Source organism: Urocampus carinirostris, chromosome 2 (assembly GCF_059441175.1).
Source record: "Urocampus carinirostris isolate Australia breed hairy pipefish chromosome 2, RoL_Ucar_1.0, whole genome shotgun sequence".
In the NCBI taxonomy this organism is placed as follows: domain Eukaryota; kingdom Metazoa; phylum Chordata; class Actinopteri; order Syngnathiformes; family Syngnathidae; genus Urocampus; species Urocampus carinirostris.
Genome location: NC_142350.1, coordinates 9,211,604 through 9,345,449, shown reverse-complemented (window position 1 = coordinate 9,345,449; position 133,846 = coordinate 9,211,604). Strand labels below are relative to the sequence as shown.

Sequence of the window (133,846 nt, the reverse complement as noted above, 5' to 3'; positions counted from 1 at the left end):
AGGCAGTCCTTCTCCATCCTGAGCCAGCAGGGCGACATTGAAATGTCATCCAGCCATGCCGAGAGGGAGCGAAGGCCTGCCGCCCAAAAGTAACTCATGAAATTCGGGCAAAGCGAGTCCGCCATCCATCTTGGATTTACATAAATGATCCTTTTCAATCCTGTGTCATTTGTAATTCCAAATCACTGATAGAATAGTAGCATCTAATTTTTTGAAGAAGCTTTTACTGATGAATATCGGTATGTTCTGCAGGAGATATAAGAATTGAGGAAGGAAGATCATCTCAATTGCATTAATTCTACCTACTAACTAGATTAGAATTTTGGAAAACGTTGCCATACAGTTTTTAAGTTTCTCAATTAAGGAAGAAGTTTGTGTCCAAGAAAATTTCATATTTTTTGGTTAGTACTATCCCCTAAATATCTATTTTTTTCCAGTTATCTAAAAGAGGAATCATCTTATCAAACTTTTATCAGTAACTTATTGGCAGCATCTCACAATACACGGTCCCCAGTCATTCTCTCTTCAGTGCAGTGCACTCGTCCTGTCCCATGTGCAGAAAATCACCCCTAAAGCAACCCCATGGCTTCACAGTAGGGATGGTGTTCTTCAGATTGTACTCTTCATTCTTCTTCCTCCAAACACGCTTAGTGGAATTAGGAGCAAAAAGTTCTATTTAGGTCTCATCTGACCACAAAACTTTCTCCCATGACTCCTCTGTATCATCCAAATGGTCATATGCAAACTCTAGACGGGCCTTGACATGTGAACCTTTCATGCCATGCATGATTTCAAACCATGACGTATTGGTGGATTACCTACAGTAACTCATGTTTGTCTAGTTTCTGGCTGATTCCTCACCTTTCTTGGAATCATTGAGACCCTAGGAGGTGACATCTTGCATGGGGCTTCTTTCATTCTCTAATGATTGCTCCAACGGTGGATCTCTTTATAGCCCTTTCCAGCCTTGTGAAGGTCTACAATTTTGTCTCTGGTGTCTTTGGACAGCTCTTTGGTCTTGTTACAAGTTAAGGTCTTACTGATTGTATGGGGTGGACAGCTGTCTTTATGCAGCTAACAACCTCAAACAGCTGCATCTGAATCCAGCTGATACATGGAGTGCATGTGGACTTCAAATGGGCGGACTAACAAGTCTTTCAGCGTCAGAATTCTAGATGATACACAGGTGTTCAAATACTTATTTGCAGCTTTATCACACAAATAAATTGTTAAAAAAATCATGCATTGTGATTTCTGGAGTTTATCTCTTACAGTGGACATGCTCCTACGATGAAAATTTCAGACCCCTGCATGATTTCTAAGTGGGAGAAATAGCAGGATTTTCAATTACTTATTTTCTTCACTGTATATATATATATATATATATATATACATACATACACACACGTCTTTTATTCAGCTGATCAACGGAGTGACTGCCTTCAGTGACCGGAAGGGCATTGAAAATTTGACTGGCAACGAAGAAACTGGAAGTATGCAATATTGAAGTAAATATACATAAAATACTCCACATTTTATTTAAAAGTGATTGCTATCAATCTCTCAAAAAGTCGAAATTTGTAAGATTGACTAAGTCTTTGAAAGCGTTGTTCACGTTTTGTCAAATAACACTTTTACATCATAGGTAAAAAGTCAAAGCCGAGTCATTCCTAAGACTTAAAAAGTGGTCGGCGGCGCCCTCTGTTGGCTGCGGCTGCATCGGCTCGCTACAACGGGTCAGGTGCAATCGACATTTCGTTCTGTGTACATTGTTACACAGAATGACAATACAAGGAAATTATTATTATTATTATTAAATTGTTATTTTTTTGTGTTTATAGAGAAAACTGATAGAAAATAGAGGGGACGGCTAAAAGCCCAAGCCCGATAACTGGGACGTCACACTTAGCGGTTATTGGTTCGAAAACCAGTCACTTCATTATCATCGTGCATCCGTGGATATCATTTTTAGTATTGGCCACAAAAAAACATGTTAAATGAACAAAAATATATCTGTAGATAAGATTCACGGAATATAATCAGGGTTTTTTTTTTGTCGTAGTCCAATCTACAAAAAAAAAAAAAATACAAACCCTAACACATGATGAAATGTTTATTTTGGTTCAACACTTTCGCTGAAAAACCGAAGACAGAACAGGATGATGATGGTTTCAATACAAAAATACGGTACAAAAAACGAGCAGCTGTCAGGAGAACAGAACACAACAGAACATAAAAATAAGGTAAAATTTTATAGCTCCGTTAATATTTAGTGATCAAAACGTGAGTATTATCACTCGGACATTCTGACACCAATTTTCACCTCTTTAAACAATAATAAATATAATATAGGAAGTATTAGGCCCAGAAGCTTTTAGACACACATCAAAATTAACTTACGTAGGTAGACTTAGCTAACCTTATGAGTGAAAATTGTGCACATTTATATACGTAATTAAAAATAGTGGGCGTGGAAATCAGAGCCAGGAGAAGAGAAAGTCAGTGCTTTTCGAACACGTCACTAAAAGACCTTAAATGGACAACAAATAACTACAACAACGTTATGCCGTTTACCCTGTTAAACTATAATGAACCCCGCAACGCAGCATATTTTTAAACTGTAATTGTGTCGATTAAAAACTGTTAATGCACCATGCTTGGGTGTCGTCTGTTTCAGCGAAGAGCTTTATTTGTAAGATAATAGGGATTTGGTGAGGTACAATGTCAATCTTGAGGCAGCATAATCCATTTTAGGAACTGCTCCTTCTCACTAAGGTTGGGGGAGGCAGCATCATATAATTGAGGATTTCTTTTTTTTTTTTTGTTGTTGTCAAATTTCTTGCACGGTTGTGAGGCAGAGATTCCCTGCAACCCAGACCTGACAAACTACCATTTGAGGCCCAGGAACAAAAAGCATGCGCAAAATACTCATTTGTGACCACAAACATAACGTAAATTATTGTAACCTATGCGCTGACAACAAGTCCAAAGAACACCCCACAATGTAATTGTGTTGTGTCTGGACTGCACAAAAATGCCACATGATGGTATATGGCCCCTCAAGTTTTCATTTTGTGACTTCAGTAATTGTTTACAATCCTTCTCCTGTCAATTATTTTTGCTCCATAGGCACCTGTGCAGCAGTTTTGTTACCCTCACTTACATCCATCAGTTCCTGTTCAGGTTCAGCAGGATCCTCCGGTACCTTGTCCTTCGGGACCCCGTCGGCCGGTGCTTCGTCCTCCAATACCTCGTCTGCCGACGCCTCCTTGGACTCCACGACCCTCTGCTCAGGAATTTCTAGCGGATGCTGTACCCGTGCCAACAGGGCCATGTTGAAACCCATTAGCACAGAGGACTTGGCCCCCTTGAAGCTCCTCAAGCAGCGGAGACGCTTGGCACTGAACAGCGACACCAGTTCGGACTTGGTTAGTGCAAGGCGGCGGCACAGCTCGTCCCCCTCAGCGCGACTGATGTATGGCTTGACGCTGAAGTAGCGGGCAACAAAATCGCGACGGTCCACGTAGCTGCGCCGGTCTGCCGGGCCAGGCTCAAGGGCTAGTTTGACATTCGGATCGGACACAATTTCAGGTTCCGGCGGGGGCGCTTCTTTACGGCGCACAGCCTTCTCCTCGCGTTCACGCCTGTTGAGCTCGATGACCTGCTGCAAGGCAGCCTCCAGTCTGCGGGTGGACTCGAGTTGTTCTTTGTTCTGCGGCGGAACGGGCGCCCGCAGTCTCAGTGGTGCCGGTTTCACCGACATCCCTGGGGGCATGTGGAGGAAGTACAACCCAGATTGCCGGGGCGCCAGAGCGTGGTTGAGCACCTGCGGAGGAGGAGGTGGGGCTGCCAATTTAGGGAGTTGCGGAAACTGCGGGGCCTGCGGTGGTTTAGGCGAGCATCGGCAGCGTTGGATGTGGAGCATGACGGCCTTTTGGGTCACCTTCCCAGTGTAGACGCCGTTGCAGTAGATGCATTTGAAGGCGTCGGTTTTGAGGATGGCGTGGATGGTGGGTGCCACAAGGTGCTTCTGCTTCAGGTGCTGCAGGTACTTAAACTGCTCCTGGAATTTCTCATCGCAGAAGGGGCAGTAGGTGGTGTGGATTTTGGCACCTGGCGCCGGGCGGATCTCAGGCGGACAGCCGGGCTGCAGCTTGACGTAGACCAAATCCATACAACTGGTGACCAGAGCCAGGTGTACTTCAGCCTCGCCCAGGATTTCCTGCGGGGCCTCTGTGGTAAAGTCAAAGTTCGATACCACGAACCCGGAGTTGCCATTGGAGTGGATCTTGTAGTTTTGCTGGAGGAAGTCACAGTATAGCTTGCTGGCGGGATTGTGCGACATGACATGTTCTGCCAGCTGCTTGATGGAGAAGAACAAAGTGGAGCAGTAGAGGCAACTGAGTCCGTGGAGCAGGTGCTGCAGGACGTTGCTCTCAGAGAGCATCGCATTGCAAGTCAGACACCTGACGCTTTTGTCGGACATCTTCTTAAGGAAGGTGGCCCTTCCCGCCAGGCTCTCCGAGCGGTGAACAGTTGAATTGGTCTGGTGGGCCACCTCGATGTGCATGTCGAAGACGTTGCTGGGGAAGAGTTCATTGCAGAGGGGGCAGGTGATCCACTTCTTAGTCTCTAGATTTTTGGCTGAGCTCGGCGTGGCAGGCGCGGTCATTTGGAGTGGCGCGAAGGTGTACGTGGGCATACCATTGACGCGGTTGCCGGTGGGTATGAGGTTGTTCAAGAGGGACTGGGAAGTAAGCATAGTGCCTTGGAGTGTCATCTGGTTGACCAGTGGGACCTGCTCCACGCCCGGTTTGGGTGCTGGTGTGAGGACTTGCTGGGCCGGTGGTCCTGCCACAGCTGCTGACACGGCCGCTGCAGACACAGCCGCTGCGGACTTGGCCGCTGCGGATACGGCCGCTGCTGCTGCAGCCACTGCAGCCGATGGGGCTGCCGGTGGAGCTGACGGCTTCACGGCAGGATACTGAACTACCTGGGAGCCCTGCAAGGAGATTGTCGCACCCGGTTGGAGTAAACCCTTAGCTTCTGCGCTTGCTAGCTGGACCAATGCAGAGGCCTGCGGGGGCAAGTAACTCTGGTTGCTCCCAGGAGCACAAATCAACGAAGGGCTGTTGGCAGAGCCTTGGAGCTGCTGTAACGCCACCAGGGTGCCACCACTTGGGTGTCCGTTCCTGGGTACCGCATAGGGATTGCCGTTCATGGGTTTGGGCGCCAGGTTGGGTAGCGTGACGTAGCGAGTGTTGCCGTTAACCATGGCAACACTCCTAGGAGCGGCCAGGATGTCCACAATCATCGAGTGTACCTGCGAGAAGGGATAAAGGTGAATTGAATTGAATTTGAAGCAAAGAATGATGCAAGAATGATTAACTATTGATTAATTATAGAGTAAAAGATTAATACTTTCTCCATTAAAAGTGGTTTCTGTAATTTCAAAACATTGTATTTGCCGACACCATGTTCTGGCTAAACTCTTTATTGCAGCTCTTTTTGTCGTACGTGTAAGTATGTGAAATTCTGAGAAGCGCTCGAAAAAACTGTTCATTTTCATCTTTTTTTCGGGGTTTGGGTTGGCATATGGACTGTATTTGAGCATAATGTGCTTTGTGGCGGAAAAAAAACGATGATAAAAGTAAGATAAAAGCAGATAAGCACGGTGGAAAAAATATATATAAAAGGCTCTATGAACTGAGTTGGTCATTATTAACACATACTCAGCGGAGAAAATATCTTATATTTTAAACTTTTTAACAAAACCTAAAACTACACACCCCACCTTTGAGTATGTGTTAGCAATGCACAACTGAGTTTCAAAAGCCCTTATTCTATATTTTCCACTACACCTATCTTGTTTTGTCTTTGAGCAAAGCCTTTCGGGGCGGAACACATTGGGTGGGAGAAATGGTGGTAGGGGAGCTGGAGACTGACGTTAGTGTAGCATGAAAATGGTGAAGATAAGAAAAAGCCTGCTTCAAGTAGTCCGAACGCCAACCCAAACCCAAAGAAAGATGAAAATAGATTGAATTCAAGCGCATCTAAAATTGCTCGTCCTTGCACGTGCATCTTAAAGAGCTGAGTAAAGCTGCAATGATGACACAAGCCTGGAGATCGCAGCAGCGAATAACAAGTCACAAATTCCATGCAGCTTCTTGAATAAATGAATGGAAATAATGTACAAAATAATTGTTGGTAACCCTACCTGCGTGCTCAAGTTGTAATGCTTGGGATCCACCAGCAGGTGATGCAGCATTTGATCCAAGTTCCCTGTGTTGACACTGCATACTTTACAGCAGTACAGCTTGGCGGTGGAGCCAGCTATTGGATGGCGAAATCCGATGAACTGCTCCGGCACCCTGTCCATGTGCTTGAGGACAATATGCTTCTTGACGGTGAAGACGGACTGAGACGCGTACGAGCACTTTTTGCACTTGTAGCGCAACGGGCCGAACGCGCTGCTAACCGGCGGCAGAGGTGGTGGCACCGCCGTCAACATTCCAGCCGGCGCCGCAGTCATCGCCCCGACCGGCGCCGGATTGATGGGGCGTCCGCCGTGGAAGAGCAGGATGTGTTTCTTGACGGCGCGAGGATGCGCCACGAAGACGCAACGTTGACATGGAGCAAGTGTGCACATGCGTTGCAGGTACTCGTGGCAGCGCGCCACGTGGTTCCGGAAGGTGTGGATGTTTTTGGACGAGTACTTGCACATGACGCAACATAAGGAGCGAGAGCGGTATGGCCACTGTGAGGAAAAAGGGAATTCAGTCAGCTTAAGATAAAAATGCATTAACACCAATACATACGTGATATTATTTGTTTTGTTTTTTTGTAGCATTTTTCTAGGACGAATTTTGCATTATTTTCGTAGGAGTATTTCCAATGCATTTTTACATTATTTTTGTAGTATATCTGTAATAGGATTTTGTGTAGGATTACTATAGCATGTATTTCAGGAATGTTTCCTTGGTAGTATTTCTATTCTATATCTGAAAAGTGCCTCAAGTGGTATTTTGTAGTATTTCCATCAAGGGACTTTTTGGAACATTTCTGTATTATTTTGTAAAATAAATAATAATAACAATGCTAACGTTAGCTCAGGAGGGGTTAAGAACACATTTGACATGACGTGATCTGAGCACAAGTCACCTTCTTGCGACGTCGTCCATTATATCCATCGGTAAAGTCGGTCCACTCAGTGCCCAGCAAACGATCCTCTTCCTTAGCATCTTCCCCTGAAGCTTTCTCCCCGTCTTTCTCATCCTTTTTACCGTCAAGCTCCTACATCAGATCCAAATATGGAAACTGAAGATCTTATCTTTTTTTTAATTGAAGTATAAACAAGTACCTGAAGAAAGTTCTGGCAGTCCTCGAGGCCAATTTCGCTCAGCACGTGCTTCACCGCCTTCCGTGCCTTGCGGACTTTGTCCAAGTTGTTCACCGGGAGTTGATACATTCTTGATCACGTCCTTTAAACAAATATTTTTATTGTTTAAAGGTTTTCTATCCATCTATTTACATACCGAAGCCGTATCCATTTAGTGGGAGGTGGCTAGAGTCACTCACATTCAACAAACATTAATTCCTCTTCGCTCTTCCCAACCTGACATCAAACATTAACCCCACAGTACAGCATGGGGTGTATTGCTGTGCCATGCAACCCTTCATCAGCAGAGAGGCCCAACAGCATACACCGGTTTAATAAATGCAACATTATAGAAAAAAAAGTCTGAATTTATGTAAATTTGTTTGAAAATACACACAACGGAATGTACTAATGGTATTGATGACAATACTTTAATCCCCATTTATCACAGTCAATAGTGACCATAATATAATGGAAAATGGATCATGGCCACACGAGAGGTATTATTGTAGTTCAGGCAGGAAAAAACAGGAAAAAAAGAGCGACAACGCAACAAATGTACTTTCCCGACTACGCTCTCACCAATAGTTTACTAGTGAAGGATTGTATACATTTGACTATAATGGATTTTATACATTTGACTATAAAGGATTTTATACATTTGACTATAAAGGATTTTATACGATTGACTACAAATTACATTTAATGCAAAAGATATTCACTGACTGGGCTTTAGTTCAATGACAGGTCAGGCTGTTTAAAATTCAGAATATTTTGTCTAGGGAATTTTGATAACAGGACTCTGACGGTGGACGGCAGGCGTTGTTTTGAGAACAAGGCGCTGAGTTGTGAGAACGGTGGGCGCAAAACAATTTCTTGGTACGCCCATGGGCGGAGCCGAGACGCCATCTTGCGGGGAGACGTGGGCCAAAAAGAGAAAGCTAAAGGATTTCAGAAGAAGGCTTAACACAGACTCAAACGTCACTAATTCAGCCGTTTTCGATGGAATACACTCAGTTAAATTGTTAGGGAAATTAAATCTGTCCCCGTGTGGAAATGTCGGCTTTCCTGTTCATTTTTTCCTTCAAGAAACGAGCGTGCATAAATTGTTGGGTGAGTGTAGGTTGTGTTTGGTTAATGGAGTCAGATAACTAATTTGAACAATTTGGTAAACTGTACATTTGATTTTATTTGCCCCCACATTGATTTTGATTGAATTCCAACACTAGGGATAATAGATCTTGGCCAAAACAGCGCCGTTCATTTCAGGCGAGCCACAGTGGCAGGCCCTATGGGCCAGAAACCCCCCCCAAAAAAGTGATTTGGCCCCTGCGCACAGTATTAATTGACCAGGGATAATGAAGCACGACCAAAATCATACATTACATTTTAGATGGGCCAGACAGGCTCCTGACAAAAGGGCCTTCAGCCATCCCAGTTTGCCGCAATATGTGATTGGGATAATGGATCACCGCCACACGAGTGCAGTTCATTTCAGGCAGAAAAAACACGGAAAAAAGAGCTACCACGCGTGACACTAATTTAGTAATTTGCTCTCTCGGCCCCACTCCGAGCAATAGTCGACCGCGGGCCACATTATATGTTGCAGCAGGTCATGAGTTTGACAGCTTGGGGTTTTGAAGGGTTATTGTTCTATCTTCGTTATTCATTATCCATTATCGGTCAGTTCATAATACGCTACAAAGCCTAGGAGCCGGGACACTTACTCTCAGCCAAAAGGCCAAGCTAACGTCCTAGCCCTAAAGCCTTGCTGCGATTATTGCAAATGCAATGCGTTTAAGAATGACTACCGCCTAGTGTCTGTAACAGGAATGTCCGGTGACGCTATATCTATGTCTGCGCGCTAGAATTTACTAGAAGACATAACTATACGGGGCATCATTTTACCACTTAAACAGCAGCAGAATTGACATAAAATGAAACATATTTCACTATTTTTTTGTTAAATTTAGTTATAATTAGGAGAAACTCAATTCTCGTTTGGTGATAAATTACACTAAACGTGATTAATTATGCACGTAATAGGTTAGGGCTGAACAACCAACTATGAACAAGCGCGTGTTGCGTTTACGTGTTGGTGCCCAAGTGATTGGCTCCCGCCCAGTGACAGCATCACGCCGGGTCACTGGAGCCTCCACCCCGCCCATGACAACCCAAGTCCAGCCGGCAGACGTCTACCTGCTTGCGGGAGTCCGAGGTAAGGTTTGGGGGTCGCTCACTCCGTCCCACTTCCTCCGCACTCTTCCTCCCTCGCCCGCCGAGTTCCCCACCGTATTCCTCCGCAGTCGCCGGTTCACTCAACGGAGCCGCATCTCGCGTATCCGTGGAACCGCTTCAGAGTTTAGAAGCGCCAAACGAGTCGAAAATGAAGACATTAACGATTTTTTACACGTTTTTTGTCTCCTTTCTTTGCCGTTACGGAAAAAGATGGCGCTCAAGTTCAGGATATGACGTAGGAGATGTCTAATTTGCATGCCAACCAAACTGACCAATGAGAGGTTTCTTAGCTTTTTTGCTAAGTTACTTTTTTAAAGCTAATTTTAAAGTTTTTTGCACTTTGAAACTGTCTGAATGAAATATTTTCATTAAGCTTTTTAACTTTTACTCATGTTCTGTTTTGCTTATTGTTTGTGTGTGTTGAACATGCTAGCTAGCTTTAAGGGGCGTGGCTAGAGGAGCTCCTGCTTGTGATCATGTGACATATGAGTGAGCTTGGCCAATCAGAGGTCGGGAAAATGAGCTAAATGGGCGGTCCGTTTTTCTGATGACGTCATATCATGCCACTTTTATTAGCCAATCATACGCAAGCCATCATTTGGTTTAGCACAGTGGTGAAAATCGGTATTGCAAGCTACTTTAGCTTAAAATTTAGGTTAGCAATTGTCGCTATAAGTTTTAAGTTTAAAATTTACCATAGAAAAATTCTATTATTTTTTTCCATGATTGTATGCTTAAAAATAGGCAAAATTTACTACTTCGCGCAACTAGGCAATTATTTTTCCAGGAATAGGAGTAAAATTTCATAATTCTCAAATGGTAACTTTCACAAATTAAAATTATTTTCCAGGTAAAAAAAAAAAGGAAAATTTTGAGTCGCAATTTTTCCCCAGAAGTCTTTTGAGTATAATTTTACACAATGGACCAATTGAAACATGCAAATTAATGTTAATCTCTGGGCGATCACATTTTAAGATGTACTGGACTACTTCAACATGTTTGAGCTTAAAAATTTGCCACAAAAAAAAAATTGCATTTATGTGTGTGTGTGTACCCTATTTTGCGGACACTCATTAATATTGTAATTACGCGACAGATTTTTCAGATATGAGTACGCCTTATAGACCGGAAATACACCAAATCAAATTGGAAATGCAAAATTACAATGAAATGCTTCTACATAAACCGTAACCTTTTTATGAGTGAATCTAGTTGACAAAAAGTTTAGAATGTTTTTTTAATGCAACCCTTGTTCTGACTGAAGCTTTTATTTCTACCCCTTCAAGTCCGGTGTGCCTTATATATATAAATTGGCCCACAGAAAATATTTTGAGGTTTCTCTTTATAATCAGGAACGTGGGGTATGCATTATATATATATATATATATATATATATATATATATATATATATATAAGGCTAAATACTCTAAATTTATTTAGTTATGGTTTTCAGACAAAATACCCATTAATTTCTATATTCACACACAAGCACAATGAATGAAATTATTTTTTATGGTCTTATAATTTGTGCCTTGATGTTCAAGATGTATTTTGTCCATTAAGAACATTACGCTTTGTGCATTACAAGAAAACATTTGTTCTCAGTAAGGGACAATCAATCAAGCCAACTCAGTATGAATGATTTCAGTCAGAAATGTATTAAATTAATCACGCATTATTTCAGACAATTTACATTCAAAAGAAAAACAGACAACAAAAACTGGGAGTGGTCCATTAGTGCTTTTAGACAGCAAGCCAAGAATACGTTTTTTTTTTGTTTGGCAACAAAAAGATTGCCTTAAATAAGTTGAAGAAAGCTGTACAAATGACTTGGCGGCCCTTTTTACGTGACAAGACAGCCACAGCACGTATGAAGCCGTTAGAAAAAAAACATCAGGGACAAGCTGTCACAGCAAAACTTGATCCAATAAATAAAAGAAAAAAACGTTGGTTTGTTGTTATGGTGTTTGAGGTACTTTGCATGTTTTTCAAAGGATATAACACACAATAGAGAACATTAGCAATTTCATAAAAGGATTATAGTTTTGTAGAGCAACGAAACATCCCCCCTCCCACCAACTGCTAGGTTAGTTTGGGAAAGACGGGAAGGGGGGGGCGTTTTGGGGCTTCCATCTATTGAGTCGTCCATTTTGTTGCATAACATCACTTGGGCAGGATTAATATGGCGGGGCCAGAAAAAAAGGGACATAGGGATTATTTTGTAATAAAATGCTGGCTGGAATGTCAACCACAGCAAGACGCTTGGGGGGTGTTTAAGGAGGATTTCGGGAGCAACTACACGAAGGTCTTTATGGCGCCATCTAGCGTCACACCTGCTTCCAGCATTTCGTACCTGTGGGACCAACAAAATATTTTTCACAATCAAAGATGGATAACAAAAAGATTGCCATTTTATGTTATTCAAAAGAAATCACTTTGAGGGCTTTATTACACCTGTAATTAAAGAGTAACAATTTAATAATTTGATGTATTTTTTAGTTGTGAAAGTTTTCAAACTGGTGTCGAAACTATAGCCCATGTGCAATATTTGGACTATTTTCAGCAACCCTAAGTATATACTGAAAGTACATGCTACTGGAAAATGTTGTGTACACTTCTTAATTAGAAATTTTCAAATGAATTCTTCAGTTATAAGATTTTTATCTTTTTTTGCAAATTTGTTACGTTATGCAGGGTTGTTAGAATATTTAAATGCATCACTGCATATACTCATAATTGATTGAGTTTTCCAGTTCTTTCAAATCACAACATCATTATTTTAATCAAGTTTATAATTTAGCTGTAATCAATATGCCTTAATATCCATATATTCAAATCCACTTTTTTACTTTATTTCTTATCACAATATTTACTTTTCTAGTCATTGTACAGTCTATACATTGATCCAAGTGGTGTTTTAGTTTGTTTGTAGGGAGTCCGAGTCTTAAACCATCTGCATGGTTCTGTCTGGACTAAAACTGGCGTGAAGCTGGTGCCTTCTGAATTCACTCAAAGTGACTGTAAATTAACGCTGCTTAGTGGTAAAAGAAACATACAGTGAAGAAAATGGGTATTTGAACAGCCTGCTATTTTGCTTTTTCTCCCACTTAGAAATCATGGAGGGGTCTGAAATTTTCATCGCAGGTGCGTGTCCACTGTGAGAAATAAAGTAAAGAAAAATCCAGAGATCATGCATGATTTCTTAACAATTTATTTGTGTGATAAAGCTGCAAATGAGTATTTGAACACCTGAGAAAATGAATGTTAATATTTGGTAAAGTAGCCCTTTACTATTACAGAGGTCAAACGTTTCCTGTAATTTTCCACTGCAGGAGGGATCTTGGCCCACTACTCCACAGATATCTTCTCTAGATCAGTCAAGTTTCTGAACTGTTGCTCAGAAACAGAGTTTGAGCTCCCTGCAAAGATTTTTGATTGGGTTCAGGTCTGAAGACTGGCTGGGCTATGCTACAATCTTGATATGCTTCTCCGGGGCCACTCCTTGGTTTTTCTAGCTGTGTGCTTCGGGTCGTTGTGTTGGAAGACCCAGCCACGACTCATCTTCAATGCTTTGCCTGAGGTAAGGAGGTTGCTCCCCATAATCTCACAATACATGGCCCCGGTCATTCTCTTATATGTCCTGTCCCATGTGCAGAAAAACACCCCAAAGCAACCCCATGGCTCATCAGTGGGGATGGTGTTCTTCAGATTGTACTCTTCATTCTTCTTCCTCCAAACATACCGAGTGGAATTCGAACCAAAAAGTTCTATTTTGGTCTCATCTGACCACAAAACTTTCTCCCATGACTCCTCTATCATCCAAATGGTCATAAGCAAACTTAAGACAGGCCTTGACATGTGCCGATTTAAGCAGGGGAACCTTTCGTGCCATGCATGATTTCAAACCACGACGTTTTAGTGGATTACCTTCAGTAACCTTGGAAACGGTGGTCCCAGCTCTTTTCAGGTCATTGACCAACTCCTGTCGTGTAGTTTTGGGCTGATTCCTCACCTTTCTTAAAATCTATTGAAACCCCATGAAGTAATATCTTGAATGGGGCTCCACTCCGGTTGAGATTGACCGTCATGTTTAGCTTCTTCCCTTCTCTAATGATTACTCAAACAGTGGATCTGTTTTCACCAAGCTGCTTGGAAATTGCTCCGTAGCCCTTTCCAGCCTTGTAGAGGTGTACAACTTTGTCTAAGGTGTCTTTGGACAGCTCTTTGGTGTTTGCCATGTTACAAGTTAAAGTCTTACCGATTGTATGGGGTGGACAGGTGTCTTTATGCAGCTATCAACCTCATGCATCTGAATCAGGCTGATACATGGAGTACAGGTGGACTAACAAGTCTTTCAGCGTCAGAATTCTAGATGTTCCAATACTTATTTGCTTCTGAATCACACAAATAATTTATAGATTTTTCTTTTTAGTTTATTTCACACAGTGGACATGCATCTGCGGTGAAAGTTTCAGACCCCTCCATGATTTCTAAGTGGGAGGAATAGAAATATAGCAGGGTGTTCTAATACTTAATTTCTTCACTGTATATATATATATATATATATATATATATATGAGAAAAAATATCTAAATAATAAGCAAAAATACAAGAACTGTGAAATAAACATGCATTTCTTCAATAATACTGGTAGGTTGAGAATGTTATATTTTACAAAACATTAGCCTTACCTAAAGGGAGCTGAATTATTTGTCTGTCATCTTGCTGCTAAGATTACCCAAAAAGCTTGGCCCAAAAATGAGAAGTTAAACGGTGCGTTTCAGTCACTTTGAGTCTCCGTAATTAAAAGTATTCTTTCTTGTGCTTTTTAGTAATAGTTTTCAGCTGCACTACACCCTACAGTGACATTTAGTGGTCACATATACGCTCTTCCTTTTATTCCTAAATACTTAAGTCCAAATCAACTGTCTAATTTTATTTTTGATCGAGACATACCTAATTGGTATAATGGCGGCGCCCTCTGGCTGCGGCTGCATCGACTCGCTACAACGGGTCAGGTGTATCGACATTTCGTTCTGTGTACATTGTTACAAAGAATGACAATACAAAGGAAATTATTATTATTATTATTATTGTTAAACATTAAGAACGTTATTCCAGGGTCAAATTTTTGCTTTATATCCTCATTTAAATTTTGACGCGTAGGATATTTTGATTTTGTATGTTTTTTAATAATGAAAAATCATTAGTATTTTCCGGTTTTCTGTGCAAAAATTGAGTCGCATCCTTTTGTCAGTTAGCGGTTAATTTTTGTGTTGTTCTTAAATAAAAAGCTGCAAACAAACAATACACTAATTAGTTTAACAGACAAATTACAGTTGGGTCAATATTTGCTATAATCAGTGAAATGGATTGATTCATAATGCCATAATTCAACATAGGGAGGTGTGCAAAAGCCATAAAGTCAACTGGAAGCAATAAAAAGAACGCATACCAATCGGAGGAGGTTGCAGTGTAGTAAATGGGTGGCTGTGGGGAAGCGCAAGTACCCCCATAGACATCGTCCAGGCCGGAGGCGCCCATGTTAGAAAAAAGCAGCCAATTGCCCACGCTGAGCTCAGGAAGGAGGCAACGTTCCACCACGAAGTCTAACTGGTCCAGGGTGGGGCCCCGCAGGCTACTGGGGTACACTGCTTCGTCAGTGCACAGCGCATGCTGCATGAAGGCAAAAATGTCAACCAACAACTAGTTTACAATCATTATATTGCTCTTAAGTATGTTCCAAACAACCTGTTTGTGTCAGTTAAGTGGAGCACGCGTGTGCAAAAGGTCACTTCACATTGGAAATCTCAAGACCGTCCCATTAACCTGACACACTTTCAGGTGATTGGTCCACATTTGTCACACCTTGTGCACTGTCGGGGCAGAGATTGCGTTCCCCAAGAGCTTTATGCCAAAAGAGCTGTAAACACCCTCGTTCATGTAGTACAGGAACTCTGCGTCCTCGCTGTTGTCATCTGCCGACACACACACACACAGGGTTAGGAACGTGCACCATCACAATAGTGCACTCTAACGGAATTTGAGCTCCAGCTAAGATTTATGATTACGCAACAGCCGTTACTCAATGGCCAGGCGGCCGCATTTGTGGCTGAGTGATTAAGCGGACTCACCAGGAGGTAAGCCATTCCGGCACAGGGTCACCGCCTCTTTAGCGATCACATTGACCGCCAGGCTGAAGGCCGATGCCGCATAGAAGGAGCCCGGTTGGGCCAAAACGTGCACGCCAGACAGTGGTGGAAAGTACACGTTGAGCAGTGGGCTGAGGGCAGACTCCACCTTTGACACAACACAGAGTACGATGAGAAAGAATTTTACATCATGGTGATATTCTCCTTACCATATATACCCCGCATCTAAGCCAAATTTACAAGTAGTGATGACGTCACGTCGCGCTGTTCCGGCGCCGATCGAAGGCGACGCATCACGTCGAGCTCTCATATTTTTTTTTATTTTATCGCTTTTCTTTATCTCTACAACCTACTCTATCGTGCAATATTCTAGAGAGAAACTACTGTTACTACGCCCTGTGGATATTACTTCTTTTAACCCCCCGCTTTTATCTGATATTGACAATTTTAATGCTGAAATTAGGAATGAGAGTAGTCAGGTTCGAACCTGTAAACGGGGAAGAAGAGGTGGATTATTGGTGAAAGCCAGAAGAAGAAATGGACGTGCTCCTATACCTAGTATAGTGCTTGCTAACGTTCAGAGGCTTTATAACAAAACTGATGAGTTGTTTATGAGGATTCATACCTAGAAAGATTTCCGTGAACGTTCTTTGTTTTTCTGAAACTTGGCTAAAACCATCACATCCTGATTACTTAATCCAGCCGCCGGGATTTACGATTTTCCGTCAGGATCGGGACACAGATATCACAGGTAAATCCCGAGGAGGCGGAATGTGTTTTTGGTGAACGACAGCTGGTATACGGATGCTCGGATTATATCCAGTGGATGTTCTGCTGATTTGGAATATGTGACCATTAAATGCAGGCCTTTCTATCTTCCTCGTGATTTCTCATCAGTGACCCTCACCGTAGTATATATCCACCCAAGGGCCGACGTCGATGTCTCACTAAAAGGATTAGCAAGCGCTATATCCAAGTACGAAAACAAGGATCCCAACACCCTATCCATAGTCTCATCTCATCTCATTAGCCGTACCGCTTATCCTCAGTAGGGTCGCGGGGGGCTGGAGCCCATCCCAGCAATCATCGGGCAGTGGGCAGGGGACACCCTGAATTGGTTGCCAGCCAATCGCAGGGCACACAGGGACAGACAACTCATTCACTCATTCACACCTAGGGACAATTTGGACCGGCCAATTCACCTGAAATGCACGTCTTTGGAATGTGGGAGGAAACCGGAGTGCCCGGAGGAAACCCACGCAAGCACGGGGAGAACATACAAACTCCGCACAAAAAGTCTGGAGCTGGATTTGAACCCACGACAGGTTCCCATGACATGAACTGTGCCGCACAAGCGCTAACCACTGCGCCGCCGTGCTGCCCCCCTATCCATAGTATTAGGCAATTTCAACCAGGCCAATCTTCGTTCCGTATTACAAAACTATAAACAACAAGTTACATGCCCAACCCGTGGTGACAAGATCTTCGACTACTGTTATTGTCCAGTGAAGCAGGCGTACAAATCTGTTAACCGGTCAAGTCTGGGGAATTCCGATCACTCCACAGTACTACTCATACCCGCCTACAAACAACAGCGCAAGCAAGTTCCACCTACAAAACGTACCCATCTGACCAGGTCACCAGCTGATGCGGATAAACTGCGTGGATGTTTGGAGTGCACAGACTGGGAAGTACTCAAACACGGGAATGACATCAACGAGTACACGGACACGGTGTCGGATTACATACGTTTCTGCCAGGAGCTTTGTCTACCTACTACGTCCAAAACTCAGTACTCAGTTCAAAACCATGATTCAACAAGTGCATCCGGAAATTGATAGATACCCAGGACGCCGCCTATAGGCACAAGGACTCGGACCCCGACGCTTACCGCCAAGCGAAATCAGCATTGACAAAGGGTGTTAGGGCCGCCATACGTTCATTCTGCGATAGGGTAGAGGTACAATTCGACACTCAGGACTCCAGAGCTCTATGGTCAAACTTGAAGCTCATAACTCAGTACAAAGGACCAAAGAAGACTGTTGGTATTGTGGACGCTACTCTACCCAATCAGCTCAATGACTTTTATGCCCGATTTGACAAGGACAATAGTAGTACTCCAGTGCCAGCCCCTGTGACCAAGGACGACAATCCTTTGATCATCAGTGAAGGAGGTAAGACGGGATTTCGGGAGGTTGAAAGAGAGGAAATCACCAGGCCCCGATAAACTCTCACCCTGCCTTCTCAAAGAGTGTGCTTCTCAACTTGCTCCTGTCTTTACTGGTATTTTCAATTGGTCTTTGAGTTCTGCTACTGTGCCCTCGTGTTGGAAAAGCACTACAATTGTACCGGACCCGAAGAACAATGTCTCATGTCTGAACGATTATAGACCCATAGCACTCACGTCCGTGATCATGAAAACTTTCGAGAAGATCGTATTGAAATTCACGAAGTCCTTTCTACCATCGAATCTAGATCCGTACCAATTTGCTTATCGAGCCAATACAGGTGTAAATGATTCCATTTCAATTTGTATTCATGAGATTCTCGGTCATCTTGAGCATAGGAATTCATACGTTAGGGTTTTATTTATAGATTTTACTTCGGCTTTTAACACCATTATTCCTTCTAAACTGCATTTTAAACTTCTTCGTGACCTGAATTTTCCCGTTTTACTATCAAATTGGATTTTAGATTTCCTTCTCAAAAGAGAACAGTCCCAGGGCTGTCCATTGTCTCCAACTTTGTTTTCCCTATTCACACATGATTGTCAACCCAATTCTGACCATTCACTATTCACTAAATATGCAGACGACACCACGGTTACTGGCCTTATTTCAAATGGAGACGAAACTGAATACCGAGCAGAAATTGATTCACTTTCCACCTGGTGTCATAAGAGTAATTTAATTATTGAATGTAGGTAAAACTAAGGAGATGATAATGGATTTCCGTGCTAAGCCTCCCCCGCATGTGCCACTGTCAATTAATGGTAGTGAGGTGGAACTGGTCCATTCATTCGAGTTTCTGGGTACTTACTTGTCAGCTGACCTCACATGGACTGTCAATGCTACTGATATTCTAAAGTCAGCCAGACAAAAGCTCTACTTCCTTCGTCAACTAAAATCATTCGGAGTCAGTCAATCCATTCTAGTCAATTTTTATCGTGCTATCATTGAATCCGTTTTGACTTGGTCAATCACAGTTTGGTTTGGTCGCGTCAATCAGATAAGAATTGTCAAAGATGGAATCAGTAGTGAGGACAGCAGAAGAAACAATAGGTACTGGCCTCCCGTCCCTGCAAAGTATCTACATCGATCGAACTAGAAAACGGACACTAAAAATTATAGACAATCCGTCACCCTGCTCGCAGGTACTTTGATTACCTGCCGTCAGGTCGCTGTCTTCGCTCCATTGCGAGCAAGACTTCACGTCTTAAAGAGTTTTTACCCTTCCGCTATCCGTATGTTCAACGGGAATTGATTTAAGGTTTTGTTTGTAGTATTATTATGGCAACGGCGTTCCTCCGACCTATTCTACTCTAGTTATTTACATATTCTTTATTTTTAAACTATTCTATATAATTACCTTGTATTATACACTACAATATATTTTTTACTCTTCTTTTTATTTTTTAAAATCTATTTATCATTATTGAGTGTTGGCGTGTCAAATGATTTCTTGTATATATCATGTTTATGGTTGATACTGGCTGAATAAAATAAATACAATACAACACAAAAAAAAAAACTCATTTTAGGGGGTGACATCTTGCATGCAGATTTGGTTGTGTGTCAACAGGAGCAAACTGGAAGCAGTACATGGGGAAACAGCCATGCCATACTTATACAGGAACAACTAACCAACAGGAAATCAATAGGGCAAATGTGAGCATTAAGGTGTGCTGAATTATAGTCTTTTTATTTGTAAAATTATCTTTGCAATACACCATGCTTGGAGAAAAATATAAAAGGCCCAAGATAGTACCCAGAAATGGAGAATAAGATCTTTGAGTTGTTCAAGGCCAAAATGGATATGGGGTGTTCTCTGTCAAGTGTTTCTTTGCAAGCTCTCAAGCTTGTACAAACCAGGAAATATGAAGGCTTCTACTTCCACAGGTGGTTTTACATGTTTTAGTCTATTTTTTAAATTGTCTGGCTGTTTTGAAGCAACTTTAAGTCGTTGTATGCAAGTATATATGGAAATTTGAAAGATAGATATTTACTTTGAGTATTGCACTACTTTTTGGTATCAGTAATCTGGGAGTAACTAAGTTACTTTTAGAATAACTAACTACTATTATTTTTATTCACAGGGATCAGAATGGAGATTTTCATTTTCAGCTGAAATAGCCAGGGTCCAGGGCGGAGCCCGGTGGGGGAAGTCAACAGCATTTATCTTATTTGCTATGTGAAAATTGCACTAGAATGAATTAAATCCAACAAAACAGAAACCATGTATTATATATATATATATATATATATATATATATATATATATATATTAAAAAAATAAATAATATATTGACATTAAAAACATTTGTAATATTGAACATGATCATGATGATACAAAATAATCTATTTTAATCATGTTTATAACAAATTTTGAATTTTGTTTATCCTGTTCTAAATATTGTATAAACACAAAAGATAAAATCATTTCATAAATAAATAGATTTATAAATACCTCAGATTGGGATTTTCTGTCACACAGGGGAACCAGTGGTTGACTGCTGCTAGTATTTGAAGTGGAAGTATTTGAAACGGCCAATAATGTTGAACCGGTGGCTGCCGATTTTAAATGCGGATCCGACTGCACAATTTGATCGCCGGCAAGCTATTTTTGCTTTGTGCTTGTTCATTTTAGCATGATCGATCAGTAACACACAACCTCGCGTACCATAATTGATCAGATCGACACAGTATAGACACTTTGCTTTCCCTGGAACATCACACTTTGCGATGAACTGGCTCAAAGTTTCTGTAACTTCCTCGATCTTTGCGCCGATTTTAACGTTTACTGTGACAGTCTTCTCCAGCCATGACCACTTAAATTTATTCTTGATTCCTTTATCCATCTCGGAGACAAAAGCCTCGTCTTCTTTTCTTAGTATTTTCATATTTACTTTTTCAAACACTCATTTCACCGTTTGAAAAGACCGGAAGGAGCGCCATGTTTGAGAAAGCCAATGCTCTGAACAAAAGCTCCGCTGATTGGTTATCAGCGAACCTATCGACCAATGGTCTAAATGCTAACTTGGGGTGATGAAACAGTCACGTATCATACCTCACCCCCCCCAAATATTTTCTCATCGAATTTTAGACGATTTACGGGAATGACCTTTGGGGTTCAAAAACAGCGGAAATCCGCGGATCCGCGGAAAATTCTGATCCCTGTATTCAGTAACACTCCCAACACTGGATACAAGGTGATTAAATATCATTCTATTTATTTAAAATAATACATTTTAAATATTTTGTTTTACATGAAAGCCAGACTGATCCTCCTAAAAGCTGTTTTTTATTTAAGCACCAAAAGAAATAATCCTTCACTAAATCTAGAACTCACTAAAACTGTCCCTCTTATTCAAAATCTTTTGGATGCAGTTCAGATTTAGTAGCTAAAATGTCTGCTTTAAAACAAAAATCCTCCTGTATCTTATCAGCCGGAATGACTATTCTGATCCTTCATCCTCCCAACTAATGTCAACAAATCAACCAGTGTGACCTAGCAGTGTGTCTTATCGTTGTCCTGGCAGACACATTTCAGCGGGTCAAAGTCTGACTCAATCAAAATGTCATTTCATGTGCCTGACCTGTTTTAGTTGGAACTCTGAGCCAGTGAATCCAGCACCAACGTCTAGGATGTTCATGTTGAAGCCCAAGTCAACCTGAAATAACCAACAAAAACAAATGTTAGCTTCCAAAAGTGTTATTTGTTATTGAGATAATAAATACTTCCACTAAAAAATGAAATAAATACAGTTCTGTATTGTGCAACCGACTAAATAAGCCCCCAAAGATGTTAGTATTATGCAAAAAAAAGATACCAGGAATAAAATAAATGGAAATCTTGTGAAAGAATTGTAAAAACAAATGACGTTTGTAGGCCCTGCAACCTTTGCAATCGTACATTAGTCAATTCATTCAAAAGTGAAAAATAATTTTGAGTTGCCGGAAACTCAGCAAAATGTAACGTGATGTCAAGTTTTGGACATTTTTTATAATGATTTAGTTGCCACACTTGGGGTTGCTGTTGCTAACTGTTTCAAGCGTTGCTCACCGACTGTGTGTGAACGCTTAGACCCGTGGAAAATTAGAGGGAATATTGGTTATAAGTTAAGTACCTGCGAAAAATGATACTCACCCCCATGTCAAAGACGCAGCGTGCGTCTGCCACTGCGTGGTTGTAGGCCTTCTGCAATTCTTGACAGGAGGTCGGCACGTGGAAGCTGACGCCCACAACCTGCACCCCGAGCGCCTTGGCCGCCTCCAAAAGTTGACGGCAGCGTTTGGGGGTGGCCCCGAAGGCCACGCTGGTCTCGGTTGCCTGGCCCTCAGTGCTGAGCTGCAGCAGTAACCTGAGAAACCGCCCAGTCAGAAATGGACACTTCCATGCTTGTCTGGAGAAATAGTGCTATGAACTAGCAAACACTTACTTTGCACGAGGATGGAGGCGGGCAATTTTAGCCAGCTCTGTCTCGTTCTCGACGACGAGCATGCGCACATCGTGCTTTGCCGCTGCCTTGATGAGCGCCAGCTGCTTGCAGACACCCGACAGGATGATTTTGTCAGGAGGCACACCGTGCTCCAGGGCCAGGTTGACTTCAGCCTGTGATAATGACATAAGTTATAAGGTCTTCAGATCATGAGCCGAGCACGCTTTGAATAAAATTAAAGTCTTACTTTGCTGGAGCAGACAAAGCCAAGGCCAAGGGAGGCAAGCACCTCAAGGACCGCCAGGCTGCGGTTGCATCGAAGCGGAAAGTATGGCTGCAGATGTGGCGCGGAGATCTTCCAGCGATCATGTTGGCGCATCAGAGAGCCCAGGTCGCCCACAACAAAGGCGCTTTTCTCTGCCTGTTGACACAAAACCACAATAGACTTGATAGTAAAATGGGATTTATTGGATTTTCTGGACTATGAAGTGCACGCAAAAACCCAAAATTGGCCAGAAATTCGAACATACGTCTTATAATCCGGTGCCTCTTATATACCGAAAATTGGAAATGCATACCAGTATAATACCATATAGGCGACACAGTGCTGCCCTTTCAGTGGTTCAGAAGCTTTTCTGCACTACCGACCAGTTAAATTTTTGACAATCGTCTCGCAACCCAGACCCAATATTATCAACGTGGTACAGTGAATAAAAATAATATAAAGATGGGATGAAAGCTAATGGCTTCTCGAGTGTTGTGATATCCCATGTGGTCTAGTCGATGGGTTCATACGGGTTCATCAGGGTTCAATTCCTATTGCATCCATTATAGTGGAATTGTAATAACATCCAATGTTGTACAATTGTGTTTAGCAACATTACTCGACAAATGAGTGTAAGTACATCAAGTTTATTGTATCCATTTATTTTTTTTGTGAAACTATAGCCCTTATTGTAGTCTTAATTCCATGTGCCTTAAAATTCATTGTACTTTGTGTAGGAGATATAACAAGACCATTTTTTTCTGAGGGTGCTTCTTATAATCGGATGTGCCTTACAATGCGGAAAATGCAGTATACCGTATTTTCCGCACTATAGGGCGCACCGGGTTATAGGGCGCACCCCCAAAAAATAGTTTTTGGTCCTATATCTTCCATAGATAAGGCGCACCGGATTATAAGGCGCTACAATGGGAACGTCGACAAAACAGTCAGATGATTCAGTCAAACTGATTACCCCCTTAACATTCCCAAAGCCTGCAAAGAAGCAAATACGTGTCGTAGACACGTGCGGATGCGGTGTTCGTACGATGTCACTTAAATGCGTCATTTCAAATATCATTCGGAAGGTTGAAGTCTTGGGATTCAAGAAATGCCAAACATTTCTATGTTTCTATTTTCTTTTTCGCTCACAACTTTACTGTGCATATGACAATAAACACTTGGAATTGAGTTGAATTCACTCAACTCATCACAGCAACATCGTTCTAAGATAAAATATAAAGCCGCATAACTCACCTAAGTTCTCACGTTCAATAATGATACGCAATCATGGTCTTCTTACAACCGTGAGTGAAGTAAATCCAGGAGAGTAGAATATTTACAAATACAGACTAATGAAACATGTTTCTTTATGGCGTACTTTAGCAAGCTTGCTACGCCATTGCTAAACTCGGCCAATTGCAGGGTTTGTTTTGGCCATCTAGCCTATTGGAGGCTCTGAATAACTTCAGCCAATAGTGATCGATTCAAATGATGATTGACACATTGGTTAGCCAATGAAACGACGGTATATAAATCCCAGCATACACCGCGGACTTGCTACGCCATTGCTAAACTCGGCCGATTGCAGGGTTTGTTTTGGCCATCTAGCCAATCCGAGGCTCCGAATAACTTCAGCCAATAGTGATCGATTCAAATGATGATTGACACATTGGTTAGCCAATGAAACGACGGTATATAAATCCCATCATACACCGCGGACTTGCTACGCCATTGCTAAACTCGGCCGATTGCAGGGTTTGTTTTGGCCATCTAGCCAATCCGAGGCTCCGAATAACTTCAGCCAATAGTGATCGATTCAAATGATGATTGACACATTGGTTAGCCAATAAAACGCCGGTATATACACCGCGGACTACTCCACGTTCGGGGTAAAATCGAGTCGGCGGCTGTTGAGTAAATTGCGAGACCTTGCGAATTTAATATTGAGCCATATATAAGGCGCACTGTGTTATAAGGCGCATGGTCAGCTTTTGAAAAAAATTAAGACTTTTAGGTGCGCCTTATAGTGCGGAAAATACGGTATATAATAGCTTTAAGGGGTGTACCAACCAAGGCCTGCTCGCAGATGCGTTCGTCGATGAGGTCGTCCACAGTGGCGCCGCCCTCCAGCAGCTCGACGGTGTAGCCGGCAGATCCGCCGGCAAGTGCTTTCATTTTAACCGTATTCCAGCGAGCCAAAATTCATAAAGAACAAGTGGGAACGAGTCGGTGGCGGGCGGGTCAAAACTGAGCCAAATGGGGTTTCCTGACAGTTATGCAACAAACTACAGGGAAGGGAAACAGAGAAATACGCCATTAGAAGAATGTAAAAGGAATTTTGCGGTCAGGAGAAACGAAGTTCTCGAAGGAGCGAACTCACATGGACAAGTCGGGAGACGGACCTGTCCCACTATCAGCTAGGATCCCAAGGCGGCTCAGCGTTGAAGTCAAAGTGCTCCCGGTAAAGAGCCGCCCCTAGACCCTCAGGATAGCGTGCATACACCTGTGCAGAGACTGGGGAGCCCTGCACAAATAGAAAATGTACACTTTTATTACCGGGTGCTACGATTTTTCTTTAGAAAAAAAAAAAAATAGAAACACTGCAACCACTTAGTTTAGTGGGTAAAATCACAAAGTGACCTTAGGCGAAAGTGGCATTCAAGGGTAGAGGCTTGATAGAATTTCTCCTGTCGTCATATATATTATAAGAAATATTAACACATCATTGGACAACACTACCCTGAGAACATTGGGATTTTTTAAAAAAAAAACTTTTGTCAAGCATTGCGTGTCCAAACTGCTCAATTCTAAATTATCAATTGCTATTGATGGATGAGATTATAGATATATTGGTCGTTTAGAATCGTATTTTCAAAATCTCATCGTTTCAAAGGGAACTATTCACTTTGATTTTCTTCCATATTAAAAGAGTTTTTTTTTAATTTGTGTTTAATCAAAATCAAGCATTTTCCGAATGTTAGAAACAAATCTCAGCTCAAGATTGTACGTTTATTATTTTTCAACAGCACAGCTCAGACCAGATGTAAATTACAGCTTCATATAACAGGGTATGAAATCATGAAGGCATGTTGGAGCCGTAACATTAAATAAACAAGTCTGTCCTTTAAACTCTAAAATGGCGAGCTGAAAAAGCAAACTGCGCACGCGCAACAAACCACTTGACGAATGAGATTAGCAATAAAGGGCGAAGCCAAAAACATATTACAATATCACACAAGGGCAAATGTCACGGAGGGTGGCTATTTAACGATTTAGAGAGTCGTGGTGGTAAAATACATTGAATTTATTAGGTCAGTTAAAATGCATGGCGGCGCGACGCTAACGTTACAGCTTGTGTTATAAATAACCCAACAAACGCGTAAGCAGCCTCAGTCGATACGAGATACTGAATGTGCAGTAAAGTCAGCGCATTTTTTAAGATAATTACGGCCTTCGAAATGCACGTAATGACAGATCAGTCAACAGAAATAAGCATAGAATTTGGCTGTCATGTTCGAAGCAATGGAGGCGGAAAGAGCAGCCCGCCATGATGTGAACCCCATGGAGACACTCGCACATTTTCGTCGCTCTACTTACGTTAGATAACGGCCTGATGGTTTTAGAAAATCGTCTTCTCTTTTTCGGCGGAATTTTTAAAGAGTAGTGGGCCCCACGTTGAAAGAAAGAAGGCCGTTTGTTGAGGCCATATGGCTTGAAGAAGAGGTTGGGTTTTGCGGGAGATTCGTCGCTGTGTCTCGTCGGCGGCGGTAAGAGAACTAGTGCGAATACTGCCGCAGGAAGGAAGGAAACTTCAGCAACCGTTGGTGGGAGGGCCTTGCTGGTGAATGGGACCAATCAACGAGCGGGATTGTGAAAGGGGCGAACCAAAAAGGTATTTCCGCAAAGGGTAGTGATGCGCTACACTGGGTTTACGTAATGGTACACTCTTCGAGGTGGGTGACACTCGCTGCTGTCAATCAGGGAGGGAAGTGCTTCGTACGAGTTTTCGTCAGGCCGGTCACGAATATTCGGAACACATGAGCCTTTTATGTCATTTTATATTTTATTCATTGAGAAGCCCAAGTTCGCTGAAATAAGCAGTGAACCCTCGCCATAACGCGGCTCACCTTTCACGGAGTTGCTACAGTATTGTGTTCTGCATTCTGATTGCCTAAACACTGCCTTCACTTTCAGTTCACATTGATTTTTTACAGTATTTATTTGTAAATAAACGTTTAAATAGTTAAAAAGGGTTTGATATTTAGTTTAGACGTGTGATAAAAAAATGAACATTTCTACTTCACAAGATTAGCCTATCACAGTTTCTAATTGGAACACAGCCCCCTAGATAAACGAAGGTCCAGTGTACTCCAATCCCTCGTTTTTTTGGGGGTTAATAGTGGCCAGAACCCCCGGTGATATGCTGGCCTGAGCTCACACCAGTAATTAAACAGGATTTAAAGGATCACCGCCTAAACAATATGGTTCATTCTGGATTGACCACAATGGCAGACTTCGGCAGCCCAACCCCCAGAAAAAAAATGGGCTCTGACAGCCCCCACTTCAAGCAATGGTCGATCAGGGATAATGGTTCACGACCACTACAGCCCATTTTAGTTGGGCAAAAATGGCGTGCTTTAGCGACCTGGACGATAAAAAAATGCGATCTGCCAGCCCCTGCTCTCAGCAATATTGGACTAGGAATAATGGATTCCGGCCATATCTGTGCATTTCATAATAGGCGGACCAGAACGGCACGTTTCCCGAAATAAGTGCCCACTCGCAGCAATCTAGAATTGGAGAGAATAGCTCACAGCCAGAACAGTGTAGTTCATTTCAGGCTGAAAGAGTTACAGCAAGAAAATAATTTTTTTTGTGTGTGGGGGAGAAAAAAAACAGCTGGGAGGCCCGATAAAAGTGCACTCAGTCTGTCCCTGCTCCCAACGATATGAGATTGGAGCCACATGAATGCATTTCATTTTAGGCAGAAATAACGGCAAAAAAGAACCGCCAAGCCCGACAAAAACAGTCTCTGCCGGTTTCTACTCGCAGCAAAATGCGATCTGGAATAACACAATGCGTATCGTTTCACCATATCAATAACATTGTGATAACTTGTTATTTTAGAAATGCAAACTTGTAGCCCGTTGCACTAATAAGTAACAAAAAGGTAGCTCTTATCCTCAAAGGTTGGTGACCCTGCTCTATAGTATGTGGAATCGATGTCTAAGAAGATATATGCAATTAAAGAACAAAATAAAATGTAGTAGAACAAATGTTACCTCAGTAAGAAAAGTTTAAGAAAATGAAAATTCTAATGGTGAAAAACTTCTGATTTATTGATCTTTCATTAAGCTGGTAAAAGTCAAATAAACATTAGGTGAGAATATAAATAATTAATGTTACTTACAGTAACATTCCATCATGAATAAATAAAAAAAAAGGCAAATTCTGCCAGAATGATTCATTATTAAGACGGAGATTCCACAGGAAAATTCACATGCTGAGATTGATTGCAGACACTCTGGTTGTGCAAATTTGAGACTTCCTCTAGAAGAATTTGCTGAAAAGAAAAAGTACATTTCATACATTTAATACAGGAAGACACTTTCCAAGTTCTCGCGCAGCCTGTTGAGGCCCGAAACAAAACGATTAGCGCAGTTGGTTTTTCGCTATTAGCTGGAAAGGAAATGGAATTTGACCATGGCAGGGTCGGATCGCAAAGTTTTTAATCGAATTAACAGGAACGTGTTTTTTTTCTTACGTTTCTGTTGTCCAAAAGAAGTTAACTTGCTAGCGGTACATTCAAGACGTTATAGCTAACTAATTAGCTGACGTTAACACTAGAAGTAGAAGTCAATGCTCAAGCTAATGGAGGTTACAATTATTTATGTGCTCCAGCGCTAATAAGAACCACTAAACATAAGCACTCAACTCTAAACCTTAGCAATTGGCAATCTTTAATAGCGTAAGAACTACAGTAGCTAGCTAAAACCTAATACTAAACCCAGTGCTTTGGCTAGCGCAATCCAAAAGTGGCATCATATATCACCAGAAAGTGATTGTGATGGAAAATCAGGCTTTCAGGTTTATTTATGGTTTTGTAAAATGCTGGTCTCTTTTTTTAGCAAACAAAAGGGTTACCAAGCAGTCAATAACTATAACCAGCAAACTAGTGTATAGCATCTATGGTAAGTGCTTGGGCCCAATAACAAACGAGCTAGGTGCTAATTTTAAACGCAGTGCTTGAGCTAGCTAAACCAGTTATCAGCACAGTCCAATGTAAGCATAGAATACCACTGAAATATTTGTAATCAGTAGACTACTGTGTTCAAACTAATAGTTGCTCTGGCTAATTTGCGGTCAGCTAACAAGGGAGAAACCGGGGCGAGTACGTTACCTTACTTTAACTACTGATTTTTATTAATTGTCGACACCTGGCCCTAAGAGCTAGCAAGCTAGGTGCTAATCCTAGAGGCAATGTTTGGGCTAGCTAATGCAGCAGCACAATCCACTGGTAGGTTTAAATACTACCAGATAGCATTCGTGATCACAACAGTGATCAGGCCAATAGTGGCTAGCAATATCCATACACTGAGTCACTCAGGCTACTTTGTGTTAAACGATAGTGATGGACTAGCGTTTTAGCTAACAAGAGAGCTACCAAGCAGTCCATATTAACCAACTCTAACGAGCTTACCAGTGACCATAATTCATGATAAAGGCATGACCCTAAGAGATAGCAGGCCAAGTGCTAATGCTAAACCCAGTGCTTTTGTGATCACTAATAGTAGCTAGCAGCACCTATGCAGTGAAGCATTAAAGGTTAATTTGGTTAATTTGCGGTTAACGATAGTACTGGGCTTATGTAACAAGGGAGCTTCCAACAAATCTATATTAACCAACTCTAACTAGCTAACAAATGACTATATTTACTAGTAGACAATTAGCCCCAAGAGCTATTCAGCTAGGCTCTAATACTAAAGGCAGTGCTAAGGCCTTCTTAACCAGTTATCAGCTCAATTCAATGCTACATCAAATATCCCCCAATACTATTAGTACACTAGTTCATGCTAATAGTTGCCAATTTTACCAGTGAACTTTGTCATTTGGTAGTGGGCTTTCAAGTAGTCAACTCTAACTAGTGACTATCATTAATGGTCAACCCCGGTGATTAAGAGATAGCTAGCAGGGCGATAATGCTATAGCAAATTTTAGGGTTAACTGACACCTTATGTTATCTGTAGTCAAGTGCTAGAATTTAATATCATTAGCTAATATTTGTTACAGTATTCTGCCTAATCAAAGGCTAACTAGCCATGAACCCCAAGCATTTTCTTGTTAACAAGCCGCTAAAACTAGCAGTTAGACTTCAATGTTCAGTGCCAATTACGGCTTTTGGGGTGGTTTTAAGTTAAATGTAGCAGAAAAACCTAGTGCTAAAAGGCTAACTGGCAGCAGCTAACATTAGCAGCAGAGTCCAGTCACTATCCTGTAAACCATCTTCTTTTTATTTTTACTTTTTCATCCCACAGGAAGAAAATAATCATAGCCAGATATTTTCCTTTTTTTTCTCCCGATCACGCATTGCCATATTTCAGAGTCGGAAAAAGTGATTTGATTTGTTTTGATTCATTAAGCATGAATCTGGTCAGGAGTTCCGGCTTGGAAGGCCTCTGGGGAAAATGCTAAATTATTTGAGACTTGTGATTTAGGGCTATACAAATAAAAATAAATTGACTTGACTTAACAAAAAAAACAAAACAAAAAAAATTACAGGTTGGGCTATTTCGAGCTGCCAGATCTTCAGCGAAAAACTGATCCGATCTTATAGTGATTCAAAAAAGAACAACAAAAACTTTAGCCTAAGAAGGAAATGAACCAAATTGTAGAAAAGCCTCAGTCTATATTGATCATGTAGTTTCACTTTATATCGTCAAGATCAGATACCCCAGGATACAACATGATTTAGTTTTGAGGTGGGGATCGCAAAGTGAAATTTCTGTATAGCTAGTGATAGAAACCTATCATAAATTTTTACCTAATTTATTGCCCAAAAGTACCTCACCGCTAATTGACGTGCAAATTTAAGCGATCCAAAATGGAAGGTCCCGTGTATTGGTTGTCCTGGATTGCCTGCAGCTCCCTGATGTAATTTTGGGGAAGTCCGTTTTGTTTGGCACCCAAACACACCACCTGTGGGCAAATGCGATTACATCTATTACCCTCTCATTTTTCTTTTTCTTATTAGTAGGCATGTTGTAGACAAAACTTGAATATAACTTGCAATGGAGTTAAAAAGTACTTTTAAAAAGTATAAAAGTGTTATTTTTTCGTGCATACCTTTTCCTTGAAATACACAACATTATTATTAAATTTAGTAAATGTAACTTTTTTATAATTACAAAAATCTGAACTATTGTTCTGATTTTTTTAATGCAGAACTGTTAACAGGAAACTTTGAACAGTAAACCGAGCCAAAAATAAAAAAAACACAGAAGAACAAAAAGAGCATTAACTCATTTGGCATTCACCTACTCACTGCCGATGACAGGTATTGACGTTTTTGGCATTTACTCATTCACTGCCAATTGACAGCTATAGATGTGTTGAGCATAAACCCTTTAGCTTCCAATGACGGCTTTAAATGTTTTGGGGATTATTTTATTTACTGACAATGCCAGCTTCAAACATTTTTGGCATTAACTCAATCACCGCCAATCGACAGCTATAACCGTGTTTAGCATAAATGCATTAGCTGCCAATGACGGCTATAGACATTTTGGGGATTATTTTATTTACTGACAATAACAGCTATGGACATTTTTGGCATTAAATCATTCACTGCCAATGAGTTTCGGAAATAACTCATTCATTGACAATGACAACTATAGATGTTTTTGACAGATTTCAGTGCATGAGTTAAACAAGTATTAGATTTTTTTCAATTGAGAAAAGTAAATCTATTCAACTTTTGAGGCATACATACAGATGAATAAATAAAAAAAAAAAAACAGAAATTAGTTGTATGAGGACGTTAGACAAAAATATATGTTAAGTGTACTGTAAATGCGAAATGTATATTTTGCTGTTTATTTGGCAAAAATGACCATTTCCTAAGGGACAACAAGTTACTAAGTTACTTTAGGTCTTATTTGAGGTAAAAAAAATATATATATTTTTTTCCTGTGCATGCTGACACACATTCCAAAACACATAAATACGTACATATTTGTACTGCGGCGACGTAGGACAAGCTCTAAAGTTGTTCATCTGGTACGTCCTGCAGACCATCTCTCCGTGATCAATGCTCTCTACCCTGACCTCCCGCGGGGAATAACGCCCCTTTAAAACGCCTTCCTGACTGAAAACACACAAACATGTCACAATATTGTCGTGTTTGTGTGTTTAGGTGAGGTTGTGTTGCAGCCTGACTCGTCTAAAGATTCCAAGTCTTCTTGGCCGAGGGTCCAGATGACGCCCCAAACTTCAGAACCGGGACATTCCCGGATGGTGGCCGCGCCGCCGTGCCAGTCGTTGTGCCTAATTTCAGTACACAACCCAAAATCCAGCTTGTAGTCCTGCGTTGAAATGCATTAGTCATAAATACCGGCCAGAAAATGATGGGTTGCTCATCCCTGTCTGGAGGAAAAAGCCGGTAATAGAATGTTGTAGAACTTTTACTCGCTGCCTCCATGTCCTTGCTCATTCCAGCCTCAGTAAGCTTTTTCATTATGTGCGTGCAAGTACCGTATTTTCTGCACTATAAGGCACACTGGGTTATAGGGCGCACCCCCAAAAAATAGTTTTTGGTCCAATATTTTCCATACATAAGGCGCTACAATGGGAACGTCGACAAAACAGTCAGATGATTCAGTCCAACTGATTACCCCCTTAACATTCCGAAAGCTTGCAAAGAAGCAAATACGTGTCTCAGACATGTACGGAAACAGTGTCCGTACAATGTCACTCAAATGCATCGTTCCAAATATCATTCGGAAGGTTAAAGTCTTGGGATTCAAGAAATGCCAACCATTCCTTAGTTTCTATTTTCTTTTTCGCTCACAACTTTACTGTGCATATGACAATAAACACTTGGAATTGAGTTTAATTTAAAAATAGACTCATCACAGAAACATCAAGGTCAGTCTGAAACAAGATACTGGAAAAATATATAGCCTGAGTAGCTCAGCGAAGTTGTTGCGTTCAATAATAATGTGCAACCATGGTCCTCTTATATCCGTGAGTGTAGTAAATCCAGGAGAGTAAAATATTTACAAATACAGGACCCAAAAACGTTGTGCAACCGAACATGTGATTCACGTTCATCTTTTTCAGCCAATTGCAGGCTTTGTTTCGCCCCTTTAGCCTATGCGAGCCTGTAAATGATAAAATGGATCCGCCCTCTTTACCTCCGAATAACTTTAGCCAATAGTGATCGATTCAAATGATGATTGACACATTGGCTGGGAAATGAAACGCCGGCATATGTATCCCAGCATACACCGCGGACCGCATCGCCTACGAGGAAAAATCTAGTCGGCGGCTGCTTGCCTTTGTTGCGAGACCGTGCGACTTAATATTGATCCATATATAAGGCGCACTGTATTACAAGGCGCATGGGCAGCTTTTGAAAAAAATATTAGCTTTTAGGTGCGTCTTATAGTGCGGAAAATACGGTAAGTACATTTCTTAGATACGCTTAAATAAACTTTTTCTTTAATCTTTCTTGGGGTTCGGGTAGGCGTTTGGAATAGCAGAGGTCAGGGAGTTATACGAGTTTGCTACTTGAAAGAAAATATACAATATTATTTCTTTATCACGAAGACATTAAAATATAGAGAGACAAGTGTGGTTCACTTGAATTACCGCCTGGACGGTGAGACAACGTAGCTAAGTGACCTTTCTTACCTACGTGACTACATCAATGTTGCCGTGCAAGTTTCATCTTTTCAGAGAAGCGACTCTTTCAGCTCAGTCAAAAGAACTGCCTCATTTGGCACCCAAACTGCCCTTCAAATTGTTGTTGCGTTCATCTATATATTACCAATTATTGCGTGACATTTTGCACAAAGTCATTTAAAAGGGGGGAAAATAAAGGGAAAAGTTAAAAATGAAAAATATAAAGAAGAGAAAAGCGAAAAAAAGAAAAAGCTGGGGAGAAAAGTCAGGAAAAGACATAAAAATCTAGGAAAGAGAACAACTAAGTAGCAAAAAAAAGAAAAGGGAACCAGAGGAGAAAAAAAAAGAAAAAGGCAAGAAGAATTAAAAAGCTAGGAAAGAATAAGAAGCTCAGAAAAAAAAAAAAATTTAGAAAAAAAAAAAAAAAAAAAAAAAAAGAATAACAAATAAGCAGGAAAGGGACAAGTTTTGTGGGGGCATTCAAATAATTTGCAATTTTTGAAAAGGTAATAGTCAATATTCATGTTTTAACATGTTTTACTTTCACTAAAAATCGTGTTTAAATACAGTTCTGTATCATGCAACCGACTAAATAAATCCACAAAATGTTAGTGTATAAAAAAAATGTACTTTTTGAAAAAAAAAAAAAAAAAAAAAACTCTCATGTAATAGTTTTTGTGGGCGTGCGACCTTTCCAATATTTCATTTCCCAATTAATTAACATTTGACTTGATGGAAGGCCATCAGAATGTAACTTGATTTGACTAGTTTGGGACAATGTGATTCCTCAGACTTTAGACTCAGAGGGAACATTGCCCTCAAACCACCTGAACACACCCACGAACCAAAAATCAAGCTTATAGACACAATTTGTTATTTCTACTGTTTTTGAACAGCCTTTCGGCCCACAGGCTGGGTTGTCCTGCATAAAGAGCATTATTGTCACCTCATATTTTTCCCGATTTTCCTGAACACATTCCAAAACTAAAATTGACCTGACGAAATGGTATGCAGTAGTCATCAAAGTTTTTCTTTTCCCATTATTTAACGCACCTTTCGCCCAGAAACCAAACTGTACTGATTTCATTATGATTACATGCATTACTCCTCTACGTTTATGAACGCACCTTCTAGTTCTTCATTAAAATCACGGCTATACTGTAATTGCATTAGAGTAAACCTATAGTTATGAACGCACTTTTGGCCCACAAGACGAAGTAAAACTGTTGAGTCCTGCATCATGTGAGATATAACAGTCCGCGCTGATTTCATTTTTATTTATTTTGCATTTTCACGCACCAACAAACAAAACTATGCGTTTTTTCCTTTACGTATTTTTGAACGCACATGTTTGGCCTAGAAACCAAATGCAACTGACAGTTCCCTATTAAAATCACGGGTACAATTACCTTGTAATTTACGCTTTTTATTCGTATTTTTTATGAACGCACCTTTGAACCACAAGCTGAAACCAATGATAATCACGCAGCAGAGGTCAGTCACCACGTGTTTTTCCTGACTTTTTCCTCACGCCATCTGGTGGTGACATTCGGAAAGCACCTCGTGTAATCGCATGAAGTGAGTATAAAAAAATGGTTCCACCATTACTAAATGAAATGAGTCCTTAACCTCGAAGTACTTTCTCACCCACATAAATTATAAATTGGATGGTATGTTCACGTACATGCAGTAAAAACGATATCCTGAGGGTTAATTTAATTTGAATATTATAATAATCGTTTTTGCACTCGTGATCAATCTAAAATTTCTGCAATTTTCGACAGACTTCGGAAAACGGCTTCTTACGCTCGTTGTTGTTGTCGTCGTATCAAGGGCGCGTAAGCATAACCACCAACATGTACGCCAGATAAAAAACTAAAATAACCGACCTTCAGCCGACCGATGTCCAGGAATTTGACCGAAGGATTACTCATTTGGAGTCTTTCCTTCAACAAGTTACTGCCGTAAGCGAAATAAGCAAATGAGTCATCGCTGTGACTTCCGGACCTTCCGGGCGCCATTCGGAAATTTTGGGGGTATTTGAACGTCTCGTGGCTGACGCAGCTAACAAGTGCAAAGCTTATGATTAGGCTGCAAGCTGCTCTGACTGGTTGAGAGCAGCCCAAACCGGCCTGAGACTTGATCAACATAGCAAACATTATACAAAGGAACCTCCTCCGTCTTTTAATACAAAGTTTATTGTCAGATTATTGTTTTACATCCGGATCCGGTGCTGACGTCGGGGAATGACAGACAACGTGATAAGACCTTTTATACGATGCTGACAACGGAACGGGTCTTTCCTTTAGAGCACCCGTTAATATTAAAATCATCCTTAAAGGGTTAACGGGGTAGTCTGAGGCATCCCCGTGTAAAAAAAAAAAACATTAACCCAGTCCTGTCCTTTTCTGTGTACAGCTTATGAGGTATGACAAACATTTGTCTGGCCCTGCGACAAATCTGAGTATGTCAAAAAAAAAATAAAAGCCTCTTGGCGATTTGTCAAGATACACATATATATATATATATATATATATATATATATATATAAAATAATACTCTTCGGCCGCTACAGGGCAGTGTTGAATTTGTCCAGCACGGTGAGTTGGTTCAGCTGTAGAACTGCACTCACTTAAACCAGTTCACACATTCAATGCCAAAAACGAATTTATCCCCCCTAACCCCCCTAATTGGCATGTGTTTACAAAAAATCCCTTGTCATCAGTCATTAAGGGCAGGTTACGAAGGTAAGTTGAACAATAAAGCACACCATACTGAAAAAAAAACTGATCTCGCCCCAGACAACATTCCTGATGGTAAATTATGAGTATTGTTTAGATGTTTTCCTGGGTTTTATCTAACCCCCCAAAAAAGTTAAACATAAACAATATTTAAATCAGCAGAAATATAGGAAATGTTAAAAATACTCGAACACACATTTGACTCTCATGTAGAAAGAGCAGTCAGACATCTTACTGCTCAAGGTGCACCCAAAAACTTTGTGAAAGCCTGTGGGGGAAAAAAAAAAAAAAAAAATGGAGCTTTTGGGCTTCTACATATATTTTGCTTTGTAGCACAGCACAAATACACTGCGTTTTAATAAGGCACTATATTAAAAGTTTCATAATCCACTATAATCAAGCTTTTTCTATAAAATAATGAACTTTATTTTGAGGAGGAAAAAAATTGAAGAGGCATCAACAAATTATCAGGGTGCTTTCATCAGCAAACATTTTAATATACAAAAGGGGGAAAAAAACTGAAAATGAATCATACTGTACAAAAACAGTAAAGAGCAGGTGACGATTTCTTTTTTTGGGGAGAGGCCATTATCTCCTTGGACCTCCCCGTCCTCGCCCTCGTCCTCTGCCACGTCCTCGTCCTCTGCCACGGCCCCGTCCGGCAACTGCCCACAAACAATAATAATTGTTGGACGCATTCCTCAAACAAGTATTTCCAAACCTAACCTTGACTATCAAAGGGAAAACCTGTTTTTTTTGTACGCGGTGTTTGCTTTGTGTTTATAACGTATTTTGCCTGACAGGCATATTCAGACATGTAAATTAATTTTCAAACATCTGAACTAGAAAAGGCATGTTACGAAGAAAAAGTAGTGACTTGGGAATTTAGATTAGCTCACAAAAACAACGGAGTGCTGAAACGACATTTGCAAAACACCAAATTAACATTTTCGAACACTTATTTCAATGGACCAATAAACTCTTTTGATTTGACATCGCTATTTACCGGTTTCCCTTTTCTTGGACTTGATTTTGGGCTCAATATCGACAAGCAGTGTGTCAAGTGGCAGGCTGTCGGGCAAAATGAAGTAGCGGATGTTATTGCCCCGGATACTCAGCGATTCCAGCTGAGCCGGTTCACGGTTCTTCAATGTCATCTTCACCGCCTTTAGGTGTGTGTTCATGCTCACGTCCACACCTGCACACATGCGTCATCCATGTGAAAATCCAAGTGCAAACATCTCTGATGTAAAATCTACTTGATAAAGAAAGTGAAGAATATCTGGTTCAGGTACTTTGGGATCATCCAAGGCAAATATTTAAATAGTGATACCCAAGTACTTGACCATAATCTATTAAGGATCAGTGTTTGAGCACCAAAGTATAGCAGACTCCTGATCTCAGCTTTAGTCAACCAGGGATAACAGATCGTAGAGAAAACAGTGCATTTCATTTAAGCAGATTGTCGGCCCCTGCTCAGACTAATATGGGATTGAGGATAATTAATCACGGCCAGACACGTGCAGTTAATTTAAGGAGTGAATACATTCATGAAAAAACGAGCAACTGGGTCTGACATAAGTGTGCTCTGCCGTTCCTTGCTTGCAACAATATAAAATCGGGGATAATGGATTCCAAAATATTTGTCAACCCCCAATAAATATATACTGGACTGTCTCAGAAAATTAGAATATTGTGATAAAGTTCTTTATTTTCTGTAATGCAATTAAAAAAACAAAAATGTCATACATTCTGGATTCATTACACATCAACTGAACTATTTCAAGCCTTTTATTATTTTAATATTGCTGATTTTGGCTTACAGCTGAAAAAAACTCAAAAATCCTATCTCAAAATATTAGAATACTTCCTCAGACCAAGTAAAAAAAAGATTTTATAACAGCAAAACTAAATCAAACATTTGAAAATGTCCATTGATGCACTCAGTACTTGGTTGGGAATCCTTTTGCACGGATTACTGCATCAATCCGGCGTGGCATGGAGGCAATCAGCCTGTGGCATTGCTGAGGTGTTATTGATGCCCAGGATGCTTCGATAGCGGCCTTCAACTCATTTGCATTTGTAGGTCTGGTGTCTTTCATCTTCTTCTTAACTATACCCCACAAATTCTCAATGGGGTTCAGGTCAGGGGAATTAGCAGGCCAATCAAGGACAGTGATGCCATGGTCAGTGCACCAGTTACTGGTGGTTTTGGCACTGTGGGCAGGTGCCAGATCATGCTGGAAAATGAACTCCTCATCTCCATAGAGCTTTTCAGCAGATGGAAGCATGTAGTGCTCTAAAATCTCTTGGTACACAGTTGCATTTACTCTGGACTTGATGAAACACAGTGGACCAACACCAGCAGCTGACATGGCTCCCCAAACCATTGCTGACTGTGGGAACTTCACACTGGATTTCAAGCAACTTGGATTTTGCTCCTCTCCAGCCTTTCTCCAGACTCTGGCGCCTTGACTTCCAAATGAAATGCAAAACTTGCTTTCGTCTGAAAAGAGGACTTTGGACCACTCTGCAACTGTCCAGTGCTTCTTCTCCATAGCCCAAGTCAGACGCTTCTTCCGTTGTCTTGAGTTCAGAAGTGGCTTGACCATGGGAATACGGCTATTGTAGCCCATTTCCCGGACACGTCTGTGAACTGTGGCTTTTGATACCTGGACTCCAGCTTCAGCCCACTGTCTTTGAAGCTCCCCCAAATTCTGGAAGCGGCTCTTCGTCACAATTTTGTTAAGGCTGCGGTCATCTCTCTTGGTTGTGCAGCGTTTCCGGCCACATTTTTCCCTTCCAACAGACTTTTTTGTGGATATGCTTTGAAACTGCACTCTGTGAACAGCCTGCTCTTTGAGAATTTTCCTTTTGTGTCTTACCCTCCTGATGGAGGGTATCAATGATGGTCCTCTGGACAGCAGTCAGATCAGCAGTGATTTAGTTTACTGAACCAAGCTGAGTGTTTTTAAGGCTCAGGAAACCCTCGCAAGGTGTTTCGAGTTAATTAGATGATTCAGGTGATTAGTTGAATAGCCTACTTGTATACTTTTTCATGATATTCTAATATTTTGAGATAGGATTTTTGAGTTTTCTTAAGCTGTAAGCCAAATTCAGCAATATTAAAATAAAAGGCTTGAAATAGTTCAGTTGATGTGTAATGAATCTAGAATGTATGACATTTTTGTTTTTTTAATTGCATTACAGAAAATAAAGAACTTTATCACAATATTCTAATTTTCTGAGACAGTCCAGTATATTAGTTTTACATATTTGTGTTTGAAGTCTGAAATGTGGCAAAAGGTCAACAGGTTCAAGGGGGACAAATAGCTTCGCAAGCCACCGCATTTCTGAAAATATAATCAATCTTATTACCCGTGCCTCTAATAATTATAAGGTGTTTGAGGCCCTTGTCATGCAGTCCCCGTTAATGTCAATTCTTGTAGTAACCATCGTGCACCAGGACCATACTCAGTTTTCTTAGATGAATTCTTTGAACTGTTGTCTGACCTAGTAACCTATGTAGACAAAATTATAATTATGGGGGAATTTAACATTCATATGAACTTCGCACTCAGTTCACTTACTGTTGCGTTTCGGTCTCTGACACATTCGTCAATTATCAACCGATTGATTTGCCGACTCAAAGATGGAAACACACAAGAATTGGTTCTGATTCGAGGGTTTCAACATCAAATGTGACAGTGATACCGTGTACTACCGTTATTTCTGATCATTATTTAGTTACATTTGAGTTGCTAGCTAAATGTTGTATTAAAGAAACGAAAGGATTTAGCTGCCGCAATGTTTGCTCCAGCTCTATTGACTCATGAGTTCAACGCTACCCTGGCTAGTGTCCTGGATTCCGTAGCACTTCTATGGCTTAAATCACAACCTAAAAGACACACGCCTGTTTACTGATTAAACTAGATCGCTTAAACAAGACTACAGGAAATCTGAAAGAAAATGGCACGCCCCCAAACTTGAGGTTTTCCGTCAAACCTGGTGTGACAGCTTATTAATGTATAAAGAATCTCTTGCCTCTGCAAAATCAGCCTATTTTTCGAAGGTGATTGTAGCACAAAAGAATAACCCCCAAATCCTTTGACACTGGAGCATCGCTAACGATGCAACATATGATTCCAGATAGTTCTACCCATTCAGCCCATGACTTTATGGTCCTTAATAAGAAGATTTAACACATACGGGAATATATTTCTAAAGACCATGTAAATATGTCACATATCAAAGGTATGAAAATTATAAATGTGGGACATGGTGGCTGATCAGGGATTTTTTTCCCCATTTAGTAATCTGTCACTTGATAATCTTCAAAAGGTGGCGAATACGGCCAAACCGAGGACATGCGTTCGACCCGCTTACAGATTCACTGATTAAAGGTCTTTTTGGGGTCCTTGGACCTTCAGTTCTAAATATTAAAACATATCACTCTCCTCAGGTGTAGTTCCAGCGGCTTTTAAGCCCGCTGTTATTAAACCTACACTGAAACAACCCAACGTTGATCCAGAAGGCTTATGAAATTATAGACCTGCGTCAAACCTATCATTTCTTTATAAAGTACTTGAAAAAGTTGTGGCATAGCAGCTGAATGTTATATCCGAGAACAATCTTTTTGAATCAATGCAATCAGGATTCAGGGCTAACCACTCTACTGAGACAGCCCTGATTAAGGTAACCAATAATCTTCTACTGGCAATGGAAAACGGCGCTTCATTACTCCTGCTGCTGCTGGACCTTAGTGCTGCCTTTGACATTGTGGACCATAATATCTTACTAGACTGGTTCGAAAAATGGATTAGTCTCTCAGGAACCGTCCTCTTATGGTTCAGATAATACCTCTCAGATAGGATGCACTGTGTTAAATATGGTGAATTTACATCTGAGCCCTTAAGTGTTACCTGTGGTGTTCCGCAGGGTTCAGTACTTGAGCCCCCTTTTCAGCATTTACATGCTTTCATTAGGTGATATTATTCACAAGTGTAAAATCAGTTTCCATTGCTACGCAGATGACACTCAACTATATCTTCCGATGGAGGAATCTGCCACACTAAACTGGAAATTTGGAGGTCTGTCTCACTGAGATAAAATTAATGTCACTCAACTTCTTGCGCCCAAAACTCTGAAAAGACCCGAACTGTTAGTTATTGGTCCATCTAAATGAAATGACTTCTCAAAAACTGCTCTGAACATTGACAAATGTAGTATCACCCAGAGTCAGTCAAAAATTTAGGTGTCATATTTGACCCCAATGTGTTCCTTCTGACATACGTTAAGTATATTACTAAACAAGCTTTTTTTCCCATCTTAGCAACATTGCTTAAATTTGCTCTATGCTGTCTCAGTCAGATGCGGGGATTATAATTCATGCGTTTGTTACCTCCCGCCTCGATTACTGTAATGTACTACTCTGGTCTCCAGAAGCCTGAAATCAAGAGCCTTCAGCTGGTAAAAAAATAGTGCAGTGAGGCTTCTAACTAAGACTAAAAAGTTTGATCACATTATTCCGATTTTATCTAACCTGCATTGGCTTCCGGTTAGCTTAAGATGGGATTTTAAGGTTCTATTGGTATTATACAAAATCATGCATGGACTTGCTCCGTAATATCGTTCAGATTTAATTTCCCACTATGTTCCGGTCCGGAACCTTCGCTCGGAAAATGCTGGTCTACTAGTGATCCCAAGAGCTAAGAATATATCCGCAGGTTCGAGAGCATTCTCCATTCGGGCCCCGGTGCTGTGAAATGCTCTTCCCCCTGAGATTCGATTTGCCACCTCAGTGGAACTGTTTAAATCTAAGCTTAAAACACACTTAGATTCTATAGCACATGAATAACCTATTTTTGTGTTGATAATATTTGTGTATCATTTGTTTTTGGAACATCCATTGCAGCCGGGTCATCCTGGAAGGGGGATTACCTCATGTGCAGTCCCTTCTGAAGGTTTCTTCATGTTGGGGTTTTTGAGTTTTTCCTTGCCCTCATGTAGGTTTTAGATCAGGGGATGGTGTAATAATATTTTGTGGTTTACAATAATCTGTGGTCTGTGCAGCCCTTCGAGACTCTTTGTAATGAAGGGCTATAAGAATAAACATGACTATATATTATGTACAAGTATTTCACACACACACAATACATTGTGTCTTGTACACATATCGTGGCAAAGCTTTTAGCCATGACGAAAAACGCCAGTCGGACAGCCACCTCTCATTAAATTTACACTATCCCACCATCGGGGGTCAGGTTTATTTGTAGCAGATGTTAAGACAAAGGCCAAGTTGTAAGGATTCGTATGCTGCACCTGCTTTACATACATTATGTATACTTGCACATATGCCAATTTATGGGCTTATTTTCAAATGTGTCCTCCTCTATTTACTGATAGCCGCTTTCATACCACTAAATTTGTTTGTCTAACTTTGCAAACCTAAAATGTAAGTACTTTTTAGGGGAAATAATTTACATGTCTATTTTTGGGGGTAATTCAAAGAACAGTCAAGTTGATGCACTCTTTCTCTTTGTGTGTTATGCATGAACCTTGTTGTGTTTAATGTGTCTCTTAGTTGACACAAAATTTCATGTACGGCTCACTCAAAATGAGTCAAGAAACACGAGTTACTTTTTAATGTTTGTGCTCTGCATACAGGTTTTTGTAAAAACTGCGGAAAAAAAAGTTGAGATGTAACTATTGATTTCTAAAATGTTTCTACAGACTAATACCGCATTTAGGACACAACCCTTCATGCACTGTAACTTTGACTTAAGTCGCTTCTTAATTAGCAATTTCGAGCCCTGATTTTTGTGAGCCGGCTAGATTTTCTCGCGCGCTGAGAATGTGCGAGCAGCTTAGAGAAACTTGAGAAGGGACTGCACAATACACAAAGAGGTAAGTATTAGTTTCAGGAGCGAGCAGCAGCAAGTCAACTGCAGGAGAGAGAGCGGGAAAGGTGAGAGGAGAGAGAGTGGGAAAGGTGAGATGGCACAACATTCATTTGGACAGGTAACTTAAAATTAGTTTTACCTGGTTATATCAGTATCAGAAATTATTTTCCCCCCATTTTATTAACACTCCACTTATTGAAACATGAATATTTTGTTTGTACATGATTCAATTGTTTGTTTGTTTGTACATGATTCAAATTGAATCTTTTCTTCCGGCGCCGTCACGAATGGCAGCCACTCCAGCAGCTCCCGTGTTATTTTTGATTGTTCTCGATTGTTCTCAGCTCAGGGATGCTGCTGGAAATGTGAATTTCCCTTCGGGGATGAACAAAGTATCTATCTATCTATCTATCATCTGAAGTTGCTATTTGCAATCATTTGAAAATCACAAGACGTCTCAAAGGACTGCCCGTAATGTATCAAAGGACTGCACAGGATTACAATTACAACACATCAACGTTTATATGGTTCCGTTATCGTGGTCACATGAGGTTGCCACTAAAGTAAATCAATCAGCGTATTATTAGAAAGAGAATTGATAAACGTTACTATACCTTTTAGTTAAAACAAGTATTCTGTGTTGACATTTGGAAGACTTTTAAATATTAATTCGAGACATTCTAATGCCAATTAAGGCCTTTATAATACTATAAATTCAATGCCTTAAAAATTTAAGGATCCGCAGGAACCCTGTATCAGCCCATGATTTGAAGTTAAATACTGTGTAAATTCTAATTTATATCTAGTTTGACGCTTCATCAAGAATTTGACAATTTGTGATTAAGGGCTATACAAATAAAAATGACTTGACAATAAAATCCAGGGAGTACAAAACTTAGAATTCAATACTCCATCATAAAATTGAAACAAAAATGTTTACAGACCCAAGCATTTTAGTTATTCTCTGTATTATGTTTATTCTTGCGGTAAACAATCTTCACTATATCGTTATGAATGATAAATTGTATAATACTGTATACACTTTTAATTATTAATATATGTGCTGTCAACTAGTTTAAACCTTAAATGTGAACAGAAACCGGACTGTTTAGCTAATCTGAATGCAGAATGTAACACACAGTACAAACCAGTAAAGCAGCGAGACCGTGAAAAGCGAACCGCATAATTGCGAGTGTTCACTGGACTGTAGCTTGTTTCCCTTTTAATATGGAGTCTTACGGCAACAATTTTACCTGTGATGGTGCCATGTACCTGGGTACCGTTCTTCAATTCGATGGTAACAGTCTCATGGCTCAATTTCATTAAAAACCTGGAAGAAAAAAAAACACGTTCTGAATGGGAAATATCACTTTTCCACGAGTTCGGATTGGAACACTATTGTTCTAAATGCTAAGCTAACTCAACAAAGCAAAGGGGCACGACTGGTTAAAATAACTTTTGCGAGTATACAATCAGTAATTAAAAGCTTATAAAGCGGACATGAATTTAATTTCATAAAGAATTGAAATTAGTACGTCTTTTGGGGGGTTTTGAAGGCTAGCGTGCGGTGTCCATTCATTTGGATTCCCGCCTAGCTAGCTTACACTCTTCACCTGATTCTATCCATCGCCATCCGGCGTCCCTTCTCCCGTTAGCACACCAAAAATATTTTTTACGACACTTATATGTACCTTTCATCCTCTTACCTGACTAGTTTCATGGTGCCACGATTATTTGTGCACAAAAAATTGCGGTGCTAGATTAGTGGGGAAAAAACAGCGTACCGCTAATGGTGTAGCTTACGTTCAATGCGCGTATGAGTGACGTCATTTATGTGCGACTCAATGCGAGAACACAGCGTCGCTAATAGGTGTAGCGGAGTACTTTTAGAATAATTAGCTTATCGCTATTTTTTTTTTTCATTTAAAGGCCTCCAAAATGGAGCAATGAAATGTTTGAATTTAATTTTATACCAAAAAGTAAGAGTAATTTTGAAAAAGAACAAATTCGTTATATCTGATCCAACAAAATTATTTATTGCACTGCGAGTGTTGTACACTAACTGTACTTTTTGGGGGAATAATGCAAGATTATTTTTTCTTATTTCATAAGGGACGTTGTTATTATTTGACCCCCTAGATACCGCTGTATTGTGTAATGCAACCGAAAAACGAGTTTTTGACCGACGAGTACCAAGAAATAAAAGCATGCTTATATGATAACTCGTATATATATATTTTTTTATTAACTCAATGTGCTAAAAATACACACAGCCCCTTAAAGGAAATATGCCACAGAATAGAAGTGAACACACCTCTCGCCACACAACAAAATCGGACATCCCAATTTTGTTTAATCACAATGTGTTTTTTTAAACCACACCGGACATTCAAGTTTAGGCTAAGGGTTAAAACAAACAAGACAATTTTTTTATTTATTTATATTTTTTTAATGGTGCAAAAGTAAAAGCAATAACATGTTCCCACAAGTATGGATGGCAACACTGACATCTTGAAAATTTCTGCTACAATAAAAATACTCCACTGATGGCAATTGTGTAGTTAAAGATGAATGGCACTTCAGTAATGAACACACACACACACACACACCCCGGCCAAAAAAGGCAATCCCTTGATTATTATAATACTAACATACTGGTGGGCAAAATGAAATAAAAATAGAAATGAGAGCTTGTGTTTTGTCTCCTGCAGGCACGGTGTGCTCGCCTCGAAGGTCCAATATCAAAACGAGGCCCTCTTGATTGTGAAGTACGCTAACTAACTAGCTCCAAAGGCTACAGCAGGATTTGTTTACACCCCAGCCTCTTGGTTTTTGGGGAGGTGGAAAAAAAAGACATTGGCTGCTTGTTTGGAATTCAAGCACCACCATTGACGAAAGCACCTTTCAGCCGTGTCCATAAAAACAGGTTCGAATATTTAAAAAAAGAAAAAGAAAAAAAGAATGGAAATTTACATTTGAAAACAGTAGCCTAGATGGTAAGGCGCCCGCTTTGAGACTGGGAGGTCGGTGGTTCGCGCCCCGGCCGAGTCATTCCTAAGACTTAAAAAGTGGTCGGCGGTGCCCTCTGTTGGCTGCGGCTGCATCGGCTCGCTACAACGGGTCAGGTGCAATCGACATTTCGTTCTGTGTACATTGTTACACAGAATGACAATACAAGGAAATTATTATTATTATTATTATTATATTATTTCAGTTCTTGTGCCTTTTCTTGAAATGGCTGAAAGGAAGAATGCTCTGAAAGTTATAGCGCCACCTGTTGCTTTGGCATGCTGGGCATTTTTTTTAACAACAAGAAATTTATCAGGTGAGGAACCCCCAAAACCGACAAAAAAGAAACAACCTCTCATGTACACAAACATTTTTTGCCCTTTTTCCCTGTGGAACTTTTACAATCTTTTAGGTTTAGAAACTATTTTAATTTTCTTGTGTAACATTTACCCTCATTTTAGTTCACAAACCATATCAGGGTATGATAAACGTTATTTCCCACGTCATCTATACCATTGTTTCGGTTAATCAAGTTTGTCTTCTTAAATTTGCATGCTAAAAGTCAAATTTATCAGTCATAACAAAATAATTGGAGAATGTTTGTATACCAAAATCAAAGCCTCAATGCCCCACGTCCCATAATGGAAGGCATTAATAGTGAAACGTGAGAAAACCCTTTTTAAATGTGACAGCAGTTCCTGACCACATTGGTAAATAATTTAGATTTTGAAATCTTTGTTAGGCAATTAAAATTCTATTCAGTGCTAAGAATAAAAACACTTTAAAAGTGTTGAAAAAGTTAACGATAATAATGCTGTTTTTAACGGGTGTAACAATCAAAAGTAAAAAATGTTACTAAGTTTCAGTGCTTGAAGTACCGCATCTGGCGCTCGGTAAGGAAATAGAACATTTTATTCGAAATATTTTTCTTCAGAATAACTTTCTCCAGGTTACCCACCCCCCAAAAAAATGCTCCCTTCACTTTGTCAATGTAAGAATTAATTCCCATCCACGTGTACAACTAACCGTCATTAAATGATGCAAACCTTGAATGGATATCATTCTTTCACGCTAGCTGCAGATCTAAAATAGCTATCGCTATATTCTAGGTATTAAAAACGGTAAAAATAATTAGTCATAGTTAAACAAATGATGTAAAAATAAATACAATTAGATAAAACTACTTAGAGTTACAAAACAGAATAAATAGATACCTGATTTTATGTGAAAGTGTTATTAATGGGAATAAATTAGAACAAAATACGCAGCATTTTATGTTTGATTGAGCATCTCAAGCGCTTTGCAGTGGTGTGTTTTGATATCTCAAAAAAAAAAAAAAAAAAAAAAAAAAAGGGCTTGCAAAAATCCCGCCCGTGACATCTTGGTCTTCACATTCTCGCTATACACATTATTTGAATTCTATTCGTGAGTCAAACCGCAATTTTAGAACATGTGTTATCTGTTTTAACCCTATTTTATGTTTATATTTTCATTTGTTAATGCCTTCACGGCTAGCTCAGTTGATGTCAAATGGAACTCCTATGTATAAACCTGTCCATGTAATTGAATGACTTAAAAAAAAACACATTATGAATTTGCAAAGTCAAACCGCCTAGCTAGATCAGCAATATGAACACTGCTGTCAACTTGTGATATTACCGTTTTTGTTCGTGTATAACGAGCACCCTTAATTCCTTTATAAGAAATTGGAATACAATTTTGTTTCGCCTTTTCTCACCTTCATTTTTGCAGTTGGACCCAACAGAAATTGCACACGGGTCGCCACAAGAGCACCATATTCAAACCACTGGACCACTATTGGTCTGGATAACATAAAACAGAAGTGGATTTTATCTCATTAATCACACTATTTTTAGTCTCTATCAGAGACCAATGTTGATATCGTTGTCCGTTTCCCATGTTACAAAAACAATACATTCTAATCCGATTCTGATTATAAATCACAAATTTATTGTCATTGTAACATGTGATCTGCACAACGGAAATTAACAATCTTCTCTGGTACGATGGACTAAATATCGTGGGTTAATGAGTTTGGGGGCAGCAGTAGCTCAGGAGGTAGAGCGATCGTCTTAGGATTAAGGGATCCCAGTTCGAATCCCGGCTTGTCCGTGTTACATGTCGAAGTGTCCTTGGGTAAGACACTGAACCCCCCAAAAAGCAGGTTAGCGCCTTACATGGCTCCACAGATCACGGCCGCTATTGGGAAATGTGAAGCACAATGTAAAGCGCTTTGGGAAGTCATTGACTTGAAAAGCGCTATAGAAATGCAGATCATTTCATTTCAAAACCCACTGCCTTTTCGTATTTCATCTATCACTGGTGGTCCAGTAGTCAGAGCAGCCGTGTCAATCACATGGCCCACGGGCCAGATCCGGCACGTTGGATGTTTTAATCTGGGATGCCATGAATTTCTGAGTATGTCAAAAAGAAGCCAGTCCCTAAGTCATTATATCCAGTTTATCAAGTTATAATTTGTTTAAATGACTGCAAACCAAATGCCTTCTCCGGAAGCTACAGGGCAGTGTTGAGTTTTTATGGTGTGCTGAGTTGGTTCAGATGTGAAACTACATTCACAAAACAGTTAATCAGTTTACATATACAATGCCTATCATGTAAATCTTTTTCTCATTGTGGAAAAATGTGTTGTGTTTAGAAAAAATCCGTTTTCATCCATGATTTGTACCAGCTTGGTGGCCTTGTGGGTAAGGCGCCCGCTCAGAGACTGGGAGGTCGCTGGTTCAAGCCTCGGCCGAGTCATACCTAAGACTTACAACATTGGTACTCATTGCCTACCTGCTTGGCGCTCGGCATTAAGGGGTGGAATTGGGGGGTTTGGTATAATTATGTATGTCATTGTATGTATGTATGTCTTATCATAAACAATAATACTAAAACAAATCTGAAAATGTTACTGTCTGAATTTGGTCCCGGAGCAAACGGAATTTATTATCCCTGGATGAGAGTTCAGGTTCGTATCCAGTTATAACCAATTTGCTATTATGTGGTAAAACCTCGTGTATAATGCGCACCCAAACATTGAGTTCTTTAAGGTATACAAAGATGCATGTGATACACGAACAAATATGGCAATTGTTTTTCCTTCCCTGCAGCCCCACCACTCGCTGTTTTTACCATTTTTAGGAGATAGAGTGTGGCTAACAGATAAAATATAAGGTGAGACAGGATTGCAAAAGATCAAAATCTTGTTTGATTGGAAAATAAGAATGTTCATCATAAAACACGATGTAAACAGCAGCTCTCTTCTTTTACCTCACACCAGGTGCACTTTTTCCTCCCACTCTTTTGGGGACTGATCTTGCTCCAGCTGGAAGTCTGAGCCGATAGGCGTGTCTTCATGAGGTGACACATCTGCGGCCTCCGCACCACCTTCCTCCCCCGCAAACTCCCCCTGTTCTTCCTTCTTTTCCTTCCCCTCAGTCACAGTGTTGTCCAGCTCGAGCGTGCTGGGCCTGCTGGGGCAGTTGTGAGGTGGGTCCGGCTGGCCCTCGGGGGTCTGCCAGGCAATGGCGGCGGGCGTGCATGTCAATGTTTCCTCTGCTGTATCAGTGAGCGTGTCCGGTGAGGAGTCACTCTCGGTGGTGGGCGGGGAGGGGATGAGGGCCAGACTTTGAGGGTTGTTCTGCTGGGTGATGCTGTGGTTGAACCAGGCCATGATGTTGTCCAGCAGCTGAGCACTGGCAGCAGGGTCCAAGGCCTCCAGGCTCTGCGGGTCACTAGGAGTGAAAGGCCCCCCAGGCGGTATGACAGGAGACAGCAGCAGGAGCTCAGGTTCGAGTTCCGGAGACAGGAGGCACAACTGGGAAGGGGGACGACGGAGAGCGTGGTCAGATGGGCTCTCGCCGGCAGTGCGTTCGACCTCGGCTGGACGAGTGATCAGTGGCTCTGAGTCAGGAGGAGCCGAGTTCCCGAGTTTTATAAGGCTGTCCCCCAGTTTTAGCAGCTCGGCACTGAGTGGGGGAGGTGGAGGAGGGAGGGGCAAGGTGGTGGAGAATGGGATGTCTGGACAACACGAAGAGTCAGTCCTGTGGGGAGGGCGTGGAGGGTCTGGGAGGAACAAGGAACCCCTCGCCGCTCCTTGAGGAACGTCTGGGATGTGTCCAGCATCTTCGGCGGGACCTTGAAGCCTGCGCTCCAGTTCCGGGCTGCCCTCAAGGTCTCGCTCTCGCCGGGACTCCTGAAGTGACAGCTGGATAGCCAGCAAGATGTTGGGGTCATCCTCATCTAGGGATCCCAGCGCTCTACGTCTGCACTCGCTCCTTTCAAGGCCATCTGGAAGAAAATGGTAAACAAACCGAGGAAAGTATGGTAAACCATGTTTTGAGGGGGTGTAGCGGTCTCCATTACAAGATTTTGCTGGGTGATTTTTTTTCCCCAAACGCCAATAATATTATTGTAAAAAATAAGTACCATACATAATGATGAAAAAAAACACATTTCAAGTACACTAAGCTAAAAAAACGAAACAAAAACCATTACCTAAGTTTGAGAGGGTGTCAATAAGGACAAAACAAGCTAACAAACAAAAAACCCAAACTAACATCCTGTTTTATGAACTCAAACAGCATTTTTCTAAATTTCACGCAACATGTCATTTTTAAACATTAAAGAAACTTCTACCAGTAATATATTACTTAAAGGGACACTCTGTGTAAGAAGGTGTCTCCAACAATGCATCATTTACACCCCTAAAAACACCCGAGTAGCCCGCAGAAACGTTCCGAAAAGAGCTAACCATTGATGGGTCATTGTGTTTCTTAGGATATTTAACATGTTTAGGTGGTTGACCTAGCCCATTTAACTACTTCTGAAAATCCCGACCTATTTAGTAACAACATAACAAGTTGTTATTTTGGAAATGCACATCAAACTTGTAGCCCTTCGCACAAAGACATAACAAATACAGTGGAACCTAGGTTTTCGAACGCCTCTCAGTTCGAACGAATCGGTTCTCGACCAAAAAATGAGAAATTCTTACTTCGCTTTTCGTTCAAAAAAATCGGAGTTCGAACGCCAGTACGCTAGGGTGCGATGCTGAGCGGCGTACGGGTGTAGATTGTGTAGATTGCCCCCACCCCTCGTAAGGAACAGTTATGACGTGCGCACGCACTTCTTTTCGCTTTCGCTTTTAATATCGTTGAATGGAGTGTTTTAGCCCCTCATTATACCTCCGAAGAAGGTCGGTGCAAGCAGCAAAGTTGCTACAGGTGAAAAAAGAAGAGTAGTGCGTACAACTATTGCATTTAAGAAAGAAATAATAGCAAACTGAAGAGCATCGCTTCTGCAGACCACCACAAAGGTAAAAAATTCTATTCATAATTCTTTTCTTTATCCTTTAACCGATCACCACTTTTTGTGGAGACCCGGGTGCTAAATGATGTGTAAACGACCGGATTTTTCTATTTTTACACGTTCATGTTAGCGTAATCTTTCGTACGGAAGATTACGCTAACGCGAACGTACAATTAGCCTGGGTTAGCTTCATGTTTACGTTTATGGTAAACATTCAGGGTGTTGGAACGGATTAAAACGATTTTACATTACTTTTAATGGGAAAAACGATTTTCGGTGATCGAACAGGGTTCTGGAACGGATTATGGTCGAGAACCGAGGTTCCACTGTAGTAGCACACAACTTCAAAAAGGTTGGTGATCCTTAGTATATTTGACCACTAGATGTTGCTGTATTGTGTAGTGCAACCGAAAAAAGTTAGTTACGATTACAAAGTAGAGACACAAGTGACCAAATCCACAAACATTTTCTTCTCCTTTTTTGCTCGGCCTTTCACAAGCTATTTGAGAATTTTTGGGGTACCCTTAGCAGCAAGGTGGCGGAAAATCATGTAAGCTCTTTCTAGGTGAGCCTCATGTTATGTAAAATCTACAATTAGTCCTTTACCTTAGAATATTTCAAAAAATGAAAGTTCATGAATTTTTACTGGTTATTCAATTCAACATTGTTATCTTAAATTACGTTTTTTTAAACCCAGGGGTGCAGAAAATATACCATACATTTTCCCATTTAAACTAAAATCTTTCCAGCATTTTTAAAAATAATTTTAACAAGTGTCGATTCATTATTATTATCAATGGGCGGCATTGGAGGTACAGTGCATCCGGAAAGTATTCACAGCGCTTCACTTTTTCCACATTTTGTTATGTTACAGCCTCATTCCAAATTGTATTAATTTAATCTCTTATCTCAAAATTCTACACAAAATACTCCATTATGACAATGTGAAAAAGTTTTTTTTTTTTTATTTACTTTTTTTGAATTTATTAAAAAAAGAAAACTAAGAAATCACATTTACATAAGTATTCACAGCCTTTGCCATGAAGCTCAAAATTGAGCTCAGGTGCATCTTTTTTCCACTGATCATCCTTGAGATCTTTCTACAGCTTAATTGGAGTCCACCTGCAGTCAATTCAGTTGATTGGACATGATTTGGAAAGGAACACACCTGTCCATATAAGGTCCCACAGTAAGGTGTGCATGTCAGAGCACAAACACCAAGCATTAAGTCAAAAGAACTGTCTGTAGACCTGCGAGACAGGATTGTCTTGAGGTACAAATCTGGGGAAGGATACAGAAAAATGTCTGCTGCTTTGAAGGTCCCAATGAGCACAGTGGCCTCCATTATTCGTAAATGGAAGACATTTGGAAACACCAGGACTCTTCCTAGAGCTGGCCGGCCTTCTAAACTGAGCGATCGGGGAAGAAGGGCCTTAGTCAGGGAGGTTTACCAAGAACCCGATGGTCACTCTGTCAGAGCTCCAGCGTTCTTCTGTGGAGAGAGGAGAGCCTTCCAGATGGACAACCATCTCTGCAGCAATTCACCAATCAGGCCTGTATGGTAGAGTGGCCAGACGAAAGCCACCCCTTAGTAAAAGGAACATGGAAGCCCGTCTGGAATTTGCCAAAAAGCACCTGAATGACTCTCAGACAATGAGAAACAAAATTCTCTGGTCTGATGAGACAAAGATTGAACTCTTTGGTGTGAATGCCAGGCACCATGTTTGGAGGAAACCAGGCACCGCTCATCACCAGGCCAATACCATCCCTACAGTAAAGCATGGTGGTGGCAGCATCATGCTGTGGGGATGTTTTTCAGCAGCAGGAACTGGCAGACTAGTCAGGATAGAAGGAAAAATGAATGCAGCAATATATTGAGATATCCTGGATGAAAACCTCCTCCAGAGCGCTCTTGACCTCAGGCTGGGTCGGAGGTTCATTTTTCAGCAGGACAACGACCCAAAGCACACAGCCAAGATCTCAAAAGATTGGCTTCAGAACCACTCCGTGAATGTCCTGGAGTGGCCCAGCCGGAGTCCAGACTTGAATCCGATCGAACATCTCAGGAGAGATCTGAAAATGGCTATGCACAAACGTCTCCCATCCAACCTGATTGAGCTTGAGACTTAATGCAAAGAAGAATGGGCAAAACTGCCTAAAGATAGGTGTGCTAAACTTGTAGGATCATATTCAAATAGACTTGAGGCTGTATTTGCTGCCAAAGGTGGATCAACAAAGTATTAAGCAAAGGCTGTGAATACTTATGTAAATGTGATTTCTTAGTTTTCTATTTTTAATAAATTCAAAAAATGTAAAAAAAAAAAAAATCACATTGTCATAATGGAGTATTTAGTGTAGAATTTAGAGATAAGAGATTAAATTAATCCAATTTGGAATGAGGCTGTAACATAGCAAAATGTGGAAAAAGTGAAGCACTGTGAATACTTTCCAGATGCACTGCAGAGCGCTCGTCTTGGGATCAAGAGGTTGCAGGTTCGATTGCCGGCTCCTCTGTGTGATATGCTGAAGCAAGACACTGGACCCCTAATGCCCCCGATAGCAGGTAGTTGCCTTACATGGCTGACGCTGCTATCGGTTGGTTAGTGTGTAAAAGGAAAAAGTGTGAAGCACGTTGTAAAGCGTTTTGGGAGGTCTTCATTGTCTTGAAAAGCGCGATATAAATGCAGGAAATTTACATTTATTTACATCATCATCATCAAGGCCTACTCATAAAAAGGAGCCACCTGCCAATGATGAATGACCCCTTTCTTTTTGAGAAAAAGGCTGAATTTTGAGACTTTAACAAAAGTGAAACAAATGCTGACCTGTGCTGTTGCTTCTTCTGCTGCTCTCAGGCGTGTTGCTGCTGCTTCGGAGATTGTGCAGATTCAGCATGTCTCCCCTGCGCCGCGCTCGGTGCCGTCGGCGATACTGAACGTCAGCAAAATCCTGACGAGCACCGAACGGACAATAATTAATCCAACCAAACACATTAAGAAACTGTTTTATGTAACTGACAGCGAAGCTCTCTTAAAACAAATAAATAAACCTGTGATGATCTTTGGTCTCCTACTCCTAGAACAGAATGGCGACTCCCCATCTAAGACACATACAGACACACACACAGACACACACACACAGGATATAGCTTAAATACAAACGATCCTTAAATGGTATATAGTAGTGTTGACATTTCAAATGTTTAAACTAAACGTGAAATTATTGTTTAGAAAAAATCCAGAGTAATGAGCTGGGATTCAAATCCAGAATATTTGAGTTTACCTCAGGAGACGCAAAGCCCAAGTACTCCCAATCCCAAGATCCTCCAGGGTAACTGAAGAAAACAAAAGCAATGCTTAATCTAAGTGTTTTTTTCCCCATAATTTTGTTTTCTTATTCTGCAAACCTCCTGCGTGGGGGCTCAGGCGAGTCGTTAGGAGCCACTCCACGGGCCACAGACGCCAAAAACTCCTGACGCTTCTGCTGAACCAGGCGGGCAGCGCTGACAATCTTGTGGCACGGCGTCCTCAGGTAGGAGCGGTTTACCTTTTGCGCCAGGTCCTCTACCACCATCTCCAGGTCCGTCTTGCAGAGAAAGAGAAACCAAGTTTGCAAACTCTCTTTTCAAATTAGAGATGGACTCATACCTGCATCAGCTCAAAAATCTCCTTCTGTGTGCTTCCCTGCTGCAGGAAGAAACCGTAAGGATACGAGCACTTGAGCACGCGTCTCGTCTTTAGGAGCTCGCTCACGCCGTCCTCAATGAAACGTGTGTCGGGCGGGGCACCCTCCCCTGGTTCACGTGTTCAAATCAAAAGGACTTGTGATTTCTTTGGTGCCATATTCAAGAAATAGGCTCCAAGTAAACTAAATTAATCTTTGACAGCAGCCTTAGAACATTCTGAGGGTAATCACTGTGAGAATGGCCACTTATCCTTTTGTTTGGTTTATTGAGTGCACCATTAGCTACAATAAGGCAGCTCATGAGCTAATGTCCTTAATACATTTATTTATTCAAACTTAAACCAACACACACTAACAATAACGACTAAAAGCCCAGTAAGACAAAATAACTATACAAATCTATAGTAAACAAATGCTATGAATTGTTTACTATTATTTCAACTTATTGTTTAAGAAATTGACTTACGGCTAATGAAAGCTCTGCTTAGCTGCTCCATTTTCTCCTTCGCTGTTTTCAACAGTTTCTGCTCCAGCTAACACACACACAAACAAGAATTACTCAAAAGTAAACCAAAGAAAACAGATAAGATTACTGAATTTGCAGGATATATTATGGTAATACATAATCAAGCAGGCAGGCTTTGATTTATCTTGAAGTGAACAAAATGTTTTAGTGAACACAGCTGTGTGCATTGGTCACCTTGTAACTGTGCTCGTGGTTTTTAAAGCGAGTGTAATAATGCATGAAGCGGTCAAGCTCCTGGAAGCTTTTGTGCTTCTTCTCTGCCTGGAAAGAAAATTTGAATTTATTTCAGAATGTTTTTTGTGAAGATCTACTTCATCTTTGTTTCATATGAAATTTTTAGAAAATATTAATAAGTAAAATATGACAATTTAAAGAAAGAAAAAAAGCTGCCATCTTTGAATATGACTTATTTAGCAATGGTTATGTTCTTGTGGTATGGAGCGGTATAAATGTTGTTAAAACGTTTAAAAAAATAATCTAATTTCCCACAGAAAAAGAAACGGTCATTTAGTATTTTTACCTCAACAGTCATCTCCTTTGACTGCTCCTCTAGCTGCTGGATGACCTCATAGCGCGTGCAGCGGTAGTATCCTCCCGTTGACGAGCTATGCTTCTTCCACTCCTCCAGGCAGATCCAGCAGAAGTCATACTTGCACTGGAAGATTGTCATCATATTATTTAAAAAAAGTACATATATGCACATGCTACTTCTTTTCAGACTATCCCACCTTGGCACACTGCATGTGGTTGCAGCCTTCATTTTTTTGAATAGGGGACTTGCAGTTGGCACAGGGCTTAGAGTTGGTCAGAAGCCATAGGCAGTTTGCGGCGTCCTCGTAAGCCTCACTCACACCTGCCACTGCAAACCAAACACACATATTTAGTTAAACAAGCTCAGACTTAACTGCTACGACCGCCAACCTTTAAACAAGCTTACACTCCTCAGGCTTCATCTCAGTGACTTTCTGAAGCCAATTCCTCCACATGTGGCAGTCACACGGCTCATGTGCCTCACCAAGGCATTCCCTGACGAACACGTGCAACAATCATAAGACCAAAAATGATCAGCAAAATGTAATCAGACAAGTTCAAAGCGAACTAGCTTGACTTTGAAATTTGCAATTGAAATTACCAGCAGAAGAGGTGGCCCTTGCCACAGTCTACAGCTGGCGAGGGCAGCAGCGGGAAGCCGTGCGGGTCGTTCTCACTCGGACCAGGCCGGGTGAGCCGCACCGCCCGCTCACAGCGTGCTGCCGGACACCAGCGAATGGCCGGGTTGTTCTCTACAAAGGCCTGTGGATCAGACAGAAGGTTGAGAATGTAGAACAAATCACAATTTCATTCCTTTGTCTTCACCTTAATGTCAAACTGCAGATATCGTTGGTCCATCTCTCGAGAGACCACGCTCTCGATGATGTGGACCGGAACCAGCTGGTAGCACTCATAAGCAGGGCAGAAAATGTTGTGCGCGTCGCCTCCCTGGATCTTTACGTTGAGGAACCTGAAGCAAAATAGCAGGGTAATGTTAAAGGTGGTGATCCCAGTTTTACTAGCACTACAGTGGAGTTAAAACACACCCTTCCCAGCAGGCCCGGCAGAACTCATGGCCACAGGACATGTCCACAGGGTCCTCGAAGACAGAGATGGAGCACAGGCAAATGCCACACTGTAAAAACATGGAAATATTTTGCCTTAACCACTAGGGTCGTAGGGGCAACATATTCTGGGGTGTGTCTTGGGATAGTACAGCCTGTTGGAGCTTGTTTAGCAAGCCTAAAATGTTGTATTGAATAGTAAAGTTGACGAACCAACCATGCAATTTTGTTTCCCTCTACATTTATACAATAATAGAAACCACCAGATTTCATTTTGTATAACACACACTCAAAAGTTTGAGTGTGCCTTACACACAAGGTTTTACATTAGAACATTACCGTATTTGAGCAATGATTGGTCAGTCGAAACATATCGCTGACAACATTTGATGCAACGGAATTTCGCGCTACTCGCTTGAGTCCGCGATACGAATCCCATTGCGATAGTTCTTGACACAACATTTGTGACCTACAACGCACGTTATAAACGAGGGCCCGTTACACTCAAAAAAGAAAGAGTTAGTCCTCACCGTGACCAAGCCCTCATCAGCAGGCGTGAGGCAGCTGTCTGTGGGAGAAGTGAAGGTGAGCGTAACGGGTGAGCGTGGCGTCCGGGGCGTGCGTGGTGAGGGCAAGGTGTCCCACGCATTGTACCCGCTGGGCGGTGGCGTAGGCATAGAGACGCCAGAGCGTTGGCAGCAGCCCTCAGAATCAGACATCCAAGCTTCCAGCAGCTTTTCCCTGTCCCAGTCTGGAAACATGAATACAATTAAGTTTTGCCAACAAGTTTTAAGAAGAGACGCGCTGCCTAGCATACCATGCGCTCTCAGCAAGGCCTCGGCAGTGAAAAGGGGCGCTTGTAACATGTCAGCCGTCTCAACAATCAGCATGTCTTTTAACCGTCGAAGGTCTTGCATCTTCAGGCCCTCATAAGGCTAAACACATTCGAAAAGAGAAGACGCTAAATCTTAAAAAGAAATTGGCACAGGACTAGCAATGTATTTGTATAACTAATCCCAGAAGATAACTTGAAGCACCAATTCAGGTTAAGGAGTTTATATTAATTGGACTTCACTTGCATTCAAAATGCACTCAGACATTTCGAAATCAAACATGAAAAAAAATCTACAAACACAGACAATTTAAAAACAAATATTTACGGAATGTGGGCTTTCTAACAATCATCCAAAACTCTTAGCTCTTTGGTTAGTTTATATGAAAACAAAGGAAGAACATGCCCGTCTTTTTTTTTTAAAGGTTTTAACATTTCCTACTGTTAAACTAGAGCACTTTAACAAAAGTCCACTTTCAAGAAGAAATTAAACCAGTGAACAATGAATAATATTTATGGTCAAGACATAATGCCTTTATTAATTAGCCATCTGAACTGTAATGTTATCAAGGCAATGTGTTCATGTAAACAGTTTTAGAAATTCAAATTTGCACTATTTTTACCTTAGATTAAAAAAGGAGGTCTTAATCAATGTTGTATTAAAAATGCTACAAACACAAAAATACTGTTCCGTTTCCTCAGAAATAAATCTTTACATTTGCTGCAGTGTAGATGTGTTAGTAATTTCAAATAAGTGTAGAGGGCATTATTAGAAATGATTAATTAGGGAGTTGACATGTGCTGATCTGTGGCCTGCATTTATCCGCTCACCTCTTTGTACTGCAGCAGCTTGACGTCAACGCGTGCATCCGCACTCAAGAGCAGTTCTGGCTGCCGTGTTGACCGTGGTGAGGAAGAGAAAACCATCTGCGACTCAAGGCTTAGGGCCAGCTCGGTGTGGTGATGGCGCTCAGCGTGGTCACATGGAGTCAGCTTCTCGTCGTCCTCTATAAACAAATCTGCTTCGCTCCGGATGAGTAACTGAAAAAAAAAACAGTTAAAATATCAGTGATGTAAAACAATTGACACAAGAGCGACCAAGTGAAGAACACAAACGAGTCACCTCAATGCAACTTTTCATGCCCGACGCCGCGGCGTAGTGCAGACAGGTGCTTCGCCGGTTATCAGTTGCGTTTACGTTAGCCTTTTCGTACTGGCCTCCCTCCAGCCGAGCTCCGGTCCAGCTAAGAATCATCTGCCAAAACCCACCAGAGACGGGGAGGGAAAAACACTCAAAATCCCGATGGGTATTTGTTTGTTTTTATTTTTAGCGGCCAAACCTGCAGGCAGTCAGCCCGCCGCTGCTCATCCCGCTGGGGCCGGACGAGGCGTGGCGACAGTGCTCCCTCAGGCAGTAGTAAGATGAGTGGACCTTGGCACAGCACGTGGAGGCAGGTCTCGTTGCGGACATTGCGCTTGTTGGGGTTCCCCTCCTTGCTGTACAAAAAGGATCTGTGGAAGGAAATGGATATTGATGGCACGTAGGAGGAGATGCGGTTGAAGAAAGAGGTGACGGCCAGGATTGTTTCTGCTCTGCATCCGAGATAATCGACATGTACCCTGACACAATAACAATTATGTGACAGCTGAGGGATGATAAACTGCTGCTTCTGAATCAAAGATCTGTGTTTTACAAAGTCTGCCACCATATTCTGTCAATCATGAGTCACTGTTCCTGCTGCCCACTGAGGAGGATTTCTAAACAGGAAAGTAAATATGAATAAAGCTGGAATTCTTTGTAAAAATTACCAGATTTTCCTGATGTTAAGGCGCACTTAAAAACCCAATTGAAAATTGAAAGTGCACCTAAATAACCCTTATACACTGCAAAAGATGGTAGATGAGATTGAAAATGGTCCAATTCATCATCAGATACACCAAAGAGTTGTTTCCCCTGTGCTTTTTTGCATTGATTTATATCTTTCAGAGATAAATTTCGGCTTTCTCTATTCTCCAACATTTGTTTATGGCACCGTGAGTCAAAACAGTGTTTTATCAAGTTGACATATTTCAACCTGCAGCTTGTTTTTCTCTTGCGCTTCTCTGAGTGTTGTCTCGCGGGCCGGATTCAATCCCTTAGTGAGCCTGATCCGGCCCGCGGGCCGCCTGTTTGACACCTGTGGTGTAAAGTGTAAAGAAGAGGCGAGCCGTTTCTTTTGAAATGAAAGTGGAAAAAGAAAGCTTGATGCGGTTGAGAAAATGGTTGGATCGCTTTTTTTTCGGCCACTTTCTTCCACAGAGGAGGACCTCTTTAAGCGCATCTTAAAATAGTAAGTTCAACTCAACTTTATTTATCTTTAAAGAGCATATTATTTTATGAAAGGGTTTTTTTAGTAAAAAACAATACAGGTTACTTATACAAGCCCTAAACATACATTCCATACAAAATATAGCACTGAAGCAACTTACGAACACATTCAACTTACAAACGATCCTCCGGAACATATCTCGTTTTTAAGTAGGGCGGCGTCCGTATTGGTCAGCAAAATGTATTAACTGATTATTCATTGCACCAATATTTACTGTAAGTGTATTACTTGTGCAACGTATAAATAAGCTAGCTTTCAATGTAGTGATAATTCCATGCACCATATAGTCCACTGTGCCTTATGTATGAAAAATAAATGACAAAAGAAAATTTTTGGGTGGTGTGCCTTATAATTCATTACAACTATTTTGGAAGGGAAATTCTTGTTCAAGTCTATTTGAAAATTACAATTCATAAAGTCAACAAATCATTGTTGAGAAATGCCAGGTGACACAAGCTTTACAATGCCAGGTGCACGAATTGGACACACCCCTTTCAAGGACTGCCAATCACCATTCTGTCAAATACAAGTGTCTTGCAGAACTGGTAATACCCATCAGCCGATTATTGGTCAAACAGAAACAGTAAAAAGTCAAAATCACCTGAGCAGCCGTGTCATGGCATGACGGCAGGCATAGTGCAGCGGCGTGTTGTGCTGGTACTGCTCGCCGTACGAGGCATTTGGATCCAGGCCATCCCGGAACTGTGGGTTTCCCTCATAGAGTTGCCAGGCCAGCGCCTCATCACCGCCCACCAGCGCCTTCCGGAACTTGGTCGCCGCGTTGCCCATGCTGGTGGCCCCCTCAAAGGATGTGCCAACAACTCCTTCCTCCTCTCCTGCTCACCAACAACTCACAGCAACATAGCTCCACGGTACTGCCCTGCAAGAGAGAAAAAAGATAGAGAGGAAAAGGGGGCGTGACCTGTGATTAGACAATAAGACCAGTACGAGATGCTGCCTAAGGCAGTGTTTTTCAATCTTCTTTAATCAAAGGCACACGTATTTTCATTAAAAAATCTCCAGGCACACCGTCCTACGAAAACCTTTAAAAAGGAATCCCCAGCACTAGTTTTGTTTTTTAAAACTCAAATTATAATATTGCCTAAACTGAGAGTATAGGGTTTTTTCCCCTTTGTGGTTACCGTGGCTCAGGATTTAAGCTATCTATCTACCCTGATCATATCCCTCGAGAGGGGTAACTAACAGCAAGACAAACACATAGACAAAAACCAATAAAAGAAAAAAGTCAAGTTTATTTGGATAGCAATTATTTAAAAAGAGCCTCAAAGGGCTGCACAGACCACAGATTATTGCAAACCAAAGACTATTATTACACCATCCCCTGATCTAAAACCTATGTGAGGCCAAGGAAAAACTCAAAAACCTCAACATGAGGAAAATGAAGATAAAAATGAAGAAAAAGAAAATGAAGAAACCTTGAGAAGAGACTGCACATGAGGTAATCCCCCTTCCAGGATGACCAGGCTGCAATGGATGTTGCAATAACAAATAATGCACTAATATTGTCAACATAAAATATAGGTTATTCATATGCTATTGAAAAGAAGTGTGTTTTAAGCATAGATTTAAACATTTCCACTGAGGTTGCAGATCAAATCTCAGCGGGAAGAGCATTCCACAGCACTAGTGCTCGAATGGAGAACGCTCTCGAACCTGCGGATCTCTTCTTGGCTCTTGGGGAAAAAGTAGCCAAAAACACAAAAAATTTGACCATGGCCAACCCAAATGCCCAAACTACCAAACAAGTTAAGCACCTCGCACCCACATTGGTTATGCTTTCATCCCTCCAGATGAAACGGGACACAAGAAAGCAGCCATGTCGCTCGGGTCAGGGTGAGACAACACACTCTTCTGTTCAACAGCAGGGACCGACAGCATTCACTGGTGTACCCCTGCCGTATTAAACAGGTGCCCTGCCAATCCCTTACAACATGTCACAGGTTATTATTCATTTTGGTGTATATTTTGCTGTCATTTTTGAATGTTTATTATTTAGAAAGATACCACAAAACATAATCATAAGAAAAATACTTATATATTTTTAATACTCATCTTAGTTTTTTTTTTATAAAATAAGAAAACAATATAATAAATCCCCAAAACCACATGCAGGATTTTTACATGACTTGATCTATTGTTGTAATTATTCTGTGCAAACATTTAATAAAAAGAAAGGGCTAAGTGGAAGGCCGTTAGAGCAGGCTTCTCGTCTTGTTCTCCTCACACGTTCAAAAACCAGTAATGTTTCCTCTCCTTATTTTGTGTGTCTACTAAAGTTTAAACTGATCATTTTAGTTCAGATAAAATAAGTTTAATAAATATCTTCACTTGTACCAACTCATGAGCATATTAAAAAAATGGAAGGAAAAATAGCAATCTTCTGCCACCTACTGATATGGATGAATGTCACAGATACTCTGCTGATGACACGGTAAAAAAAAAAAAAATCAAATATACTGAACAGTGTCATGCCTTTTGCAAAATTAAATTGGTGAATTTCTCGGGGCACACTAATGTGCCCCTGCACACTGGTTGAAAAACACTGGCCTAAGGAACGAGGTGGAAGATGGAGAAAATAGACAAACACATCAATTTGTCAGCTGTTTTTGTTATCTTACCGGAAAGACTGGGAGGGGTAGGCAAGTGGTGGGAGATAGAAAAAAAAAGACAGGAGGGATAATTATGAAGAGGAGCAGACAGGAGTGAGGGAAGGTTAATCATTCACACACCATTGATTCCCCTTTTGGCACTGATGAAAAGCGTTGAACGCTTGATAATGCCTGTTGGATTTGCATCTACTGGGCAATGTACAGTCAGAACTACACATATTCTTTTGCGTGCTTTGTTTTCTTCAAGGCGGAATAAACCGCATCACAAGTTCCCTCCCTGCAACAGGTGTTTTGAACATTTTTTTGTAATATGGGAAAAAAACACATTTTCCTAGTACTCAGCACTCAAGAAATAAAGTGAACACTTAATGCTTTTAATTGTATTGTTGGGTTTCAAATGATAACAAAAAATATTTGTTAACAATGGTTAGTCGATAACAAAAAATGTTTATTTTAGATATTTCAGAACTACCATTCAAAATTAAAATTAGTGAATTCAAATAACGGCCAGATTCAAGAAATCCAAGCCGACTTTTGATTATTATTCTTTTAAATGTTTAGAAATAAAACCCACCTTTTCGGGTGAAAGCGCAGCATGGTTTACAGCTATTACAGGAGACAAAAATACTGCACTTTGGCTTCTTGCCGCATGCATCAAGCATAATCACCATCTTTAAACATCTTGTTGCGCTTCATTTCCTGCCTGTCTGCCCACCTCTTCTCCATTGTGTGTGCATGTTGAAGGAGGGTATCATTAAAGAGTTCGCTCTACAGCCATCTGTCTGGCCTCACACAAAGAGCTTCACATTTTTTCCAGCCCAGCTTAAATAAAGCAACAGTCTACATGTACCCTCATTTTCTTCTTAAATCCTTCCCCTCCCTCCTACATTTCATGTCATACCAGAGCTGACACATGTGTAACTTTCCCAAAAATGTTTTCTTTAGTGTGGGCACAGGGACTTCTAGTCAACTTCACTCTTCTTTGTAACAAGGGCAGTGAAGTCTGGACTTGGGGTAAGTGGCATTGGAATTCGTGCAGCGTTATTTAGATTGTGATGCTATTAACTAGGCAAAGAAGTGTTAAACTCGACCTGCTAACCTTGATCTGGCTCAGTGCTGCCGCATTCCCACAAGTGTGGGAAGTTTTTGTTCTGTGTTAATATGTGGCTGTATTTTATTTAACAGATACATTTTTCTATAATTAATGTTGGGTTTGGCTTATTCATATGTCTAAAATCGATTACAAAATCACAATCATTGGAACGAGGGAGAGAAAAAAAAAAAGGATTTTATTTTTGGAGCATATTGCCAAGTCTTTACATTCAGGGATGGTGTAAAACGGAGCCTGTGATGCAGGATGGAGGAAGTTTGTCACGATGTTGACGGGAAATTATATTCATGGAGCAAATAAAAACGGTATGAGCTCAAGGTATTTGGTGAACTAGTGTCTTAACAGTGTCACTATCAGTACATAAAGTTATTGTTCTGTTCTCAAAAAGCCCTCAGTCAGTCTTATTTTGTTGACTTGAAGGTCGAAGTCATGATTCTTTTCCCTTATATTTTAAAATTACTGCTTCGATTGTGCTCACTGTTTCTTCCATTCCACAACAATTGAATTTATTATTTTAAGTTCAAGTTTAATTATTTGAATTTGTGAATGACTGTCTTGTTTTTTTTTTACTTTACTGCAAGCAGCGGCGGGCTCTCCAAAAATCCAGATTTTTTTTTCCAAGAATAAATATAATAAAATTAAGATAATTTAAGAGTTAATTAGTGAGTGTGTGTATCTGCAAGTGTTAGTAGCTTAAAAAGTGATTGTTTTCCTATCTCTGGCAACCTGTGCATCAATACCACGGGTCACCGGCCCTTTCTGTTACCAATAAACACTAATAGCTACCAGTTTGATATGAATTTATAAAATAAGTTATGTTGTTGAGGGGATGGTGTCATAATAGTCTGTAATAGTCTTTGATCTGTGCAGCCCTTTGAGACTCGTTGTGATTAAGGGCTATACAAATAAAAATGACTTGACCTTAAGCTTAAGTGTTACCTGTGGTGTTCTGCAGGGTTCAGTACTTGCCCCCCTTGTTTTCAGCATTTACATGCTTCCATTAAGTTATATTATTCGCAAGTATAATATCAGTTTCCATTGCAACGCAGATGGCACTCAACTAGATCTTCCGATGGAAGAATCTACCACACTGAACTGTGGAAATTTGGGGGCCTGCCTCACTAAGATAAAAGAATGGATGTCACTTAACTTCTTGCGCCTTAACTCTGAAAAGACCGAACTGTTGGTTATTGGTCTATTTGAATGCCGTGACTTGTTCTCAAAAACTGCTCAGAACATTGACAAATGTAACATGGGTTGATATGTAGGGTAACTCAGTCAAAAATCTAGGGGTCATATTTGACCACTATCCGTCCTTTCAAACACATATGGGGATGTATCAGAAATGGGCAGGAGGAGGAGTAGACCTAAGATTTATGGCCCGAGCCCGAACCCGAGGCAATTTCGGGCCGGGTCGGGCCTGAAATGTCAGTCATACGGTCGGGTCGGGTTCGGTCCTGCTTTTTTTTTTTATTTATTTAATTAATTAATAATTATAAATATATGTTCATTAAAAATATATACTTAAACTATGTATGGATACTAGACCAAAGAATATAGTAAATCAAATAAATATTATTTGTGTACAATTAGTTGTGATTGCGGAAATCATAGCGTACAGTGACGTTGGTGACTTTTCCATCCGCATTAACAAACGCATTTTGTAAAATACGATCGCGCTTTATTGTTTAAATAAACGCGTTATATAGACTAGAATCTCCCAATTATTATAATTAGCTCGCTTTATTTTGTTTTAAAGCGTATTATATAGAATACGATCGCTTTTGTCGGAAGCGTACATTGACGTTGGTGACATTTTCATCCGCGTTAAAAAACGCAATTTGTAGAATACGATCGCGCTTTATTGTTTAAATAAACGCGTTATATAGACTAGGATCTCCCAATTGTTATAATTAGCGCGCTTTATTGTTTTAATAAGCGTTTTATATAGAATACGATCGCTTTTGTCGGAAGCGTACATTGACGTTGGTGACATTTTCATCCGCGTTAAAAAACGCAATTTGCAGAATAAAATCACGCTTTATTGTTTAAATAAACGCGTTATATAGACTAGGATCTCCCAATTATTATAATTAGCTCGCTTTATTGTTTTAATAAGCGTTTTATATAGAATACGATCGGGGGGGGGGATTTGCATAGGAGTCGGAAAAGGGCACAACACGTCAACACCCCCTCAATGATAGTGCCGCGCTAAAATCTTAAGGACGTACTACTACTGCTGCTGTGGATTATGGCCCAATGATCAAGTCGTCAAAATGACGGACGCCCTTAAATGTTTTCGCTACCTCAAAAAAAAAAAAAACGTCAATGACAGATTGTCGCTTAATGTAACATCTGCAGTGCAGACACAGAAATATAAAAGATGTAAATGTTTATACAGTTTTATTTAACTTAGGCCTAGATGTTGTAACAAAAGGCAGAGTTTAATTTGTTATCATAAATCACCCCTCCTTATAAATAAAATATGTAATTTCGGGCCCCCTCGGGCCGGGCCAGCAAATCCAGTTAATTAGTCGGGCTCGGTCCGGGTCGGGTTTAATACCCCTCGGGCCTGCGTCGGGCTCGGGTGCTTTTTTTTGGCCCGATCTTACCTCTAAGGAGGAGTACAGGAAATTGATGCAGGACTTTGTCGGATGGAGCGACGCAAACCACCTGCACCTGAACACCACCAAGACCAGGGAGATGGTGGTGGACTTCAGGAGAACCAGAACTCACCCGGTTCCTGAAACCATCAAAGTAGAATGTGTAGAATTTGTCCAGACCTACAAATACCTGGGTGTGCAGCTGGACAACAAACTGGACTGGACTGCCAACACAGAAGCTCTATGTAGGAAAGGGCAAAGCCGACTTTACTTCCTCAGAAGGCTGGCCTCCTTCAAAATCTGCAAAAAGCTCCTGAAAATATTCTATGAGACAGTAGTGGCAAGCGCCCTCTTCTATGCGACAGCGTGTTGGAGAGGCAGCGTCAAGAAGAAGGATGCCTCTCGTCTTAATAAACTGGCTAGGAAAGCGAGCTCTGTTGTGGGCAAAGAGCTGGACAGCCTAACAACAGTAGCTGAGAGACGGGCACTGGAAAAGCTGTGGTCAATCATGGACAATCCATCGCATCCACTACACAGCATTATCTCCAGGCAGAAGAGCAGTTTCAGCGACAGACTGCTGTCACTGTCTTGTACTACGGACAGACTGAAGAGATCTTTTCTTCCTCATGCCATGAGGCTCTTTAACTCTACCCGGCAGAGTAAAAGCCCACAGTAAACCACACCACCTACATTGCATATTACCGAATCTTATTGCAATATGTATTCTGTGTAGCACTATTTAGTTATTCTATATAACACGCTACAGTGGGCATTTGCACGTCACACTGGGTATTTGTATATTGTATTATTTTTGCTTTATTATTGTATTGTTCTCAGCTCAGGGATGCTGCTGGAAATGTGATTTTCCCTTCGGGGATGAATAAAGTATCTATCTATCTATATCACTAGAACAGCTGTTTTCCCTATCTTCACAACATTGCTAAACTTCGCCCTATGCTGTCTCAGTCAAAAACGGGGATTATAATTCATGAGTTTGTTACTGTTATGCACTACTCTCCGGTCTCCCAAAGTCCAAAATCAAGAGCCTTCAGCTAGTACAAAATGCTGCAGCAAGGCTTTTAACTAAGACAAGAAAGTTTGATCACATTACCCCGATTTTAGCTAACCTGCATTGGCTCCCTGTTGGCTTAAGATGTAATTTTAAGGTTCTGTTGGTAGTACACAAACTCATGAATGGTCCCTCATCTCTCACATCTTTCAGATATAATTTCCCCCTATGTCTTGGTCCGGAGCCTTTGTTGATATTTTATTATCCGTGGGCGAGACGGTGTCCTATGACAACCTAACATTTTTTGGGAAGAATAGATCATGTATCTAAAGACACTGTCAATGATTTCTCATGCTAGTTAGAAATCATTCGTCCTAGATAATCACAATCACCCATCACGGGTGATCTGTTGTCAGAACCAGTCTGCAGGCTACTCAGGTGTTCTTTGGGGGCAACCCAGTGCCCGCAGACACCATGAAAGAATTTTGGAAGAATAATGTATTTAAAGACACTGTCAATGCCAGGTGAAAATTTAATGTCCTTAAGAATCCAAAGCATCCATCACCTGTGACCCATTGCCAGAGCCGGTCCTCGAGTAACTTTTTGGCGGTTACCTGTTGACCTTGGTCACTCCTAAAGAATTTAGGTAGAATAACCATGTATTTGAAGATACTGTCAATGAATGCTCATGCCAGTTAAAAACCGAACGTCCTCTAAAACCACAATCACCCATCTCTGATATCGTATTGAACCTGTCTGCAGGCTACTTGGGTGTCTTTTGGGTGCTACCCGTTGCGTGTGGAAATCCTGAGGAATTTTCGAAGAATTGATTTATTGGCACCACACTGGTGAACCTTGATCTATGTCCACAATATAAAATGAAAATAAAACAAATGCAATGCAAAATCGGAAACATGATGACATAATACCATGCAACTGCATAAATATGTTAAGAACGATTCATTAAAGTTATATTTGTTGAAGGTGATCTTTAACTACGTAAATATAAGTATTTAACTTAGTTTTTCTTTTAAAGTTACGAACATGTAACAACGCAGACTGGCATTTGTATTCAGCGCTATTTGATTATTTGAATACAAATCCCCCCACCCTTTAAAAAAGCTTGTTTGGATCGCAGCGTAGCCGCAAATCCACAACAGGTCGATTATTGTTTCATCATTGAGCTTCACTTGTAAACTTTAGGTTAATGAACAACGAATTTAGGAAAACGGCCACATGACTTAGAAACGGTTCGTCCCATCATAAAAGACTAACTCGTATGACGTGTTGTCCCCAAAAAGTTAATTCAGTAGTAATAGTTAGCAACACCCACTAAGCCATATAATAGGAATTGGGTTACTCGTTTGATAAAGTGGGTCACAATACACACGCCTTTGTTCAACAAACAGGGCGGCCTGCGAGGTAACCCGGAAAGGGACGAAACAGGCTACCCGCTAGTTAGCTTCTCCATGCTAACAAATCATGATAACCCCCTTCGACGAGAAAATCACAGCCGCGTTAGACTCACTCTCCCGGCCGTTTTCACTCGCTCTCTGGGGGTCCTGGAAGAAGCTCTCGCTGGTCCATAACATGTCGTCATTCGCCGGATGAGATGCTCCAACGGTTGAACATCCTACCGGTAGGCAGGCAGGGTGGGCGTGCAGGGTAGGAGGGCGACGACGGAGAGTCGGTTACCGACAGAAGGGCGAGACTGGCGGTAGACGGGAGTGGGTTGATATGTTGCTACTACTGGCTGTGATCCGCTTCCCTGTTGTTGTCCACTGTTGAGAGGGGAGAGACAGAGCGCATGCGCGGAGGCCGTCACCTAAGTGGTCGAGTCACTTCTTCTACGCACTTTTTTCACACTTGGCACCCTTACCAATGTTTTTCATTCTTTTCTAACAAAACAAACCGTATTAAACCATTAAAAATAAGAAAATACATTATTAAATTAATTTAAAAATTCAATATTTCCAGGTTCAATATAATGTATTATTTGCTGGAGAATATTGAGGGGAAATAAATTAAATTAATTGCAAACTAAATGAGTGGTAAAATGATGCAAGGCACATGTGTCAAAATCAATGTCCACGGACCATCTCCGGCTTCTGAGAATACTTTCTTTGGCCCCTGAGATGATTTTGATCCGATATTGTATTGTACATTGTGTATGTGTTTTCACTGTACGTTACTATCTCTTGCACTTATTATTATTTTTTTTTTTTTGCAGTCTAGTAAATGATAGAAATTTCCAATTATTGAGTAATTTACTTTTAGTTTGGTAGTCATTTGAAGCAGTAGTTGGAAACCTTTTATGTACCGCGAACAGGTTTAATGTCTCACGGCCTGGCCATTCAAGACTGGTTGGAAACATATGTTGGCCTGGAGAGGGACTGGTGCCACCAGGCTCTACTTGCCCAAGACACACCACGGGAAATGGTGCCCCTAAGACCTTGGTGTTTAAGGGATACACTTACAATAATAATAATAATAACTCCAATACTATTATTACTACTACTACTAATAATAATGAGCTCAAACACACTATGTAATCACTCAACCACAAACATCACACACAATTTTTATCAATGTACCACGTAGTAAAATGTTGTTTTGGCGGAACTATTTCCCATAATACTCACAATGTTGAACATGACACAGTAAAAAATAGTGTGACGATGAGATAAAATGTAATGAATTTTCCTTGTTTTTTTTTTTTTTTTACAATTCTAGCAGCTTGGTGGTAAGAACACAGCGTTCCCACAGCCATGATCCAGTTGATCCAATGCTGCGCAAAACAAATGGGATCAGGAGTATTTTCCAACTTATCAATCATTACTCAATAACGGTACCACCGCGCCAAAACTGTATACGCACTTAAATACGGTTAAAGTGAAAAATGAAAAAATACATTTTTTTCTTTCTTTCTAGGGGGTACCAAACGACCCACGGTTTGGTGCGGCCCAGTTACTGATTTGTAGGGATGAGCAAGTACTGTTACCAGTGATCAGTATCGATGCCAATGCCAGCATTTTTAAGGTATTACTACTCAAAACGGTGACCAATACCAGTATCGAATGACCATTAGTGGTTGTTTAAAAACCAGGAACTACTCAATGTAATTTTGATTCTTTAAAAATATCAGTAATATTCTTCGAAGAAGAAAGGCAATGCTCTACAACTAGTGCTATAGATATCAGGTATGAGTATTGATAACTGCTATATATTTTAGTATTAGGCTGAAAAATATTGGTATCAAACTTCTTTAGTCATTTGTATGTGTTTGGGTTAACCGATTCACACAGGGCTCATGAACATTGTTTGATTTCTTTTAATTGAAGTTTCATTTATTTCTTTTGCAGAAAGTAGCCATGTCCTTCATTAACTTTAAACCTTTTTGGAAAGTAGAGGTGGTATGTTTGCTTTATAATAGGACTAGCACAACTGCATTTGAATATAGTGAGTTTTAGTAGAATTTTTGTTCACGTTTAGAACAAAAGAATTATATATATATATATATATATATATATATATATATTATATATATATATATATATATACACTACAGGGGCAGCACGGCGGGGCAATGGTTAGCGCTTGTGCAGCACAGTTCTAAGGTAAAGAGATCGAACCTCCTGTGTGGAGTTTGCATGTTCTCCCCGTGCTTGCGTGGGATTCCTCCGGGCACTCCGGTTTCCACCCACATTCCAAAAACATGCATGTAAGGTTAATTGGCCGGTTTGAATTGTCCCTAGGTGTGAATGAGCGAGTGAGTTGTCTGTCTCTGTGTGCCCTGCGACTGGTTGGCAACAAATCAAGGGTGTCCCCTTCCCTCTGCCTGAAGACAGCTGGGATGGGCTCCAGCACCCCCGCGACCCTACTCAGGATAAGCGATGCAGATAATGGATGAATGGATATATACAGGACTGTCTCAGAAAATTAGAATATTGTGATAAAGTTCTTTATTTTCTGTAATGCAATTAAAAAAAAAATGTCATACATTCTGGATTCATTACACATTAACTGAACTATTTCAAGCCTTTTATTATTTGAATATTGCTGATTTTGGCTTACAGCTGAAAAAAACTCAAAAATCCTATCTCAAAATATTAGAATACTTCCTCAGACCAAGTAAAAAATAATTTTATAACAGCAAAACTAAATCAAACATTTGAAAATGTCCATTGATGCACTCAGTACTTGGTTGGGAATCCTTTTGCACGGATTACTGCATCAATCCGGCGTGGCATGGAGGCAATCAGCCTGTGGCATTGCTGAGGTGTTTTCGATGCCCAGGATGCTTCGATAGCGGCCTTCAGCTCATTTGCATTTGTAGGTCTGGTGTCTTTCATCTTCTTCTTAACTATACCCCACAAATTCTCGATGGGGTTCAGGTCAGGGGAATTAGCAGGCCAATCAAGGACAGTGATGCCATGGTCAGTGCACCAGTTACTGGTGGTTTTGGCACTGTGGGCAGGTGCCAGATCATGCTGGAAAATGAACTCCTCATCTCCATAGAGCTTTTCAGCAGATGGAAGCATGTAGTGCTCTAAAATCTCTTGGTACACAGTTGCATTTACTCTGGACTTGATGAAACACAGTGGACCAACACCAGCAGCTGACATGGCTCCCCAAACCATTGCTGACTGTGGGAACTTCACACTGGATTTCAAGCAACTTGGATTTTGCTCCTCTCCAGCCTTTCTCCAGACTCTGGCGCCTTGACTTCCAAATGAAATGCAAAACTTGCTTTCGTCTGAAAAGAGGACTTTGGACCACTCTGCAACTGTCCAGTGCTTCTTCTCCATAGCCCAAGTCAGACGCTTCTTCCGTTGTCTTGAGTTCAGAAGTGGCTTGACCATGGGAATACGGCTATTGTAGCCCATTTCCCGGACACGTCTGTGAACTGTGGCTTTTGATACCTGGACTCCAGCTTCAGCCCACTGTCTTTGAAGCTCCCCCAAATTCTGGAAGCGGCTCTTCTTCACAATTTTGTTAAGGCTGCGGTCATCTCTCTTGGTTGTGCAGCGTTTCCGGCCACATTTTTCCCTTCCAACAGACTTTTTGTGGATATGCTTTGAAACTGCACTCTGTGAACAGCCTGCTCTTTGAGAAATTTCTTTTTGTGTCTTACCCTCCTGATGGAGGGTATCAATGATGGTCCTCTGGACAGCAGTCAGATCAGCAGTCTTCCCCATACTTGTGATTTAGTTTACTGAACCAAGCTGAGTGTTTTTAAGGCTCAGGAAACCCTCGCAAGGTGTTTCGAGTTAATTAGATGATTCAGGTGATTAGTTGAATAGCCTACTTGTATACTTTTTCATGATATTCTAATATTTTGAGATAGGATTTTTGAGTTTTCTTAAGCTGTAAGCCAAATTCAGCAATATTAAAATAATAAAAGGCTTGAAATAGTTCAGTTGATGTGTAATGAATCCAGAATGTATGACATTTTTGTTTTTTTAATTGCATTACAGAAAATAAAGAACTTTAGCACAATATTCTAATTTTCTGAGACAGTCCTGTATAGTACAGTACATTTGTTTGCCCAACCACTACTTTGTGGCTACCACTTCAGCCCATAAGAGGGCAGTAAGATACAGCTACTTCCCTCATCACCGTTAATGCTCCCCTATTTTAGTGAGGTTGGTCTCACTCGTTCCCATTTTTTAAAAAACATTTTACAACAGCTATATCATTTCATCCATCCATTTATTATCTGCACCGCTCATCCTCAGTAGGGTCGCGGGGGTACTGGAGCCCATCACAGCTGTCTTCGGGCAGTGGGCAGGAGACACCCTGAACCGGTTGCCAGCCAGTCGCAGGGCACACAGAGACAGAGAACTCACTCGCTCGTTCACACTTAGGGACAATTTGGACCGGCCAATAAACCTGACATGCATGTTTTTGGAATGTGGGGGGAAACCGGAGTGCCCGGATGGAGTCCACGCAAGCACGGAGAGAACATGCAAATTCCACACAGGAAGGTTCAATTTCATGACCTAAGAACTGTGCCGCACAAACGCTAACCACTGCGCTGCCGTGATATGATTTCAAAAGGACACGATTTGGACATAATTTAGATATACATCAGTTTTGCATGTGGCTTTAGTACATGAAATCACATATCAACGTGTACTGTAATACTGTATAAATTGTCACATAAATTATAGATGTATTTTCACATCTGACTACGTCACGGTGACCCACTCCTGCAGCTGAGTTGGAGGAGGGACCTATAAAAAAAATAGGACGGACTGTAATGAAATAAACTTGCAGATTAGTTTGTTATGTCACCCTGCCATGCAAGTATGGTTATATATAGATAATTCAGTCTCCATTCTATTGATAATGCAGTGAATTTTATAAAATTGTGTGTTTTGACTTATGGTTTGCCAAACATTTCTGCTCGTAAAATCTAAATAAAAATGTTGTATAGCCTGTAAGAGCCTACACGTTATAAACCAGTCAGAAGGAAGTTTGTCTTCGGTGTTAATACCCAGTATCTCTATAAACTGAATGTCAGGTTGCTTGATATTTTGGGTTATTGCCATTATTTAACCGCTTGCATTCGCCATACGGTGTTAATTGGGACACAATGTTGCACATACAGCACAGTTGTGAAACCAGAAAAAGTAGAGCCCGGCGGCACAATGGTGTCAAGATGACCCGCGGCTGGGGAGTCACCTTATACTCAGGTGTGACATTACAGCGTGAGAAAGGCATGCTGGGAAAGCTCGCACAGGACGGGAACGTTTCAAATGTGAAGACGCGATAAAGCCTTGAGATAAGAGCTACACAATGTAAAATACCTGGTCATTTGGAATTGTTTGGCTTTGACTTGCAAATAGAATTTGAGAGAAGTGACTCACAGAAGTAACTTCGCAACAAGCATATATTTAGCACCACGTTTATTATAAAATACAGTTAGCTTAACCTTCACGAATAATGCTAAGAGCCAACAAATACCATCAGTGTTTGAACTCAACTAGATAAAGCAGGATTGTTTGGGGCTGAATGCAGAATCAGCCAAGAGAAAAAAAAACTCACAAAATACAAAAATGTAGTCAAATAACAATATCTATAACACATTCTAACTCCTTATTTGCTCCCTTGATGTCCATGATAACAAAAGATTTCAGACAGTTGACTAATTTACAATATTTAGAATATTGAATTTGTTTCATTTCAAAATATAATCCATTAGGTGTTAAAATAAATCAACTAAAGTACTCGCAAGCACATTGATTTTATCTGCAAGAAATAATGAGTGTGACTTAATGTCTGCATTGACATAAAACTGCAGACAGAAAAGTTGACTAATTCTCAATATTCTGTACTTTTGGATTTGTTCTTCTTCAAAATAAAAATAAAATCAATCAAAGGAAATCAGCAACAGTACCTACAAGCACATTTTCTTCAACCTGCACAATGTCTGACATAAGCTCAATAAATGGTTTTGATGTAAAGTACATACAGTGGAACCTCGGTTCTCGACCATAATCCGTTCCAGAACCCTGTTCGAAAACCGATTTGGTCGATCACCGAAAATCGTTTTTCCCATTAAAAGTAATGTAAAATCGTTTGAATCTGTTCCAACTCCCTAAATGTTTACCATGACCGTAAACATGAAGCTAACCCAGGCTAATCGTACGTTCGCGTTAGCGTAATCTTCCGTACAAAAGATTACGCTAACATGAACGTGTAAAAATAAAAAAATCAGGTCGTTTACACGTCATTTAGCACCGGGGTTTCCTCAAGAAGTGGTGAGCGGTTAAAGGATAAAGAAAAGATTTATGAATAGGATTTTTTACCTTTCTGGTGGTCTGCAGAAGCCATGCTCTATTCCCTCGAAAGAAGGGAAACTCGCACATCTTCTTCATATTTTGCTATTATTTCTTTCTTAAATGCAATAGTTGTACGCACTACTCTTCTTCTTTCACCTGTAGCAACTTTGCTGCTTGCACCGACCTTCTTCCGAGGCATAATTAGGGGTTAAAACACTCCGTTCACCGATATTAAAAACGAAAGCAAAAAGAAGTGCGCGGTCACGTGACAACCGTTCTTCACGAGGGGTGGGGGCAATCTACACCCGTACGCCGCTCAGCATCGCCCCTAGCGTACCAGCGTTCAAACTCCGATTTTTTTAACGAAAAGCGAAGCAAAAATTTCTCGAAATTTTTGGCCGAGAACCGATTTGTTCGAACTGAGAGGCGTTCGAAAACTGAGGTTCCACTGTACTTATGTATACTGCCCCCAAGAGGTCAAGTTGTACCAAAAAGACAGCGATTTCAATTACAGACGCTGCCCTACTCACGAACAAGATTGGTTCCGATTGTTTGTAAGATTAATTTGTTCGTAAGTTGCTCGTATATTTTGTATGTTTAAGGTTCATATAAGTATGTTTATGGATTGTATAAGTAACCTGTATTGTTTTGTACTAAAAAATAATTATTTCATAAAACAATATGCTCTTTAAAGATAAATAAAGTTGAGTTTAACTTATAAAAGCGTTCTGACCATTTTCTCAACCGCATCAAGCTTTCTTATTCCACCTTCATTTTAAAGGAAACTGCTTGCCTCTTCTTTACACTTTACACCAGCCATATGAAATGGATGCACGAGATATTAAACAATGAAAACGTCAAAGTTCTTGGCGCGCTACACGTAGTACTGTATGTTTACACACAAACTATGAAGTAGAAGCCGGATTTCTTCTTCAGGGTGGATGCCGAGTGACCTATCACAGCGCCACCACACGTCTGTAACGGCGGAGAGAAGCACTACAGTAATCTCCTCTACCCGGAAAAAGTTGTACACAATACAAAACCTATCTTACAGCAATGTCCGGATATTTTTCGACAAGATATAAAACTGTTATTTCTTTTGAAGAATCGACAAGTGGGACACAATCATTAAGTAGAACACACGATATTGGATATTTTAAACTTTTTCAACAAATAAAAAAACCAAAAAGTGGGTGTGCAAAATTATTCAGCCCCATTGAGTTAATACTTTGTAGCGCCACCTGGTGCTGCGATTACAGCTGCAAATCGCTTGGGTATGTCTCTATCAATTTTGCACATCGAGAAACTGATATTTTTCCCCATTCCTCTTTGCAAAACAGCTCGAGCTCAGTGAGGTTCGATGGAAAGCGTTTGTGAACAGCAGTTTTCAGTTCTTTCCATAGATTCTCAATTGGATTGAGGTCTGGACTTTGACTTGGCCATTTTAACACCTTGATATGTTTTTTGGTGAACCATTCCATTATAGCTTTTGCTTTATGTTTTGGATCATTGTCTTGTTGGAAGACAAATCTCCGTCCCAGTCTCAGGTCTTTTGCGGACTCCAACAGGTTTTCTTCTAGAATGGTCCTGTATTTGGCTCCATCCATCTTCCCATCATTTTTAACCATCTTCCCTGTCCCTGCTGAAGACGCTTTGCATTGTTGCCAATAAGTTTGATTTCGATCTCATCTGACCAGAGCACCTTCTTCCACATGTTTGGTGTGTCTCCCAGGTGGCCTGTGGCAAACTTTAAACGACACTTTTTATGGATATCTTTAAGAAATGGCTTCCTTTCTGTCCACTCTTCCATAAAGGCCAGATTTGTGCAGTATACGACTATTTGTTGTCCTATGGACAGATTCTCCCACCTCAGCTGTAGACCTCTGCAGTTTATCCAGAGTGATCATGGGCCTCTTGGCTGCTTCTCTGATCAGTCTTCTCCTTGTATGGGCTGAAAGTTTAGGGGGACGGCCCGATCTTGGTCGATTTGCAGTGGTCTGATACTCCTTCCATTTCAATATTATTGCTTGCACAGTGCTCCTTGGGATGTTTAAAGCTCGTTTTGTATCTAAATCCAGCTTTAAACTTCTCCACAACAGTATCTCGGACTTGCCTGGTGTGTGTTCCTCGTCAGTGATGATGATCTCTACGCTTTAAACAGACCTCTGAGAATATCACAGTGCAGGTCCATTTATACAGAGACTTGATTACACACAGGTGGATTCCTTTTATCATCGTTTGTCATTTAGATCAATATTAAATCATTCAGAGATCCTCACTGAACTTCTGGACAGAGTTTGCGGAGTTTTGCTGCACTGAAAGTAAAGTAAAGTAATTTTGCGCACCCACGTTTTCATTTTTTAATTGTTAAAAATGTTTAAAATATCCAATAAAGTGTGCTCCGCTTCATGATTGTGTCCCATTTATTGTTGATGCTTCACAACGAATTACAGTTTTATATTTTAATGTTTGAAGTCTGAAATGTGGCAAAAGGTCACAAAGTTCAAGGGGGCCAAATAGTTTCGCAAGCCACTGTAAGAGTTAAAATATTGTTAGTGTTTTTTTTAATAAACTCAGGGTTTTTTATACCAATACAAGGCGCCTAATAATACGCACTGTCCCTTTAAATATCCATATTAGGGCTAGGGCCTTAAACTATCATCTCGCATGCTACAATTGGCCCCAGGATGTGAGTTTAAAACCCTTGGTTTATGTATGTATACTGCACCCAAGAAGACCAGATGTACCACCCATCCATCCATTATCTTCCGCATATCTGGGGTCGGGTCACTGGGGCAGCAGCCTTAACAGGGAAGCCCAGACGTCCCTATCCCCAGCCACTTTCCTCCAGCTCATCCGACGGGATCTCGAGGCGTTCCCAGGCCAGCCTCGAGACACAGTCTCTCCAGCGTGTCCTGGATTGTCACCGGGGCATCCAGATGTACCAAGAGAATGAAATTTCGACTAATTTAGAATAAAACAATAATAACTGAAGACAAAACGGTTTAATTTTTGATTATGTTCAATAACATAAATACTATCTAGTATTTGGTATTATTGTTTTTTTATTACAATACACTTTTATTTACTTTTACATTGTTATTATATCAGTGGGGCGAAATTAATTTGATCTTTAGAACTGCCATAAGTCTGCAGCTAAGCAGTATAAACTTTTCAAGGTGTGCGTGGCCAGGATTTAGACTTCCAGCCCATACTTGCAAGCATACTGGTTGAGCAGGTGACTCAGCCGAAGCAAGATGGCAGGGGGGGGGGGGGGGGGGGGGGGGGGGGGGTGCTAGTCACAGGAAGGTGTGGTAAGATGCCTCCAGCACATTCCTCCGAGCGACCGCGCCCTCAATCTACGCCGTTTGAGTGTGTGCTGTACCTGTTTGCCGTCGGGAGCGTCTTTTTCACCCTGTTTTGTTACTCCCATTTAAGTTTTCTTGCACCTAAGTAGAGGGCAAAAAAGAGCATATGAGAGATGGCTCATTTGCACGAAGAGCTAGTCACAAAAGGCATTCAAAGAGTTTGAACACATTGTCAAAGAATAGAACTGGCGCACCCTTGGGAAATTGTGGCCTGATGTGTGTGTTTGCTATCAGAGAGCACATGGGACAAGGTGTGTTCAAGATGAAGGCCATATAAAAAAGCGGTGTGGAAAGCTCTTACCTGATTGTGCACCGATGCGTTGGATTGCTTTGTTCATGAATTTGGTGCGACACACATGAGGGGAAGAGGGTGGGGATCATTATAAAAATTTGCTAATTTCACGAAAATATTTCTAGTGTTAAAGTTGGATACAAGATCTGACAAACAGAAAGAGAATTTTCAGATTTGGAAAATGATTTCCTAATAGATTTGAGAAAGCATTTTCACGATAATTTGAGGCTGGGGAGATTAATGGAAGAATAGATATTATGATAGATATTTTGACTGTTAAATTTTTTACATGTAAAATTTCAAGTTATATCATTTTTTTTCAACATAAAATATAACTTTTGTTGCTTAATGATTAAGTATGGGAGGGGTCAAAATTGAAAGAGGTGTGTGATGAATAAATAGGACAATCGGAAAAAAAAACCTCAAGCAGCTATCTCATCAGTGAGTCATCTTATTGTCTGTTAAATGTTTATTACTCACTTATTAACAAGTAACACAACTAAGTTGTCCCCCCCCCAAAAAAGTAACAAAGTATTGATTCAATCATACAAGAGTCATAAAAGGAAACACACAATAAAAGGTCGTTTTAGATAACTACGTTTGGTTTAAAAGGCAACCATCTTAAGAAATGTATTAAAATGAAGAGATTCCAGAGGGAAGTCGAGATTCAATAATATATCAGATGATCCATTATATTATATTATATTATATTATATTATATTATGTTATATTATGTTATATTATATTATATTTTCCTACACACAAATCTATTTTCAGCCATTTTTGTGTTATACTGTACCAGTTATATTTAAAATTGTTATATGGATGGATTTTATTATTTTCCGTTCATTTTCTAGACCTGGCAGGTCCAAGCAAAGAGGTACTTTTTTGGTAGTGGTTAGGGAAAAGGGCTACCAGTTTTATACTGAATGCTTTTCTAAAATAATTCATGTGATTCCAATGGTATTAACCAGGTTCTAATTATTAGAAGTAGGGTTCAAATGGGCTTTGTCAAAAACTAAGACATATGCCTTGTATAAGGACACTGAGTATGTTCCGGTCCGAAGCCTTCACTCTGAAAATACTGGTCCACTAGTGATCCCAAGAAGAGATCCGCAGGTTCGAGAGCGTTCTGTTGAGTGTATATAAAAGGTCCAAAAACAGGTGTCGGGTTAACTGTCCCTAGTTTTCCTTGCCCTCATGTAGGTTGGCAGATAATTGTATGTTTAACTTAAGTTCTTTTTCTAGAAAAAAACCCAAGATAAATATATTGTAAAACTTTAAAATCAGGTTGAACATATTTGAACATTTTATAAACAAGGTACATGAATTTGTGTTTGTTTTAAGAAATAAACACATTAGGGGACACACATCATTTAACTTTTTTTGTGAGGGCAGGGCACTCCTTTTGTATAAAAAATGTTATTGTTAAGTTGCCTTGAAATTTTTAAATGAAAAAAGTGTACATTGGCCTAAAAAGAGGTGGAGATAGACTGTATTTTTTGGGAGTCCTTTTGATCAGTATATTTCCAAAAATCATGAAATATTGTACTTGTAATGATTTAATATCTATGTTTTAATCTAATGTTCTAATAATTATAATGACATTTATTTTTTAAGTTAAAAGTTCACAGGAGAGTGTCCAGTGACCGTTTAAGTCATTTAAACTTTGAACATTTTAATACTAAGTAACTTTAAAGTTAAGCAATTTGAATCCCTGCGTGACACAACAAATGCCAATTTGAAATTTTGAGTTTTCAGTGCAACAACAAATAAATGATAAAATACGAGAATAAAACTAAACAGTTAAAAAAAAGCTTATCTTGAAACACATCCCTTAACACTGGAAACATAAATTAAGATATTATCTCATCTCATCTCATTAGCTGCACCGCTTATCCTCAGTAGGGTCGCGGGGGTGCTGGAGCCCATCTCAGCAATCATCGGGCAGTGGGCAGGGGACACCCTCAACTGGTTGCCAGCCAATCGCAGGGCACACAGGGACAGACAACTCGCTCGCTCATTCACACCTAGGGACAATTTGGACCAGCCAATCCACCTGAAATGCATGTCTTTGCAATGTGGGAGGAAAACCGGAGTGCCCGGAGGAAACCCACGCAAGCACGGGGAGAACATACAAACTCCGCACAGTAAGACGTCCGTTAGAGGGACATACTGTGGGCTCGAAGTCTGAGGTGGCTCGTGCATGAGGGTTGGACTATGGCTCACCTCAGCTTTGTGTACGGCGATTTCTGCCCTATTCGCAGGTTGTTGTAGGGAAGCTGCTTTAAATAAATCATGCGTAACAAAATCTAAAAATAGATTAATAAAATACAACTTTAACCTTTTAAATATCCTTCCATTATCTGCACTGCTCATCCTCAGTAGGGTCGCGGGGGTGCTGGAGCCAATGCCAGCTATTTTCGGTCAGTGGGCAGGGGACACCCTGAACTGGTTGCCAGCCAGTCCTAGCGCACACAGAAACAGACAACCCACTTGTTCATTCACACGTCGGGACGATTTCGACCTGCCAATCAACCTGACATGCATGTTTTTGGGCCTATTATATACACTCAACATATTTAAAGTCGACAACACAAAATCGATGGAAAAATGCTTATTGACCAACAAGTGGAAAAAAGCGCCTGGTAAGCAGCTGACTTTCTATTGTTTAAATCAATGAAGCCTGGGCTGTTTATGGATGTGCCGTTGGCTACTTTTTACGTACGGGGGGGGCTTTAAGGGTTATTTAGCTTGTTCATAAATCATTATCCATTATCCGTTATCGGTCAGTTCATAATACGCTACAAAGCCTAGGAGCCGGGACACTTACTCTCAGCCAAAAGGCCAAGCTAAGGTCCTAGCCCTAAAGCCTTGCCGCGATCATTGCGAATGCACCGTTCCCGGAGGTACTGCAATACCGGGCCGTTGCGTGGAGTGGACAGAGCAAGCTCCTATGCCATCTCCGAGTTGCAAAAATCAAAGATCATAGCTTTGTGACATCATAAGGTAAAGATAAGGTAAGGTCCTAGACGGTAAGTGCTGCGCAAATAAATTAGTGTAATAATAGTTGTGACCATCCGCCCTCACACCTTGGATATGCCCCCCTTAGACTGATCTGTGGTGACGCCACTGGACCTCATCTAAAAAGTCAACACTGGGTTAAAAGTTTTATAATAAATAGAGCGAGAGCGGCCATTTGTCAAGTGAAAGAAGGGAAAAGAATTGCGGGATATACATACACCGATAGGGGCGGAGCTTCCAACTGAAGCCTCCGAACGTTGTGGGGCGGAGCCTCTGGCCCGGTGAGTTCCGGAGCGCGGATCCTCTCACGGAGCGTCCCGGTCCCTCCTTCCTCATTCGCCGTTAGTGGCGGCGGCCCCAAGGGTGCACTTGGACACGCCACGATTCTTACCGGGCCCGGAGCCTCGCTTGGAGAGAAGGATTAAAACAATTCTTCACAAGTTCAAAAGCGGAAAAGAACGTAGGACGCTGCGCAAGTCTGGAGGTAAATGGAAGGCGAGACCAAGTGGGACAAAAGATTAGGTCGGTACAGTGCTTCTATTCATTTGACTTCCTGACTTGACTTTTACGCTTCTATTCATGCTCCACATTCCATTCTCTATCAAGCTGCTATTCTGTTCCCATGTATGTGTCCTCGTGTCCATTTTATTGCAGTTCTACTTACGCATGAAAGTTTTTTTCCTCCTCCATTCTATTTTACCGTCTGAAGAAAACAAGTAACTGTCACTGATCTGCAGACAGTTGATTCCCCCAAATTTCAAATGCAAAATATAAGTCATAGGTGAAAAAGGAAAAAAGCTGCCCAGAAGGTCAACTAGTCCCAAGAGTCCCCGCCTGTGGTCCTACATCATTATTGCATGCACTATATTTTGTTTATAACTCATTCAAAAAAAAAAACGGGTTAAAAGCATGAATTCAAATCGGGTCCCCCGTGTTTTCCCGGTGAGTCACTCACTTGTGAAACAGTAGTTCAGTGTATAAGTACAAGTCGGAAAAGTTAGTATTGGGTTGAGAATTTCTTGCGGTGCGTCTTTTTATGGATGTGGTTTTTGTTGAGGTCCAGAAAAATTGGTTTCATCTGCTTCTGAAGATTATGGAACAAATATATCCATTCTTGCTCTGTTACATAAAGGAGTCGTCCGAAACTGGCAGATATGGACAAAATATTGCAGTACCGCTAGGGAACCGTAGGGGCAGTGTTTAACATTCAGCCACAAATAATTTACCGGAATTAATAATTAACAAAACATGTCATATGAAATAGTTGTCAAGTAATTGTGAAAGGAAGCCATAAGAATAATGTTTCACCAACGTAAGAGAAGGTGAACAACATTATAATAAAACCAACATAAAAATATCACATATGATAAAGAAAAAAATACATTTTGTTTACCTTTGGTGTGACGTGACCTGAGTTGGTACAGTGGAGTGAGTGAGTGAATGCAGAAGATAAAGCGGATTAAAACTGAAACTGATTTCAAATCATCCATTTATGAAGATGGTCATGACCTTTGAAGATTTTCTTACTTTAATCACATGTACATTCCCCTGTAAACATGTACGTTCCCCTGTTTTTTTTACGTTTGATATCAAAATGTGTACACAGTATTTTTTTGTACGAGAAAAAAAAAACATTTAAAAAAACAAACTCTGTTAGACCATTCTTGTCTTGCCCCTTACATCTCTAATCCATATCGTCTCTGTCACTGGCGGCAGACAACATATTAACGTAGATTGCTAATGTTGCCGCAGTACATGAGCAAATGTTATCCTCAATCAAGCATTTATTTGGAAGATAAAATGAACCATTGGCGTAGTTTTGGCACGGACGGAGGGGGTGTGTTCCAACCAATATTGAGCAATCATTGTTTTGTCCCCAGCAATATTATGCGATCACTTAAAACAATGCGCTTCGTCCCCAAAAATGCCAAGGCCAAACCTAGGCTCTTGAAATAAACATGTTTAAACAAATGATCTTTTTCTGTTTTTTACATAATCTGTCTTGCTGTCAGTAAGTGCTGCGTTGTTTAGGAAGATGTATTATCACTTAATAAGGGGAGTTGCAATCATTATAAGGACAGCAAGTGGCTGAGGTAGACAGGTATGTAATAACCACCATATTTTTACTATTCGTCCGAATTGTCGATTGGTTACAGCCATGCAACTTAGCGAGATTGAAAATTTGTGCACATTGTTTGTATTTCTTGATCATCACCATCTTTGTTTTCGTTGTTATTGTGTTTTTGATTCTCCCTTTAGAATTACTGCAAGTCTTGGGACACAGTGAATAAACACAGTACAAAAAAATAGTTTAGTATCTCTGACTCGCAACGTCTTTACGAAGTGCACATGATTTTGTACCAAATAAAGACAAAGGCATCGTGGGAGGTATTTCAGCTGATAACATATCAGCATTTTCATGATGCATGTCGGGAGCAGACCGGCATTTTATTTTATGTCGACCAATAGCTGACAGGCATCATAGAAGTTGTTGGACTCTTGAAGTAGATTGTCGTATATGTCATTTAGTGGGGAAAATGCTGTAAAGAGGGGCCAACATACACCTTATTCCACACTGCATTTTGAAAATGCCGAAAAGGCGGGGTCGCCGTAACCCGAAGTCTACTGTAATGAATATCAGCTAAATTGCTTTTAAAAAAAATATATTTTATGTAAGGTTTTGAACACGAGTTTTAAATATTGAGTCTGTAAACATCAGATTATGTATTACTGTTTGCGGGACGAAGAATTAAATCGTTTTTCGTTGAGTGAAGCCTGGCCTATTATTTTTCACGCACTAAACCCGACCTTGGATTGTCCCTTTTGTGTAGCACTCAACAGTTTTGCCTGGGTGTGACTAAACACAGAAAGACACGGCGTGCGTTTTTTGCGCTTGTCTGTCCGATCACGTTAACGCCAGCCACCGCTAAGAAGCCATAACGGGGCGTGAACTGGCTCTTCCCTCCCAACCTGTTCTCAGGTATTCCTCGCTGGGCCGAATTATCTCACTAAATGAGCGGCAGGTATGCCCAATCGGTGCAAATAGGCGAGGCGGGTTTAAGAAACTTCCAAGTGCGTTTGTGGCTCCCAGGTTGTTGAGACATAAGTTAATATTTTGGGTGGGCAAACGCCTTCGCTCGTATTTCATTTCAGTATCATCACAGGAATGCCAAGAGTGAGCTTGTCCCAACATAAAGCATGGAAACCTATCAGAGGTTCAAGGCCTGGCATTTATGACAAAAACATTGAAGTTTCAGATGACTTCATATACATGGATAAATATAATACCATTGTTGTCGGTCTAAAAAATAGTGAAAAGAATGGACAGATCATCATGTCAAGGTATATAAACCAATCCCTATAAGCCAACCAACAGTGGTTAAAAGAAAAAAAAAAAAGTGATATAGCAAATTACGGTCCTGGAATAAGTATTCCTTTTAAAAAAAAAAGACCTTTTCACTGTCAAAATTTGTAATACCGAAACCAAAAGAGGTTTCCATACAACCTTATTTGTCTATCCGTCCTTGAAACGGTGTTAATGGAAGTGTTAGTCAAAATGATGGATTGACAATTTATTAGGTTCGATTTGAAACGAGGATTGGATTGACAATCAAAACGAGATTCAATTTTGAAGTTTTTCCACCTTTCTTACTTTACGTCAATACATGTGATATCCAATTAAAACAAAGTTAGTGAGGATGCAGAATGTATTTCTTTTTTAAAATTATTATTCAGCATTGTCATTTGTTAATAACCATGTAATCATCTCGTCCTACATCTAATCTTGTTGTAAACAATGTTCACTAAGTTAATAATTAAAATAAAGACCATTCCAATTCTACTAATCAAGATTATCATGGGGGAGACATTCTAAAAATAACCCGTAACAAGTGAATTTTGTGAAGTAGAAACCTTAATTTAACAATCATCATACAACTAACAACCCGATTATACTGTACATTAAAACCAAAGACCAATAGAATCGATGCACAGAAAGGGAAGAAATAAAAGACTGTTCAGGCAATCAGAATGCAGAACACAATGCATGGTGAAAATTGGTGAAGAGTTATCCACGGTATCGCGAGGGTTCGTTGTATTACAGTTCCTACAGAGGTATTTGTTTTTGACAAGAACTGTGAAAATGAAAATTGTGTGTCAGGGAAAGTACTAGTGTCATTGAACCAATACGTCATGTCACAATTATGCAGTTACCTCAGTTTTATATGCCGATTAAAGATTTCAGATAAGACCAGGCATGAAAAACATTTGTAAGAATGTGCATTGTGTTTCTGGTTTAAATGTAAAAATCTTAAACAAGGATTAAACTCAACTTTTTTTGAACGTACTTAGCAATTCACTATCATGACGAAATATTTCATGTGCACTGTGTCTGAGAACTCCTGTGTGATTGAGGGAATTTTAAAACAAAAAGTGGAATTGCTGTCTTTCCTGCTTAATCCTAATCCTTTCCGCAAACCTTTACCTCACTAATCTGTATCTGTAAATGTACCTTGATTCTTACACTTTTTGTTATTACAATCAAAAAGATTGCTGTGGTATACAGATGAAGTTTATACGGTTTTGTTTTCATGAAAACGTGCCTAAAAATTTCTCGCCTTTTTTTTATCAGTGTCTTTGTTCAAGTTATATTTCTGGCCAGTAAAAACATACATATACAATGTATAGTTAACCACCTCGGTGGCCTTGGGGATAGTGCGCCCGCCCCGAGATTGGGTGGTTGCTGGTTCGAGTCTCGGCCAGGTCATACTTAAGACTATAACATTGGTACCCATTGCCTCCCTGCCTGGTGCTCCGCATTAGGAGTTGGAATTGGGGGGTTTGGTCACCTAATGACTCCCAACGAGATGTTTCAACACATCAGTTAAGCGAGGGGGCTGGGAACCCCTTCCACTGTATCAATCTCCCAGAGTCAAAAATGTGAATGTGTTCTTGACTCTAGCCACCTCCCACTACGGGGATATGGCTCCAGTATACATATAAATATTGAACTAGATAGCAATCTTTTCCTGTGCTTGATATTTTTTTTTAGTCATGTGTTTTTTTTATGTATCGAAATATATCTCAAATTGTTGGGTGAAAAAATTTTCTCAAATCCTTGAACTGATCACTTTTTGTCCTCTTGGCCTGGCCATTCTGCTAGTTTTTGCAGCCCAACGCGGCCCTTGGCTCAAAAGGTTTGCCCACCCCTGTTCAAACCCAAGGGTATGTTTTGACAACCCCATGGTCTATGTGACTTTTGAAAAAAAAATGAGGCCTCCAGTATTTTCAAAAAGCCTCTGTTGAGGACTCAAGTCCTTTTTTCCGAAATCGCAGGGAAGGAGCGATGTATGATCCTTAGTATTGCATCACGTGCCACAGCTTGATTTTGCTGTCAAAACAAAACAAGCTGGCCGTGTTTGTTTGACAATCCCAACCAGTAAGCCTTTCGGGAGGGAGGAAACTATAAATTATTTCAACAGTACTGCTTAATCTGGCTTGACACGGACACTTCCGACCTTCTTTTCATATTATTATTTCTTACGAAAAGGGAGTGTTTTTTGCATAGTTCAAATATGATGATTCAGCTCAAAGACTCAAGTTCGAGTTACCTAGATGTATTCAACAATCAAATTGTGAAATAATTCCGTGTGAAGCGGCATATGCCGCACATACTTCTCGGGCCTCTCTGGTACTTTACAAGGGCTGGAAAGACCACAATTGAGAATGAGAGAGAAGGAAAGCAGAAAGTCGGCCATTTTGCTCTTTTATGACTCACGGGCTAGAGAAAAAATGAGCTACCTGATGACTCACTTTGGCCAAAAACTTAGCTCTCATTGCCCTTCCTTATTACAATCACAGCAATATAGTCAAAAAGTTGGACATTCTTAAACAGAAAGAATAACCTTGTCACATGGGCACCCACTGACAATCAGCCCCCTAGCATTGTACGACACAGTTAATGTCTCCCCTGAGACGTAGCTGCTCAGTCAAAAACTGTGTGCCCGATTACTGGTTTTGTTTTGGTGCTGACTAAAAATAAAGACAAATCTGACTTTTACAGCATCCCTTGAGTCTTGGAGAAACACAAGAAAGAGCTTTGAGTTCAAAGCCTCAAAATCTCGTAAAGTCAGAGCGGCGCTACATAAACATATCTCATAGGCAGCTATAAGGGGCAATTTAAAAAAAAAATGGTGTTCCTGGGGGGACAAGGCAAAGGGTGGAGGGTTGACCTGGTGGACTCACTTGATTACATTACATATCACTAATGAATTCTAATGCTTTGTATTGTCTTTTGTCAAGTTTTCATTTCAAAATTTAGTAAAACTGCTTGCTTTAGTAGCAAAAACTGATTAGATTGAGCTCATTAAGTCATAGCAATGAGGAAAAATATTTAGTATGTTTATATTGGTCAAGGAATGTATTTAACTTATAAGACAAGGTATCATCAAACTTAACTTTCAATCAAAAGATAAAGGTCTTGTAAAACCTAAGCACAAATCATGGACTATAAATCTGAGTTGAGCTTCAGCAGAAAATCAGATTAATTTCTATTGCCAAGTATTGGTATATTTTGCAACTTATTTAACATGCCTGGCGTCTGGGTGGCTGACAGGTTGCCTCAGCAAGTATTTTAGCTATTGAACCTGTCCATACACCTCCTCATACCTTTCCCTCTTCAGATGTTTTCACTTTATACTCACTGGTCCTCAATGGCGAGGGGGTTCAGCACATTCACTATTGACATGCTTTTGCTTTTTGTGTTGTAGAGTTCCACATCCCCCAACAACCCTGACCTCAGATCCTAGTGATAACTTCAACCATGGCTCACCGGTCTCAGAGTTCGTCCATCGGTGATAACCCTCGAGATCCAAATTATCTGCCCCCGCACTACAGGGAGGAATACAGACTTGCCATTGATGCACTGATAGAAAATGATTTAAAGGTAAAAACGACCCAAAATAGCAATTTCATGGTACTTCTGGCATATTGGTGAAAGAACTATGCATTCATTGTTTTTTTTCTCTCACACAGGGCTACTACGAGTTCCTCCAAGGCGCAGACGTGGTCAGCTTTCTGGCACAAAATGAAATTGAGCACATAAAATCCACTATCCAGGAGCCCATTCATGCCCAGAGCGTTCCAGACTTGAGATATCCCGAGGCAGGCAGCAATGTAGAGGGCTCATCCGACACCTATTGGCCCATGCAGTCCGACTTGGCCGCTCCAGGTCTGGACCTAGGATGGCCGATGAGTCAGAACAGCTTCATCGGTCCCACAGAGGTCACCACTTTGGTAAACCCATCAGAGCCAAACATGCCAAGCATCAAGGAGCAGGCCAGGAGACTCATCAAGAATGCTCGACAGGTAAGAAAACAGGCCAATTGTAGTTTCAGAAAGATCTGAAGAATAACTTAACCCATTAAGGACGGAGGTGCCTGGCATAACATGTCTCAAAAATAGCCACCTTAAAATGGCAGACAAAAAGCAAAGATTTTCTGGAAAAAGAATTAAACCGTCAACGCCTAATCATCTTTGCCCCTAACGGTGCACATTAACATAATTCATAAAAACATCTGCTTGCTTACACTTGTGTCTTTCACTCAAATCTCCATCGCAAAAATCCTGTAAATTCTTCTAGGTTTATGACACCCTCACGTGTTTATTCTGGAGCATTTCAGTTGATAAGAGAATTGTAAAAATGTACCACAGCATAAGTTTGTTGGTTAGGACCTTACTTGGAACGCCACGTAAAAGGGTATATGTCATAAATCAATATGTGGTATCCTATCTTTTCTCTATCAGATGTACTGAACAGCCAGTGCTATGCTGACTGAAGCATGTTTGGTAATGCTATCGCCCTATGGGAACATTTGTACTTTCTATCTGCCACTTCTGTGTTGCTACGCCCTTTCCGACGAAAGTCTGGTTGCCAGGCTTAGGCGAGGGCTATAGAAGGGGTAATTAAGTTGAGCTGCAAATGTCAGATGTCAAAACTTGTGAGTAGTCAGTTAAACCTGTTCGCGTTGGCGGCATGTGTTTGGAATCTATCTCCTATTCTCTTTGAATCTGTTTTTCAATGCACATACTGGGATGTTGCACAAATCCATTACTTCCTGAAGACCCAAATCATCGTTTCCTGAAGTGATTAATCAATATCCATGACCTCAGTAACCATGACACAATGGCTTGACACACTTTGATTAATCAGTATATCTTTTTCAGGTCATTGCTGTTGTAATGGACACATTTACGGACGTGGACATTTTTGCAGACCTCTTGGATGCCACAGCACGTCATATTCCTGTTTATATTCTTTTGGATGAGCAGGAAGCCCATAACTTTGTCTCCATGGTGAACAATTGTAAGGTCAACTTGGATTTGATTCAAGTAAGTGATTAGTCAGATGCCTGAAATGCACTTTGGTAGGACTGCCTTCTCAGATAAAACCTGAAAAATGAGGTTCAATACAATTGTATATTGTAGATGATGCGGGTCAGGACTGTGGCAGGGATAACGTATCAATCAAGAACAGGAAAGTCATTCAAAGGGCAAATGAAAGATCGTTTTCTTTTGGCTGACTGCAGAGCAGTTCTCAGTGGGAATTACAGGTAATAGTTGTTTTTTATTGCCTGGTTTTCTTTCCAATTAACATGTATTCAAGATACTTTAAAAAAAAATTTGTTACAGCTTCATGTGGTCGTATGAGAAAATTCATCGCTGCATCGCTCACCTTTTTCTTGGCGAACTGGTGGCCACGTTTGACGAAGAGTTTCGTATCCTCTATGCTCAGTCAGAGCCTCTTGTCATCGACCCGTCAGATGGGACAATTGCAGTTCGAGACACGGGCAGTTACTTAAACAGACAGTTGGGCTTAAAGAGGACACAGTCCTTACGGAATCCCCTGGGCTTTCGGAGGACACCAGAGATTACCTCAAACCTTTCTTACGGAGATCAGGAACGCAACTTGCCACTTCCTTTCCGGAGAAATGATCCATTTCGTCACACTATTGAGCATGGGACAGGAATTATGATTGGGAAGTATTCCCAGCAGCAGCTTCGTCCACAGCAGTCCTACTTGGAGCAAGGACGTTCCATCGTGTCTCGGCAAATGGAGATGAGCGGCTTCAAGAGGCACAGCTATGCGGAAGGAACACAGGATAATTATATGTCCTCCAGGCACTACATGAAGCACAGAGTGATGAATAATCTGGATGAGACGGACTTTCACAGGTATACTGGCTTTTTGGTCCTCAATATTTGGGTGTTTACTTCCATAGCTACAGATAAATGTATTTTAATATCTATGTTTTAATTACAGGGAATCAAGACAACATTTCTACAGTGAAGGTCCAGGACCAGGTTCTGGCCACGGACACTATGACAGATATCACCCTCCACAACTAGCCAGTGACCAGTATTCAGACTCAAGCTCGTTTCGCTCGGACCTTGAGTTTGGCACAGGAAACTACACAAGAGGATACCCACATCTTTCTTCTGACGATTTAACAGCACCTGATGGGATTCATTCACCTCAGGTTGCTGGAAGGTATGGGAAAGATTCTGGTCAGAAGAGGCCAACCATTGGTCATGCGTACGCCTGTCAGAGTTCACCCACGCATCCTCACCCACCAGACAAGAAGTTATTTGCAAAGCATTCTGATCAAGAGCACAGCCAGGACGCAAGCGTCCGACATGGATTGAGAAACTGGAGGATCCACTCATATTTGAGCACATATGAGGAAGGTGGGGAAGATGGTCTAAATCAGTCCGCAGGGCCTGATGCCTTTGAAGACCACCCCCCTGCTCAGAATCCCAGTGAAAGTTCAAGCACCCGCTTTGGACTAAAAGATTCACCAAATGTTGCCTCTAAGCCAAGAGCGGATATCCAAAAACCACGCTTTGGGAAGCCAAACATCCCAGGCGACACTAGCAAGGATTCAACCAATAAGGACCCTGTTTCATCAAATCCACCAGATTTAAGTGACAAAGATGTGGAAATAGAACGTGAGAGAGTGGATAAGTGGGGTTCTGCAAAAGAGGACAGCAGGGAAAAAGAGGCCAAAGAACCAAAAGAACTCTTTCTTTCTAAACATGACTCTTTCCGCTCACGGATAAACCCACTTCTTCAGCGTAGCTCACGTCTTCGGTCGTCACTAATATTCTCATCTTCGAAAGCAGAAATTCACAGTGGTGGAGGCAGCCTTAAAACTCCAGAGGAGGAAGGCAAATCTTCTATTGTAGCTCAGATCCTAGAAAAGAGGCGGCCGCTGTCTCGGGAACCGTTCGAGTGGAAAAAGATGGCTGAGGAATCGAGTAAGTATCTCAAAGAGAAAAGTGAGGATGCAGGGGAAGGTGAGAAACGATTGTCAGACATCACAGAAGGAAAAGATGAACACCAGAAACCTCAACTGCAGGTCAAATCAAACTCAACTGTTGAAACCTGTAGTACCGAAACACCATCTCTTAACATCAACGACCCAGCGAGTCGACTTAAGTATTTCAAAGATGTGGCTGCCAAGCGGAAAGCATCCAAAATGGAGACTGAAGTATTGCTTAAAGTCCCAGAACCATTAGAGAAGAAGACAGAGTATTCTGACAATTCCCCCCAGGATTTTACAACCAGTGCTGCAATTACTTCGACAGAATCTGAGACACAGAAACCGAACCCCTCAGCAAAGCTGTCAGAAATCAATAGGCGAGCTTCCTTTACATCTTCAAAACCATCACTACTCTCTCCTAAGCCTTTTGTAAGCAGTGTAAAGTCTCCTCCTGAACCCCTCAAAGAGGAGAACTCATTGGACGGTCAAAAGAAAGACATATTTAAGACTCTCAAGCCTCTTCCATCCCCCAAGATTTTCAAACGGGACCCGCTTAAACTCAAGGGACTCAGTCCTCGGAGGGTCTCCTGTGGAGAGGAGATCCTAACGGATGCCACGGACTCTGAGAAGAGCGAGATGAAGAAGAGTCGCTCTCATAGTTCTTCCACCCTGCCCCACGACGACTCTAAAGACAAAGGTACGGGATCCAACACATCCATCAACACGGTAGGCGATGGAAAGGGTGATGGCAAAACTCTTGACTTCCTGAAGAAACAAACTCAGAGGCTTAAGGGATTCTTAGGTCCGAAAGATAAAGAGAAGAAGTCCTCAGGTGAAGATAAGGCCTGCATGAGCACCGTGAAAGAAATAGTGGAAGATTATAACAAAAAACAAACTAAAGACTCAGGATCCCCCACTTCTGAACAGACCACTGCCAACCACAGGACGTCAACTGGTACAACAGGCTCATCACGGTACCAGCCCTCCGGGAGCTCGGTTCTGTTCAGCAGCAACCTTCGTGATGACACCAAGGTCATCCTGGAGCAGATCTCGGCAAACAGCCAGAAGAACCGACACGAGCGAGACGAGGATGGAGATCGCGACGCAAAAGACAATGACTTCTCCACCAAGAAGAACCGCTTGCTGCGCCCTACAGGTGTTGTACAGGAGAGAGAGGGACTGCTGAAGAGGATAGAGAGCCTAAGGAAGGAGAAGAAGGTTTACAGCCGCTTTGAGGTACTTTGCTGTTATTTTAAGTATAATTATTTGTTTGGACGCGTATCTACAAATAGAGCGGAAAGACTCGTGGGTCATTTTCAAGATGAAACTTTAAAATTGAACATGTCAGTCCTGAACTCAGGTTTGGTTTCCTCTCTCTGTATTGTGCTTCAACATCCCAAGTGGGACCCTGACAGAAGTAAAATACAGAAGCAGATTAGTGCAGCGGGGGTAACAGACTGTAACAGGAAGGCTTAGGACGTGACAAGATATGTAACGAACTAGCATTTAGCCCATATAGAGTTTTTAAATAGTGAAGAGGGAAACGTGTGATTGGATGGTAGTCAGGACGAGTGACACCAGGTTTGGGGTGGAAATTAGAGCCAGGAAGTGAGAGACCAAATAAGGTAAGGACAAGCAAGAGGGAGAGAGAAAACCAAACCTGAGTGCAGGACTGTGACAGAACAATGTTCGCCCAACTTGCTTTCAATGCTATTTCAATGCTAATCCACTTAAACAAGAAGTTACGGGGAAAATTAGCATGAGGTCTTTGATCATTAACCGGGTATTCATGGAGACTTTTTTGATCATTGACCTGTTTTTACGTGATGTGGTCCATTTCTTCATGGCGTTCACGCATTGGATAGCGGTCAAAAGATTTATCAAAATAGATAAATTTGCCATGTTAATACAATCGTTTTGATAGTAACAACACTTTTAGCAAATATTACTTGAGAAATACAGGGAGGCGCTCCCAGTTGATGACATTGTAAGCTATTGTTTGATTGCATCACGTTTAGTAACCTCGTCAGCTTTGTTTGTTGGTTCCAACCTGATGTAAAGTGAGAATTGGGCCTACTTTATATTAAACAACTCAAGACTGGTCTTTTTGTATATATATGCACATCTTTTAACGTTAAATGCATCAATTTCAAGTCAATGATTTGTACCTCCAAACTTCATTGTCTTTATTTTACCAGATGGGGAATACCCTGGGATAACAAGAAAAAAGACAGTGAAGACAGCATGGGAATCGGATCAAAGCTTCATGATCAAACCCATTGATGTGCCAACAATGCCCCAACGCGATGATCTCCCCTGTTAAAATAGATTTTTCTTGTTTTCGTTCCAGAAGAAAGCTTGAAACTACAACAACAAAATGCACGCAAAAAAAAAATCTGTGGGTGTAGAATGCGCCTACTTGCCAAACACTGGTAAAATTTTGACTTTATGAGGTGACCGGAAGTGGATATTGGGCAGAAAGGCTTGTTGGAGGCTGTTGACTGAAGGGAGGAAGTTGGAAGATCAAGTTAACAAAACAAAATAGAGTGTAATGCCATGCAAAAAACAAACACAATGTATTTTGGTGTTTTTCCTTTAGGAATGTGTGCCAAGATAAAAGAAACACTGAAAAAAGTCCTCTTGCAAATGTCGACAAAAAAGACGAGTAAAATCCACATGATTTCAAGTAATATTGTCTTATTATACTCGTAGATAACTTCATGAATATTATTTATTATATTTGATCAAGTATATCCTTATTTTATGAGAAAACTCTTTTAAAATATGATTTTCAAAAAGGGTAAATTATACATATAATCAGTAGTGTACAATGGGAAACAATTACAACCCCCCGTTATAGAAAGTGGTAATAACACGCTTGCTCATCATACAAGCTTGGCACGAGCATATGTTTTCAAAGTAATAAATGGTATACTGTACAAAACAATTTAGCCAGCCAAGAATTAAGGTAAAAAAAAAGTGTCATTTCTTTGTATATCATTGATCTGTAACGTAAGTATAAATTTAACATAAAAACTAATTTTACTCTCTTGAGATATTTTCACCTTTCTAAATTAATACGAAAACAAAATAATTGCACCACCATCAACAGAAGGGGAATTTCTGATGTCGTATCCCAATCCGTAGTCACCGTGCAGGATTTACCAGTAGGTCGGAGCAAAGATAAGTGCAGTCATCTCTGGTTTTCAACTTGTTATTTATTGTACATAAACATGTTTACAACTTCAACTTGAACTGGAAAGTCTTTGTCCCGCCTTTGGAGCGAGACACAAAATTTAGAGAAGTCGTTGACACCTGTTGAATTTTGTGATTAAACCAAAGATTGAGGCAAGACTGTTTTCGTTTTCTCTTTTGCACAGTTTTATAAGCGGGATTGTACATTTTCTAAAGAGTAATTGGTTGGCTGTTATTGATTAAAAAGTGCTTGCCATATTATAATAACAAAGAACCTTGTATTCATGTGTGGTATTTTTTTCTAAATAAAATTTGAATATGAGGTAATTTAGTGACATGTTGTATTTGAAAGAAGCTGCATACAATTTTCATTGAGTCTATACAACTTATCAGACTAATGTAATATTTGCACATTTTAACATGTTTACAACATGTTATTATTGCGCAGACACAAATAGAAAATCCAACCGATTTTGCCGGGGATGTTGTAACTACTAGTTTAAGACAACATGAAAAAAAATAAGAGGAAATTACGCTTTCTTTCCTAATAAAGTACTAGTATATGTGTGCTTTAAGTCCTTGCAGCTTGTCATCAAGTGAGCTACGTCTCAAATTCTGCAGGAGAGATGGTACAAGAGTTAAAGTTTTGGAAAAGGGAAAAAAGGGGTAACCGCGCCAGGGGAAAAAAACGCATGGAGGTTCCCTGCTTTCGGTCACTTCTTTGCTTTTTCAGATTTCTGGAAATTCAATTGGAAAATAGTAAGCTCATTAAGAGAATAACAAAGAAGTGGAAAATATGTCGACATACAATAATGTCATGCAGTTGCTTGTGTTGCTCAATCAATTGATGGAGTTGATTCTCAAACTTCATCCTGTAATTTAATTTCGATTTTATGAATAGGGCATATTTACACTTACAGTAAATCATTGCGTATAATAAACTTCAGATGTACCTAAGCTTTCGCCGCTTGAGCTTCAACTCCTGGATTTCATTCCATAGCTGAGCCAAGAGTTGTTCGCTTTTCTTGTTCCGTTCGGCAAGCCTATAAAAAGAACACCAGGAAGTGATTATTTTTTTTAAAGACACTACATGCGTTTTTCACTGATTCAAAAATTCTTGCTCCCAGACAGAATATATTATCAAAACAAACAGTTGACAAATTATTTCTTAAGATTGCCAACTTGATGAGAATACAGTGCTCTTGTATACACACAAAAACTTTTTAATTATGTGAATCATGTTTAGTTTTATTAACTCAACCAGAAAAAGCCTTGTTTTACAAATATGGAAGACTATAGACAGGTATGTTGTTGAATTAAAAAAAAAATCATTTTATAAGATCAGAATATAAAGATATGTCGTTCTTCTGGGTTTGAATGAGACAAAGATCACCTGGCACACTCACGCTTGGATTCCTCGCACTTGAACTGCAACTTCTGTGACACCTCTTAAGGAAAATGTATTTTTAATTTACCAGACATATCGGGTAAGGTTGAGAGTCTGCATATGAATATGCTGTACCATTTTTTTCTTCATGGGTCCTCTCCAGTCGGTAGGATTCTGTTTGCACTAAAACAACAACTTTTATGGGCCTTTTTATGCACCATAAACAGGATATCAAACAAAAAGCTCGCAGGAGAAAGGTCATACAATGGTTAAAATAGAAACTAAAACGTATAGAAAGTAACAAAGTGTAAATACAAGATTACTGACAAGGATGAGAAGTTAAAACAACGGCGGGGGGGTGGGGGCACAGGGCGATTTTTTAAGGGTTATTGTTCTGTCTTCTTCATTCATTATCCATTATCCGTTATCGGTCAGTTCATAATACGCTGCAAAGCCTAGGAGCCGGGACTCTTACTCTCAGCCAAAAGGCCAAGCTAAGGTCCTAGCCTTAAAGCCTCGCTGCGATCATTGCGAATGCACCGTTCCCGGAGGTACTGCAATACCGGGCCGATGCGTGGAGTGGACAGAGCAAGCTCTTATTCCATCTCCGGATTGCAAAAATCAATGATCATGGAAGGGTTATTCCGTCCAAAAGTATATAATTCTAAAAACACAGCTCATATACTACACTTGATCTTAGCCAAAAGGCCGGCAGGGAACCATGGAAGCGTTTAGTTGCTTATACTGCCCTCTAGTGCCACGTTGAATAAATTGTGGGCCATTTAATAAAGCTTTATGGTGATTAAAGGGACGAGGTTGATATTTAAAAAAAAAAAAAAAAAAAAAGGTACAGGTCACTTTATAAGAGCAGGATACATTTTCATTTTCTGTTAGAATTAAACTTTAGAATTTGCACTAGAGCTTGTCACACAAATTTAACGCCCTTGTATTGACTTTGGGCAGCACGGCGGCGCGGTAGTTAGCGCGTGTGCGGCACAGTTCTGAGGTCATTGGTTCAAATCCAGCTAACAACCTTCCTGTGCGGAGTTTGCATGTTCTCCCCGTGCTAACATTGGGTGTGCTCCGGGCACTCCGGTTTCCTCCCACATTCCAAAAACATGCAAGTTAGGTTAATTGGCCAGTCGAAATTGTCCCTGGGTGTGAATGAGCGAGCGAATGGTCTGTACCTGTGTGCCCTGCAACTGGCTGGCAACCAGTTCAGGGTGTCCCCTGCCCACAGCCCGGAAATGGCTGGGATGGGCTCCAGCACCCCCGCGACCCTACTGAGGATAAGCGGTGCAGATAATGAATGAATGAATTTATTGACTTTAGTGGGGATAGAGCAGGCGATTTGTGTACTATCTGTGTGCTTAAATGAAGGACAATTAGTTCCAATCGATTTTTGCAATCGGGAGATGGAATAAGAGCTTGCTCTGTCCACTCCACGCATCGACCCGGTATTGCAGTACCTCCGGGAACGGTGCATTCGCACTGATCGCTGCTTGGCTCTGTGGCTAGTACCTTGACTCAGCCTCTTGGCTGAGAGCAAATGTCTCGGCCCCTTGGCTTTGTAGCGTATTATGATTTGACCGATAGCGGATAATGGATAATTGATAAAGAATATAGAACAATAAACCTTACAAAATCCCCCCTCCTGCATCATGTATTGTATCAGTGCGAATAGTAAAGTCAAGTCATGATACTGACCTTTTTAATCTACAAGGAGTCATGATATTAGCTGATACCTGTATCAGCTTCCATTTAATAACCATTTAACAATCAGTAGCCTAAAATTATAAGGACGATGAATTGTTATCAAATGAATACAGTTTTGTGGAAAATATGTATGATGGATTTAAATGTATTTCTTTAACAAGATCAGTCATGGGAATTTGATGAACTTATCATATCTGTCTGCAGTATCGGCGTCAGGAGCTATGCAAGATTAAGAAGTATTGGCATCTGTCTAAAAAAATTGATTATCCCTAATTTCAGGGCTTATCTCCATCCAGATTCGAAGTCCTGTTCCCATTGGAAGTATTTTTTTCAGGAAATTTTGATTAAAAAAGCAAAAACCTACAACTTTCCAGGGGAATTTTTGTTTTGATGTTGTGTGGACAGTATCCTTACGTGAAGCCAGCTCCTTCTGTAGACACTCGAGAAGCAATTTGCCCTGCAGATTTTTTTCCAGCAGTATTTTTTTGCCTTTAAAATACCACACAAAAATGTAAGGGAATTGTGCAATGCGATAAGGAAATTATTACATATTCATATCAGTGGGTGGAAGCACATCTTTTTTTATGTCCTATGTTCTGTGTACATTGTTACAAAGAATGACAATACAAAGGAAATTATTATTATTTATTATTTAAATTGCTTATGGTGTAATACAGAGAAATACTGTTTATTAGATAAGTGTTTGATGAACCTGTAATAGATTTAATGTACAACAATCCTGCAAATAACAAAAAGGACAACTTAGTAAAATGCTTTTGTTCCATTAACAGTCACTTGTCGCTCATTTTAATTGCATTCATTGGAGAAGTGCTAGTGATAATGTGCTCACCTCGATGGTGGACGCATCAGGTTAGCACTGCTCGTTCTATGCGTTTATACTGTCATTGGCGTCGGTTTTAAGAGTATTGTTAATTATTAATTTTACAATTATAACCATTTTAACATAGTTAGAAGTAAAGCAGCTGAGTCCTGCCATGGCCGGGCATTATACCGGCGGGCGGAGACGTAACTGCGTGAGATTCTTGCTCAAAGATGTTGTGACAATTTCGGAGGGAATGTCAAGGATGGATTTTATTAACAAGTTTGTTGAAAAGATTCTGAAGTTTAAAAAGGAGGAGGTACATGCTGTCATAAGAATGACTTCTGGCAAAGGCTTTGATGTGAGCTTTGAAACGGCAGCTCTTTATCAAGAGTTTTGGAATCGCTTTGAGGGAGTGAGGTCCCAGTTTTCTGGATTTACAGTGGAGAAGCTGACTGATAATGCTAACAAGATTGTCATTGTTAGAATGTTTAGTGAAATAATCAGTGCTGATGACGTATGTTATTGGTTGAGTAGATACTGCTCAGTAAAAGGCCAGGCTATGAAGGTGAGGTGTGAGAAAGGCTATTGGACTGGTGCCTGGAGGGTACCCGTCCAACTACGGCAAGATCCTCAGGGCTTTCAGGGACTGAAACAACTCCCGTCGACTATATTCCTGGGGGAAAACCGTGGCTTTATCCACTATCAAGGGCAACCGAAACTCTGTCGCAAATGTGGGGAGCATGGGCATCTGGCTGAGGTATGTGATCGAATTTTTTGTGGAAAGTGCAGAACAATTGGACATTCCTTTGAGGAATGTATCAATAGCAGAAAATGCAATCTCTGTGGAGAAACGAATCACCTCTTTAGAAACTGCCCGAATTTGTTTGCTAACAAATTGAAAGCTAGGAAGGCAGTTAACAAAGACAACAAAGACAATGAAATGATGTCAGACAACATAGATAATGAAATGAATAAATGTCACAAAGACAATGAAATGAATAAAGATAACAAAGACAATGAAATTAATAAAGTCATGGAAATACAAAATGAAAATGAACAAGAAATGAATGAAGTTATAGAAATACCCAATGAAGATGAACAGGAAATGAATAGTTATGGAAATACCCATTGAATTTGATCAAGAAATGCACAAAGAAATTGGACAAGACAAACAAATTGAAAAAACAGATGTACCTACCAAAACCCCTGGAGGAGAGACCAGATGAAGAGACCAGAGAATCAAAATTGAAACAGGAAGAACCTGGAAATTCTAATTTGATTTCTCATAAAATACCTGAATTTGGACATGACAAACGAATAGAAAAAGCAACTGCCACTCCGAAAACACATATTAATCAGGAAGGGCCTGGAAGAGAGTCCAAATTAGCAAATTTGTTTGCTACGCCATTGCCGGGATTTGGAGAAGACAAACAAATCGAAAAGGCGAATGACTCTCCAAAAACCCATACGGGCACTGGAAAGAGGGGTAAAAGTAAGACAAAATTGGGAGTGGTGAAAAAACCAGAAAGAAAGATAAGAGATTTAGAAGAAAGCCGATTGCCGGTGAATAAGCCCACAAGGGAACTGTATGAAGTTGAGACGGTGGAAGTCGGGGAGGGAAAAAATCTGACCCTTTGTGGGCAGGGAAGTAAGAGACCCCTTGATAGGTCCTCTGGCTCACCCCCTAACCCAGAAAAAAGGGGAAGACCTGGAACCACAGACAGAGAGTCAGAGGGTCCCAGAGTTTTCCACGGTGAGTGATGTGTCTGACACAGGTGACACTCTCGATGATCACCAAAGAATGGACTCAGATCCCCCAGTTTTGTCTAACTAGTTTAAATACTTTAACAACAATTATGAACATTACATTCTCTACTATCAATGTGAGAAGTGTGAGATCAAAGGTTAAGGCTCACAGTGTTTTATCGTTCTTAAAATCTATCAGAACAGATGTGTTTTTACTACAGGAATGCTGCATCCCCTTTCTAAAAAATTATAAACAGTGGGAAGAGATTTGGCCATATCCGTCATTATGGAGTGGCTCGAATGAAAACCGTAACGATGGGGTAGCCATTTTAATAAACAACCCTCAACTCATCATAAAGGGGAGTACTGTGATGAGAGACGGACGCGCAATCTTAGCAAGACTTTCTTATATAGGGAATGATTTTAACCTCATTAACATATACGGCCATGCCGACAGACAACTCAGGTACGAACTTTTAGAGGACATCTAGTCGCATATGCTAGGCCATCAACCACTAATCGTGGGAGGAGATTTTAATTGCATCCTAAGTAGGAAGGATAGAAAGAGGACCGATGAGGAGTTTAAAGTAGATAAAACATCAACTTTATTACAAGACATGTGCCGGACATTTAAACTGGTGGACTGTTTCAGATCCATACATCCAGGAGAGGAGGGCTTCACCTGGTTCAGTAGTGACAATGCCAGAGCCTCTCGAATAGACTACATATTTACAAGGGGTTTAGCACAGAGTGATGCAAGATTAATTCCAGTTTTTTTTTCGGATCACTTGCTACTGTCCTGCTCTTTCTCATTTCCTTCAGGTATGACTGTTGGGAAGGGTTTGTGGAAGTTAAACTGCTCCCTGCTGGAGGATGAGGCTCTAGCCGCACAATACAGGGAGCTGTACAAAGACTGGCAGACCCTTCAAGACTCGTATGATTCACGAGCACAATGGTGGGAAATGACAAAGAAACGAATACAGACCTTTTTTAAAAATGCAGGGAAAAACAAGAAACTTAAAGAGATGAAACGCATGTCGGGACTACAAAGAAGACTCCAACGCTATTTCATCCTAACAAAAAAGGGGATGGACTTTAATGATGAAATCAAAGAGACCAAACAAGAACTAAACGCTTTGGCGGAAATAAAGAGCAAAGGCATCATAATAAGAAGCAGAGAAAGACAAATAGAAGAAGGGGAAAAATGTACACGCTATTTTTTTTTTAAATTATGAGCAAAAATGAGGGGCTTTTTAAACTTAAAAACGAAAACGGGCAAATAACAAAGGAAAGTAGTGAAATAACTAGATTGGTCGAAGACTACTACAAAAAATTATTTGAAAAGAAAGAAACACATGAGAATGAAATGGGGCATGTATTAGATCATATTTCAAGATCAGTGCGTCAAGACCCCTTTTTAACATCGGACTTTACCCAAGACCAACTGAATGATTGCATAAAGACTATGAAAAAAGGCAAATCACCCGGGGAGGACAGACTCAACCTCGAATTTTACCGGACTTTTTGGGATATTTTAGCACCAGATCTGTTAACTGTTTTTAACGAATTTTCCAGTCGAGACCATATGCCAGACAGTTTCAGAATAGGGATAGTTACTCTATTGCACAAAAAAGGAGACAAAATTGACTTAAAAAACTGGCGACCCATAACGCTTTTAAACGTGGACTGTAAAATTTTCAGCAAGCGTCTAGCAACACGAATGTCTGTTGTCTTGGGAGACTTGGTTGATCCAGACCAAACCTGTGCCATTGTGGGAAGGAAGATCAGCGACAGTCTCATGCTGATCCGTGACACCATTTGTTATGCGAGAGACAGAAACATGCGACTAGCGGTCCTAAACCTAGACTTGGAAAAAGCCTTTGATCGAGTCTCGCACCAATGCCTCTTCAGGGTATTGCAAAAAAGTGGTTTTCCCCAAAAATACATCAAGTGGGTAGGACTGCTATACCGAGACATCTACAGCAAATTCATGATTAACGGGAATTTATCGGAAGCAATCGAGATCAACTGCGGTGTACGTCAAGGTTGCCCTATGTCTCCCTTTCTCTATGTTCTTTGCATTGAACCTTTGGCACAAATGTTAAGAAAAGATAGATTTGTCGAAGGCATCAATATCCCAGGAAGTGGGGGACAAATTACCAAGTGTGTTTTGTACATGGATGATTTTAATATTTTATGTACTGACCGCGCATCTGTTGGAAGAGCCCTTGACTTGACTGACCTGTTTGGGAGGGCGTCTGGGTCAAGGCTAAATAGAGAAAAATCAAAAGTGAAGTTTTATGGAATGTGGAAAGAGACAGAAAAGGCAGGACTCCCGCTGACGGTGTTAAAGACAGACCAGAAAATCCTAGGGATAAAATTCAATGCGGATGGAGGGGGCGAGACCAACTGGGATGACGTGACAAGGAAAGTTAAGCAAAAACTTGTTTTTTGGTCACTAAGAAAAATGACAATTAAGGGGAAGGTCCTAATCATCAAAGCGATCATCCTCCCAATGCTTTTGTCAATCAGTTTAATTTTTATGCCTAAAAGAAATGTGCTGTTACAACTGGACCAAGCCATCTTTCGCTTTGTCTGGGGCTCAAAGTGGGAAAGTATAAAAAGAGATACAATGAAAAAAAAAAAGGAAAAAGGGGGGAAAGGAGTGCCTGACCTCCAGCTTTTTCTGGGAAGCAAATATGTCTCTCTCCACTTCCAAAACGCTGTGGGCCCACCCAACAACCAGAAAAGTCAAGCAATGACCCGGTTTTGGATTGGCTCATATTTGCGGAAGTTAAAGCTTGTACCAAACAATCGTTTGATTCCAGTTTCATTTAACTTGCCACCAACACATCTCTTTATTCGGGATTTTTTGAAGAAGTTTGATTTGGAAACACAAGAATGTCACACTTTACAAAACCACAGGGCCCTTATTGCTATTGTGCAAGAGCGAGCTACAGTAAGCCCTGTGCGGAGGCTTGCGTTTGGCGAATCCACAACGGTTTGGAGCAACGTGAATCATCCTGCCCTCCCAAACAGACTACGAGACTTGTCATGGATGGTGGCTCATGAAGTTCTCCCAGTCAGAGCCGTAATGCACCACCGAGGAATGTCAGCGACTTCGACGTGCCCTCGACCTGGCTGTGGCGCCCAGGAGTCAGTGAGGCACCTTTTTTGTGAGTGCAGCGCTGCCCAGGTCTTGTGGACAATGGCCGACCAACTAGGAAAGTTCCCGGACTTGCCAGCAGGGGAGGTCCCTGATGCACAGTACGTGCTTTACGGGGTGAGTCGGTCGAGGAGGCCTCGGAACGACTTTGCCAGGGACTGGCTCACTCTCGCCGCCATCAAGGACGCCATCTGGACCTCAGGAAACCTGCTGGTATGGAGGTGCAGGCAGATCCCCCCCGTGGCTGTGCTCCAAATGGCTGCAGATACCATACAATCTGCGAGCGGCGGGCCTAGGACGCGGCCATAAAGAAGACTCGTCTGCACCCACCCGGAGGGGGGAGCCGGAGCTAAACTGTGGGAGTCCCGGCAGCAACGGCCTGGGTTGTGGAACCCAGAAGGGAGAGGACCCACGAAGAAGGGAGAGGACCCACACAGAGGACTGGAAGAATGCTGCTTGGGAGGGTGGGATGGCAGAGCTATGCCCTTGCACAATTTATTAGTATTGCCTTTTACACGCTGGTTAACCACTGTTAAAAGAAAATAACTCTGAAATTGTTTAATTGATGTTGAAAATGTCAGGAAAAAATGTTAAAACGTCATATCGTCACGTCATATTGTCAGATATAAAAAAATTGTGAATATGCTTGATGGCTGTTGAGATTGTCGTGTTTGTTTTGCTGCTGTTGGTGTCGGTGGATTTGTTCAGACCGAGGACAATCGACTTTGGCCTGGACGGATCTATTGACACTAACAAAGATGTTATATAATGAAATTGTGAATATGCTTGATTGCTAATAAGATTTTCGAGAAGGTTTGTTCAAACCTCACTTTGTGTTTGCTGTTAAAAACGTAATATTGGAATATAATATTGTGAATGTGCTTAATTGCTGTTGAGATTGTCATGATTGTTTTCTGTTTTTAGTGTCAATAAATTTGTTCAAACCACAGACCAAAAATAATCGACTTTGGCCTGGACGGATCTATTGACACTAACAAAGATGTTATATAATGAAATTGTGAATATGCTTGATTGCTATTAAGATTTTCGAGAAGGGTTGTTCAAACCTCACATTGTGACATTGTGCTTGCTGTTAAAAAAGTCATATTGAAATATAATATTGTGAATGTGCTTAATTGCTGTTGAGATTGTCATGATTGTTTTTTCTGTTATTAGTGTCAATAAATTTGTTCAAACCCAAAAAAAAAAAATTTTAAAATTGTTATTTTCTTAGAAAGATGTAGCAATATTTAAAGTGGGTGTACGCATTATTAGTCAGACGAGGGATGGGCTCCACTTAAATGTAACTGCCCAAGACAGTAATTCCCTCACTGAGTTTCTAACATTTAATAACCCAACGCTATTCATTCGCAGTGACACGAACATCAACGTAAATTGTAGGTTGAGGAAGCAGAATATTGATTAGAAGAATTTCATTACAGAAAGCTCAGAATGGCCTAGGATAGGTGTTGCATACCATCCAAAGGGGAGATAATAATCTTATCTCATTAATCTCCATTCATCATTTACTGAAACTCCAAAAGGAGTAACAGGTAAGGATGTACCTCACTGACAATAGATTGAGGAAGCTAGAATCAAGATAGAATGTCGTGAAACATCCAATTAACTCATGGTTTACAATACTTACAACAGCCACAAAAAACATCGAAGAAAACGAATTATAATTACCCGAACTGATTCACACCAGGCAACGAAAACTCACATCTGAAACGTTTTTCAATGTTTCAACTCACTCCGTATGCAAAAACGTACGCGCGTCATTGTAAACGAGCGTTTCTATTTGCCCACCACAAAAAGCAAATAAATCGATCATTATAGACAAAAACGTTCACGCTTGTATCAAATTGCTTTCATTAAAAGGCTGATAATGGACATTGGACCGGTTTGATTTGCAAAATGTGCTTCGGTAAACTTTAAACCGCTCAAAACATCGATGTAATCAAGAGAAAACCCGGAAGCGGAAATAACCGGAGCACTTCTGCCAAAATAAAACACAGTAAATCGAGAATAAATATATATAAATAGCGCAGTGAAAACTATTATGTAGCAACAATGTGCAAAAACACTTTGTCAACAATTTGTCAAACCTACTACTATTTTCCATACACCCCTAAAAATATTCACTGTATTAAATAAACATGCTGAAAATTGAAAGATATCAGTTTTGATAAAGTCCAGAAGATGTCACTGCTGAGTTGGATCTTTCCAATGTCCACGTTGCAATACATTGCAGTTACCCGATCGTGATAAATATTTATTATATAGCATTTATATTCAAACGAATCCACCCGAAAAACGCAATAGATTACCTTGATGAAGGTTCCCGAGTTTTTTCTTCAACTGTTCAATATTGGGCTCCTGCGGATCTCTCCATACTGGATAAAGAAATTTATGAGTTTAGTTTTAAGGTTATCTTTGTGGAAAATATTTTAACCTTTTTAGACGCTTATACTCGCCTGCTTTAGCTGGAATAATATCTAATATGTTAAACCCTGTTCGACAAAAAAGCAAGGCAATAAAATGTTAAGTCATAACACACAATATTACTTTACTAGCACAATTAAAACAAAATTTAAGAATACAATTTCGGCAGTTAATATATTGTTTAAAATTAGCTTACTAGGGTTGGGAAGAAATGTACAAGCTGAAATTAGCCGAGGGAAAATTACCCACAGGTAACATGATCTAAAAAGACACTTTAGCGTAAAATGAGGTACATGAAATTATTACCATTAAGTACTCGACATAAATAATTCGATACTTAAGCCACTCCGAGTATTTATTCAGCATTATTAATTTCTATTAGGCCAACTACCTAAGAAAGCTAAATATGCTAACGAAGCTAACGTCCGGTAGCACCAACTAGCAAGCTGGGTTTATAATGTTCCACTAAAGTAAATAAAACCTTTAATAGTGACCAACCTGTTTTGGAGCTCATTTTTCCCTCTTCAGAAAAGAAGGTATAATAAAAATAATATCTTAATACAAATGACGTGAGCCGTCCACTTTCGCTTTAGCTCCCTCAAGTCTCAACTACGGCGCCAAAATGTTCTAGAAGTCAACGTCACTAACTTTATAAATAATTTAATGTCAAATGTTGATTGAAACGCAAATTTTAAAATGAATGATTTATATTAGGATTATTCCTAGTAATAATAATGTAAATTCGGAAGGGTATTATAAAACGTAAATTGTTTATAATTTTAATATGATCCCAAAAGGACACATTTGATGGTGTATTTTATTATAGAGTGATATTTAAAAAATAAATTCTGATATTTTACTCATGTTAAATAACAGTTCTTTGTTTAACATTTGAAAACTTTCCTCAAAGCAATTTAAGTAAAATTTAGTATCAATAGCCAACATAAAATAAGGTGTTTATTGCTTAAATGTTTGTAAATGTAATGAGTTGCCTAAGGGATTTTTGAAATTGCTTCCCAAAAAAGAAATAATACTTTATTTAAAAAGATGATTATTTTGTATGTTTTACTTTTATTTATTCAATGTATTTTACCTGTCTTTTTGCCGTAGGGAGAGAAAGGGAGGATGTGAGAGAGGACGTGGTTTTGTCAATTATTTATCAAACCTGTTGATTTGAAACTCATTATAACCTTGTACATGATGATCAGTACAGTTCAGGATTTAATTTCAGCTTTTCAGCTGTGCATATACCCTAAAAATGCCCCCTTTTCTGGAATATGTCATACAAACCTATATCATACAACATCATAATGAGGTTTTGCGGCTTTCCTTGGCCTCATGTAGGTTTTAGATCAGGGGATGGTGTAGTAATAGTCTGTAGTCTGTAATAGCAGCCCTTTGAGACTTGTTGTAGAAAAGGGCTGTACAAAAAAAACAAGATTTGACTTGACTTTAGTAATTGTGTTTTTGTTCAATTTATTTCAAAATAGTAAACGGAAAAACACTATACAAATTAAACTGTAAAGTGTAATTAAGTACTTTAGATATTTTCAGTTTTGTATCTTAAGATCTTCAACCCCAAAATTTTGTGTCGCTAACAGGAACTCACCTAAAAAATGTATCATCAGGCGTGAATAACAAAAAAAAGTTGCAAAGTAAGGCTAAAGCAGTCTCATATATTTGTATTTCTATCAAAAATAATAAATGTTCAACATGCTATCGTATTAATTGTGAACCTTGTTTTAACTGTTATTAATCATTTTATTAACATAATGAGACTGATATCTAGGTCAAATTGTGCGTTAGAGCGCTAAAATAAATTACACAGACGTCATTATACGTACTACATGATACGTTTTAATGTAAAGCAGAAAAGCACGAGGAATGCTTGGTCACTCAAACTGACTGCATTTATGTACAATGCAAACATGTATGTGACCCATACACAAACCAAAGCATTTCTATGTACACCTACACATAGTGTTAGATAAAAACATCTTTGCCCAACAACAAACCCTCCCAAATTCAAACTTCACTTTGTGCTGATATGGCACATGCGACAGGCCATGCACATGATGAAAAATATTTAAAAAATACTGTAGGAGACTACAGCCGTACCTTGAGTCACTACGGCAACCAACCAGTGTTTATATATTTCCACAGCTGTAATCTACATGAAGCTCAATAAATAAATACATTATCATGCACTTGTAGCATGAGTTAATCCAGCGTTCAGCTACTTCATAAGTGGTCATGTCCTGAAATAAAATAATAAAAACTTAACATGGAGCAGCCTTAATACTTCTTTTCAATGAAGAAACAAGCCAGCATGGAAAAGAAAAAACAACACTCCACACCAAGCAGGAAAAGAAAGGTGGAAAGTATGAAAAAAGCTCTGCTGTAGTGCATCAAAATACAAAAGGTGCATAGGTGTCCTAATTCTATTTCAGACGACCAGCTTTTTATTTTAAAGGGACATCTATGTTTTACCTTAAAAAAAATCAAAGGCAACTGCTAACAAAGGGGAAAGAATTTAGGGCAAAGGAAAATGACAAATGTTGAAGATTTTCCCACAAAAAATAAGGTAGATTTTTTTTTTTGCAGATCTCATGTTACCAGCCCATTTGCGATCCGTGAAATTTTGTTAAAAGTGTGTACGGATAAAAATAATGTATTGTTATAAGTTATAACATAATGAAGTTAGGACAACTGATTTATTGGATGATCATTGTTTTAAAGCCTAAAAAGAAAAACAAGAAGAACTGTTTTAATGGAAGTATAATTTCTAGTGTTGATACTGATACCAAATGGCCATCATTAGAATGGATCTTTGACATCTATATTTGTCAATGAGTTAATGCTTTTTTGGGTCACTTTTTTAAAACTATGCTGAAATAATTCTGTTCACGAGTAAAAGATGACTGCCTTTGACTAAATTTATCAAGCAGGAATGACAAGTGTTGGTGTTTTTTTTAAATATCATATTATACATACAAGATTGAATATGAATAGATATTATAGTTTAAACATTAAATAAATCAAGAAATGCCCCTTTTGTTTGCAGTGTTTTGTTGTGTTATGGACCCAAATTAAAAAACACGATCTTCACCAGTTTTTGTGAACATTTTTTACTTTTTTGACAATGGATTGTTTTTAGCTTAAAGAAAATGTCAAACTGGCCCATGCATCCTTTAGTTGCCGCCACCCCTGCCTTAGCGGAACACATCCCCAAATGAATCTACGGTGGTATTCGAGTATACGATAGTGGTACGATTATTTACAGCCGGACTTACGAGCAAGAGCTATTCACTTGTACCTATATGGATGTTGGAGGGGGGCAGGTGTTCCACCGTTGCCATGCACTTACAGTACAAAGGTATTTCCAGTTATCCGTACTAAAAAGCCACCCAATCAAGTGGACGCATTGATAAGTAGGGTGAGGTTGCCGCAGAGGAACCATTAGTAAAAGCGCAGTGGGTGTTAAAAGCGACATTAGGGCGATACGGAAGGAAAACGCTCCAGAAAATATTTAGCAGATTATAGGAGGGAAGACAACAAGACGGGAAGGCATCCCCAAGCCTGCATTCTCCCCTTTTGCTCATTCGCGGGAGCGCCCTACAATAGCCAGGATGTAAAGGAAAATGTTGATTATGTCTGTGTAGAGGTTGAGAGCGGCGAAAACGTATTCCTCAGGACTCAGAGACAACTCCTTGTTGCCAAGGAGGAGTTGGGTGTCAACAGCCAAGAACTGAAAAAAAAAAGACAAATTGAAGAAAATATTCTATAAAAACCTTCCCATCTGCCTCTGAGACTCACGCAAGTGAACAAGAGGGCACCGAGCGAGGCGTAAACGATGTGCAAGATCTTGTTGCGTATGAACATGCAGAGGATGCCAAAGAGGAGGAGCACGATGAGGCACACGAAAAGCACGCCTTGGCAGGAAGTGAAGTCATACTTGCTCTGAAGAAAGAAACAAGATGGAGGATTTCAACAACACAACAAAAAGAGGACAAGTGTTAACAGTAGGTGGTTGAGAAACCCTTTTAATGGAAGCTCATAAAACTATGTATGTTTCCTGTTAAAATATTTTATGATGAAAACTCTTTGTTCAAACTGTAAATAAATAAAAACGCCAGCAAACTAATCAGAGCAATTTAATTGGGTGAGCGGTAGAGGTGGCCGGATCTCTGCCCACAGCTCAAGACACTCCCATCTCTGTCTTGCTCAGTGCAGTCTGCGCCGAAGATAAATATGACGATATCCTTATTGTTTGCAGCATTTTGTGACATTTTTAAAAAGAACTTTGCTTGCACCTTGCACTAAAATGAACCTCAACACTCGAGTAACTGAGGGCGGGGGACAAATTCTAACTGGTATATTTGTATTGATATGGGACATGGATATGGGACTGTGGCTCTGGCGTTATTATTATTTCATAAATTTGATCAATTCATCAAATGACACACAGTGAAATAAAATGTGTTGAAGACATACCTTTTGTTTAGATAGATAGATAGATAGATAGATAGATAGATACTTTGTTCATCCCCGAAGGGAAATTCACATTTCCAGCAGCATCCCTGAGCTGAGAACAATCGAGAACAATCGAAAATAACACGGGAGCTGCTGGAGTGGCTGCCATTCGTGACGGCGCCGGAAGAAAAGATTCAATTTGAATCATTTACAAACAAACAAACAATTGAATCATGTACAAACAAACAAACAAAATATTCATGTTTCAATAAGTGGAGTGTTAATAAAATATTTCTGATATTGATATAACCAGATAAAACTAATTTTAAGTTACCTGTCCAAATGAATGTTGTGCCATCTCACCTTTCCCATTAGAGACCAAGTTTGGTAGTTTTGTTGAATTTTGTCTTTAAAAAAATGTATGTGTATATATATTATATATATATATATATATTTTTTTCTTTTTTCTTTTTGGGGAGTTAAAAAGGTTCCCGACCCCTGGGCTAAAAGCTGCACAAGATTGCGTGGATGGTGGCTTTGTCTTTGATGCTAGCTTTAGCGGCTAGCAGTGGACATAGCATACTTGGCAAGAGGCTACACTAGCTAAAAGAATGCTGGCCCCCTATGTGGTTCGCAAACGGTTTATTCATATATGCATTCAAATCCAAGCCTACAATTCCTGAAAGTTCCAGTGCAGGCCCTATTTAGAAGCTAATTTATAACACAAATGTCAGTCTGTCGCATCCAAATATGTCTTATCGCCCACACATGATTTAATCTGAACTTTATGTTGTCTTTACCTGAAGTGAGAAGAGGACCACAGTGAAGCAAACCACAGCGGTGATCCCCACGGCCATGATGACTGTGTCCGTGTCGTAGAAGCTGGCAATCATGCCCACCATGTAGGACAGGCTCAGGGTCAAAATGGACTAAAGAAAAAAAAATTCCTTACCTTTGAAATTTACAATCAACGACATAGGTTTTTATGTTTTTTTTTTCTTTTTACCAGCGCCACTAGATTCCAGGGGTGCTTACGGCGGAACTCCCCGCAGCAACTTAGTACAATGAGGGAGACCAGGAAGACCACGTAGGAGATGTAGTACGTCCAAGGGTTGCGGCGGACAAACACCTTTGCTTCGTCGACAAAGGTGAACACGGCCACAAAGGAGAAAGTGACCAGGAGTTGCACTGTGAGGACCATGAACACCTGAACGAAGTGACATTCTGGTTATATATCTCCGAGATACCACAAAGCCTTTGACAATAGAAAATAAGTTACTTTTCTGATAAAGGCCTGTCTGATGATCTTGTCCTCGAAGCCTGAGTTGGTGAAGTCCTCGTTGTCGTAGTAAGTTGGAGGAATGTCGCCATGGTAACCGGGGCTGCCACCAGGTGCTGGCAAAACAATCATTTGTCAACACAGAACATAAAAATATCAAAACTGTCTTTCTTTGGCTCACTCACCAGATGGATCCCCAGGAAAGCCCTGCTGTCCGGGTCCTTGCTGGTAGGGCCCCGGAGGGTAGGGGCCTTGAGGGTAGGGCCCCTGCCCGTAGGGCATCTGGGGGTAGGGCATCTGCGGGTATGGACCAGGGACAAAGCCAGCCTGAGGAAAGCCGGGCTGACCGTAGCCGGCTGCTGACGGATAGGGGCCCCCGGGGGCCTGGTTATAGTTGGGTGGCGGCATGCCCATCCCCTGTGCTGGGGGTCCGTAGACATTGTTGTGGAGGGGGTTGGACTCCCCCATAATAGGGTAGCCACTCTTGTCCTGGGACATGCTGAGGCAGGCAGTTCAAGCTTTGAGAGGGAGAGCAGAGATTACCATTACATCGCCAGATTATTAGAATAATCGAATTTTCCAGATCCTATTTTTCGCTCCATATTTTCAGTGTCTAAAAAATTATAAACTTATTAGTCGCTTTTCATTGTAATTTTGCATTTCCAATTTTAGCCAGTTTATTTTCCTGCTTATGAAGCACACTGGTTTATAAGGTGCACCTGCAAATTTCTGGCAAATCTGGGGTTTTTAGGTGCACTTTTTAGTCTGGAAAAATATGGTAAATAAAATTAATTAAAAAGTAAAAGTAGTGCTTATCTCAATTACAACCACTTTGAAAAAATCCCTCTGCTCACATTAACTTTGCATGTTAGCACAAGCTAATTACTGACAGAAGCACACACAGATTCATGCTCACTGGGCTTGGTTACTGTGGAGCAAGGTGCACTTACTGCCTTGGCAACCGCATGTATTATTAATCTCACTTGGCTCTGGATGAGACCTGACGTCAAGACTACGAGCTGCGACCATCAAGCCTGTAAAAGACATGTGCTCCCGCAAACCTGTTTGAATTCAATTTTGCGGTTTTAGTTATAAAATAAGCAATCAACAGCAAATACTTGAAATCAATCTCTCAAAATACAAATTTGAGGAGGTCTAAAAATCAACTGGTTATTTTTACTAAAGTATTTTCTTTCCATAATATCATTCCCCCCCTAAATATTGCGTGTTGTCCATGTGACCAATCAGCAGACAAAAAAAAACAGGACAGACAATAGATGAGCTCGTGCACCAAGGCAAAAGGGACATTCTGCTTACTCAACACCAGTTTAACCAGCAGATGTAACCAAATAATGAGAGAAAAAATGTATAACTTTTAAAATTATAATGACTTTGAGAAAGGGATGGTTATTGTTGTGCTGAGTTGGTTATAATTTTTGCCATATTAACAGCAGACACATACAATTCCAATCCTCTTAGCGATAACGCTCTGCCAATGTGGATCAAATCCACAATGAAGGGGGCCAAAATTGAGTTAAATAAGGCAAGCTGGGGGAGGAGCATTAGTTTTTGAGGAGCATTAGTTTTTAACACAATTATTCCATGACAATGTTGTGAAAAATGTCACATATTATAGTGTGGTGGATTAAAAAGCCATGTTGATGGTGTTAGGTAAAGTCAAGTCATGCTTTTTATATAGCCATTAATCAAAGAAAGTAACAAAGGGTTGTACAGGAGACAATGCAGGTTGGCCAAAGTCCTTAAAAAGTGCTTGAATTTTGCCATGAAAAAGGTGTACAAACCGTGTCTTAGGTAACTGTGGGAGGGGGACAATTTTGAAAGGGGTATTTTTATATTGATATGGGACACAGGCTCTGGCAGTATAGTTATTTCAGAAATAGTATCAATTCATCAATGTTAAAACAGATAGGTGAAACAACTGTTGACACATCAACTATCTAGTTAAATAATCAACTAATCAAATGCATACCGTTTGGAAGTTTACTTTTAAATCTCTAACTTACAAAACAACACGTATGTGTGAAGGGGAGATCAATTTAACTAATAACAAAAAACGTATTTATTATCCCCAAGCAAGCGCACAAAACTTGAAAAAAATATCTTGCCTATGTATTAAAAAAATGTGCATGTATTTGATGTCCTTTTTGCTGCTATTGTAATTGCATTATCTTGCCTTGCACATTTTTTGTGATGCACTTACAATCTAGGCCAGTCTGCAGGCACTACTTTGTGAATATTGCCCATTTATCCTAATATTCCTGATTGTATATTTTACTTTATTTATTCTTTTAAGAACTGTATTACATGTTTATTGTAAAGTGCCACGTCTAATATTCCTGCAAACAATGCACACTATGTTGTTGTCAACGACAACAAAGACAAATCTATTCTATTGCAGCAAAAAACAAAAGGCACTTCAACAAGCTTTTAAAATGAGGTGAAACCCCCAGATTTACAAGCAGAAAAATACCAACTAAAAGTTTATAATGCCATTATAGTAAATATCAACGTCAATTGCAATGCAAATATTTGATTGTGAAAAATATGCCATGACTTGTTCTCAAAAACTGCTCTAAACGGCAGGGGCGGCAGTAGCTCAGGCGGTAGACCGCTCGTCTTGGGATCAAGGGATCCTAGTTCGAATCCTGAGTCGTCCGTTTTACATCTCAAAGTGTCCTTGGGTAAGACACTGAACCCCCAATAAGCAGGTAAGCGTCTTACATGGCTGCAATATAAGACCGCTATTGGGAAATGTGAAGCACACTGTAAAGCGCTTTGGGAAGTCATTAAATTGAAAAGCGCTATATAAAGGCAGATCATTTCATTTTCATTTATAAACATTGACAAATGTAATATCACCCAGAGTGACTCAGTCAAAAATTTAGGTGTCATATTTGACCCCAATCCGTCCTTTCAAACACATATTACTAGAACAGCTTTTTTCCCATCTTCACAACATTGCTAAACTTCGCCCTATGGTGTCTCAGTCAGATGCGGAGATTATGATTCATGCAATTGTTACCTCCCGTCTCGATTACTGTAATGCACTCCTCTCCGGTCTCCCGAAGTCCAAAATCAAGAGCCTGCAGCTGGTACAAAATGCTGCAGCGAGGCTTTTAACTAAGACAATAAAGTTTGATCACATTACTCCGATTTTAGCTAACCTGCATTGGCTCCCTGTTAGCTTAAGATGTGATTTTAAGGTTCTGTTGGTATTATACATAGTCATGCATGGACTTGCTCCCTCATATCTTTCAGATTTAATTTCCCCCTATGTTGCAGTCCGGAGCCTTCGCTCTGAAAACGCTGGTCTAATAGTGATCCCAAGAGCCAGGAAGAGATCTGCAGGTTCGAGAGCATTCTCCATTTGGGCCCCGGTGCTGTGGAATGCTCTTGCTCCTGAGATTCGATCTGCAACTTCAGTGGAAATGTTTAAATCTAAGCTTAATACACACTTGTATTCTATAGCATATGAATAACCTATATTTTATGTTGGTAATATGTATTATTTGCCCTCGTGTAGGTTTTTGGATGATGGGATGTTGTCATAATAGTCTTTAGTTGCAATAGTCTTTGATCTGTGCAGCCCTTTGAGACTATGTGATTAAGGGCTATACAAATAAACATGACATGACTAGATGGCGTCCTGCGACATTCGGAGAAATCGAAACACAAACATCTTTACATAGAGTACCAGCAGCGGGCAATCCTCCAACTACATCGAATACGAATGTAACCACTTTTGTATACGGAACGTTAATCATTATAAAATATAAAATACAATAGTATATGGCTTCGACTGGTGGGCGAGGGATAGTGATGACCGTTATTCCGCCTAAATTTTGACGTTTCCGTTAAAAGTTCACAACACGTGACCATTTTAATAGCATTCACAATTTCAGATAGTGAAAAATAATAAAACATTTAAAGACAATTGTTTATTTCTGCCTGTGCGACGCCAACCGTCAACAAGGCAAAGATGCTTCATGCTAAGCTAGCTGTCAATGAAAAACCGCAATTACGGCTGGCTAAACAGTGAACCACTCGCCACTAAATAATGTGACTCACCTTTTTTAGAGTTTGATCTTATGTCCGTCTGGATCGTCCAGTAAACGTTATTTAAGGCTCTATGTATTTATTTTGAATTCCGTTAGTTTTCCCCGTCGTCTGACTGATGCGGCCGCGGAGTCTCCGACGTCAAGTGGGCCAGTCGATTACGTCACCAAGTTACGTAGTCATGTAACATCTTACGCCACACTGTAAAAAATCTCTCTATGGTTTAAAGAGGACAGTCATTCTGTTGATAAAATTTCATAACGAGATGGATTTTTAAAGAATTTTTAAAGATTTTAAAGCATGTATTTTTTCCTTTTACCGTGAACGTCCAAGCTACTTATTTTTGATTATTTTTAAAATAAACCTCATTCACGTCGAGCAACTGAGTATCTCACAACAAAATGTTAATTAACAATAAACTGGACTGTCTCAGAAAATTAGAATATTGTGATAAAGTTCTTTATTTTCTGTAATGCAATTAAAAAAACAAAAATGTCATACATTCTGGATTCATTACACATCAACTGAACTATTTCAAGCCTTTTATTATTTGAATATTGCTGATTTTGGCTTACAGCTGAAAAAAACTCAAAAATCCTATCTCAAAATATTAGAATACTTCCTCAGACCAAGTAAAAAAAATAATTTTATAACAGCAAAACTAAATCAAACATTTGAAAATGTCCATTGATGCACTCAGTACTTGGTTGGGAATCCTTTTGCACGGATTACTGCATCAATCCGGCGTGGCATGGAGGCAATCAGCCTGCGTCTGATGCCCAGGATGCTTCGATAGCGGCCTTCAGCTCATTTGCATTTGTAGGTCAGGTGTCTTTCATCTTCTTCTTAACTATACCCCACAAATTCTCGATGGGGTTCAAGTCAGGGGAATTAGCAGGCCAATCAAGGACAGTGATGCCATGGTCAGTGCACCAGTTACTGGTGGTTTTGGCACTGTGGACAGGTGCCAGATCATGCTGGAAAATGAAATCCTCATCTCCATAGAGCTTTTCAGCAGATGGAAGCATGTAGTGCTCTAAAATCTCTTGGTACACAGTTGCATTTACTCTGGACTTGATGAAACACAGTGGACCAACACCAGCAGCTGACATGGCTCCCCAAACCATTGCCGACTGTGGGAACTTCACACTGGATTTCAAGCAACTTGGATTTTGCTCTTCTCCAGCCTTTCTCCAGACTCTGGCGCCTTGACTTCCAAATGAAATGCAAAACTTGCTTTCGTCTGAAAAGAGGACTTTGGACCACTCTGCAACTGTCCAGTGCTTCTTCTCCATAGCCCAAGTCAGACGCTTCTTCCGTTGTCTTGAGTTCAGAAGTGGCTTGACCATGGGAATACGGCTATTGTAGCCCATTTCCCGGACACGTCTGTGAACTGCGGCTTTTGATACCTGGACTCCAGCTTCAGCCCACTGTCTTTGAAGCTCCCTCAAATTCTGGAAGCGGCTCTTCTTCACAATTTTGTTAAGGCTGCGGTCATCTCTCTTGGTTGTGCAGCGTTTCCGGCCACATTTTTCCCTTCCAACAGACTTTTTGTGGATATGCTTTGAAATTGCACTCTGTGAACAGCCTGCTCTTTGAGAAATTTCTTTTTGTGTCTTACCCTCCTGATGGAGGGTATCAATGATGGTCCTCTGGACAGCAGTCAGATCAGCAGTGATTTAGTTTACTGAACCAAGCTGAGTGTTTTTAAGGCTCAGGAAACCCTCGCAAGGTGTTTCGAGTTAATTAGATGATTCAGGTGATTAGTTGAATAGCCTACTTGTATACTTTTTCATGATATTCTAATATTTTGAGATAGGATTTTTGAGTTTTCTTAAGCTGAAAGCCAAATTTAGCAATATTAAAATAACAAAAGGCTTGAAATAGTTCAGTTGATGTGTAATGAATCCAGAATGTATGACTTTTTTTTTTTAATTGCATTACAGAAAATAAAGAACTTTATCACAATATTCTAATTTTCTGAGACAGTCCAGTATATTATATAATGAAACAATTGTGCAATATAACATGTTAAACTACATAAATAAACACGTTAGAAAAAAGAATATGGTGTAAGATTATTTTGTATTTTGTAAGGGAAAATTAGACAGTTTGTAAGGGCATGGAGCCGTAGAGGTTGACAGGTATGCATGAGGTAACCCCCCTTCTAAGATGACCAGGCTGCAATGGATGTTGCAATGACAAATACGACACAGATATTGTCACCATGAAATGTAGGTCATTCATAAATTATAGAATAGAAGTTTGTTTTAAGACCAGATTTAAACAGTTCCACTGAGGTTGCAGATCGAATCTCCGGGTGCAGAGCAAAGAAACAATTAAATTTGAAGGTAAAATGTTTTAAAAAGCATAACTTAGCTTCACATCACGATTTAACTCAACCACAGCAGATGTAATTGTTTTAGTATTTTAATGGGTTTAAAAAAATTGTTTTAAATCAAAAGTAACCAAAGCTTATTGGAAAAGCTGACCTTCACACAATAAAGGCGTTGACTTTTTTATCAGCATAATAGGTTGAAAATATTTTTAAAAAGAATTAATTCTATAAGCACATCACCGCTAACTCTCACACTAGAAAAATAAATGGTCCAACAATTGTTTAAAGAATTTTGATAGGTTTAAACAGGTATATAAAATATAAAATATAGAAAGCTTACTATCATGGCGAACTTTCACACAAAAGCAAAAAAAGAACTGTTTTTAGCGTTTAAACAGGTTTTTAAATATTTTGTCTGATAAATACAACACGTTTATTACAGTGGAAAACTTACAAACAATAGAAATAACGGTTCAAACTTTTTTTTTCTGCATTTCAAAAGGTTTGAAAATATGTTTTAATACATAATGAAAGCTTTATGGCTAACTTACATAATATAGCAACAAAGGGTCCAACTGTTTTCTTCAAACAACATTAATTAAAAGTAAAGTTGATGTTCTATTCGTCTATGGAGGCCTCGAAAGCTTGGTCACAATTATAAGGAAACTCGAGAGGAAATTTTATCCTCTCCTCAAAAAAAGTCCATGGATTAAAATTGGCGTGGAATGGATGTAATTAATGGGGCAGCACGGCGGCGCAGTGATTAGCGCATGTGCGGCACAGTTCTGAGGTCATGAGATCGAACCTTCCTGTGTGAAATTTGCATGTTCTCCCCTTGCTTGCGTGGGTTTATTCCAGGCACTCCGGTTTCCTCCCACATTCCAAAAACATGCATGTCAGGTTAATTGGCCAGTCCAAATTGTCCCTAGGTGTGAATGAGCGAGTGAGTTGTCCGTCTCTGTGTGCCCTGCGACTGGCTGGCAACCAGTTCAGGGTGTCCACTGCCCGAAGATAGCTGGGATGGGCTCCAGCACCCCCGCGACCCTACTGAGGATAAGCGGTGCAGATAATGGATGGATGGATGTAATTAATCTTGATTTTTATTAAATTCTAACATTTAATGAATGCAAATTAACAAAAAGCTTTTGTTTATCTCAAAAAAGGCTCAGTGGCTGAAATTCAGTTGTCTTTGTATTTAAGCCTTTAGGTCACCAAGACAAACTTCTAGTAAAACAATTTCCAGTTTTCATCTTGAATACAGAGTTTTCGGGAATTCTAATTTTGAGCAACAAAAGGAAGTTGTTTCCTTTTCTCACAAAAAGAAAACAACATCAGTTAATACACAAGCAAGATCTTTTCAAATATGTTGTTTGGCTAGATATTACACTAGTGGTCCCCAAACTACCTCTCGTGGGCCATATATTGCCTGCCTATATATATTTGGTCCAACTCCCTGAACAATACTGGAGAGCATTTTAACGAATATTTTTTTCTAACTAAAACCAAACTCAGATCTAGGGAGTTTTGTTTCAGTTTCTCTTTGCTTTATTAAAATGTTAATCTGATGTGCTAATACAACATTGCTCATGATTGTAACATTTAAATCAAATTTGAGCACTCCTTTTAATATTTGATGTCTCTGTTGATTATACCTTCATATTAAAGTCAGAGTGTGCGTTTTCAGTTTTAACGGGATGCGAACCCGGGTCACGGTGGTGCACTACAAGTGATAAAGACATTGGAAAAGACATTGGGTTGTATCTCATTATCATACCATCTTTAGTCATCATACCAGAAATCACTGTTAATTTTGTTGTTAGTTACAGCAAATTTCTGCCTTACAATGGTTGGAATAGAATAGAACAGAGGTTCTCAACTGGTCTGACTTGAGGACCCCAATTCCACCCAAATAACAAGCCAGTCACAAGGCACACAGAGACAGACAACTCACTTGCTCATGCACACCTAGGGGCAATTCGGACTCACAAATTACCCTGAATGTATAATTTTGGAATGTAGGTGGAAACCGAAGTGCCCGACAGATAGCCACGCAAGTACGGGGAGAATGTGCAAACTCCACACGGGGAGGCTGTGATAGCTGGAATCTAACCCTGGACCCCTGCTCCGTGGGGCTGCGCGCTAACCACCACACTACCCTGAGAACACCCAATCTCGGAAGTTAAACAGAGCCAGGTTAGTACTTGGATGGAAGACTGCCTAGGAATACCAGGTGCTGTAAGAAATACAATTCCACTTCTCAAATTCATCAAATGAAAGGATTGTGCAGTTTAAAGCAGTGATAGAAAAAAATCAGCAAATATACTTCAAGGACCGTATATACTCGCATATAAGCCTACATCGCATACAAGCTACTCCCTAAAACTGTTTTAAAATAGCTCCACACTAAAAGAAGATTGTACCCAAAATATTTTTAAAAAGCATGTACCTTAAACAACAATAACTAGTTAATTGTGTAGATAAAGACCAATATACTGATAAAGATGCTAGAAATATAAGGTTATTTTAAACCATTTACTGTACTTTAAAGCAGCGCTTTAATGGCAGATATTGGTACAATATTTTCATATAATTTCCTTCTCCAACTTAATCATTGTCACTGTTTTCCACTTTTCCTTATCTATTGGGAAACAATGTTATGGGCAGAAAAGGGAAATAAAACAAACAAAACACAATAAAATAAATAAGATGTGGTGCCTCTCAAACACAATTAGGAAGGGTCGGATTGACTGAACAGAGGAAGAAGAGATTGAGCAGGTCATTATTGTAATTAACCTTTCATTTTTTTTGTTCTTCTGAGCATTATCTTGCCAGGGCAAAGGCCCAAGATAAACTAAAAACAGATCTGCGACCCACTTTCCAGTTGACAAACACTAGAATAGATGGAAAACATTTTATTGTCATTGTGACATGTGAAACGTGCAAAAAAAAAAAATAGACATTCACTTATGGTACGGTGACAAAAAAGTGTGATAATGAGATAAACTGTACTGCCTTTTCGCACTAACTTATTAGTTTTTTAGTTATTAGTATTTTAATTTATTAATTTAAATTAACGGCACAGTGTATAATATTTAGTGCAAAAAACTTTCAGTGGACAAAAAATCCTGGATTTGAATACTGGGATAAAATACACGATATATCAATTTTTATAAAAAATAATTTGTCAAAAAACTTGTATTTCTTTTACATAGTGGAATCCCTACCTAGAGGTCGCCAACATGTTTGTCTGGCATCTTGCTGCTACGCTGTGCTCCTTGGCACTGGTTTTCATTCGCATTGGACAGTAGTACAGTGTCATCTGATGATCAAATATTACACACCGGAGCTTTAATAGTGTTATCATTTATTTTCGGTCTGACTTGTTCTGTGAAGAATCCAGAAGGATTATTTGATTGTGGCTTTAGACTTTAGGCATTCCTGCAATAGTCCCTTGGTACAAACTGATCCCAGCCCCTTATCAAAGAAGGGAAAAGTTATATGGCCCTCACAAGAAAGTTTGGGGACCCCTGCATTACACGCTACTGCTGGTGTTCTCGCGCCGAAGCAGGTTATCCAACTCCGTCTTGCTGATGGTTCCATACGTCTGGCAGTAGCTTCCCAGTTTGGCTCGCGGATCGCCGGCTGCCGACACGTTGCAGTTTTCTTGGAAGACCTTTTTGCTAAAGCGCTGGGCTGGTCTTTCGTTGCGAGCCTGAGAGCTCGAGCGCTGGTGCTGCACGGGACCAAGAACATTTAAAAATGGTCTACTGTGTTGAACAAAAATAAACGGGGTCTCGCTCACCGGGGGGGATTCGTTCTTGCGTACCAGGGGGTTGTTGTGTGCATGAGTGAGCGTCAGAGAGAAGGCACGGTTGGGGTTTGCTGGGGCGGAGCGACCCCGCTTGATTATTTGGTCCATGGACTTTGGGAAAAGAAGAAATCTTAGGGCAAAAAAATCCAACATGGAACATGTTTGGGTTCACAATAAAACTGTGGTTCTAAAATGGAGGTACGTGAATAAAATCATAATTAAGTAAAGAGAAAGTAATTTCAAATGAATGAAATAATTATTATATACAAGTATTGCACATGCAATTAATGGTTTTGCTTGAAAAGTAATTTTAAATGTAATACTTAAAATAATATTAATGGATTTTCACTAAAGCCCTTACACTCACCTGTTGAAACTTTACTGCCTTATTGGCAGATTATATTGTATTGTTATTTTTTTTGATTTAAGAACATTTTAATTCACTCCCGACAATAATAATAATAATCTTAAATAATATTATAATACTATGTTTTCAAACTTTTTTTTCAATTAAATTAAGAAAACAATATTCTACTGACAAATAACAGATATTTTTCTGTAAGTTTAGGATGTTTTTAACTCACTATCGTAGTTTTAAAAAATGAATATTGTCTTACTATATTTTGAAACATTGTTTTCTATTAAAGTAAGAATATTTTTTACTGACAATTAACAGACATTTTTCTGTAACTGTAAGGATTTTTTAAAATAATTCTTACTTTCTGTATAATTCATTAAAGTAAAAAAGAAAAGAAATAATTCTTATGAGCAGCAAAAAAAAAAAAACAGATTTTAATTTCTCCTGTTTTATGTTATTATTCAAGTATTATGTCATATTTTACGATAAAAACATGTCAAAATATAGTAAAATGAGAAAGAAAAGCAAAGGATATTGTCATTTCCTAATTATATGATACTGCAACTGATTTTTGTAGTAAAAAAAATCTCATCTTACTCTATTTTAAAGTTACCTTGGGACAATAAATGTTTTTATTCTATATTTGTTTGCACATATAAACTTTTAATTGTTATTTCAATCTAATTGTGTTTACGTACGTTAAAATAATACAATCTTTCTTGATATAAACAATGCATTTATTATATGTCATGAAATCAATATGAGAACCATTGCACAACTTCAGTAAACTTACCGTGTTATCTCCAACCCCCTCTGTCGGCGACGTGGTGGCACTGCTGCACCTCTGTCTTACAACTCTTGTTCCAATTACAGATGGATGAGCAAAACCGTCTGGATAAAGACAATCAAACCTGCAATTGAGTTTTCTTGTTTTATAATGCTACTGGCTTATAATATATTACTTGGTGTGTGAGTGATGGGGTTATAAGTGCATAAAACCCGATGAGGGTTCTCCGAAGGATCTGTCTTGTCTTCCGGAGGTGGAGTTGGCGGCGATGCATTCTCCGCATTTGGTGGATTTTCATTTTCGGTCTTTTCGTCTTGCTTCTCGTCTCCTCTGTCTTTGTGGCCGAGTTTATCACTGCCGGTGGTGGGTTGAATGAGACGCAGCATGCCCTGATGGCTTTTCTTCTCTCGAATCATCTGCAAGGAGGCATCATGATTAAATTTTGAGGAGTTCATAAGCATTTTGAATTTTCCAACCCATCATATGCGCAAATTTTTGTTTTGGTTTAATAAATCTTATCACCAAAAATGAGAGAGATTATTTGTTTGTTTAAAGCAGGGGTCAGCAACCTTTTTGGTGTGGAGTGCCACTTTCAAATTTCCTTGTAAATCAGTGTGCCACACAAAGATTAATGACTCTCACAACATTTTTTTAATATCCGACAGAGCTGTCATTTTACACCAGTCCAAATATACAACATGGATATACATTTTAATTGGATAACTCTGTGTTTCTCAACCCTTTTTGAACAAAGGTATACTTTTATTTATAAAAATGTTCAGAGGCACACGTCCGTCGAAAATGTTTGAAAATGAAGTTATGTCAAATATTTCACTGTACTACCTCTAAGCAGATAACAAGTATATAAAAAGAAGAAAATGATACTTAAAATAAAAAAGAATGATGTGCTGGTGTGGCTCTTTCCCAAAATAAAATTAATATAATTTGCTTTTATGGCTTTTTGAGTCAAAAAGGTTCCCGACCCCTGCTCTAGGTGAAGCTCATGTTATGTAAAAATAAATGCACATTTCTCAACCTATGAGTATTCTTAAAAAACTTCCCTTTAATAGGAGTTTTTTTAAGTATCATTTTTTACCACTTTTATATTTGTATTTTTATGTCTTATTTATACTTTACCATAGAGTGTGTTGGTATATTTCAATATTATTATTTTAAAATCATAATATATGAATAAATGTCCAAATGAATACATAAAATAAATTAAGTAGCATATTTTCTGGATTATAATGTGCTCCTAAAAACAAAAATTTGCAAGACTTTAAAGTGCTTATTGTAACCCAGTACGCCTTACATACCGAAAGTGGATAATTTCAATGAGATGCTACGACTTACGGTAACTAAGAAAAATTGTTTCATTTTAGCGGTGAAACTGTTTTTTTATGTTATTTGAAATATTTTTTTTTTAATCTGACTTTTTTTCGCAATCTTCTGTCTTAAAGAAGTTTTATTCCATGCGGCTTTTGTAAAATATTTTTTGCAAAAGTCAATTTTTGAAGGTACATCTTATAATCCAGTACACGCTTGTGGTCCGGAAAATACAGTAGCTACATAAAAACAAGTTAGAAATAATTCAAAAAAATATATATAAAACATTTATTTATTTCTTCATCCATCTATAAAATATAGAAACATATCTATAATTAAATAAACACCATAATCATAAATTAGTCAAACATTTGTATGATAATTAAATATGTATTCAAATAATAAATTAATAAATGTATTTACCCAAATGAAAAAAACAATATTTTACAAAAAGTCTGGTTTGTACCTCGTACAGCTTGCTTCGGTACTGCTCCACTGATAACTGAACGTCATCATCCAACGGCAGAACTACATCATGGTTGAGAGACGGCTCTTTTCCCGGGTTGTGAAACCTCAAAGAAGAAACATAAATCGCACGATTATGATAACGAGCTACAGCCCTTGCGTTTTTGTTTTTTTCTGGATGTGGATTACAGAGGAAAAAAAGCATTGGACAATTATTTGATAAAATAATAAATCTCCATGTATTTTGCGAATACCTGGACACATAAGGATGCTGAAGGGCTTTTTCTGCAGTCAGCCTCTTGTCGGGGTTGAAAACCAGCAAATTCTTTAGCAGGTCCAAAGCGTCAGCGGGTACTGACTGCAGAAGGTTATCTAGAAGAACCTGCGGCCTGACCATGAAAACAGGGATTATTAAACAGGAACTACTGGAATCCCTTTTTTGTCACAATTAATGGGGACCAGAAACCCCCTACACATGGCAAATCTGCTTAATTATCATCCCTCCCCCATTTTCAACATTAGCTCTGCCGGCCCCTGCTCGCAGCAATAGTTGACAAGGGATAAAGGATTGCAGGCGCATGGGTACTAAAGAACAGATAAATATAGAGTCGCCACACATGACACAAATGATCTTTTTCAGCCCCTGCTCTCATCAAAAATAACTGGGAATAATGGAACAGCAAACACATAGCAGTCCATTTTAGGCGGGCCTCAATGGCTTTTTCAGCGGTACAAAACAAAAAAAATGCAAGAAAGTCATGCCATCTGACCTAACAAAACTGCGCTTTACCGGTCCACTGCTTGCAGCAATATGCGATCAGGGATAATTAATTGCAAGGTAGGCCCAGAAGGAACAAAATAGGAGGACTAAATACATGAAGCTTGAAAGGCAAACATAGGCAGGAGGGAAAAAACTCAGGTCTTGCACAAATAGACACAAGGTGGTGCAGGAGCTCACCTCTGAGATATTCTCTTAAGTACCGATGACCCAATTTCAGACTTGACAGCAAGGACATCTATAATATATGTAGAAATGAATAATTTCTTTTTTTAACATTCTCATAAGTGACATTTTTGCATGGCTTATCGTTCACCTTCCGGGCACGGGTGAGGAATGGCGCTCATTATCTTCTCGATCTGATTGATGGTGGATGAGCCAGGAAACAAAGCCTTTCCTAGCAACATCTCTCCCAGGATGCAACCCAGGCTCCACATGTCCACGCCCTTGGTGTACCTTTCAAACAGCACTCCTCATTTTTGGGGCCTTTTCTCGAGTCTCTCTGTAAGTTCATGTTGTACCTTGGGGACCCCAGCAGGATCTCTGGGGCTCGGTACCACCTGGTGGCCACGTACTCTGTCAGGGTCGGGTTGCCGTCGTCGTCTTGGTTCTGGTTGAGTGATCGGGCTAGGCCGAAGTCGCAAAGCTTCACCACACAGTCTGAGTCCACCAGCACGTTGGAAGGCTGGGAAGAATAAAATAAAAAACGGTGGTGCAGTGGTTAGCGCTTGTGTGGCACAGTTCTGAGGTCATGAGATCGAACCTTCCTGTGTGGAGTTTGCATGTTCTCCCCATGCTTTGGTGGGTTTCCTCCGGGCACCCCGTTTCCTCCCACATTCCAAAAACATGCATGTCAGGTTGATTGGCCAGTCCAAATTGTCCCTAGCTGTGAATGAGTGAGGTGTCTGGCCCTGAGTGCCCTGAGGTGTCTGGCCCTGTGTGCCCTGCGACTGGCTGGCAACTATTTTTAGGGTTTCCCCAGCCCACTGCCCGAAGGTAGCTGGGATGGGCTCAGGCACCCCAGTGACCCTACTGAGGATAAGCGGTGCAGAAAATGGATGGATGGATAATAAAGGGGGGGGGGGGGGATTTTAGTTTCGTTATGAAACCCAAATACATTTGAAAGTTTGTGTAGATTTTTTCTTTTTTTGTCAATTTTGTTTTTTAAAAATGTGTTACGTTCAAAACTAAAAAAAATCAATAAAAAAGTAAATGATAAAGTAAATAATTAATTAGCATTTAAATGTTCTCTTTTAGGTGTTCAATGTTTTTGAATCAACTTATTAATTTATTTTTAATTTACCTATGCATTTTGAAATTTTGGGGGGTAGATTAACTTTATTAACTAAGCCGCCACTTTTTTTTAATCGCATTATAAAATATATGGAAATAAAAACATTTCCATTGTTTGATAAAAAAGGGAAGAAAAATATACAACACATTTTAAGGAGCAAAAAGTACGTGTTGCAGGCTATAAATAGCACCCTGGCCGTAGTTTGGACATGCCTTGTTATTGGTTCCAATGGAGAAAGGGGCCTGCATCCCTCATCAAAATTCCTCTAAATAAATTAGTACATTTAAAAATATGATTTTTAAAGACATTTTAGGAACAAAAATACACAAGAAGTGCAAAATAATGACTTTTGGGTCTAGAGGTTGGAATCCCTCTTGAACCTAAAAGGACTGACAAACTAATTGTACCTTCTGATCCCGATGGATGACATTCCCGGAGTGCAGATATTTGACAGCCTTTAGCAACTGGTACATAACGTAACGCTTGTGTATATCCTTTAGCAGCGTTCCTTTCTTTATCACGGCGTGCAGGTCACTGTCTGGAAGAGAGCTCTTTTTTGCCATTTTTGTGGGAGGAGAAAAAACCCTTAGAGAAGATTCTCATTATCTCACCCATGTACTCAAAGACCAGATAAATGTCTTTGTCGTTTTGGGCCTGGATGACATTTTGCAGCTTGACCACGTTGGGGTGATCTCCAAATTCCTGCACACATAACAAAGGCAGGTTTAGGAAAAATCTTCAAAAGTACCCGCAGAGTATTTTGCGTTTGATCTCAATGGCAAGAAAAAAAATATCACAAAATTATTTTTGCATGGGTTTCAGTAAGGCAAAATTTCATTCATTTTTATTTTGTTCATGTTTACCTGCAGGAACATGACTTCTCGGAAAGTCCGCTGTCAAAGAAATAACATAGTCATTACAATGTGAATTTTAAAAAGTAACGAATGAATACATTCAAATAAAACAATGAAAAATAAAGTAAAAATAAGTAAAACACAATAAAAAATTTAATTACTTAAATATAAAAAATATACACTACCGTTCAAAAATTTTGGGTTTACCAAGTTGTCTTTTTCGTGAATAGTAATTCTTTTTTATTTTTCGAATGGGTTCCAAAATAGAGAGCATAGTCAAGACATTAAGAAGGTTAGAAATATTGATGATTATTTGAAAATAATAATTGTATTCTTCAAACTTTGCTTTAGTCAAAGAAAGGAAATTTCCAAGCGACCTGAAACCTTTGATCGGAATTGTATTTTTAAATTATTATTATTAGTTGAAAACTTTTTTTAATAATAAAAAAGTAAAAGATAAAATAAAACTAAATAAGTGAAAATAAAATAAAACAAGAACAACATAATAAAAAATAAATACAATTAAAGAAAATAATATTGTTTAATCTTTATTATTATGTTTTTAATTGTTTCATATAATTTTTAAAAAATGAAAAAAAAAAAATCGAAATAAAAAAACAAGAAAATCACATAAAAATGAGTAACTTAAAACAAAATATTAAGGAATACAATTGAAAAAATTGAAATATTCAAAATACAATCAAACTGGAGGCACTCAAGCATCCAGGATTTAGTGATGACTGCCTAAGTAAATTACAATTACTATTCCTAAAATGTTTCACCTGAGCATCTGTCCTGTTCCTGAAGGCATCGAAAATCTTCTTCACCGCCACAATCTCACCTGTTTGTCTGTCCACTGCCTTCCAAACGATGCCATATGCCTGCCACATAAAAAAATGGAGGCATTAAGTCATTTGGAGTCATTTTTACCTCATTCTTTCCTTTAGTTTATTTTTACAACTGCACATTTATGTTTTAAAACAACCCAATACTTTGATTAAAGATGATAACTGAAAGGAAAACTATTTTTAACATGTTTCTAGCTACCTAAATGTTATAAAACAGGTCTTATTATGACCAAAAACAAAATGGAAGACAATTCTTTTAGCATGTTTGTAAAGACTTAAAAGTGGGCAATGGTGTGGTATGCTGGGTGCACTGCAGCAGACAGGAGAACCTTACAGAGATGGATTAACACAGCCCAGAAAATCATGTACCGCTCTCTGCCCGGTCTGGAGGACATTACAGGCAACATTATGAAGGACTACCTATTTTCCGGCCACCCACTCTTTATCCTGTTGCCCTGCTAGGCTAAAAAAAAAAACATGACCACCCTAAACATGCATGCAAAACTGTAAAAAATATATATTCATATATTATTCTTTATTCTTATTTTAGCACATTTCTGCTCAATGTCAATGCACTCTACTTACAAAGCAATTACAATTTAGGCCAGTCAATAAGCATTAGCTTGTAAAAATATCTCCCAATATTCTTTTTTGTAATCTTATTTTTATCTTATAAAAAGGACAGTGTGTAGTATTTGACCACCAGATATTGCTGAGTTGTATAGTGCACCCAAAATTGATAGTTAAAAAGCACAAAGAAGAACACAAACTACGAAGACTCAAGCGATCACACCACACAATTTTTACGCTCATATTTTTGCCAAGCCTTACTCAGGCTTTTGGGGGGGTTTCGGTGACATGCGAGTATTTATTTATAAAAACAAATTTATATTATACTTCGTGTATTTTTGCTCATTTAATCAATATTGGTGTATGCATTTCAGGTGAATTGGCCAGTCCAAATTGTCCCTAGGTGTGACTGAGCGAGTGAGTTGTCTGTGTCCGTGTGCCCTGCGATTGGCTGGCAACTAGTCCAGGGTGTCCCCTACCCAATGCCCGATGATTGCTGGGATGGGCTCCAGCACCCCCGTGACCCTACAGAGGATAAGCGGTGCAGATAATGGATGGATGGATGGAAGGAACAAAGCTTTGGAGGTAATGGAAAAAATCCCTACTTCGCACCACCGCTTTGTGTTAAGTTTTGGGTTGTGGATGGACCCCTACTGAGGACAAGCGGTGCAGATAATGGATGGATGGAATATTTGTACATTTTTATTATTATGTTTTTAATGGTTTTATCTAATTTAAAAAATAATAAGAATTTACTTTTACAAAATTAAAAAAATAAAAACACATTAAAAGAAGATAAAACAAAATGTTTCGAAATACAATTAAAAAAGTGAAATAGCAACAATACAAATTGGTTTTTATTATCTCATATTGGGGTGTTTTAATGAAATAAGTTAATTCCACTAGGAGGCTCTAAATAGCACACACTGTTCCACTTAGTCTTTTATTACATGTTTATCCTAGAATCCCACGTCTAATCTACGTACATTCTGAGTATTCTAATGGTAACTAATAAGTCTAAAACAACTATTTTTACATGATCTTTCTAGCAACATAAATAATAAAAATTCATTTTTATTACAGTAAAACAAAGTTGGGCAGCCTTACTTCATTGTACAAGAAAAAAAAACACTCTTATATCAAATATTCAAAGAACACAGCTAGAATGAATATTTCCATGGAAATTTCACAGAAAACCGGGTTTTCCACATTCAACGCATTTAACTACCAATTATTTTAATTTACACTCTACAAGTCAAGTGTGCAACAGGTTAACCAACTGTGTAATACGAGACAAGGTAGCCTTTGCGCTCCAAAAGAGAAAAAAATGGAGTGAATAAAGAGTAAAATTGTAACAAAAAAGAATGTATGCCAACTACAGTAAAAGGTAAATATTTGTACAGTTGAAAACTACGTGGTTTGTTCATGTCTACTACGTAAACAATAAGGAATTTACTTACCCCTTTCCCAAGTCTTTTCTTTATTTCGTACTTAGTGTATATGTGCTCTTCCACTTCAGGTATATTGCCAGATTTTACACTTTTGCTCATTTTGAACACCTTTAAAATTTATTTCCAGGGGTTATACGAAAAGTCGGATGGTAATCCGATGACAGCCAAGTGGCTCCTCTTGGTGACGATTGTTCTAAAAAGTGGTTATTTTTGTCCTTTGCACGCCATTAAATGTTACATGGGTTTCGACTTGGCAAGTTATTTAGCTTTATTGACAGAGTAATTATTTGAAGTGGTATGAAGGTCCTGTTAGAAAAAGTCGTCCGGGGAGCACGAAACAAGCAGGTGTCGCCATTTTAAATCCGACGCTAAAAAGCGATTATTAAAAGTTTCAATTCCTTTCTTGCGGTTGTTTCCGAGGTGAGAGACTGCCACATGCTTGCCAGTCGTCCGTGGGGAATGTAACGACGTGTCAAGGCGAGCCAAATCGGTGGTAGTGGGAGCTTCAGGGGGAATGAATTGAGTTTTGTCTTAAGTTGTTGTCATGGAAACTGGACGGCGCTTGGCGTTTAAAGGGCCAGCAGCCGACCAACGGGAGGGGACGATTGTCAGACGTCACGCGTTCCCTGTTGTCATGGTGACACGTATGAGAGAGTATGCGCTGCGTGATCGCCTTTAAAGATGTTCTAATATTTTTAGAGCATAGTGACAGAAAAGTTCGTTTTCAAACCATAAGGGTAAATGGTCTGCATTTATATAGCGCTTTTCAAGTCAATGAAGACCTCCCAAAGCAATTTACAATGTGCTTCACACTTACCCATTCACACACACACTCACACACCAACAGCGGCCGTGCAGCCATGCAAGGCGCCGACCTGCTAATGGATTCAGTGTCTTGCCCAAGGATACTTCGACATATAACACAGAGGAGCCGGGAATCGAACCTGCGATCTCTTTAATTTATGTGTTATTGTTTTACTTAAGTAAATACATATGATAACTGTTGTAAAATAATTTTTATTTATAATGAAGAGAAATTACTTTCTTTCGTGTTTGTAAAAAATCTGGTTTGTGACTGGTAACCAAAAAAAAGACGTTGGAGTTGAGCTGTTCGGCCTGAGATTTACATTAAACAGGAACAAAGGTGCAGCACGGTGAGGCAGTGGTTAACGCGTGTGCGCAACAGTTCTTAGGTCATGAGATCGGACCTCCTGTGTGGAGTTTGCATGTTCTCCCCGTGCTTGCGTGGGTTTCCTCCGGGCACTCTGGTTTCATCCCACATTCCAAAAACATGCATGACAGGTTAATTGGCCAGTCCGAATTGTCCCTAGGTGTGAATGAGCGAGTGAGTTGTCTGTCTCTGTGTGCCCTGCGACTGGCTGGCAACCAGTTCAGGGTGTCCCCTGCCCACTGCCCGAGGATAGCTGGAATGGGCTTCAGCAGCCCCGTGACCCTACAGAGGATAAGCGGTGCAGATAATGGATGGATGGATGGAAGGAACAAAGCTTTGGAGGTAATGGAAAAAATCCCTACTTCGCACCACCGCTTTGTGTTAAGTTTTGGGTTGTGGATGGACCCATGTGGGGGAGGCAAGTATTGGGACGCAGAGGGTGGTCAAAACAAAGATTGTATTTATTTAAACCAGAACCAAATTACCAGACAAACAAGTGGGCACTATACAACTAACAAAATCCACAAATAAACAAAAAAAAAAAAACAGATGGAAATTACAAGAGGTAAAGTAACGAAGTAACTAAATGTCCAAACAAGAAATGACGGTGGAAGGAAATGACAATCAAAACGGATCCCAATGGCAGGTGAAATGAATGGTAAATGGTCTGCATTTATGTAGCGCTTTTCAAGTCAATGAAGACCTCCCAAAGCGCTTTAAAATGTGCTTCACACGAACTCATTCACACACTCACACACC

At 40.0% G+C, this 133,846-nt stretch overlaps 9 protein-coding genes, 2 non-coding genes and 2 pseudogenes across 15 annotated transcripts; 2 read left to right on the top strand and 11 right to left on the bottom strand.

The window, feature by feature from the left end:
- Nucleotides 1–2,095: 2,095 nt before the first annotated feature.
- On the bottom strand, nucleotides 2,096–9,861 carry adnp2b (ADNP homeobox 2b). Its single transcript, XM_088328803.1, has 5 exons — nucleotides 9,578–9,861; nucleotides 7,361–7,481; nucleotides 7,162–7,293; nucleotides 6,218–6,757; nucleotides 2,096–5,323 (listed from the first exon to the last, which is right to left on the bottom strand). The coding sequence occupies exons 2-5, from the start codon at nucleotides 7,466–7,468 to the stop codon at nucleotides 3,113–3,115; spliced, it is 2,991 nt and encodes a 996-aa protein (XP_088184929.1). The 5' UTR covers nucleotides 7,469–7,481; nucleotides 9,578–9,861; the 3' UTR covers nucleotides 2,096–3,112.
- Nucleotides 9,862–11,254: 1,393 nt separating this feature from the next.
- azin1b (antizyme inhibitor 1b) lies at nucleotides 11,255–26,548 on the bottom strand. Its single transcript, XM_088328800.1, has 11 exons — nucleotides 26,290–26,548; nucleotides 25,073–25,216; nucleotides 24,763–24,977; nucleotides 22,675–22,848; nucleotides 22,428–22,600; nucleotides 22,136–22,349; nucleotides 21,585–21,659; nucleotides 15,752–15,917; nucleotides 15,486–15,595; nucleotides 15,073–15,293; nucleotides 11,255–11,970 (listed from the first exon to the last, which is right to left on the bottom strand). Exons 3-11 carry the CDS (start codon nucleotides 24,865–24,867, stop codon nucleotides 11,913–11,915), a joined length of 1,296 nt encoding a protein of 431 aa, XP_088184926.1. The 5' UTR covers nucleotides 24,868–24,977; nucleotides 25,073–25,216; nucleotides 26,290–26,548; the 3' UTR covers nucleotides 11,255–11,912.
- Nucleotides 26,549–28,004: 1,456 nt separating this feature from the next.
- Nucleotides 28,005–35,790, bottom strand: ggcta (gamma-glutamylcyclotransferase a). Its single transcript, XM_088328801.1, has 5 exons — nucleotides 35,484–35,790; nucleotides 32,128–32,273; nucleotides 31,921–32,056; nucleotides 30,761–30,888; nucleotides 28,005–28,255 (listed from the first exon to the last, which is right to left on the bottom strand). Exons 1-4 carry the CDS (start codon nucleotides 35,751–35,753, stop codon nucleotides 30,763–30,765), a joined length of 678 nt encoding a protein of 225 aa, XP_088184927.1. The 5' UTR covers nucleotides 35,754–35,790; the 3' UTR covers nucleotides 28,005–28,255; nucleotides 30,761–30,762.
- A 1,009-nt stretch (nucleotides 35,791–36,799) lies between these two features.
- snrpd1 (small nuclear ribonucleoprotein D1 polypeptide) lies at nucleotides 36,800–45,088 on the bottom strand. Its single transcript, XM_088328802.1, has 4 exons — nucleotides 44,944–45,088; nucleotides 44,491–44,567; nucleotides 37,342–37,533; nucleotides 36,800–37,000 (listed from the first exon to the last, which is right to left on the bottom strand). The coding sequence occupies exons 1-4, from the start codon at nucleotides 44,955–44,957 to the stop codon at nucleotides 36,924–36,926; spliced, it is 360 nt and encodes a 119-aa protein (XP_088184928.1). The 5' UTR covers nucleotides 44,958–45,088; the 3' UTR covers nucleotides 36,800–36,923.
- Nucleotides 45,089–49,455: 4,367 nt separating this feature from the next.
- On the bottom strand, nucleotides 49,456–69,740 carry LOC148370966 (ankyrin repeat and IBR domain-containing protein 1-like). 2 transcript variants are annotated; one of them, XM_088328798.1, is made up of 21 exons: nucleotides 69,468–69,740; nucleotides 61,188–61,466; nucleotides 59,558–59,729; nucleotides 59,341–59,472; nucleotides 59,049–59,258; nucleotides 58,203–58,320; nucleotides 57,916–58,136; nucleotides 57,368–57,456; nucleotides 57,147–57,291; nucleotides 56,923–57,083; nucleotides 56,728–56,816; nucleotides 56,519–56,649; nucleotides 56,311–56,445; nucleotides 55,965–56,051; nucleotides 55,731–55,797; nucleotides 55,228–55,373; nucleotides 54,987–55,165; nucleotides 54,863–54,914; nucleotides 54,630–54,680; nucleotides 54,406–54,529; nucleotides 49,456–50,560 (listed from the first exon to the last, which is right to left on the bottom strand). In XM_088328798.1, the coding sequence occupies exons 2-21, from the start codon at nucleotides 61,373–61,375 to the stop codon at nucleotides 49,542–49,544; spliced, it is 3,516 nt and encodes a 1,171-aa protein (XP_088184924.1). In that variant the 5' UTR covers nucleotides 61,376–61,466; nucleotides 69,468–69,740; the 3' UTR covers nucleotides 49,456–49,541. The 2 variants fall into 2 exon arrangements, with proteins under 2 accessions (XP_088184924.1, XP_088184923.1); XM_088328797.1 differs by having other exon boundaries at nucleotides 57,916–58,320.
- Nucleotides 69,741–82,273: 12,533 nt separating this feature from the next.
- On the bottom strand, nucleotides 82,274–82,410 carry LOC148370965 (U2 spliceosomal RNA; annotated as a pseudogene).
- Nucleotides 82,411–82,710: 300 nt separating this feature from the next.
- On the top strand, nucleotides 82,711–96,578 carry sack1hb (scaffolding CK1 anchoring protein Hb). The gene is made up of 8 exons (XM_088328796.1): nucleotides 82,711–82,932; nucleotides 89,178–89,353; nucleotides 89,443–89,775; nucleotides 90,634–90,798; nucleotides 90,895–91,019; nucleotides 91,099–91,641; nucleotides 91,730–93,965; nucleotides 94,928–96,578. The coding sequence occupies exons 2-8, from the start codon at nucleotides 89,231–89,233 to the stop codon at nucleotides 94,946–94,948; spliced, it is 3,546 nt and encodes a 1,181-aa protein (XP_088184922.1). The 5' UTR covers nucleotides 82,711–82,932; nucleotides 89,178–89,230; the 3' UTR covers nucleotides 94,949–96,578.
- LOC148370960 (synaptonemal complex central element protein 1) lies at nucleotides 95,928–107,841 on the bottom strand. Of its 4 annotated transcripts, XM_088328795.1 has the most exons (9): nucleotides 107,706–107,841; nucleotides 107,240–107,275; nucleotides 107,093–107,158; nucleotides 99,442–99,516; nucleotides 97,447–97,494; nucleotides 97,318–97,372; nucleotides 96,878–96,967; nucleotides 96,733–96,796; nucleotides 95,928–96,661 (listed from the first exon to the last, which is right to left on the bottom strand). In XM_088328795.1, exons 1-9 carry the CDS (start codon nucleotides 107,719–107,721, stop codon nucleotides 96,638–96,640), a joined length of 474 nt encoding a protein of 157 aa, XP_088184921.1. In that variant the 5' UTR covers nucleotides 107,722–107,841; the 3' UTR covers nucleotides 95,928–96,637. The 4 variants fall into 4 exon arrangements, with proteins under 4 accessions (XP_088184921.1, XP_088184918.1, XP_088184919.1 ...); XM_088328792.1 differs by having other exon boundaries at nucleotides 95,928–96,796; XM_088328793.1 differs by having other exon boundaries at nucleotides 95,928–96,796; nucleotides 97,331–97,370.
- Nucleotides 97,841–98,034, bottom strand: LOC148370963 (U2 spliceosomal RNA). The gene has a single exon (XR_015849821.1). It is a non-coding gene; the product is annotated as a U2 spliceosomal RNA (small nuclear RNA).
- LOC148370962 (U2 spliceosomal RNA) lies at nucleotides 98,670–98,802 on the top strand (annotated as a pseudogene).
- Nucleotides 106,209–106,338, bottom strand: LOC148370961 (U8 small nucleolar RNA). Its single transcript, XR_015849841.1, has one exon. It is a non-coding gene; the product is annotated as a U8 small nucleolar RNA (small nucleolar RNA).
- Nucleotides 107,842–109,041: 1,200 nt separating the features above from the next.
- On the bottom strand, nucleotides 109,042–117,213 carry grinaa (glutamate receptor, ionotropic, N-methyl D-aspartate-associated protein 1a (glutamate binding)). The gene is made up of 7 exons (XM_088328791.1): nucleotides 117,049–117,213; nucleotides 113,145–113,477; nucleotides 112,960–113,075; nucleotides 112,687–112,887; nucleotides 112,481–112,609; nucleotides 111,024–111,167; nucleotides 109,042–110,955 (listed from the first exon to the last, which is right to left on the bottom strand). Exons 2-7 carry the CDS (start codon nucleotides 113,455–113,457, stop codon nucleotides 110,806–110,808), a joined length of 1,053 nt encoding a protein of 350 aa, XP_088184917.1. The 5' UTR covers nucleotides 113,458–113,477; nucleotides 117,049–117,213; the 3' UTR covers nucleotides 109,042–110,805.
- Nucleotides 117,214–120,547: 3,334 nt separating this feature from the next.
- On the bottom strand, nucleotides 120,548–132,470 carry mapk15 (mitogen-activated protein kinase 15). Its single transcript, XM_088328782.1, has 14 exons — nucleotides 131,926–132,470; nucleotides 129,830–129,928; nucleotides 129,057–129,086; nucleotides 128,805–128,895; nucleotides 128,601–128,731; nucleotides 127,421–127,584; nucleotides 127,216–127,355; nucleotides 127,080–127,137; nucleotides 126,376–126,510; nucleotides 126,123–126,228; nucleotides 124,506–124,746; nucleotides 124,337–124,434; nucleotides 123,177–123,296; nucleotides 120,548–123,107 (listed from the first exon to the last, which is right to left on the bottom strand). Exons 1-14 carry the CDS (start codon nucleotides 132,013–132,015, stop codon nucleotides 122,907–122,909), a joined length of 1,704 nt encoding a protein of 567 aa, XP_088184908.1. The 5' UTR covers nucleotides 132,016–132,470; the 3' UTR covers nucleotides 120,548–122,906.
- Between the last annotated feature and the right edge of the window lie 1,376 nt (nucleotides 132,471–133,846).

Coding starts and splice junctions, on each gene's coding strand:
- adnp2b (XM_088328803.1), bottom strand. CDS start 7,468: ATGTATCAACTCCCGGTGAACAACTTGGACAAAGTCCGCAAGGCACGG. Junction 6,758..7,161: donor ATGGACGACGTCGCAAGAAG/GTGACTTGTGCT, acceptor TTTTCCTCACAG/TGGCCATACCGCTCTCGCTC. Junction 5,324..6,217: donor ATTACAACTTGAGCACGCAG/GTAGGGTTACCA, acceptor CCCTTCTCGCAG/GTACACTCGATGATTGTGGA.
- azin1b (XM_088328800.1), bottom strand. CDS start 24,867: ATGAAAGCACTTGCCGGCGGATCTGCCGGCTACACCGTCGAGCTGCTG. Junction 22,849..24,762: donor GCATCTGCGAGCAGGCCTTG/GTTGGTACACCC, acceptor TTGTGTCAACAG/GCAGAGAAAAGCGCCTTTGT. Junction 15,918..21,584: donor CAGAGTTCCAACTAAAACAG/GTCAGGCACATG, acceptor GTTGTGTCAAAG/GTGGAGTCTGCCCTCAGCCC.
- ggcta (XM_088328801.1), bottom strand. CDS start 35,753: ATGTTTGCTATGTTGATCAAGTCTCAGGCCGGTTTGGGCTGCTCTCAA. Junction 32,274..35,483: donor TGGACATCGGTCGGCTGAAG/GTCGGTTATTTT, acceptor ATTTCAACGCAG/GACTACAAGCTGGATTTTGG. Junction 30,889..31,920: donor CGTCGCCGCAGTACAAATAT/GTACGTATTTAT, acceptor ATTTGCCCACAG/GTGGTGTGTTTGGGTGCCAA.
- snrpd1 (XM_088328802.1), bottom strand. Junction 37,534..44,490: donor GGTACATGGCACCATCACAG/GTAAAATTGTTG, acceptor GCATGTGTGCAG/GTGTGGACGTGAGCATGAAC. Junction 37,001..37,341: donor GTCCAAGAAAAGGGAAACCG/GTAAATAGCGAT, acceptor GTTTGTGGGCAG/TTGCCGGACGGGGCCGTGGC.
- LOC148370966 (XM_088328797.1), bottom strand. CDS start 61,375: ATGGGCAACGCGGCGACCAAGTTCCGGAAGGCGCTGGTGGGCGGTGAT. Junction 57,084..57,146: donor ATCTGCAGTTTGACATTAAG/GTGAAGACAAAG, acceptor TCTGATCCACAG/GCCTTTGTAGAGAACAACCC. Junction 56,817..56,922: donor AAGGGCCACCTCTTCTGCTG/GTAATTTCAATT, acceptor CGTGTTCGTCAG/GGAATGCCTTGGTGAGGCAC.
- sack1hb (XM_088328796.1), top strand. CDS start 89,231: ATGGCTCACCGGTCTCAGAGTTCGTCCATCGGTGATAACCCTCGAGAT. Junction 89,354..89,442: donor TGATAGAAAATGATTTAAAG/GTAAAAACGACC, acceptor TCTCTCACACAG/GGCTACTACGAGTTCCTCCA. Junction 91,020..91,098: donor GTTCTCAGTGGGAATTACAG/GTAATAGTTGTT, acceptor AATTTGTTACAG/CTTCATGTGGTCGTATGAGA.
- LOC148370960 (XM_088328792.1), bottom strand. Junction 107,159..107,239: donor TATTATTCCAGCTAAAGCAG/GCGAGTATAAGC, acceptor TTCTTTATCCAG/TATGGAGAGATCCGCAGGAG. Junction 96,797..96,877: donor CTCAAGCGGCGAAAGCTTAG/GTACATCTGAAG, acceptor ATTAAATTACAG/GATGAAGTTTGAGAATCAAC.
- grinaa (XM_088328791.1), bottom strand. CDS start 113,457: ATGTCCCAGGACAAGAGTGGCTACCCTATTATGGGGGAGTCCAACCCC. Junction 112,888..112,959: donor GACAGGCCTTTATCAGAAAA/GTAACTTATTTT, acceptor CACTTCGTTCAG/GTGTTCATGGTCCTCACAGT. Junction 110,956..111,023: donor GTGCCCTCTTGTTCACTTGC/GTGAGTCTCAGA, acceptor TTTTTTTTTCAG/TTCTTGGCTGTTGACACCCA.
- mapk15 (XM_088328782.1), bottom strand. CDS start 132,015: ATGAGCAAAAGTGTAAAATCTGGCAATATACCTGAAGTGGAAGAGCAC. Junction 129,929..131,925: donor AGAAAAGACTTGGGAAAGGG/GTAAGTAAATTC, acceptor TTTATGTGGCAG/GCATATGGCATCGTTTGGAA. Junction 126,511..127,079: donor CTTAAGAGAATATCTCAGAG/GTGAGCTCCTGC, acceptor TTTCATGGTCAG/GCCGCAGGTTCTTCTAGATA.